The sequence below is a fragment of the Danio rerio genome, chromosome 24 (assembly GCF_049306965.1).
Source record: "Danio rerio strain Tuebingen ecotype United States chromosome 24, GRCz12tu, whole genome shotgun sequence".
In the NCBI taxonomy this organism is placed as follows: domain Eukaryota; kingdom Metazoa; phylum Chordata; class Actinopteri; order Cypriniformes; family Danionidae; genus Danio; species Danio rerio.
In genome coordinates this window covers 34,411,939-34,556,117 of record NC_133199.1, presented here as the reverse complement: position 1 = coordinate 34,556,117, position 144,179 = coordinate 34,411,939, and the positions used below count along the sequence as shown (strand labels likewise).

General features: G+C 35.2%; 2 protein-coding genes, 3 long non-coding RNA genes and 1 other non-coding gene across 15 annotated transcripts in view; 2 read left to right on the top strand and 4 right to left on the bottom strand.

Moving 5' to 3' along the window:
* The window catches only part of dpyda (dihydropyrimidine dehydrogenase a), a 384,430-nt gene extending 362,669 nt beyond the window's left edge, over positions 1-21,761 (bottom strand). For all 7 annotated transcript variants that reach the window (XR_012399471.1, XR_012399472.1, XR_012399473.1 and 4 more), the window contains exon 1: positions 21,414-21,761. Coding sequence is in view for 3 of the 7 variants with exons in the window: in XM_073940926.1 (XP_073797027.1) it covers positions 21,414-21,452 (39 nt within the window). In the remaining 4 variants the exon portion in view is untranslated. The remainder of the gene's footprint in view (positions 1-21,413) is intronic.
* Positions 21,762-38,243: 16,482 nt separating this feature from the next.
* LOC141380735 (uncharacterized) lies at positions 38,244-100,138 on the top strand. 3 transcript variants are annotated; one of them, XR_012399468.1, is made up of 4 exons: positions 38,244-38,345; positions 38,722-38,806; positions 51,456-51,564; positions 98,121-100,138. It is a non-coding gene; the product is annotated as an uncharacterized lncRNA (long non-coding RNA). The 3 variants fall into 3 exon arrangements; XR_012399469.1 differs by lacking the exon at positions 98,121-100,138 and adding an exon at positions 84,872-85,530; XR_012399467.1 differs by lacking the exon at positions 98,121-100,138 and adding an exon at positions 54,719-56,737 and having other exon boundaries at positions 51,456-51,569.
* LOC137489255 (uncharacterized) lies at positions 60,305-64,498 on the bottom strand. The gene is made up of 3 exons (XR_011008657.2): positions 64,187-64,498; positions 62,140-62,248; positions 60,305-61,936 (listed from the first exon to the last, which is right to left on the bottom strand). It is a non-coding gene; the product is annotated as an uncharacterized lncRNA (long non-coding RNA).
* dre-mir-137-2 (microRNA 137-2) lies at positions 61,719-61,846 on the bottom strand. Its single transcript, NR_045229.1, has one exon. It is a non-coding gene; the product is annotated as a microRNA 137-2 (primary transcript).
* On the bottom strand, positions 91,106-95,867 carry LOC141380736 (uncharacterized). Its single transcript, XR_012399470.1, has 3 exons — positions 95,191-95,867; positions 91,830-95,017; positions 91,106-91,612 (listed from the first exon to the last, which is right to left on the bottom strand). It is a non-coding gene; the product is annotated as an uncharacterized lncRNA (long non-coding RNA).
* Positions 100,139-140,103: 39,965 nt separating the features above from the next.
* The window catches only part of snx7 (sorting nexin 7), a 48,380-nt gene continuing 44,304 nt past the window's right edge, over positions 140,104-144,179 (top strand). For both annotated transcript variants that reach the window (XM_005162844.6, NM_001002229.2), the window contains exon 1: positions 140,104-140,330. In XM_005162844.6, the coding sequence (XP_005162901.1) occupies positions 140,208-140,330 (123 nt within the window). In that variant the 5' untranslated portion in view covers positions 140,104-140,207. The remainder of the gene's footprint in view (positions 140,331-144,179) is intronic.

Here is a 144,179-nt window from a genome sequence, read left to right as displayed (position 1 = left end):
CTACATCACATTGCAGTCAGCTTCAAAATGGGAGGGATTTGGATCCTGTTTTAAAATCAGAAAAATAAAAAAAAGAGACTTATTGTGTTTCTATCACTCTAATATGACTGTGGACACACTAAACATACAGTACACACAGTCCTGTCCAGACAGCTTCCAAAAGATGATTTTCATCATAGGTGCCCTTTAAAGTGAAAACTATTAATAAAAACGTTTAATAACCTTTAAACTTTTAATAAAACTCGATTAAATGTTCGTTAGACTTATCAATCGTTATCTTTCAAAACATGAATTTACAAGATGAGCAGTATTGCCTTGCTTTATTTGAAAACTTTTCAGTCATCAATGTTCCCTAAGAATGTCAGTTTTAACATATGTATTTCTATTAGCTAATTAATATACTGTCATAAGCTTACGCTTGTAATAGTTTATATGCTAATATTCTGACTGACTTATAATATTGATATAACCTCTGTAAAAAAAAATCTTCTAAATGTGTGTTAATACTTTGCTCAATTATGACAAAAAAATTGGGTCTATCAAGTTAAATAAAGAAGCCTGCGAGTGATTTAACTCTTCTTTTTTTTTTAATGGTCAAGTCCTTCAAATCATGCATATCCACATCCGAGACCATGGACTCATAACCTTGAACATTTCAAAACAAGACATCTCAATTCATAAAAAAAAATAGCCATATGGATTACAAGTCAGCAACTTCAGAGTAGAGAAATGATTTTGGAGTCTGACAGTGTAAAGGAAGGCCTGACTGACCGACTTTCCCTACTGAGAATAAAAGAAAAAAAAATACATACAGATCACTCAATTCTTCCCCACTGCTGAAGCCTGGAGCTTTGTTTGTTGGGAAATGTGGGTGGACAGCATGAGAAATGTGAGGCTAAACAAAATGCAGGTTTTGACCGAACAGATGACACAAACATAATTAAATATACTCTAATTGGGTGGTTACAGAGACACTAAACAAACATATTAGATCCTTTATCATTTTAAACCTGTATGGTTCATTTGGAAATAACAAATTAAAGATACACTTATCCCTGCATTATTCCCTACAATTTCTACAAGGATGTAAATCTAAAAAAAAGGACAAAAAGCACCTCATGCAACTTATGTGTTATATTATTCTGAAATCATTTGAAAGCTTTGTCATAAACAGACCAAAATTTTAGTATCATTTGTCTGACAGCATCCACCATTAGTGGTGAAATTATGACAAAATCAAAACTACAACACAGTATGTTTTTTTTTCTGCAATACTAATTAGTTTGGATATATTTTTTGTGTTGGTGTATCTTGGTTTAGCAAATTTATATATATTAAAGCACGGCCCTGTAATTAATATCATATTAATATTATAAATCTATATTTTTGATTTAAGAAAATGAAAACATAAATCACTATAGCCCCTTTCAAACAGTCATACCGGTAAATATATGGAAAATTTCCGGAACGACCTTACCGGTACATTCAAAAAAGCGCTGTTCACACAGGCGAGGACGTTACGGAATTTTTCCGGAAAAGAGCATTCACACATCCATTCCAAAATACCGGTAAATTCTGACAGCATTAACCAGAAATGACCTCTAAACGGCTGCGCTTGTGTTTGTAAACATTTGACTACATCATAAACTCTGTGGATGGATCAGTATTGTGAACAACTTCGATAAAAACATATAGAGAAACACTTTCGCATGTCGAGATGTACATGATATGTGTGTGTGCCAATGGGCTGTTTCATGGGCACACGCAAAGCTTGAAGGTAAACAAACAATGGCTTATCATAAGCATCTTATCAATATTTAATTACACGGTTGGCATTAAGATGAATATATAAACGTTATCTGACTAATTTCTAGCAGCTAAATGTGTCTGGAAAAATATTCGAAGGCTTTTATTCTCATAAACCGCACAGACGTGAATGCGTCTGACTGTTCTGATAGGCTAAAGCAGACGTCTCACGTCAGCACGTTCTAGACGTGCACGTGCTCTTTTTCGGCAATCTTCCTTTTGCGTTCACACAGCGCAGCATTCCGGCAAATTACCGGTAATGTTACAACTTCTCTTTCCGGAAAATAGCCAGAACAAATTTATCAGTATTTTCAAAAAGGGCCTGTTCACACATACACACCTTTCCGGAAAATTGCCGGTAATTTTCCGGAAAGGTGTGTATGTAAAAGGGGTTTATAAATGTGGAGTGAAATGGGTTATTATACACAGACTTGTGTCTTTTATTTACAGATTTAATAAACTACAATGGACATTATACAAGTATAAAGTACAAAACGTACACAACAAAGAAATAAAGATAATGTTAAGCAATTTGGTAAACAAAGATAAACCTCGTACAACATGGTAACATAATTAAGGACAATTATAAAAGGTAACAAAATAACACTGAAAAAATAATACACCTGAAAACAAATAATACATTTAAAAGCCCAAATCTGTCTGTTATATATACTCTAAATGTATTAAATATCATGTTTAACTACAGGGTGGGCCATTTATAAGGATACACCTTAATAAAATCGGAATGGTTGTGATATAAATGTCCTGTTTGTGGCACATTAGTATATGTAAAGGGGCTTGTAAATAACTCATAAAAGAATAAAGTTACGTTTAAAACCAAGCACACCATTGTTTTGCTTGTGCAATTCCCAATAAGTTTATTAAGATTTGAGTTCAAAACAACTACATTCTCACCTGAAAAACTCTTAAAACTTTAATTTGTAACACAACAGAGGAGTATTTTTTAAAACCGTGCGGGTTTTCTCCTCCGCTGTCAACTTTCACTGGTTAGGCTGCAATGCATTCGATGCATCCTTGGCAAAAGGGGTGGAGCAAGTACACATCCGGGAACTTTATCGGAGCTTGGCAAGATGTAAACTTTGAATTGGAACAGTACCTCGGCGACGATTGATGGCATTTCACGGGGACACAAGATCGCTAGAACAGACAAGAGCGCATATTGAGAAACAGCCAATGTTTGCATTCAGAAAACACACACATAGGCTATATGTAGGGAAACTGCCATCTGTGGAGAACACTCAATAGACAATTACAAAGACATTTGTACTTTATTCTGCTTCTTGACTAAATGAGCTTTGTAAATATCACGTTATAATTGATCGCAATCTGACAAAGCGACTGCCTTAATACAAACTAAAAATTTAATAGTCTGAATGGGGCTTAAGGGAAAGGATTAGGTTTAGGGCAGGTGTAGACATTAATCAAGCACAATAAGTTGGACTCTGTGTCATGTACAAGACATCAAATAAATCAATCAAAAGCCCCAGAACATTGGTACAGCCAACTTGGAGTTCAAGACTCCATTTGGAGTGGACCTGTCCATTTGGAGCTGGCTCTGACCTCCATTTATACCAACACAGGCTCATTAAGAATATGTACCCATGGCTACATATTTGGAAAACCACAAAATATGTGTTGTGATATAAATACTACTGTATTTTGTGTGTAAAATGAACAATGTGGGGCAGTATGATGTCGTCAAACAGCTTCTGTTTCTTTTCACCAAACCGCTGACCTCTTTTGTTTGCTCAGTAGCTTCTAGCTTGCCTAGCATAGAGACGAAACTCCAGAGTTCAATAACGTTCAAAAACGTGAAAAAGTGGCAAAAACATGCAGTCTTGATTCACTTTTTTCGAGAAAAAACAATCAAAAATCTAGCCTAGCCAGCCAAAAATAATTATGTCCATCTTAAACCAGGCTGGCCAAGCTGGTCATTTTCCAGCCTGACCAGCTAAGACCAGGCTGGAAATGGCTGAAAACCAGCCTGGAAGTGGCTGGCCAACCAGCTAAACCACCTAGCTGATATACTCACAATAAATCAGCTGGCTACATGTGGACAAGTGCGAGAACAACATGTAAATGGAACGTACGATGAGAAAACGTGGCCCAGTAACATATTTGAAATTTGCAGAAATGTACACAGCGGACTCTGGTGGTGGATTTATGAGACATGACAGAAAACATGATTCAGTAACGCTTTTCAGATAGTCAAAAATATACATGATGGCCTCTAGTAGATTTGCCACAGCCATGTCACCCTGCAGCCCAAGACCGGTTACTCACTGAAGCTAAGCAGGGCTGAGCCTGGTCAGTACCTGGATGGGAGACCACTAGGGAACACTAGGTTGCTGTTGGAAGTGGTGTTAGTGAGGCCAGCAGGGGGCGCTTAACCTGTGGTCTGTGTGAGTCCTAATGCCCCAGTAAAAGTAAAGGGTACACTACATTGTCAGTGGGCGCTGTCTTTCGGATGAGACGTTAAACCGAGGTCCTGACTCTCTGGTCATTAAAAATCCCATAGCACTTCTTGTGAAAGAGCAGGGGTGTAACCCCGGTGTCCTGGCTAAAGACCCTCTATCGGCCCTTACGATCATAGCCTCCCAATCATCCCCTTCCACCGAATTGGCTCGATCCCTGTCTCTCCACTCCACCAATAGCTGGTGTGGGGTGAGCGCACTGGCGCCGTTTTCCTGTGGCTGCCATCGCATCATCCAAGTGGATGCTGCACACTGGTGGTGTAGTGGAGAGACCCCCCTCATGATTGTAAAACGCTTTGGGTGTATGACCATACACAATAAATGCGCTATATAAATATACATTACATTACATTACATTACATTTGTGAAAACAAAAAACTGCGAACAGACATAGGCCTGGGCACATATCTTTATTGAGCTTCGGCCACCGAAGAAACAATAATCTACACGTTTTAGTTTTGTAATTATAAAACTTTTTAGATGTATTGTCTGTTTATTATATGTTTATTATTTTATGGTATTCTTTTTCTGTCATTTATTTCTCATGTGCTGTTTATTTGATTAATTTGATGATGATAGGCTCTTTTACATACAGTACATTTCTAAAATGCCTTGGTATTCATGTTTGTTTTAAACTTGAAAGAGAGAAAAGCAGATTTGACCTGTCAGTGGGTGCACACGGCTCCTAAAGAGCGTAAAATTAAGAGTCGTGGATTTCTTTTTTTATTTCAACTGTCTTTTTTTTTTACTTTGACCCACTGAAAAGAAACTGTGTATAAAAGAGTCATAATAAATCAAATTATTGTTAAAAATAAAATGATGTTTAGTTTGTCACATATAGTTAACTATTTATACGATGTGGATAAATGGTGTGTTTCAATCCGGCCACCACCACGAGTATATTTCAAACCTGTGGGAAGCACTGTGATGAAAGCATTTTCATTTTGGGTGAACTATTGCTTAATAGTTACTGTATTATTAAATACTGGACAACATTTACAATACTAATGTCAATATCTCCTAACCACCATTCATTTTAAGACAAAAACTGCACAGCAAATCATAAATAAACACAATAGTCTTCTGAAATCAGCTGATATTTCTGACTTAGACTTAAATTCAGTTGAATATCCTGCATGACAGCTGAGTTTACTTTTCACTTTAATTGCATGTAAAAGTCCAGCACTGGCATTGTACTTAAAATTTCTCCTTCTGTGCCCTACTTAAAGGAAAATGTTAGACAGGCTGCCTAAAAGATGACTTTTAGGTGAACTACAAGATTAAGGTTTCTCTCCTCTCCGTCCTGCAGAGGGCGTCTGAAGGTGCCAGTCATTGACATGTGAATCGTTTACTCTCCCTCCCTCCCTCTCCCTCTCTCTCTCTTACTCTGCACCAGCTACACCAACCTGCCGTCCTAAAATCCCTTTAACCCTCCGCTCAGCCTGTCAATCAGCCTCTCTCGGCCACTCACAGCGCAGCATCAGCCACATCTGGGCCACTCCTCCTGCGAGGCGCTTTAATACGGTAATGGCCAATACGCGCCAGAGCCTCATTATGCAGCATTTGAAATGGTCCCTGGCCATGTTGAGGCTCGAAAAACAATTAGCAGAGAAACAGAAGGGAAATGAACTGTAAAGAATCAGGGCTTGATGACCGAGGCTTTATCTGCTCTCAGTGGAGGAGAAACAGAGAGAGAGAGACAGAGAGAGAGAGGGGATTGGGAAAGGAGGAAGGGAAAAAAAGGTTCAATATGCCACATGCTTCTTGGGTGTGTAAACGAGCCGGTTGGCCTGAGGGAGACTGGGCGATGAACTCCACTGAGGGGGATTGAGTTTGCAGACAGAGATTGCAGCAGACAGAGGGGTCACATGTGATCAGGTGAATGCATACGGCCCGCCCTGGGGGACTGGAGGAAGAGGGGGAGGGTGGGATAAATTGTGCGGCCAGGTATGTGCTGGCTTTGCAGAAGGCTTCAGTGCTTGCATTCAAGGGACGGTGGCGCTTTGACAAACCCCTCGGTAGCATCTCTGCTGTACTGATTGATTACAAGAGCAGCCTGACCCAACCCTGGCAGAGGTGCAATTACTGATCCACCACTGCACCAAACAACACACCACGCACAGGCCAGCCTGCATCTGAAACAGAGACGGCAATCAAAATAAGACACACAGCAGTGTGCTTTCAAAGTCCCTTTGAGGCAAGTCGGTTCAGTCACCAGCATACAAACACAGCTGGAAAACTGTGGCAAGATTACGTTTCAGATCAATGTGTCACATCATATCTACAACTCATACAATTAGTAGAAATAATGACTTGTGTACCCGTCTTCTCTTAAAAATAAGGCTCAATTAGTGCTGATGAATCTGCAAACTATCCCCAAGATGTGTAAACTGTCCAGGGTTCATTCATTCATTAATTTTCTTGTCGGCTTAGTCCCTTTATTAATCTGGGGTCGCCACAGCGGAATGAACCGCCAACTTATCCAGCAAGTTTTTATGCAGCGGATGCCCTTCCAGCCGCAACCCATCTCTGGGAAACATCCACAGTCACATTCACACACACACTCATACACTACGGACAATTTAGCCTACCTAATTCACCTGTACCACATGTCTTTTTACGGTGGGGGAAACCGGAGCACCCGGAGGAAACCCACGCGAAGGCGGGGAGAATACTGTCCAGGGTTACATTTCCCAAATAACGACATAACTCGCAGCTGAACTATCGTAGTACAATGCATCGTTTGAGAAAAGAACGATGTAGCGACCAGTGTTTCCCAAAACCGTAGCTGCTTTGTCGCAGATCCATCATTTGAACCACGTTAGTTAAAATAAAATAAAAATAAAAAAAATTAAAAAAAGTAAAACGTCCATAATGACACTCTAAACAGGGTGGGGTAACTACTTCTTTATCATTTTTGGCAAAGTTATATTGTTTTATAGACCATTTTGAGGGATGCAAACAATAACAATGGTCCTAGCGTATTTTCTGTTTTACATATTTAATGACCATAGCTTCTGAGAATCCAAAAAGGTCTACATATTGGTAAATAAAGAAATATCATGCAAAGATAAAATTAACCATATATTTTTTTATATTTGACAAAAAAAAAAAAAAGACATTTTAACACTTTCAGTGGTTGGCTCTTAAAAAAAATCGAATAGTCACATTCAAGATGTAATCAAACTATGCTAATTGTTATATATGTGATTCTGTGACAAAGTGGGTCTCTGCTCGCTCTGGAACTAGATGATGAAGTATTTTATTAACAGTGCTGGCAGGTGAAAAACAGTCCACAGTCTAATTAACATAAGAAATAATATACAAAGTACCAAAGAAACAACTAAACTGGGAAAAATACAAGTACTAAATTAAACAAGTATCCACAATATACATAATAAGGGTTTGCTTAAGGTACCACCATAACACTTTTTGTTAACAAGCAATGTGTTTGGGTTTAACCACTAATTTTATAAGAAAAACCTTGCCTTTTTGTAACCTACCATTTTGTAGGTAAGTATAGTTAAATGTTCAACACATAAACACTTGACCAATAAATCTCAAATCTTATATAAAGCTCATGAATTTTTCGAATCACTGAATCAAGACGACCTGCATAAGATCCAATCATCAGAATGGGAAGAAAAGAAATTTAAGGCATAGTTCATCAAAAAACCTGTAATCAATAACATTTATACTACTGTAAAGGTACAAGAGCTGTCACTGGGGTGGTACCTTTTCAAAAGGTACTTTTTTTTTACCTATAGGGTCCCAATTGGGACCTGAAAGGTATATTTTAGTATCTACAAACTTCAAGATTTACAGTTTTACAGGTTTACATGTCCCTTTACTTACAAATTTTCAAAAGGTACCTCCATAATGACAGCTCTCGTATTTCTGAGTGTAGGAAACAAATTGTCACCTTAGAATTATAGCGTTCTATCTAACATTTTTGTCCAAATTGAGTTATTGACATATTTTTATTAAATGAAAACTTATTTACATTATGGGATTTTTTTATAAGTTGTTTACATTAAGACTTTTTATTTAAAAAAAAAATGTTAAACACATTTGTTTGTTATGGAATGCAAAAACTATAAGCTCAATATCTCAAAATCACTCAGAACGCAGATAGAACCTTATAATTCCAAGGTGACGAAATATGAAAATCGATGTTTACAGGTTTCTAGCTCTCTCCAAAATATCTCCTTTTGTGTTCAACACAAAAAAGAAACTCAAACCGGTTTGGAACAAGTAAATGGTGAGTTTATGCAATCCCTTTAAGTTACTCTGTATGTGGAATGGTTATTATTGCCAAACATTAACACATAGCCATTTCTAGGAGTAAAAATACAGACAATAATACAGAAAGAGTAGCATGTGTCATACCAAAAAATCCTTAAAGAGACTCGAGTCATTTTCCTCTTTCTGGCAAAATATTGCACCTTTCCAGCAAATTTTGGTGAACATAGTTTTGATTTTCAAGACTTCCTAAAGGATTTCAGTTTTGATAAATGGTACAAAATAAATGTTACACATGTACTAGCCACTAAAAGACTTAAGGTGTAACATCTGCCTGTTGGCGACCTCACCCCTCACACAGAGGTGCAGCTGAAGCGTCCGCATGGCAAAGCGGTGCAAAGCAACACAAATTGTACTCAAAACATCCAACATTCATTCATCCTGATGCAAAATCTCCATTTACAGTGTGCGGGAGGTAAACAGAGCGAGGGAGATGCGAATGTTTTGCAGCCACAGTCTTAAGGGTTAAAAAGAAGAGCACTTGCAGCCTCAGTGATTTGCAATAACATGCAAGCTTTTCGAGTGGCCAACTATTTCCATAAAATTCCATTTGCATTTTATTTTGGAGCGGTCCCCTGTCAGCGTTCCAGACGTCTGATGAGAGCGCGGGCCGGGAGAGGCGCAGAGGTCTGCCAGCAGAGTCATACCTCTTTGTTTAAATGCTGTATTGCTGTGGGTTTTTTAATGAACTCTAATAGCAGTCCAGGAGGATTTTAATTAATCTACATGTGCGCACAAAAGGGCCCCACATTTAGCGCTTTCAGAAGTGCGGATGGATATTAAAATAAGACATCTGACAGAACTGCAGAAAAATGGAGGATTTAATTGCTCCAGAGATGGCAATTATTATGAGATTTAGAAAGCCATTTTCAATGGCAGACAGGAGTCATTTAGTCCCAGTCTTAAGTGCAGCGAAGAGCCGAAGGTCACGTCAGTGTTGTCATTACGGCCTGAATAAAGATGCTAATGAAGGGCTTGACTTACTCTCCTCTGCTCTCCATAAAGGTTGCATTAGTGTCGCACGGCATTGAAAACACAGCCATCTTTACTCATATTAACATGCAACGTGTTTCACCATGAGAGCAAGTGCTAAACATTTTCCACCTTGCGTTGAGTAACCAACACTATTATGTTCAGAGTCAACCTAACCGAAAGATACCATGAGTAAAATCCCTCAAACAGAGCCATTAAGTAAAGCTGGGCATTATTATAATGAACCTTAAGGTGTGAAAAGTCTACTGTCTACTGTTAACCACTAGATCTTCATGTCAACCCTCATTAGGGCTGAGTCTTAGGACCGCTTCTCTTTTATATCATTCTATCACTAGGAACTGTCATTCAGGAACAAGGCTTTTCAGATCACTGCTATGCTGATGACACTCAACTCTACCTCTCATTCTGGCCTGATGATCTGATGACAGCTGCTCATATCTCAACATGTCGGAGAGACATTGCATACTGGATGAAGGATTTGCATACTCGCCTTCAACTCAACCTCGCCGAGACAGAATTGCTTGTGGTTTCAGGCAGCCAAAAACATCCAGGCTAACTCCTGAAACCTTGGAGTCATCAGCTGAACTTTGCTGATTTGCTTTATACAACATTATGAAGACTCTTCTTATCAGTGATTGCAGGATGAGCTCCTTTACTTGTTAGGTCCATTTGAATCAGTCATAATCAGAGAATGTCTAGTTAATTAATGTGATAAAAGCATTAAATAAATTAAGAATTACAGGGCTCGAAATTAACCTTTTTGCTTGGTAGCACCGGTGCTCCTAACTTTAAAAATTTAGGCGCATCAGCCAAAATTTAGTTGCACCCACCAATTATGAGCACCGTTATTACAAGTTTTATACAAACTAATTTTACGTATTTGAAATAAACACTAATCAAACTAACAAGCAAAAAAAAATAATACATATATTCAAGCGTGAGGAAAATATGTCTCAACGAAATCCTGTTATCACAAGAAAATAGATTTTTATAACAGAACTGAGTGAACAGCATACACGAAGCACTCACTGGCCCTGCACGCACTGCTTGAATGAATCTGTTAACGGTATAACTTTGCTGTTCTCACAAGTGCTGTCTGATATTGCACTGATGCTTTCGACACATACTGTGCCTTATTATATGCATACATGTTAATAGCAATACCGGTCTTTTTAAAAGTAGCGATATTAGTTTAGTCAGTGCAAGTCCGTTTGTGATGGTGTACGTGGAGTTAAATTTGACATATAGCTGCACCTTGCACGGCGGGCATCTGGCGATTATATGAAGGATTAAACAGAAGCTCTCATGCTAGATGTGGCTGACAGTTACCTGAAAATCCCATCCCACAAACTTTTCATAGCGGACTTGAAGCCAATGGAAGTCTTCTACTCTTGGAAAAGTGTAGATGGTTGATTAACATTCAGCACATGGTCACTAGTAAGATGTGTCATTATTTGTAACTAGATGGTTTCTTAAACTAAATCTGTTAGCGTTATCTTCATTCTCATCTTCAGGGCTTTACAATTTTTCACGGTAGTAGCTCTCTCTGTCATCCCAAGCCAGAAGGCGCTGAGTGATTGACAGCTGATATTAACCAATCATTTTAGTTCAGTGCTAGAGCAGTGGTGGGCCAATAAGAAGAGCGCGAAGGCGGGGCAAGCAGTACGGACGTGGATTTGTTTACTGCAGCAAGTTGACATGACAACTGTTTTAAACGTTTCACGTTTCAAGTGCAGACAAAGAGCTTAAAGATGCATTCTCTGTGAATGTCTCCTGAATCCGCACATGTGGTGAACATTTTACTGTAAAAACTGGTCGCACACAACAATTTTAAGCACTCGCAGAATTGCTCCCAAATATATTTTAAGGTCGCATAGATAAAATTTCGGGCGCTTATGCGACCAAAATGGTCGCAATTTTGAGCCCTGAATTACATAATTTACTCTAATAAAATTCATAATTTAAATGTAATAATATGTTTAGATATGTCAGGCGACACAGTGTCGCAGTAGGTGCTGTCACCTCACAGCAAGAAGGTCACTGGTTCGAGCTTCGGCTGGGTCAGTTGGCGCTATTGTGTGGAGTTTCCATGTTCTCCCTGCGTTCGCGTGGGTTTCCTCCGGGTGCTCTGGTTTCCTCCACAAGTCCAAAGACATGTGGTACAGGTGAATTGGGTAGGCTAAATTGTCCGTAGTGTATAAGTGTGTATGGATGTTTCCCAGAGATGGGTCGCAGCTGGAAGGGCATTCGCTGCGTAAAACATGTAAAGGATAAGTTGGCGGTTCATTCCGCTGTGGTAACCCCAGATTAATAAAGGCACTAAGCCGAAAAGAGAATGAATGAATGTCAGGATCTACAACAACCACTTTCATTAAAAAGTTCTCACTTATTCGGCTTGCTCGCTTTCAGGGGTCACACTCAACACATTAAAAGTTTTTAGTGAACGATCATTACTGAATAACACAAATTGACAAAAAGCAAACTCCCACTCAACAATTTAGATTTCTACATGTATCTTCTATATTAGATACATCCTTGCCATAGGCACTTTCAGAAAATGGCAGGGATCAAATCGACTGTGGCAAAAGTAAATGATGCCTGTGCTCGTTTAACTGTCTAAAGTATAGAATTATGTAAGTCTGCAGCAGTTTTTTTTTTTTTTTTTAATAGACACTATATCGGTAAAACATTATACAAATGGCAAGACTTATTAAGACTACACAAGGAGAGGGCTTTCAAATTTACAACAAGCTAATGAATATGAATATGAACTTTCAAATAAGTAAATGGGGATGCAATATTAATCAGAACAAAACTGATTGACTGACTCAAGATGAAATATTAACATATATTTAAGGCGGTATTTACAAATAAAAATAATTAATTAAATAAAATTATATCTCTGCGTTTTAGCGGACAAAAAAATTATTTTAAATCCTTTTGTGGTTCTTTTAAACCAAACACACACTTAAAAACAGCAAGGATATTCAAAAATCTGTTTTTACACCAAAGGGGGTTTACCTGTGGAATGAGAAAAACATTCTGCCAGATATCTGACTGGTTTGCCTAAACACATGCACATGTTGAGCAACCTAGAGCGATGAATCATAAAACAGGAATAAATAAAAATTGTTTACTCTCAGTGAAACACTTTTTAAATACAGCACATGCTGCACTGTTGAATCTTGAAAAAGCCCTTACTGACTTTTAATGTTTGATGGCAATATCATTCATTAATTTATTTTGCATTGACTTAGTCCCTTATTTATCAAGGGTTGCCACAGCGGAATGAACTGCTAATTTATCCAGCATGTGTTTTTAAGCAGCAAATGCCTTTTCAGCCCTAACCGAGGACTGGGAAACACACATACACTCAAACAATCACATACACACTCACATAGAGTGAGGTATAGAGTAAGTACGGTATGCTGTATATAGGCAAATTATGCACACAACCAAAAAATGTTGGGTTGTTTTAATCCAATGCTGAGTTAAATATGGACAATTGTGTTAATTTTTCCAGGTAAATTTAAAGAGCCCATATTATGGTTTTTTGAAAATTCCCCTCCATGTAGTGTGTAACACAGCTCTAAGTGAAGTGAAGTATCCAGCTAAGGCTTAAATCTGTAAGAATACAGTGTTTAAAACGGTTGATTCATCTATAAAAGAGTCGACTCATAGTGCTTCAAACGAGTCGCCTTGATACCGATTCATTAGGTGTTTCGCCATGACGTACGAACGAAACCAAGTTATTCACGTGCACGCGCAAACCCGGGAGATTTCAAACCTGAGGCCCCGCCCTCTGACGCAGAAACCCAGACACACACACACACACACGCACGCACACCCACCCACACACACACCCACAAACACACGCACACAAACATGCCGGTCGATTGAAGTCACACTGCAGATGGATATATTGAGTCTCTACCCAAAGATGAAACCTCAGCATTATAACCAAGCAGTTGGAAACTACTGGAAACTTCTGGAAACTGCATGCTACAAAGAATACTTCATCTGCGTTTGTTAAAGGAAGGATCAGTAAAGATTAACTTACTGATGGACGTCAGGATGGGTTTCTTCCTACCTTTCTCAAGTGTAAGTACGTGCGATTAAAGTTGTTGTCTCGTTGACTTTAGCTTGCAAATGTATTTAGTAGTGATTTGTTACTTGTAACCGCGTGTACTGTATCAGGTTAACTGGCTATATTCTCTTATCGCGTGCAAAGTCACGTTAAAAACGCGACGCGTGCTGCTTTGTTTATGGAGCTCCGTGGTAACTTAGAGTTCTGCATTCCCGCGGCTGTCCCCGCGCCAGATTTCTGCGGCGCGGGAATAAATTTCCGAATAAATCGCGGGAGCGGTCGGTAACGGGTTTAATTTGGGACGGGAGCGGGCTGTCTAGCAATATCACGGATATTACTATGCGAATGAGAAAGATGTGTCTGCTTGGTGCTTGTGTGTGTGTTAGTGCGCACGCGCGCGTATGAGAGAGAGAGAGAGAGAGAGAGAGAGAGAGAGAGAGAGAGAGAGAGAGAGAGAGAGAGAGAGAGAGAGAGAGAGAGAGAGAGAGAGAGAGAGAGAGAGAGAGAGAGAGAGAGAGAGAGAGAGAGAGAGAGAGAGAGAGAGAGCTTTGTGTGCGTGTTTATACAGACAGCTTGGCTGTCTGGACTGTACAGCTGGGTGATTTTTGGGGTTGTGTTCTCCCCCGCTGTAGCGAGATCGGGCGCGGCGGGCAGAAAACGGGGCGGGTTCTCAGGCTAAAACCTGGCGGGTGCGGGCGGAAGCGGGAGCGTTGTCGTCCGGAAGTGTGTGTGTGTGTGTGTGTGTTGCAGCTAAAATCCACGCCTACACTATCGAGCGTGTATGAACTGTGATTACTTTTTATATTGCCGATTAGCTATTGGCCATTTCACACTCTGACTGAAGGCAGTCGACCAATCGCAACAGGCTGACATTGGTCCAATCAGCGCAGATTAGCTTCGCGCTGAGGAGGGGTTTGGGAACAAATGAATCACTGGACGATTCATACAGGAGTCGCTGGGATAATTAGGTAAAAATAAATGCAGATTATAAGACCATGAAAGTGTTTTTTGACCTTGCATGCATATTAAACTGTTGTTGGAGACCCTTACAACCAAGATATGACCCTATTTCATGTATAATATGGGCTCTTTAAATAATATTTTTCTAACCAAAATGTTGGAGTTTGTTTATTTTTCACCCAAAATTGGTATAAAACAATCCAGCATTTCTAGAAAGTATGAACAGATCTCAAGAATATAAACATGCATAAAACTGTGAAGTATAAGATTTACGGCTCATTTGTTCATTTTCTTGTCGGCTTAGTCCCTATTTATCAGGGGTCCCCACAGTGAAATAAACCGCCAACTTATCCAGCATACGTTTTACACAGCGGATGCCCTTCCAGCAAAAGCCCAGTACTGGGAAACACATACCGCACTCTCTCACATTCGCATACATGCACTATGGTCAATTTAGTTCATCCACTTCACCTATACTTCATGTCTTTGGACTGTGGGGGAAACCAAAGCATACAGAGGAAATGCACACGAACACGGGAGAACATGGAATCACACAGAAAGGCAAACTGACCCAACCGGAACTCGAACCAGCGACCTACTTGCTGTCAGGTGACAGTGCTAACCAGTGCGCCACCATGTCGCCCTGGCAATTTTATAAATGTTACAATTTGGTTTAAAAACAAGTATTCAAATAAAACTGATATAAACAAAATAGTTTTAAAACACGTTTGCAATTGTTTACATCCAAAGTTGCAATGCAAACCTAACTTTTACTGAAAAATTTAATATGTCAGAAATAATCTGGGAATAGACACCCACTTCTAAAAATAACAATATTTTGAATTCCTAATTATCAATTAAAACTCCCTTTGAAATGGTGTGATTGAGATCTGTCCGCTGAATAGTCCAGTTATCCAACCACATCATGAGACAGTCAAGTTAGATGTTTTTGTTGTGAACTGAATCATTCATTCACTGAATGCATTTCCATCTTAGTTGTTTTCTTACGGTGTGAAAAATAAGATCACACTTCATTTTAAGGTAAAATTCGAACTATTAATAGAGCATTAACTAAAATATTTGCATCAACTTCCAGGTTGCTGCTTACTAAAAGGTGGTCCCCAAGTTAGGAGTTTATTATGCCACTTTTTACAATATGTAAAATAAATACCTGATGTCTCTACAGCGTATGTGAAGCTTCAGCTCAAAATACTACACAAATAATTTTTTTTTTTTATAAAAAACTCGTTGAAAAGAAACTATTTGAAACTGTCCATTTTAGGCTTTGATCCAAATTGTGCTGTTTTGTTGACTGTCACTTTAAATTCAAATGAGATTGTGCTTCCAGCCCTCTTTTCAAAAGAGGGTGTAGCTTTAAATGCCTGAGGCTGCATCCAAAATTGCCTACAACCAGGGCCGGCGCGTCCACAGAGGCAACCTAGACGGCAGTATAGAGAGGGCGGCGTCCGCGACACCTCCCTTACCACCCGCGTCCTCCCTTTTGTCCGCGACACCTCCCTCACCACCCGCGTCCTCAGATATACTGCGCATAGGCGACAGAATAGAGAGGTCGGCGTCAGCGACACCTCCATCAGCACCCGCGTGTCCTCAGTTATATCCGCGCATAGGGCGGCAGAATAGAGGTCCGCGACACCTCACTTCATTTTCATAACCGTTCACTTTCGTTTTCACATTGGGGTTGAGGGCGGCGTGATTGTCCTCTGCCTAGAGCGGCAGTTCAGCTTGCTTCGGCCATGCCTACAACTCAGTAGGTTCTGCATTTGAATTTACTATTTGACCGTTAGGAAAGTACATTTAATACATGAGAGCAGTATGAATGAAACTCAAACGTTCTACATCCGCCGTTTTGTCATGAGCACATGACCTACCCGTGTCAGTTGCACCGCTTCACTCCCATTCATGAGTTCTCTTGTGGTGTATCATGGGATAGTGTAGCGTGCATCGGACGTGCACTTCAGAATCTCGCCAGAAGTAGTTCATCTGGCAACTTATAACATACTGTTTTTTAAAATTCTATGAATTCTGACACACTACTCGGTTCACATACTGTTATTAGTGTACTATATAATATGGAAATAAGCAATTTCAGATGCAGCTATTGTGTCAGCATAATGGCAGATTTGAAACTCTAATGGTGGATAGCTGCTTCTCACTCAGGGCTGTCTATGCTAATGAGGGAGAAATTGTCACTAATGGGTGAGGCTTTCTCCCTCTGATGACACGTACAAAGAGAGAATGTCAATCAAAGTGTTTCTACAGACTGTTTTTATGAAGCGTAATAAAAAAATAGAATTAATTAATTTTTACCATTATTGGTATTATTATTGGTTATCTGTATGCACACACTGTGCCAAACAACTATGTTTAAACCCCTCATAAAAGTGTTTTTTACATAATAGGTCCCCTTAATTAATAATTAAGTAAGTAGTAAGCTTTAGGTCAGGGGTGTCAAACTCAATTCCTGGAGGGCCGAAGCCCTGCACAGTTTAGTTCCAACCCTGCTCCAACACACTTACCTGTAGGTTTCAAACAAGCCTGAAGGACTCAATTAGTTTGATCAGGTGTGTTTAGTTAGGGTTGGAACTAAACTTTGCAGAGCTGCGGCCCTTTTGGAACCGAGTTTGACACCTGTGCTTTAGGTATTAGGTCAAATTAGGAGGGTAGAATAAGAATATACAAAATATATATTGTATAAATAATATTAAACAGCCAATAATAGGGCCATTAGTTAATCGTTAGAATTGATGGTTAAAGTTTTTTAAGATCATTTTGAGATTATGCACATTTCTATGAAGCAATTTATGCAATATCCCAAAATATAAATATAAAGACATGTCAAATGTCTTTCAAATTACATCCATTTAACAAAATGTACACTAAATAATTACAAACTACAAATAAAAGCACTGAATATAGAGCTCGAGTGGTAACACTGTAACCCACAAAGCCAGAACAGGCAACACTGAAATATGTTTCTTACTTTTAATGTAGGTCCTCCTGATAAACAGTTAATGGCATAAGCTGACATGTGATTCTCACATGGCTAGTACAGCTTATTAACCACATGGTTGTGAGACGCATTACACCATTGCAGTCTGCAAATCAGGCCTAACTAACCGTATAATAACTGGGAAATTGGATTATCTGGACATGCCATTATTTCCAGTGTGTTCACTGCTTGTTTGGATTGCAAAACTCTTTACCAGAATGAGTGCTGAATGCCAAAATGAACGCAGAGCTGTCTATAGCACAACCCTTAAGGCATGCATATAATCATTAAAACACTTCAAAATGTTTTTAAAAGAATCCTGTGAACCGCTGAAATGATTGCCAACAATTCTGTTGTGCTTCAACACTTTCCTGCAACACACATCATTTGTATTCAACTAGTGGAACAGAATTTGTTATGGCAGCATTCCAAGAACACTTCCTGATCTTAACAACCAGTATCCACACACCCACATAGGCTTTGTTCAAAACAGCATACTAGCATACTGCTCTCATTATTTGTGCAGTGTGCATACTGTGCACAGTAAGTGAACTTTCTGCATGCACAGAATAGCCAAATGACTTAACTACATTTGTCAAACTGACTGACAGGCGGCTACATTTTAATATTTGTCTTCAAATCGCTGTGTACTCTTTAAAGAATAGTTGATGCCACTTGGATCAAAATAAAACCAGATTTATGCTAAATGTTAAGGATGTTTGATAGTGTAAAAGCAGCCTGTAGACACGTTATTGGCTGTAGGGTCATTACTTATTAAATTACTGTATTTTAAAAATGAATCATTCTTTGTTTCTGAGTGCTTGCTTACATACAAGCTTGCTTAATTTCAGAAATAACTGAAAGCTACAAAAAATTAGCCAATTTTTGGCCGAAAGAAAGAAAATTTAGATGTTATTGCCATTTCAGCTTCTATGGCAATGTCATGATACCACTTTTATATAATTACAAAAATATTAAAACAATTAACAATTAAAAGTCATAAACGGCAGTAAATAGGGTCATTTTAAAGGGAAAATACATAAATAATAATAATGATGATGCTGATGATGATATATAAGATAAAAAAACTAAAACAGTTTTTTAAGGTTTACTTTTGATAAAAATTGTAAAATTTTAGAAGGATTCACACTTTCCTAAAATTTCATTTAAAATCTCTTCAGATAAATATTATTGTCTAATAACATTTAAAATAGGGCATTTCACAAGTATATGTTTAACCGTTTGGTTTCTTCTGCAATATTGGCATTTTGGGGGGTTCTTCTCGATTCAATAAATGTTCATGTGTGAGTATCATGTGTTCAATGCGGCATCTTCTGTAAACAATCTCATCATGTCTTGAGTTTAAAAATAAATTGGACTTTCCTCCTATTTCTGGCTGAATTTCAAAAAGTTTATTTTCTGAGCACTGATCCTATTCTGTTTGCCATTTGTTGAGAATATAGCCTTTTTTAGTGGCTTCCATAGGTGGGATTTTGCACTCCTTTAGCTTTCCTGCTAGGGCTGTTTTGGTGGCTTTGTCAGCTTGTTTATTTCCAAATAGTCCAGCATGTCCAGCATGATCCAGCTGAAAACTATATTATAAAACTTTCTCTGTAGTTCATTCACTTTGATAAAAATGTCAATAATAATGGGATGCTCCAGTTTAAAAGAATTCAATGTTTGTAAACAAGATTTTGACCAATTTTCGACAGTCTTATCTGTTGATACATATTACATTCATAAATATGCATATTAGAGTATGTTTACGAGAGAACAATTTCCCAAAAGTTTTTCCACAGAGACAACAACATTCTCACAATGATTTCCATTCACAAGGTTCACAAAAACTATTAAATATGTTGTATTATGAAAGCCATTCAAGAAGTTCGCATTGGAAATGTATATTTTGTTGTATTTTTACATGCCATTGTTCGCCATTGTTGTAGCCAAGATACGTTTATAAAATGTTGTGTAAATGCACCACCTTAAATTTCTTTGCTTTGTTATAATGAAATTATCTGGTATCAACTAGTTAATTTCTACGGTGGCAGAGAGAGAAAAAATTTGGAAAAACATGTGCAATTACAAAAAACGTCAGCAAATTGGAAAAAAAAAGAGATCTTTCTCAGTTTGACAGCACATATCCTGCAAATCATCACAACACAAACAGATTTTTAAAAAACATGCTGCGTTTTCACACAACGCAATTAATAAAATGTGCTGCATTTTCTTGCAATGCAAACATTTTACGAAAACGTGCTGCATTTAATCACAACACAAAAACATCGGAACACAGCGGAAATGTTTCAAGGAGACCGAAAAATATGATGGACGCCACTGTGCGGTGACTATAGCTGCGTCCGAAAGCATCAACTACTCAGTAGGTACTGCATTTGAATTTAAACATACTACTTAGTCGTTAGAAAAGTATGTTCTATACAGTATAAATGTAAACAGTATGAATGGAACTTGGACATGCTACATCCACCATTTTGTCACGATCATTTTGTCAATTCACTCCTATTTACTAATTCTCTCGCGGGGCATCATGGGATAGTGTAGCGTCCATCCGAAGCACACTTCAGAATCTCGCCGGCAGTAAGTCATTCGGATGCTTCTCGCATACCGATTTTTGAGTTCTATGAATTCGCACATACTACTCGTCTTGCATACTGATTTTAGCGTACTATATAGTATGGAAGTAGGAGATTTCGGGCGCAGCTTATTGCTCAGTGAAGTTGGTGAAAGGTGGTTTTTTTGTTTGTCAATTTTAATATTCCAATTCCTGTATTGTTAGTATTTTTTAACCTTAATAACCATAATAGCCAGGTCTGTCATGTTTTAGGGTCTACTTGAAACATTTATGTTGTGTTGTGAGAAAATGCAGCACGTATCGTAAAATGTTTGCGTTGTGAGAAAATGTAGTGCGTTTTATTAATTGTTTGCGTTGTGTGAAAATGCAGCGTGTTTTTTAAAAACAGTTTGCGTTCACGATTTGCAGCACGTGTGCTATCAAACTGATGAAGATCTTTTCTAAATTTGCTGGCGTTTTTGTAATTGCACGTGTTTTCTTAAATAACAGCATGTTAAGCTCTCTCGGCCACCGTATATTTCTTTAAATTGATTATTATTAAACCTTCATCAATGGTCACTGTAAATTAACAGACCACTAAAAAGCAGCCTACAACTACAACTAGCCTATTAGAAAAATAATGAAACATGCTATTTAAAACACTTTTCTACCAGCATACTATTTTGCTATTTTTAAGTTTTCTAACTAGTGTGTGCTGCAGCATGCAGTACTCTATTTCAAAACAGCCATCGACAAAACCAACAAGAAATGTTACTTAAAGGGTTAACTAACCAAAACTGCATTCTGTGGTTTGTTTTAAAATGTGTTAACATGAAGACTGATAAAAATGCAAAATAACAGACATGATCTTACAATAAGTGTCTTGCAATGAAACTTTGACTTGAAACACCCGACTGACTGAACTTTCATACTTCCGAAAAACAACAACAATGTAACAAAGCAAAACAACAACAACGTGGGCATGTTTAAAGCAAACTTAAGGACATTACTACAGCTAGGTACACACACAAAAAGTTTATTTCCACAGGAAAGGGCGTCGTTTAAAACACATTTTCCATGTTTCAAAAAGTGCCCCTGTGCATTCATGTTTAGTATTAAAGATTAATGCATGTCTGACTGAAACCCCGTAAACATCCATTCATGTTTTGACAGAGATGGTTTATTTACCTCGATATCAGGCAGCTCCTTGCTCAGCATTCGAGCCATGTTTCCTCCGAATCAAAAGCGAGATGAAACGAAGTGACAATAATAAATATGTCTGTAATCCGAAGATAGTCCCGCTTTCCAGCCGCGTACTGTAGGTTTACTTCCAGAGTTTACGCGTCGTCGTCGTCTTTCCTAGGGGAACTACAGGATCCTTTCGCGAATATGGCTGAAATTTGTCCACTGCGACATCGAATTGACAGTTAAAGCGACCGCACAGATGTCTGGAGCTCGTTGAGGGGCTGCTTGGTACCTGTGGAGGGTCGAGCAGCAGCCGGATAAAGTTTGTTTGACGTTAACTTTCTGCAAACTGCTGCACTGCGCGTGAGGATTTACTAGCAGGGTCTTGGTTAAAACGCTGATGAATGAAAGCACAAGGGGAACTGATACAAATTTGTTAGTATTGTAAGACGCATAGCTATCTTTGATTGAGTGAAGATCGTAAACTTTTAGTATTAGTATAATTGCTAGTGCTGACATACAGCTTAAACAGCAAACATTTAAAGGGACAGTTCACCCCAATATTTTTATTTATTTATTTATTTATTTATTTATTTATTTATTTATTTATTTATTTATTATCTATCCACATAGACTAAAGACAAAAAATACACTTTACTGAAGTGAATGAAGTGAAGCAATAGGTTTGTGAAAGAATTTGTTTTTGTACAGGCTCAGCAAAACCATCCTGATCCCATTTATGACAATCGGAAGGACTATTTTCCTCTCACATGATGATGCATGTTAACTGTTGGGAAAAAAAAAACAACTGTTATGTATTATAAAATAAAATCTATTATCATAAAATCTCATGGCTAATTGGATTTTTAAGAGGGTACTGTAAAATATATCCATGAATTTTAATTGTATTTCCATATGATTGTCGAATTTAGGCTATTCAATTTATTTACATATTGAATTGCATTATGGAGCCTTGACGTGCTTTGACAAGTTTTAACATTTAAAAGTGTGCTTATGTTACATTTTTAGTAGTTTGACATGATGTATTGTCTATATATATAAAACAATAATAATAATAATTCCATACATTTATATAGCACTTTTCTGGACATCCAAAGCACTTTGCACATTTTTGAGGGAATCTCCTCATCCACCACCGGTGTGCAACATCCACCTGGATGACACGACGGCAGCCGTATTGCACCAGACCGCACACCACACACCAGCTGATTGATGGAGAGGAGGCAGAGCGATGAAGCCAATTATTATATGGTGTTGGTTAGGAGATCATGATGCAGTGGCCAAATTTAGACAGGATGCCGGGCTTAAACCCCCTACTCTTTTCATTTAAAATTTAAACATTTGCTTTACTAAATTTAATTTGTTTGTTGCAATTACAATATTTAATTTTGTATTTATTTATTTATTATATTGTATTTAAATTTATTAATTATTAATAAGCATTTATTATATTTATTAATATTTATTCATTCATTTTCTTTTCGGCTTGGTCCCTTTATTAATCCTTCGTCACCACAGCGGAATGAACCGCCAACTTATTCAGCACGTTTTTTACGCAGCAGATGCCCTTCCAGCCGCAACCCATCTCTGGGAAAATTAATATTTATTATTTGTACTTAGTATATGTTTAATAAACAATTTAGCAAAAATCTAAGAAATAACAAAAATTAAAAAAAACTCCTAAATTGAAGTCACTTTGCTAAACTCTAGAGTAAAATTTTCAACATAAAAAATGGCAGTAAAAATCACGGCTCCTATGAAAACAAAATACATAACCTGATGAAGGGATAGTTCATCCAAAATTGAATATCATTAATAACATGTCATTTACTCAGATAATTACTTTTGCTGCTTGTTCAAACCGCTCTTTTAAAATGAGTTGAGGCAACACAATTATTTGAGGGGGATAACCTAATTGTTTTATGTTCAATGCACTTAAATTTGTAAAAACTATTGAGTTAACTTAATCCATTTGTGCTGGGACAGCATGTAGGAATTGTTGTGGACCACACACAACACCCTAGTACCTGCCTAGAAACACCCTGGTAACCACACAGAATCGCAGCCACACAACACCATACTCCCTAGGAACACCCTAGTAACCACACAGAACACCTTAATACCTATATAGTAGCAACACCCTAGTAACCACAAAAAACATAGCAACCACAAAACACCCAAGTACCCCACCCCCCACTCCAGCTATGAACAATTACGTTAACTTAATCCGTTTGTGTTGGGACAACATGTAGGAATTTGTGGACCACACATAACACCTACCTAGAAACACCCTAGGAACCACACAGAATAACAGCCACACATAACACCATGGTACTCCCTAAGAACACCCTACTACCTACCTAGCAACACCCTAGTAGCCACAAAAAAATAACAAAGCAACCACACAAAACACCCAGGTACCCCCTAGCAATTACCAATTAAGTTTACTTAATCCATTTGTGTTGGGACAACATGCAGGAATTTGTGGACCACACATACAACCTTAGTACCTACCTAGCAACACCCTACTAACCACACTGTAAAAAAAATATGATCAATTAGTCCAGACAGCATGTTTTTAGGTCATTGTAAGTTATTAAACTAAGTCAATCATGTTTTAACTTAATTTTATAAGTTACACAAGCTGTTTTAAGTCAGTTTAACATAATATAAGTTTAATGGACTCACACAGGGTCAATTTGATTAAACTTAAAAACTTAAGGCAACCCATTTTTTTTACAGTGCACAAAAAATACCATAGCAACCACACAGAACAACCAAGTACCTCAGCAATTTTTTTTAACTTTGATCCAAATTTCTTTATTTATCTTCAGAACACAAAGATACTTTAGATGAAATCTGAAAGCAATCAGATCTGGATTTGTGTTTTGAAGATGAATGAAGTTTTGAGGGTGAGTAATTACAGACTAAATTATTCTTTTTTTTGTGAATTATCCCTTTAATTAACAGTTAATTAGACAATTAACTGAATTAGAGTACATTAATTAGACTTTTTTTCAGCGAAATGATGAAATAATATTCACCAAAAGATTTTATTTCACATTTAAACAAAAACATTTAATTAATCTCAGTAGTTATGTGTGTATAATGCATGTGTTTATTACTTACATGTCTCTTCATCCTTCAGACAATCCCGTAAAATGCAGATGATCCCTAACGGCTGGGTTTGTTAGATCTAGATCAACACAACACACACATCTTGTATTGATCACCTTGTGACAGAAGCGTCTGCAAGTCCGATAGTGTTTCAGTGGTGATGCAGTCCTTTGTAATGCAAGCAGCAGAGTATGTTAACCTCCATTTGTACAGTGACTCAATGTTTACAGAGAGAGGACACGTTTTATGTAATTTTATGTAATATTGTACATTATATTGTATATTGTTCTGTGGCTCATCAGCAGTTTGACCAACCCAGTACTCTAAGTAGCTGTGAACTGGAAACATCACTGTTTTGTAGTGGTGTTTGTAATTGTGCTAAAAATGAATGTCTTTGCAAAGGTTGTTTATATTGATCATTTCGGTCGTGTTTTGTTCTTTGGGCGTTTATCTTGACAATACGTGTCTTTATTGGCAAATAATTAGAATTTGTGACTGCGGCTCTGAAAAGCAGTGCAGTTATTGCAGTCGATACTGCAGCAGTGAGACGGTTAACTGCAAGTCCAGAGTGACTTGGCATTTTAAACAGAACTGCCATGTTTGTTGTTGTGTTATTTTTTTGTATTTTCTCCTGAAGGTAAAGATCAGGTCAGGAATTCATTTAGCTTCACCCTGCAGACAGCTACCCGCCTTTACAAAAGATGGTTCTTTAAAGGTTATTTATACATAGTAGGAGTTTCTATTCAGACCATATTGTCCTAAAGAACACTTAATGCTGAAATGGTTTAGTGTTAAGAGTATACAGTTCTTTATTCCCGCCATTTTGTTTTTAAAATCTGTAACTGTCAAAGCAGCTTATTAGGCTAAGCTGCTAATTTTCTGGAGCTCAATCAACCAAGTACTGCATAAAAAGATGGTTCTTTAAAGGATTATGTATAGTAATGATAAAGTATGCTGAAATGTTTCTGTTTGAGTTTAGGGTTTTTCATTTCCGCCATTTTGTTTTTCAAGTCTGTACCTGTCAAGGCAACTTATTTGGCTACTGATTTTCTGGACCTCAATCAACCAAGTACACAATAAAATAGATGGTTCTTTAAAGGATTATTTTAATTCTGAAATGTTATTTTGTGATAAAGATTAGCATTTTTTTTGCCACCTTTTTGTTTTCAAGTACCACATTACTTATTTTCTGTAAACCGATACACAATAAAAAAGATAGTTGTTTATTTTACACATAACTGTAGGACCATTTTGTCCAGAATAGCCAATTCTGACATGTTGTTTTGTTATAAAGATTAGGGGACTTTATTTCTCGCCTTTTTTGTCACTGTCACTGTACCTCATTACTGATTTTCAGGAGTTCAATCATTCTAGTACTATAAAGAAGTGTTTTAAAGGTTTATTTTTACTAACAGTAACTGTTTTATTTAAAGCCATGTGGTCCTGAACACCCCTTTAAAGCTGGAATGGTACTTAGGGTATCTGTTTCTCACCTTTTGTATTCAAATTTGTAACTGTCAAAGCAGCATATTAGGTCAGGCTGCTAAATTTCTGGAGCTCAGTCAACCAAGTACAAACTAAAAAAGATAGTCCTTTAAAAGATTATTTCATTATTAATAGCCCTATAATTTCAAAATGCTATTTTGTGATAAAGATTAGCATTCTTTATTTCCCGCCTTTTTGTTTTCAAATACCTCACTACTTATTTTCTGGAGCTCAGAAAATGTATTTATTTATTTATTTTTACACATAACTGTATTTTTTAGTACCATTTTGTCCAGAATCGCCATTTAATTCTGAATGTTGTTCTGCCTCTAGTATTTTTTATTTTTATTTTTATTTTTTGTCACTGTCAATGTATCTCATTACTTATTTTCAGGAGTTCAATCACCCAAGCACTATATAAAGATTTTTTCTTTCTTTTTTTTACATATTAACTGTTCTGTTTTGAGCCATATTGTCCTAGACAGCGCTTTAAATCTGAAATGGTATGAGAGTTCCTTATCTGTTTCCCACCTTTTTGTATTTAAATCTGTAACTGTCAAAGCAACCCATTCTTGATTTTCAGGAGTTCTTCATTCAAGTACTATATACATTTTTTTAAAGATTTATTTTTACACATAGTAACTGCACTGTTACCATGTACGGATAGCCCTTTAAAGCTGAAATTGCTTTTAAGAGTTTTTTATTTTTATATTTTTATATTAGCCTTTTTATTTTTAAATCTGTTACTGTTAATGTACCTCATTACTAGCTTAATCAAGCAGCTACACAAACTATCAGTACTCTCTAAATAGGTAAATTATATCTTTTAAAATGTCAATGAATCATATAAATTTTTTATATATTAGTTTAACAGAGGGTGTACTATACGTGTGGCCAGCTCTGTTCATTTAATTACATCTCTTGTGTATTTCTGTCATATAGCCTCTCTTTCAAGTTCATAATACCTCTAATTTACACTAAAATACACTTAATGATGCACCTAAATGCACCATAAAAGATTGTAAATAGTGAAATTAAAGTAAAATGCTATCAAATTTGGCTCACTTTCTAACATATACTGTAACAAATGCTGGGTTCCATACAATTCGTGTTGTTCCAACCCAATTTGATTAATTTAACTTAATCTGTTTTACAAATTTAGGTGGATTAAACATAAAACAATTAAGCTGTTTAAAAAAACTTAATAATTGTGCTGTTTTAACTCATTTTAAATAAGTTTAAACAAGAAGAAAAGCCTTTTGTTGGTTTTTGATTTACTAACAAATCAAGATTACTACTTGCTCTGACGAGTTCACCCAAAATACTAAACAGTTTTTTACCACTATGTCATTCCTAGGCAGTATTGATTGTTTTTTCAGCTATGTCAACTTTTTGGTCTAGCTAATTAAAACTAATGGAGTGCACCTCTAATGTATGTCATCTTTGGTGTCTGCATCAAATTAATTTCCAAGAGTTTTTATATACACAGAAAGCACAATAACTTCAAGCTTCAACTATTGTAACAATATAAAATATCAAAATAAGGGTGTTAAGTTTAACTGCATACAAAAAAAAATCATACAGAAATTTTGTGTATTTTAAATGACTAAAATTTTATTTAATTTCATTCTTTATGAGGAAAAGATTGTTACATTATTTTCATAGCAAGAAAAACCCTTCACAAATTAAAATACTGTCTTGATTCATGCTGCCTCTCAATTACATTTCCAATATACAACATATATATTTAATCCTTACAATTGCAATTAGCCCTTCAAAATTACGTAATATTTTATCTTGCTTAATTATAATCTTGCCAGTTTTATTGAACTTTTACAGCCAATAAAATCTATTTCCATGTAAAATGTAACTAACCACATCAATGGCCATTTGTCTCTGTAAAGGGGTTTCCCATCACTCAATGCAGTTTTTGACATGAAACTATTTATAATCTGTACTGAAATATCACAGTGAATAATCATACATGTTGATATTTTAGCTGGGAGATATGCTTTATATTTTGTGCTGGAAAACCCTCTCAGAGGCATCATCACTACAGATCTCAGTATTATGCTGATGATTATTCACTGCTCGGGCCATTCTGGTCATGAGGTGAAAGACTGCTTGGTAATATAATGTTATGATAATTTAGATGGTTCGTATAATGGGCCTCAGCAACATTTACTGTGAGTGTGCGCAAAGACACATCTCTGTCCACATTTACAGACAGTGAATGGCTGTGGTGCTGCATAACTGCTATCATTTATTAGGCAAATGAAAGAGCGTTCACAATCAGCTGAGTAATGCACGAGTCTTTATTGTCTCAACAACATTATTCTGAACACAGTGTGTGGGAGACTGCATTGTCAGGTTTTGGCATGGAGTGTGTTTAAAACGATTAGCTTCAAATGGGATTTGCTTCATGTATGACCATGTCAAATCCAATTCCCCAATGGATGCTTCACACGTCAAGAATAATCCTTGATTTAACGCGCTTGTTCTTGCTTTAAAAATTCTTCTCAGGCATATTGGCATCCAATGCACATTTCTGCATTTAAATTGACCTGCAAAACTCTAATTAGGCTGGATAATTTGGATTGAAAATCAGTTATAGAAATAAAATGATAGATGCATATTCATAACATATAAGATAGACAGACAGACAGACAGACAGACTGACATATATAGATAGATAGATAGATAGATAGATAGATAGATAGATAGATAGATAGATAGATAGATAGATAGATAGATAGATAGATAGATAGATAGATAGATAGATAAACTAAAACTACAAGTATAAAATAAAACAGACAAAAGACATATTAAAACCATTTCAAACTATTAAATAAAAAATAGAGTTTTTATTCAGTGATATTAAAACAGCATTGATTTGAATTATTAAACAACTGTTTTATCAATTATTTGTGAATAAACGTTGACTAAAATATTTCCCCCAGAGAGTTACGATATATTAAGAAAAACTTTTGCTTTAGATTCTCAGAAGCTCAAGAGGACACATGGGATTGCATGGCCCTTTTTAAAGAAGAAAACAGGTAAATAATAATAAATATAAATAAATAAATAAATATATATATATATATATATATATATATATATATATATATATATATATATATATATATATATATATATATATATATATATATATATATATATATATTTATTTATTTATTTATATATATATATATATATATATATATATATATATATATATATATATTTTTTTTTTTTTGTATATATATATATATATATATATATATATATATATATATATATATATATATATATATATATATATATATATTATATATATATATATATTTATATATATATTTTATACATACATATATTTGAAGTCAGAATTATTAGCCCATATTCTTCTGGAAAAAGTCTTATTTATTTTATTTCGGCTAGAATAAAAGCAGTTTTTAATAAAAAAAAAAAAAAAACATTTTAAGGTAAAACTTTTTAGCCACTTAAGCTATAATTTTTTTTCAATAGTCTACAGAACAAACATCATTATACAATAACTAATTACCCTAACCTGCCTATTAACCTAATTAACTTAGTTAAGAGTTTAAATGCCACTTTAAGCTGTATAAAAGTGCCTTAAAAATATCTAGTGAAATATTATGTAGTCATCATGGCAAAGATAAAATAAATCATTTATTAGAAATTGGTTATTAAAACTATTATGTTTAGAAAACAGAAAATAAGATAAACAGGGGCTCTACACACACATACAATGCTTAGTATAATTGAGTAAACTCCATTTTGAAAATAAATAAATTTGTCAGTTTTTCAGTAAGTATAGGCATTTTGGTGCATTTAAACAAAACAGATTTCTTAAACATATATAATTATTAAAATAATATTTTAATTACCATATATATATATAAATTTATAATTATAGATTTGTGTAGACACTGCATGAAGGAATTATGGTAACTTATTAATTTTTTACAAATTTAAATGGAATAAACATAAAACAATTAAGTTTTACCCCAAAAAACTCAAGGATTGTGTTTCAGCTCAATTTAAATGAGTTATTATTTAAAATGCAATTTTTACATAGCTTTTACAAAGCATTTAAATTATTACATAGCTTTCTCCATGACTTGTATTGTGCATTAATTTTATAACAGATTTTAGTCTGGAAGATGCTTTTTACACACGTGACATCAAACATCACACGTTTAATTTGCCCGTCGTGTTGTCAGCTTTAAAACTAACAAGAGTGAAAATTTTACCCCATCAATAATGCATGATATTTACAGGCTGGTGTTGGCCAGAAAAGAGCCCAGGGACGCGCTTTTTTTCCCTCGACTTCATTTGGCTGTGTGACAGGATCCATAACCCTCTCTGAATCTCATCAAATGATGTGGTATGAAGTGTCATCTTCTCTCCGAGCGCTTCTGAGGAGTTTCATCTCTGCAGGGAACTGTCATCAGGTTCCTCTTCCTTTCCCTCTTTCTCCCATTCCTATCAATTGGATGGCCATCAGACACGTCCAATCAGAGACCAGTCGTATTGGTCAGACTGAAGGTGATCAGCAGGTGAAGTTGCTCCCCTCTGTGTCTCTTCTTCCTGTCCCAGCGCATGCTTTATCCATCCTGAGAACCACAAAAAAACAACACTAGCAGTCCCTGAGATGCACAAAAGATTTTGCGTCAGTGTGTTCTAGTTCTGTATTATCTCAAAGGACAGGAACACAACCTTGGAAAAAAAAGTACTTTTCAATAGTAGCAAAAGACTTACATAAATTCATAAATTCAACTTCACGTGGGCGTTAAATTTTTTTTTTTTTCATGTATAATATTCATCACAATCAGTTCTCAAGCGTTGGATTCGACTTGCTTTTCTTACATATACTGTATCATGTTTATTCATTTCCAGCATTTATATTCAAGTGCGCTCAAAAAATGCAAACCATTTTTCTGTTTGTTATGAAAGATTAATCCCCAGTTGCTGCTGCATTTTGCATGAATTTGTCGTGCCCTGAGGACAAATCCATCCCATGTAAATGTACATCCTCGCGGGGTGATAAATCTCTCCGCACATTGGAACAATCTCACCAAAAAAAATCATTAATGTTTTTTGTCCTCTCTTATCAATCCCATTTTCTGGTGTAATTGAGCAGTAATCTAATTGGTCCAGTGACCCTCTGCATAATTAAACGTTATCAAAGTGATCTGTCGACAACTGGCAGGGAACAGATGTTGCTCTTTGGTGGAGTAATCAGTCATCGACCCCTGGCCTGAGCCAATCACCATTACCTTGATTTGCGCAGTCCAAAGTGTGACACCCCTTGTCCTAAGCTACCCAGAATGCTCCAAATGGATCAATAAGATTCTCAGTAGCTCCGCCTACCCTATTATGACTCATTGGTGGCTTTTAAGAGTTTAACATGCATCATCTATGCAATTTTTAGTTTTCATTTATTTTCTTTTGGGCTTAGTCCCTTTGTTAATCAGCAGAATGAACCGCCAACTTATCCAGCATATGTTTTACGCAGCGAATGCCATTCCAGGGGTGGCGCAGTAGGTAGTTCTGTTGCCTCACAGCAAGAAGGTCGCTGGTTGGAGCTTCAGAGTTTGCATGTTCTCCCAGCATTCACATGGGTTTCCTCTGGGTGCTCCGGTTTACCCCACAGCCCAAAGACGTGTGGCACAGGTGAATTGAGTAAGCTAAATTGTCTGTAGTGTCTGTGTGTGAATGATTGTGTATGGATGTTTTCCAGAAATGGGTTGCAGCTTGAAGGGCATCTGCTGCGTAAAACATATGCTGGATAAATTGGCGGGTTATTCAGCTATGGCGACCCCAGATTAATAAAGAGACTAAGCCGAAAAGAAAATGAATGAATGAAGAAAATGAATGAATGAATGAATGAATGCCATTCCAGCTGCAACCCATCACTGGGTAACATCCATACCCACTCATTCACATACATATACTACGGACTATTAAGCTTTACCTAATTAACCTATACCACATGTTTTTTGGACTTGTGGGAACAAACGCGAACACGGGGAGAACTTGCAAACTCCACACAGAAACGTCAAAAAACATCTGATCAAACTAATTGAGTCCTTCAGGCTTGTTTGGAACCTAGAGGTAAGTGTGTTGAAGAAGGGTTGGAACTAAACTGTGCAGAACTGCGACCCTCCAGGAACTGACTTTGACACCTGAGTTTTAAGGTGTGCTGTTAAACACATACCTAAAGTAGTCCAGGCTGGTTTTGACAACATTACATTTCCATATCCCTACACCCAGCGAGTTACTTCACATAATTCAACAGTAAAAGCTTAAATCAAAGCAAAACAAAACAGAAGGATTTCAATGTGATGTGGAAGAAACTAGTGCTAAACACACAGGAGCAGTTTGAGGCCAAAAATCTGGCAAATGTCTTGAAATACAACTGAACAGTTTCTTTAGGTGTCAGAACTGTAGCATAAGGTAATATTTGACTCTGGTTCACTTTACATAATGGCAGAATTGCCCCCACAAATGCACATTTTTCTAATAATACAATGGTTCAATGAGTAAATTTACATGGACACCAATAATCTGATTTTAATGCGATCAAGACAATAGTCTGATAAAGAGTCTACCATGTAAACAGTGATTTTGATTACTTTAATTCAATTAAGGTCATAATCAAACTAAATCGAAATCGAATTAAGACGTGGAGTATGCCGATTTTAGTCGCATTATTGAAGTGCAGTACAGACATGTAAACACCTTAAACTATTACCGTCGTGTAGGATTTTTGTCGCATTTTGTGACCATACATGCGGCTGTTTGATGCTATTCTCTGCACCTACTGAGTCCGAAAGGACCACAGACACCTGCATCATGAAATGTGGAGGGTTTTTTCCCATACGGCGTGCGGAATCAAATTTCATTAAAACGTTGCTCTTTCTTGGTGTCAATTGCCTAGTGGTACTGTGCGCCAACATATAGCACCGACGTGCTCACAGCGACATGAGTTTGATTCCCAGCTCAAGGTCCTTTGCCGATTCTTCCCCTCTCTCTGCTCACAATGCTTCCCATTTCTTAAATCTCTATTGTCCTATCATAATAAAAGTGAAAAACCCCAAAAAGTGCCAAACTGCAGTTAAAGTCGACAAATTAAAAAGGAAACACCCGCAATTACAGGAAACTCTGGTGGAAATGTGGATAGCACGGTGGTGCAATTGCGTTAGTTGAATTATGTGCTACAACATGTAAAGCATGATCATGAAAGGATGTGTATATATATATATATATATATATATATATATATATATATATATATATAATCATACTAGAATGTACGAATGCGACTATGTGAAATGTACCAAGAAAAGGGCATTCTGAAAACGTAGCCCTGCGGACATTTTCTGGAGACCGCAATTTACGTGGCTGGAGGTATGTATGGAAAAATGTTGTTTTTTCAAGTGAACGCTAGGGGGGCAGTGTGATGCCGCTCCGCGCTCGCCGGCTAACGGCTCGAGGACGAGGGCTTTTCTTTTTCTTTTTCTTTGTAAATCATCGCTCGGGTTTAGGGAAGAAGGAGGAGGGTGGCTGGGTCGGCAGATTGGTTGGCCGCCCAGTCAATCGTTCAGTCAGTTGGTCAATCAGTCAGTCGGACAGACGGTCGCTCAAAAGAGGCCTCCGGCGGCTTTTTACATGAGAACAGCAGGGGTGCGAATGGCACACGCTCGCTTGCAAGAGATGTTCAAGATGCGAAAAAGGATTAGCGAAAACAAAAACTGCACAAATACGTACTTCCTGGGACATATTTCACGCTCTCCAGAAACCTCCGTGGGGCTACGTTTCCAGAATGAGCCTGGGTTGTAACGTACAAATTAGCCACTAAATCAAAAACATCCACATTTCTGTAAGATTGCATTGTCATATCACACTTAAATGTGTGCACAGTTTGTTTTTAATTTTTGTGTTCAGTCTCGAATCATCCTGGAGACCAACACTGTCTCAATTTATTAAAGACGAATCCCTGTCCGACCATCTAAAATTTTGCTATCGTAATCTCCATGCTTCACAGCATCTCCTACTCTCACGTTCACCCCAGACTTCACTGCAGACTACTACATTTATTCAAGAGGTAGTTAGGTGTAATTAAACACTTGTTTTACTTTAAATTTGTAACCGTGACAGATGAGAATATAAACTGCGTTTTCTCACTTCTCTGTTTTGCCAAATTTGGTTGTCGGTTTAAGAGGAGTGCTGGCTCATCTTGCATGCAAAGAGAAAGCAGACGTAATTGGAGTGCTGTGTATACCTGTAACAAAGCCACATGAAAGTTGTGATCATGCTCCGAATGAAAGCTGAATCGTCAAATCGTTTCTGTGTGCCTATAAAATCCTGATGCGATCCCGCAAATTCAATGGCTTTCTTTTGTACACTTTCAACAGCTGCACTCGCCATTCAAAGAATCAATACAAGACCTTGAAGAAATTATGCCAGCTGATATGATGTAATCTTTTATTGTTGGATAGATAATGCCTGGGCTGTACGTGACTGAATCACTCAGTACTCTTTTATTCTCTATCTTTCTATCTCTCGCTCTTTATCTCTCTTTCTCTCTGTGCTATGGATGTCCTAGCATGTCTCAAACAACCAAGAGACACACTCTGCCTCCTCTTTCGCTTCGGTTTCATCAGCAGTGCTGGGATAAAGGGCCTCAGAAGCAGAATAATTAGATCAAACAATAGATTTAGTATTCAATACAAAATAAAAAAATCCTCTGTGTTTTTTTTTTAGGAAAGGTTTACCCTCATTCAGTGGCTACTCAGAGCTTCTCCCATCCAAAAATATCGGTTAACGCTGGCTTGGCTCACAACGGTCCATTGCTTGGTTTTAGAGAAAGTAATGACAGCTGGAAGCCTTAAAGTCTTTAGGAGGAAGGCATGGGCTCTTGCTGGGCTGTTCGAGAATCCGAGGATAGCCAAATAATGGTTCGAAATCAACAGCATGAACGGTTCTGCAAAACAAGGCAAAGTTAAGGTTAGCTCAAGGGTATAAGTCCTCAAGTCCGCCATTGCATGCGCTTCTCTGTCTTATATGAACATACAAATAACAGCAAAATATCCCTAACAAAAATTACACATGGTATATTGATTAGCATTTGTATTACCTAGAGTTGGGTTTAATGTGTTCCACTGTAACTTGTTACTGTATTATAATTACATTTTTGAGGAACGCAGTAATGTAACGAATTACATTTTAAATACTGTATGTATCATTTGATTGCAGTTAGGCTACTAAAGTCAATGTAATTGTGTTACTTACATTACAATTATAGTTTTTAGAAGAAAAAATACTTCTTTTAAATCACGTTTTCCGCTGCAATGTCTGTTAGTAAGCATGCGCTGTTAATATGCCGGAAAACGCAAGCTGAAGTGGTTACAGTGGTAATACTGACTAACAGACCCTAAGAATGTTAGATCAGGCAACATCTGCTCCACCACCGTCACACGCAACACTGGTGTACCACAGGGCTGTGTGCTGAGCCCTTTACTGTACTCTCTTTTTACCATTGACTGTAGGCCTGTGAACAGATCCAACACCATCATCAAAATTGCAGATGACACCACAGTGATTGGTCTAATCAGCAACAATGATGAGACTGCCTACAGGGAGGAGATACAGCATCTGGCCACTTGTTGCACCGACAATAATCTGCTCCTTAACACCAACAAGACCAAGGACTCATTGTTGACTTCAGGAAGGGACGAACAGGCTCACACGATCCCATCCACATCAATGGGATGTTTGTTGAGCCTGTCTCATCCTTCAAGTTGCTGGGGACCCACATCTCAAAGGACCTTTCCTGGACCACCAACACCTCCAGCCTGGTCAAGAAGGCTCACCAGCGCCTATTATTTTTAAGGCAACTTAAAAAGAACCAGCTTTCATCGGATGTCTTGGTGAACTTCTACCGCTGCACAATAGAAAGCATCTTGACCAACTGTGTCACAGTCTGGTATGGAAGCTGCTCTATTGCTGAGCACAAGGCAGTGTAGCAGGTGGTGAAAACTGCCCAAAGCATCACAGGGACCACACTGCCAGCCATTGAGGACATCCAGAAGAAACACTGTGTGCCGGGCACGCAGTATTCTTAAGGATTCCTCTCACCCTGCTCACAGACTGTTTTCTCTCCTGCCTTCCGGCAGGGGCTTCAGACTCCCCCGGACAAAAATCAGCAGACTGAGGAACAGCTTTTTTATCCAGAGCTGTCTCCCTTTTGTACTCTGCCCTTCACTGACTCTCTAGCCCCCCTAATACACCCCCCACTCTCCTCTAACTTATACTCCTGACAGTCACTGCACTATATAACATTTGCACATTTTAAAAATTGCACATATTCAGTACACTACATTGCACTGATTCATTTATTTGAAATGCACATACCCATTGCATGGACATTTGTATTTATGTACACACACACTGTGCATATACATTTGTAATTATGTTTATCTGCACACTTCTAATTATTATTAGCAACCTGTACATATATTAATTTATTGTAAATCTCTGTTTATAGTTAATACAACCTGTATATAATGTTGATAGTACATCCATCTGTAAATATCACCATAGTTTTTTTTATAACTGCACTTTATAACTTATATCTTTATCCTGCACTTGCTGCTATTGCACTGCTGGTTAGACCTAAACTGCATTTTGTTGCTTTGTACTTGTACATGTGTAATGACAATAAAGTTGAATCTAATCTAATACAGACAATACTTTGATTTAATTGAGCTTAAAGGAAAAATATTGTTGTGAAATTCAGTCTATGTTTTTATTTGTTTTTAACTTGACCAGCAACTTGTTCGAACACTTGAACAGAAAGCATTTTAGGACAATACTCATTGCCAAGGAAGACACCGGCACACAAAAACCTGGCGGCCCAACTCAGCCTAAACAGGGTAAATAGTATTTTTTGTACAGGATTGAATTTTTAATTTTTAATAAATTTTTAAATGTTCTTTTTTTTTTACAAGGGAGGCTATAAAAATCCTAAAGCTCTTCATTATATTATTATTATTATTATTATTATTATTATTATTATTATTATTATGTTTTAATCAATTATTTTCATTGAAATGGCCAAATTCTGACTAAGAACAGTTGAATGTGCTGACCAGTTTGATATGAGTGCAATAAATGACAATAGGCCAAAGTTTTTAATTTAAAACTAACAGATTCCAATTTTTTCCCCCTAATAATCTATGATATAATACTTTTGTATTTTAAATATATATATATATATATATATATATATATATATATATTTCATTTTTCTTTATTGCAGAAATTTTTGGGAATATTTTTAGGACTTCAAAAAAAAAAAAAAAAAAAAATATATATATATATATATATATATATATATATATATATATATATATATATATATATATATATATATATATATATATATATATATTAAATAACCTGCTTAAAAATTCACTAAAATGCAGTGTTTAAATCTCACGGTTATATAGAAAATGGGACATATAAGTTTTGGGTGAACTAAGTCTTTTGAATATGTCAAGCTGCTGTGATCAACCCATTGTAATGTTTTTCAGTGGATATTAAATTAGAGGAAGAGCTTTTTATATTGAAGAGTATTTTATATTGTTTATGTTTTATAAGTAATTTCAAGGTAAAGTAATTAGTAATCAGATTTTTTTTTTACTTTTTGCATGAAGTAATTAGTAATTTAATCAGATTACAATTTTCGAGTAGTAATCAGTCATTTGTAATCGATTACATTTGTTTTAATTGTTACATACGATTTGTAACTTAACACACCATCATACCAGTCTTGCTATAAATACCATGGTTAATATGTGGTTTTTGCAGTTTAACATTAAGATTACGCCTTATCTAGGGTAAAACCAAGTGGAATTCTCCTAAGATTAAGTGTGACGTAGTTTAAAATTTGGCCTGCATATTATAAGTATTTTATTATTAATATTTCCATATTTATTAATTCTTATTTATTAAACATTAAAGCATTAAATTATCGCAGATTTGATTCCTACACGTAGGCCTAGTACCTACATATGACTTTCATTTTCAAAACAACGCAACAAAACTTGTCTGAAGATTCGACTAATTTGAACAAATTCACAAAGCCGAGAGGTTCAATTGGACCAGATCAATGAATCAAACGAGTCTTTGAATCAGTTCAAATGAATGATTCGTTTACAATCTGACGTCGTCGTGAGGAACTCGAGTTTTTTTAAAAACAGGACGTTTTCATGAAATAAAAAGGTACTTTTTCGCTTTTTAAGTTATTCACCAAAAGGATAATATTTGGATAAAGCAGAATGTATCATACTTTACCATAATAATGCGGTGAAATAGTGAAGTTTAACCTGTTCAGATGGTTTCCTCTTTAGAGGGTCAACCATGCTTTTGCTGCATATGTTACGTTTTTTTTTTTTTTTTGCTGTAACCAGTAACCACAAACAGTAGTTCATATTGTTCTTTTATACACTTTCCATAATTTAACCATACACAGTACTACACTACATAATAAAATCATGGTTAATTTCCATAAGGGTTAACTTGTATTATAAAATACATGTTTATATGTATCATGGAGGTCATTTATCATGTAATTGTTGGTGTAAATGTGTTATTTCAGGAGTCATGTGTCATTTTGGAGCTTCCCGAGGGATCCTGGTGTGTGCTGTAAATGAATGTGACTTCTGATTAGTCAACATACAGTAGTGAGTACAACCTGATTTTCAATTCCTGACACATTTATACTTCACACATTACCTTCACGCTTGTTTATTCCTCAGTAACTGTAAAAGATTTCACATTAACACTGCTTATGCACCTACTTCACTCCCATGTAATACCCAAAGAAATAAATCCAAACAAGTGAACGTAAAAATAGCTTTTCCTGTTTTCAAATCACCTTGTCTGATTAGGCTCAAATGTTACAGATCCGTATGGAAATTATATTTGATTTCATATCCATCTACATCCAATTACCATACAATTAACATCTGCAAACCAGTACAACACCATTTTAACACTCTCAAACAAATATTAATTTACACACACACACACACACATTCACACAAGCTTGCTGAAGTGTTCCCTTGCCAAAGCAAACACCACTCTAGAGAGCAGCGGCAGATTACCAGAGAGTTCAGTGTCCCAGCATCATGATGAAACTTCACGGAAATAACTTGCAACATCTGCACCGTGGCCACTGCTGCGGAGCAAATACATCTTTGCCTTTTCCACTTTTGGCTGCATTTCCCTACCCCAATGCATTCTGGGGTATTGGGTGACAAAAGGTACAAGGAGGCATTTCAGTCAAGCTTGGTGCGTTTATGAAGCTGTCACTTGAGCCTAGTGCTGCAAACCCTAGCGAGCTGCTTAGTCCTATATAACAGTTTGAGATGCTTGAAACCTGATTTTGGTAGTCTATTGACTGATGCTTGGATGATAGTATATAGTATATATACTAGTATATATACAGTTAAAGTCAGAATTATTAGCCCCCCTTTGAATTATTTTTTAAAAATATTTCCCAAATTATGTTTAACAGAGCAAGGGAATTTTAACAGTATGATTGATAATATTGTTTCTTCTGGAGAAGGTCTTATTTGTTTTATTTCAGCTGGAACAAAAACTGTTTTTTTAAATTCATTTTAAGGTCAATATTATTAGCCCATTTAATCAAAAATTTTCCCGATAGTCTACAGAACAAACCATCACATAACAATGCCTAATTACCCTAACCTGCCTAGTTAACCTAATTAACCCAGTTAGGCCTTTAACTGTCACTTTAAGCTGTATAGAAGTGTCTTGAAAAATATCTAGTAAAATATTATTTACTGTCATCATGGCAAAGATAAAATAAATGACTTATTAGAAATAAGATATTAAAACTATTATGATTAGAAATGTGCTGAAAAAAATCTTCTCTCCGTTAAACAGAAAATAATTCTGACTTTAACTGTATGTATATATTAATCGTATATATTAATTTAATTTATTACTCAATTATTATTCTAAATAACAGAAATCAATCGTGAAGATTACTGGAAAACATGTAACAGCTGGACTGATATTAAGATAAAAGATTAAATTACCTCTGTTGTCTTAATTTGTTTCAAAAGCACTGATTTATTTACAATTTAAAATAGCATCTTTGTTTGTTTTTTTCTGCTGGAGATAATGTTGTCCTAAAAAAAAAATCATACTCATACCTTAGGAATGGTATTACAGAAAATTTTGGCTCTTTTAGTACCTTGACTTTACCAAACCTCGGTATACCTTGAAAACGGTTATCTTCCCACACCTACATTTTATTGTATGTGCATTATATGTGAATGCCCCTAAAATCTTTATTCTGGGATTGCCAATCTAAATTAATACACTTGCATTAAGTAAATCGTATCTCAATGCTTTCATTAGGGGACGTTATTTTTATTTTTTTTGCACTATTACCGCCTGTGCCGCCCTATATTGCCCACGCTTAAATCCACCTCTGTATGAATATATATATATATATATATATATATATATATATATATATATATATATATATATACACACACACAGTTAAAGTCAGAATTACAATTATTTGCCCCCCCCCTGAATTAATAGCCCTCTTGTTTATTTTTTCCCCAATTTCTGTTTAACGGAGTGAAGATTTTTTCAACACATTTCTAAACATAATGGTTGTAAAAACCTATTTCTAATAACTGATTTATTTTATCTTTGCCATGATGACAGTGAATAATATTTGACTAGATATTTTTCAAGACACTTCTATACAGCTTAAAGTGACATTTAAAGGCTTAACTAGGTTAATTAGGTTAACTAGACAGGTTAGGGTATTTATGCAAGTTATTGTATAATGATGGTTTGCTCTGAAGACAATCAAAAAAAAAAGAGCTTAAAGGGGCTAATAATTTTGTCCTTAAAATGGCTTTTAAAAAAATTAAAAGCTGTTGTCCAGAAGAAACAATATTTTTAGACATTGACACTGTGAAAATTTCGTTGCTCTGTAAACATCATTTGGGAAATATTTATTCTGACTTCAACTGTATATATTTGTATATACACACAGTGGCCGAAGGAAAATAAACGACAGTAAACGTGAGCTTAATAAACGATTAAAGGAGTCCTAATTCAATTGATTCATTCAAACTGCTGATTCATCCAAGACTGAAGTGAACGACTGGTTGAATAATTGTTCTGCCTCAATCTTTCTTTGGTAACTATTTTTATTTTTACGAATAGAGCAAAAAATAGGTACAAGTAAGCAACAGGCTAACATAAAATTCTCGAATCATTGAATTTGCCGTCTATGAGCGGTGTGATTTCTGCGGTTCATTTAGTTAGGAGAGCGCTCACACTCGCTTTCAGCAAAGAGCTATTAAGTGGAATAAATGTATCAGTTATGACAATGTATCTGGGAGCTTCAGGATTTACACTTTAGTCCTGCAATGCCTCAGAGACCAAAGAAACTTTAATTACAAATAAAGCAGCGCAGGCTGTTACCAATGAAACGGCCGTTCTACACGCACACTCCAAAAAGAAGTGTTATTCTTAATTGCAGGTCAGCATAAAACTGATGTGTCAGCTGCTGTGACTGCTAATTAATTCTGCTCACAAACGAAGCCAGAGACAATCTCCATCTGCTGCTGTTTAACCTGAGCGAGAACGGCATGTCAGATTGTCCTGCTCTTATTATGATAGAGCACTCATCTGTGATTAGGACTTTTAATGGAACAAGGAACAATGATGAACAATTTTTTTTTCTTGCATATGTTGTATTGATTTCTTGTTTCCAGGAGACGGGTGCTATTTGAGTCCAATTACACAAATGTGCGTTTTGTTTAACAGGGATTTTGTATGTACAGTTGAAGTCAAAATTATTAGCCCCCCTGTATATATTTTTTTCCAATTTCTGTTTAATGGAAATAATATTTTTCAACACATTTCTAAACATAATAGTTTTAAGAACTATTTTCTAATTAAAGATTTATTTTATCTTTACCATGATGACAGTACATAATATTTTACTAGATATTTTTTAGACACTAGTATTCAGCTTAAAGTGACATTTAAATACTTAACCTGGTTAATTAGGCAAGTCATTGTAAAACAGTGGTTTGTTCTGTTTTAATTTTGACCTTAAAATGGTTTTTAAAAAATTACAACTGCTTTTATTGTAACCGAAATAAAACAAATAAGACTTTCTCCAGAAGAAAAACTATTATAGGGAATACTGTGAAAACAATTGCTTCAAAACAAGTGTAAAATGAGTTCACTGGAGATAAATTTGAATAAAATCAAGGAGATGCTGATCAGCAGGAATAAACAAGTTCTTACTCAAGAGTTGGTTCTTGGGGGACATCAAATAGAGGCGTTAGATGTTTTTAATATTTAGGAAAATTTATTGATAGTAAATTGACATTTGCTCAAAATGTAGAATGCATTTTTTAAAAAGCAATGCAGACATTATATCTTATTAAGAGGTTACAACAATTTGGTGTGAGTCAAGATATTTTGGATTTGGTTGAAACTGTTGGACTGATGCTAGTTATAGAAAAGCAAAATTTGTGTCAAATTGTGTGTCATTATTGAAGATTGTTACTGTCCCTTAAATATAAAATTTCAGCTTTTGCCATTAAAAAGGCGTTTTAGACAACTTCAAGTAAAGAAAATTGTGTAGGGGGGACAAAAATATTATTATTCATAAAAAACAAAAGTTTTAAAAGATAATGTTTTTAGCTGAAATATATTTTTACTGTGGTTACTAACTCATAAGTTTGCTATTTTGTATCAATGTAGAACAACTGCAATATAACTTCACTTCAAACAAATGTTCACATTGTTACTTTTGACCCTGTCAGCAGGGAAAAAAGTAACACACGGGTGGGTCAATATTTAGTATGCATTTGAAATAAAAAAAAAAAAATTATACTTTAATCATAATATTAATGATGATGATAATGATGATTATTATTATTAAGTTGGATATTGTTTATTTATTTTTTGTTTTTTTTGAAAAGTCTACTTTTACAATTTGACACATGTAAACCACTGCAGAAAGTTCTAACCAGCAGACCCTTGTCATATACAGTACAATTACTTAATAAATAACCTACCATAAATTAAAAGAATTAACGTATGCTTTTTGTTTTCACAAGCTTTGTAGACGTAACATCAATTCCGTTTTTATAAAATTGGTCACCTATAGCTTTCGATATGAGGCTGTGTTTAAAATGACATCAATGTTTTCAAAGTGCACTGTAAAGGGAGCACAATTGTAAACATGAAGATCGCTAAAACTGAACTGCAAAAATAGTTTGAAAGCAAATTACACCTAAGAGGGATGAGCTTAATGTTTTTTTTATTTTTAATCATTCCAACTTTGAATGTTAGAATGTTCTAAATAAATAGAGCATAGGGTGGGATAAGTGGCAATAGAACACAGCCAGGAACTATGTTTCTAACTACAGCTCCAGAGGTGTAGTTGCGAGTGCTCAAGTTTGCGACGCAGTTTGCGAATGTTTGTTGGAGTGACGGATTTGGGAAATGGCAAATCAACAAACTATGTTTGTGACGACAGAACTTGCGATTTTAGTTGGCTAACGATGGTTTTAGGAATCGCACCCCTGGTTGTGTGTTGAAGCCAAAGATAAATTTCCACTTAATTTCTACTTCCACAATAATTGCCATTCAGAATAATTCTTGTTCACTCAAAAGCATTATAGTTACTTGGTCAAGAAGATCTACTAAAGTTAAAATTGAACAATTAAACAGATGAAAAAAGTGTGTTTTAAGTGACTTTGCACAATGCTGTTTGTATAGTTGATTAATTTCTAGAAACTGCTGATCTTTTTACATAGGATTTACAGAGAATGGTCTTAAAAAAATAACTGGGCAGTAATTGCAAATTATTCTCTATGCCAAAAAAAGAGAGAATCATGCACAGTCAGACATTATCACCCCGGTAAAAATAACATTTAAGAAAGATAATTGGTTTAATTTTCGAATTCGTGTTGAGCGCAAATGGGTCTGAATCATTGAATTCAGGCCCAATCAGATGGCAGGGCTGGCCGGGTGACACGTGGCCTTTCGGAAGAGGGAAATCAGCCCTCATAATGCTTCTGTCTGAAAAAACAGGCATCATCAATAATGAATTACGATACAAGGCCGTCATTAAGTGCTTCCCACTGTCTCTGTCCAGCTCAGGGATGCGGGGCCGGCAGACAGCGTGACTCATGCACGGACTTGCAGAGATTAGGCTGAGAAACAGAAGGAACGAGAGATAGATTTAGATGAAGAGAAAGGAAGGAAGAGGAGAAGGGTCAGGGTGGAGGCATTGAGAGAGAATGAAAGAGAGAAACAGAGAGGACTGCCATTAGAGTTCATTGAGAAGGTAAGAGTCAGTGTGTTTTGCTGAGTAGAGTCGACCAGATAACTCAAAACTCTGCTGTATGTCTGTGTATGCCTCTTAATGATCTATAAGAGATTTTGTAAGTGATTTTCTAGTATTAGTGGCATACAGCAAGACCAGAATGAAAAGATATTGTCTCTTTAAAAATATATATATATCGCTGTGCCTATCTATTAGGGCTGCACAATCTGACAAATCTGACTTATTTACACCGCATACAGCCTATGTAGTGAAGGGACGTAGCCAGATGCGCTGTTATAGCAGAGACTTCTGGTAACATGAAGCTGATCCGCGAATCACAGCACATTATGTTAACTGACCAGTTAGAGTCTCTTGAGGGCGGGCTTTTGGACGTACTAGGAATTACAACAGTCGTTTTCATGTTAGCTGAGTAGCTGCATGCATATAATCAAAGTAAGATATTTTTGATTAAATATGTCCTCTATAGACAGCAAGATTTTTGATTAATTCAAAGAAAATACCAAAAACATCCCCGAAAGAGATCATCTGCCTTCACTGGTTCAATCGTATTATTATCAAATTACGAGAATCCTTTTGTGGGCTCATAAAACAAAAATAAGGACTTTATTGACCTTATTTTTCAATGTGGAAGTGCGCTCGTTTTTGGGATTGTTTTAGAACTTCTGATTCAGTTCCCTTAAGAGAAATGACTAGGAATGATAAAGTGCGTTCATGACTATACATAAAAAGTTAAATATTATAATAGGAAAATATCAGTTTTCAACATCAAGCAGCGTAATGAGCTGTTTTTAACGTCTAAAAGTCAATGGAAATGAATGAGAATGGAAGTCTTGAGCCAAATGGATTCCAATGGCTATGCACACTTGTACGCGAAGAGTAAGGTCAATTGAACAGTTTCTTCTCCTCAATGTCAGTATATTGTGCTTATCCGCTTAAGTAGTGACGTGTTTATGACGTATGTAATACTGTTTCCGGGTCCAAGCCGCCATTCATTTGAGTGGAGAAATCATTCTTTTATGATCACGTTTTATTCCTAATACACAACAAAGTTAATTTTATATAAAATCATAGTGTACACAATAATCTCTGGGCTTGCTGCATAACAAATACCAAAAATTTAACAATTAATAAAAATTTAATTACTTTCTGGCCATCGGATATTAGGCATGGACATATATACTGCGATCGTGATTTTCGAAAGCATTAAATCGCTTTGTAAACTTTTATAATTACCATTTCATGAGTCTCCCCATTCAGTTGAATAGAGCGCTTGGACCCGGAAGCCGCTTCGCGTGACGTCACACTTAACAAGCGGATATATAATTTCCATTATTTGAAACAAAGCACAGGCATATCCAAGGTAATACGTCAGCAGGCGACCCGTGAACGTGTGCAATATACTGACACTGAGAAGAAGAAACTGTTGAATGAAGTCATTATTTATATTTTACATGGGCACAACAGTAGATCTCTCATAGATTGATAATATTACAATTCAACCACTGAAGGCACATGGGCTGATTATGTATTTGTTTGTACTTAAAATAATTTGTGACCATTGCTGTCTATGAAGGATGAGAGAGCTCTCAGATTTCATCTAAAATATCTAAATTTTTGCTCAAAAGACAAGCAAAGGTTTCAGGGGTTTATGAGGGTGAATAATTAATAGCATAATTCATTTTTGGCTAAACTAACTCTTTAAAACTCATGCAAATGATGGACCTTCACTCCAGTATGGCCATCTATCCACCCACACATCCTCTATCCACTCACCCACCCAACCACCTACCGATCCAACCACCTACCGATCCATCCATCCATCCATCCATCCATCCATCCATCCATCCATCCATCCATCCATCCATCCATCCATCCATCCATCCATCCATCTCTCCATCTATCTATCTATCTATCTATCTATCTATCTATCTATCTATCTATCTATCTATCTATCTATCTATCTATCTATCTATCTATCTATCTATCTATCTATCTATCTATCTATCTATCTATCTATCTATCCATGCCCCTGAATGTGCAATTTCTTATTTATTCAGATGTTCTTTAATATTTGAGAACTGCAGTAACACGAAGGCAACAGAATAGCGATTAGAGCGCCGATAAAAGGGACGAGTGCAGACGGAGCGAGATCTCGCAGGGTCAGATGGAGGACAGACGTTCAGAATAACACCTCTGAGTCCAGTGAAGATCATTCCGACAGACAGCCGGATATCACAGTCAGTTGCTTATCGCAGGACCTTGAAAATACCAGGAAAGGGAAAAAAATCCCATCCCCTCTTTCTTTTCACCTTCAAAGTGGGTATAATACGGCCTCAAAGAATACTTGATATTCTCATATTGGTATTTGCTGATGGCGGTGCTGCTCACACATTCAGTTGGCGTGGAGGAAAGGTTGTGTCTTGGGACTCAATAGATTAGTAAGTCTGGGGACAAGTGTCTGGATGCCCCTGTTTAGCATGTGAATGACACACTAGTGTGCGCTATTGGCTTTGGTGGTAGGAGCCAACAAGCTGCGAGACGGACAATGGAGAGACCATTCAAGTGCAATTGTGTTTGCATTAAATATGTATTGATGAAAAAAAAAACTTGCAACACGAGGTAGCTGCAAACTCTATTCTGTAGATGTGTTATGGTTCTATCTATCTATCTATCTATCTATCTATCTATCTATCTATCTATCTATCTATCTATCTATCTATCTATCTATCTATCTATCTATCTATCTATCTATCTATCTATCTATCTATCTATCTATCTGTCTATCTGTCTGTCTGTCTGTCTGTCTCTGTCTGTCTAATCCTTCAATCCATTCATCCACCTATCTGTCATCTATTCAGTCATTCATCTACCCAATCCATCCATGCATCCATCAATCCATCCATCCATCCATCCATCCATCCTACCATCATCCATCCACATATCTATCTATCCATTCATTTATCCAATCCATAAATTTATCCACCTATCCATCCATATATCTATCAATCTATCTATCCATCCAACTACTTATGTATCTCTCCATTTATTTATCCAATCAATCAATTCATCCATCTATCAAACCATCCACCTATCCATCTATCTATCCACCTATCTATCTTTCCATCCATCCATCCATCCATCCATCCATCCATCCATCCATCCATCCATCCATCCATCCATCCAGACAAAAGTTGTTTGGGAAAAATAAAATTCATTCTTTTCTTTTTTTTCAGGAAACATAATGATGAATAACGAATATGAAAATAAGAACTATTTAGGATCTAGCACTTTTAAGAAGTTCACTGAAGACCATTTTTCATTCATTCATTTACTTGTCGGCTTAGTCCCTTTAATAATCCGGGGACTCCACAGCAGAATGAACCGCCAACTTATCCAGCACGTTTTTACGCAGTGGACTGTTTAATTCAGTTACTTGCCATAAATTTTTAATTGTTTTTTTTTCCTGAAATTTAAAAGCAGTTTTTTGATTGAAAATCATTGTTTGACAGCAAATATAATTGCAATCCTCATTCGAAGTTTTTCTCAGTGGCTTTAGTGCATTTTTCACAACACTATTTACATTTGCACAGCAGTTAATGCATTTCTTAAAACAATTAGTACAAACTGAGAACCTGCAAAAGCATGTCACTTGCTTAAAAGTCACTTGCAAAAAAAGTCAGAATTTGGTGACACTTCCTGAACATGCTCAAGACTACTTACTGTTTGCACAGCCATTTGAAAACTACAGTAATGTTAGACATCTCTGCATTTAGTGAGGCATCTGAGTACAAGACACTAAATATGTATGTTTCACATTTTTACTGTATTTGCTCTTTGCAATTCTGATTTATTCACAGCATTGTGCAAAATAATAAATACATCCTTATTTACAACAAATATAAACTCCCTTTGGATAGAGCTGTGCACAACTGTAAACAATATTGCAGCACATATTGAAACTGAACCTACAACATACACAGGTCTGTAAATCATTCATGAAGTTGTTCAATTTAGAAGACATTTTCTGAAAAAAAAAAATAGCTTGACAGATTTTGACACCCAGTTCAACATTTTTGTATGTAATGGCTCAAGTAATCAAATGAGGACTATTAGTTTTTTATGGAATGACTATTCAGCAATCAGAATGACATGACGTAAGCAAGTGATAATGTAATAAACAGCAGAGAGTTGAATGAAAGCAGTTGATGCCCGTCCAAAAGCATTTGCAATTTGTTGGAAGGAATAAGGAACTGCTACTAGGATGCGCACAAATGACTAATTATTTTGAGAAATGCATTAACATTTGTAAATGTAAATAGTGTTGTGAGAAATGCACCAAAGCCACTGAGAAAAACTTTAATTCTAAATCATAAAACACAAGATCAATCTTTGTTTTTTATTGTTTTTGAATGAACATATTTACAGAAAATAAATATTTGATCCTGTTTGCACTCACAATTGAATGTTATATGATAGAAAAGGCTGTGTATGATGAAATAATAGCAGGAGAACATCACTGTTAATTGTTCTTGAAATAATACGGAGCTGAATCAAGGTTAAGTCTTGTTGAAACATATTATTTTCATGTATCATTAATAAAGAACAGCCACATAGGAAGGTTTAATGAAAAAATGACTCTTCCAAAGCTTGCTCTTTTTTTTCTTTTTTCTTTCTTTTTTGAATCAAAAACAACAATTAAGTAGTCAGATTCACAAATAAATTACTATTTTATATATTTATATATTTTTTATTAAGTAGTAGTAGTTTTTGAGTGATAATCAAAATCATCAAATACTGTATGTTAATATCACTGCAGTTTTTAGTACAAATTGCACGAGCGAAAATAAAAGGCAAAATATATTGTGAAATAATGTCAAGAAAAAAATTACTCTTTTGAAAGTACATTCATTATAGTGAACCAAACCCACCGATAACTAACAGTGTAGTCTGATTTGCAAATACTCTCCTGTTCTTTTTAGCAAATCAACATCACAGTCCATTTGTTAGATTTACTAGCAATTTCTAAGCAAACATATTCTCATTTTTGTAGAAAATCCTGAAACCACAAGACCGACCTTAATTTTTTTCTGAGCTGCTTTTTGAAATCTAGCCTACATCTCTGTAAAATATGCTGTTAAAATGATTTTAGATGAATCAAATAACAATTTCTAGTCATCTCAATTCACATCAGTCAGACTGACTAAAAGTATTAGGTTACATTTTGTATAACTAAATAAAAAATCAACAATTTGTTGATTAACTGATTAGTTAATTAGTCATTTGTTTTTTTAATTGCCTTTTTTAACAGCATACAGAAAAATAAATATTTCACCTGAATCTGCCATTAGTTGAATGTGATATTACAATGTAAAATGCTGGGTTTCACATAAATGTGAAAAAATGTATTAGTGTTTACAAAAATAAGTGGATTGAACTTAAAACAATTGAGTTGCCCTTTCTAAAAAAAAAAGAAAAGCAATAATTGTGTTGTTTCAGCTCATTATAAATAAATAGGTTGACCAAACAGTAAACGCCACACATTTTAAGTGTATTTTGTGAAAATGATACCAATAAAACACACATTTGAACTAAATTCTGATGTGGAATAGTATACATACACATAGACAATCATCGTAGTTAAAGATCCAAATGACTTCATATTAGTGAATTAAAAACACAGCTCACAAACAGTCAAGTCTGATTCACAAACAAACGGCTCGTGTTCTTTTTAACAGCAAATGTACAAATGACTCTTTAAATTAACCACATTTGGCTCAGATGAATGTAATGTTTTTATAAACCAATGACTTGTGTTATTAGTGGTTAGTATCAAAGTTAGTAGGCTGTCTGTCTATATTGCTTTTTGTTCAAACTACTTATTTAAAATTAGTTGAATTAACACAATTCTCGAGTTTTTTGGGAACTACTTGATTGTCTTAATTCAATCAGCTTAAAATGGTAACAGCATGTAAGTCAACATTATCTATCTATCTATCTATCTATCTATCTATCTATCTATCTATCTATCTATCTATCTATCTGTCTGTCTGTCTGTCTGTCTGTCTGTCTGTCTGTCTGTCTGTCTGTCTGTCTGTCTGTCTGTCTGTCTGTCTGTCTGTCTGTCTGTCTGTCTGTCTGTCTGTCTGTCTGTCTGTCTGTCTGTCTATGTACTTTTAGAAACAACTTAATTGTTTTATGTTCAATCAACTTAAAATGGTAATGGCTAGAAAGTCAACTCAATTTGCATTGGGACGACATGAAGGGATTGTGTGGAACCCAGCATTTTTATTCAGTCAGTCAGTCAGTCAGTCAGTCAGTCTGTCTGTCTGTCTGTCTGTCTTGGTTCAAGATATGTGTTGTTTCAACTCATGTAAATGTAAAACTCATCTTAATAGTTTTATGTTAAATCCATTTAAATTTTCAAAAATGATAAAATTTACTCAATTGATTTGGGTTTTGGTCCAACATGAAGGAATTTCTACATTGTAAAAATAACAAAAAAAATGCCAATTTTTTATTCACCTTGTTTCTTTAGTTTATGTTCACATAGTCATTTAAGACTAGACAAAATGAAAAAAGCAATCGCAAAAAAAAAAAAAAACCAATGAAATGAAACACTAGACTAAACAAAACACTTCCTTGGCTAACGCTGAGAGACAGTGAGAGCGCAGGAGTCTGGTTATTGAACACCGAGTGCTCTGTACATTTGCGCGCAGACAGTAGATTCTTTGCTGCTCTGTGCTTGAACCTAAAATGAAAGTGTGATATTTTTTTCCTCCCCTTCTCCCTTTGCTTTTGACAATGAAGCTCTCGGTGAAGATTGAGCGGCCTGCGTTTACGGGAGGTGGGGACCTAAGAGCTGGACTCTGAAGGGGCCTCTCTGGGGGGCAGGCAGCATTTAGGAGATCTGATTAATCATAGTCTCTCTCTCTCCCTCTCTCTCTTTCTCTCTTTTTGAGGCGATGGTTCAGAGCTAGCAGGAGGCCTGGCCCTTGTTACTTGTGCGTCCGGGGAGAGACAGCAGTTTACAGAGCTGTGTGTGAGGAGGGGAGATGAATGAACGGCACGGTGAAGTAATCAATTATCGTTCTCTTCAGCAGTGGACCACACACACGTACTGTACACACACACACACACACACACACACACACACACACACACACACACACACACACACACACACACACACACACACACACACACACACACGAGCACACTGCAATAATTATTCAGAACTTTCAGAATTATTCAGAACTTTGTTTTTTAATATATCTATTTGACTTATTTCAGTAAAACAGAGTTATTCTTAGTATAAGATAAATTGAAATGTAAAGAAATTAATCCTTTTATTCGTGAAGGATGGATTAAATTGTTCAAAAATGATTATAGTAAAGGCTTTTGTAATTTTTTTAAAAGACTTCTGTTTTAAATGCGTTCTTTTGAGCTTGTTTTATTCATCAAGATTTCACACTTTTCTTAGAAATTTTAAGAAGCCTAACTGTTTTCGATAGTGATGGTAATGATTAGAAATGAATAGAACTGAGAAGAATAGCTGCTGAAAGCTCAGCCTCACATCATAGGAATGAATGACATTTATATTAAAGAAAAAAAAAAAGCTGTTTTAGGTAGTAATATTATTTCACATTACTCTTGTACTATTTTTTAATTAAATAAATGTAGCACTGGTTAGCATAAAGAAATTGTATACTGAGAAAAACCTCAAGCAGCAAACAATTAATGTGTATAAAACAGCTTTAAAAAATCAGACATGGCAAGGATGTATTCCACTGTTGACTCCATCTAAACAAGATGCAAGCAGTCTCCTGCTACATTAATCCATACATTTTGGTTAGGTCCAAACGGAATCTGCGGGCACCGAAATCTGCAGATTTCTACAGATTTTCAGTCCGTCATTAAGTCTATTTATTTAGTTGTTTGTGTGTAAATTTATATTTATTCAGTTTTTAAATAAATTTTAGTAATATTACTGACTAATAATAATTTCATTTATTCACAGTATAGTTTGTAAAGTAATATACCCTGTCTTTTAGTAGATTTATTTTATGAGAGGCTTGCTTGTTTAAGTTGATCTAATTGGATCTAAAGGTATTATTTTTTTTTATTTAACATGTTAAGATTTTAATTACGATACATCTAAAATCATTCCGCATAAATCCACAGATTTTAGAAATAGCAAAACATGTTCAGAGATTCTGTCTGACCCTTGTTATGTCCTAGATTATCTGTATTTTGGTCTATATATATATATATATTTTTTTATCTTACTCCAGAATATTGTTAAAGATGTTTGTGTACATCCCTTAACTGCTGTCTTTACCATTGTATATGAAAATAACAATTTGTCAAAATTGAATTGAACTGCAATTTTTTTTTTGGCAAGACACTTGATTTTAATCAATTGGAAACATTTTGTCACCTTGGAATTATAAGGTTTTATCTGCGTTCTGAATGATTTTGAGATATTTATCTTTAAAGTTTTTGCATTCCATGGCAAACAGTATGTGTGTAACATTTTTATTTTTTTTGTTTAAATAAAAAGTCTTAAAATGTAAACAACTTATAAAAAAACATCCCATACTGTAAATTAGTTGTCATTTAATAAGAATATGTCAATAGCTAAATTTTGAAAAAAAAAAGGCAGATAGAACCTTATAATTATAATAAAATGTGACTAATTGTTTCCCCCTTCTTTTAAACAGTGGACCAAGGATGTGTTGCATTTCTTTAGTTTGGAAAAAATAAGACTTAATTTAAATAGTTCTGGGTCCAAGTTCACTGCAATGTGGTGTCCTTTCATAAATGATTTCCAAAGCCAAATGTTACTGTAAGAATAATGACTATATAATAATGACCATCACTGATGATGATTAACATGGATACCCAATTTCATTCACTGTAACAATGGATAAAATTTATTTTATAACATTAAAATTATAACTGTTGTATGAAATATTTACCAATATTCTCCAAACCACTAGGTATTTTTTGTGTGCGCTATAAAAATTGATTTATTTTCTAAGACAAAATTAACAATTATTATACATTTTGATGATGATTTAAATGGACATCAAATAATGTCATTCATTGAAATTGATAAAATTAATTTTATGACATTAAAATAATAACTATTATATATTATATTTACCAATATCCTCCAAACCACTAGGTTTTTACATTAAAAATGTAATTAAATGTATTATGAAGGCTTATGCTTTTATATATTTTAAAAAGTACAGGTCAGAGTAATTAAGTTGTTGAAGGATTACATAAATATACATGTTACAATGAATCTATTGGAAAATCTCTTGTATTTTTAAATTGTTGTTCACAAAAACATTAAAGTACACAGTTTACTTGCATTCAATTATAATTTAAACCAGACACCAACATTTATATACATCGAAATGTTTAAATTAAAGTGTATAAAACAGCTTTAAAAATTATACATTTAATTTTGTGCACTATTTAATTGGATTTTCTTTTCTGCGCAAAAATATTGATTATCATACATTTTGATGATGATTTACATGGACACCAAATAATGTCATTTATTGTAATATATCAAATCTATTTTATGATATTAAAATTGTAACTGAAATATGAAATAGATTTACCAGTATCCTCCCAACCACTAGGTTTTTACCTAATTAATGAAATTTTTAACAATTAAAAATGTAATTAAATGTATTATGGTGGCTTATGCTGTTATATATTTTAACAAGTACAGGTAAGAATAACTATATTGTTGCAACTGTACATAAATATACATTTTACCCTGAATCATAATAGAAAATCTCTTGTATTTTGAGATTTTTGTTCATAAAAATGATTTGTACATTAAAGTACACAGTTTACTTGCATTCAATTATAATTTAACCCAGACACCAACATTTATAAACATTTTTGATCAATGTTTATAATAGTCTTTTCATTATCTTTTTCTAATTTCTTTTTTCAAATTTTTCCAGGAAAAAAAGTCAACGCATCAGTACACCACTAAGTAGATCTATCTGTTATTATCTTCATAACAAAACAAAAATATACAGAATAAAAAATAAATACATTTTGCAGAGCACACACTTCGGAAACAATCCAACAAATGGCTTCTGTGTCTAATATTTAATTTCCTACTGTCAGCGAAAGCCCTTAACTGTGTTTTCTAGTATAGTCTGTGATCTTGACACCATCGGGGATTTTTCAGGCTGAAAGGGTCTTTACTGAACACTCTTGGAGGAATATAACTCACCAGAGTTTGTGAAGAGAGGAGCGATAAAGAGGAGGAAATGAAGAGAGAGAGAGAAAGAGAGAGATTGCACCAGAATGGGATGAGAGGTGTCCACCGAGAATTTGGAAGTGGAGGATCTCACTCTGGCGTTCAATCTGCGCCAGCTCCAATACTGTGGAAATAAATTGGTTTTTAAATAGATTGCTAAGCCTCTATCAGTGAGCCACTGGTGTGGGTACATTTCATAGGCGGCTATTTAAACCAACCTAAAGCTCATCCATAGTGTAACCTTATTAAAGATTTCTGCCGGTTCGACTTCACTAGCTCAGCAGGGCTTCACCTCCCGCCTCAAATTAATCTTCGGAAAACGATACACGCGATAACTGGCTGCACGCGCATGGAGGAATCCAGAGCGCGATTGTAATTAATGTAACAAGGCTTATAGTGGCTTGTATCAGGCTCTCTTTTAGAAACGGACATGCTGCGAGACTCAAAAGGCCCGTGATTGTGAGGCTTAGACGTTGTGCGGTCGTTTGTTTGAGAGGTTGTTAGTGTTCTACGTGTTGAGTTTGAAAGGTTGCAGTGTGCTGAGACCACCAGTCAAAAGTCTGGACTGCTTTGTCGTTTTTAAAAATAATTTCTTGTCTTTTATAAAAATAGCAATCAGATGTTTTACTGCAATAAAAGGTGCAATAAATGAAGCATTTTTAGTTCCAGAAAGATTTTGTTTGTGAGCACTTAAACCATAGTTTTTTAACATGAAAAACATCTACAAATGTGAATCATTTTTATCCAAGATCTCACTTTCTTTCTCAGATTTCACTCCCTGGGGCATCTGACATCATGTACCTCACATGTAGGACATGTGACATACCGTAGGGCTTCCCCTACGGTAATACACCTAAAACACGGATTGCTGTAATTTCAGGAAAAGACTTTAATTAAATCATTTATCGATTTGATGCACACCTTAATATCAGCCATAGATGTAAAGCACAAATAATGTCCTTTAATTCAGTCACGTCCAGCGACTGTCATCCCTGAACCAATTTCCATCATTACAAGCTGCCTGCTTTTATGTCTGTGATTGCTCCATTTGTTAAATGTTTGCTCACGCTTTATTTTGCAGTCTGAAACTCGTTAAATGCACAAAACACCCAATTAATGTCATAGGATGTCTAATCCAATCTTTGTGTTGACTTTACACTTGCACTTCATCCGCGTCTGCTTACTGCTCAGACTTCAAAACAATATTTATTATAAATATAATTTGATTATATGATTTGGAATTGGATGTTTTAAGAGATTATTTACATTTTTTTTTTTTTGCTATTGTTTTGCATTTAAATTAGGAATTTAACAGGATCAATTTACCGATCTCAAAATCACGATAAACTAGGGGGTCTGATATATTGATGATTCTGCGGTGGACGTGCATCTAATATGCAATCTAAAATTAAAATAAAAACAAAAAAGATACAACTGAAATAAACAAAGTTTTATCATTTTCTAAGTCTAGTATTTAGGTACAGTAATTGAATAATAAAAATAAACAATTTAATTAAATTAATTATTATTTAAGTTACAATTGGTTCAATTTCTTACACCTAAATGCTTTAAATATACATACATAACACAATACAAACTCAATATTGCATATCCTGTGATGTAACTATTGCGAATGATTGTGATATCGATGCTAAGACGATTTATTCTGCAGCCCTACACTGCAAAAAAATGTTTTTTTAGTTTAGAGTTTTTGTCCCATTTCTGGTTGAAATATCTAAAAAATATAAAAATCAAGAAGCATTTTCTAGGCAAGCAAAAAAATCTTGGTTGAGAGGTTGTGATTGTTCTACATGTTGAGTTTGTCAGTGTCGCAGTGCTTTGAGACCACCAGTCAAAAGTCTGGACTGCTTTATTGTTCTTAAAATGCATTTTCTGTATTTTATAATAAGCAGATGTTTTACTGCAATAAAAGGTGCAATAAATAAAGCATTTTGATTTCCAGAAAGAATTTTTTCTGTGAATAGTTGAACCATCGTTCTTTTAACATGAGGAACATGTGACCCTCATTATTATAATTCATTGTATGGGTCAAAAGTATTGATTTTGCATGCGTGTCAAAAATAATTTGACCTTGGGTTGCACGATATCGCAATATATATTGTAATATGAATATAATTTCACCAGATGATATAATAATAGCTACATTTGAAAAGAATTTATGATGTTAGATTGATTGGGATGAATCTGCCATGGAAGTGCATCTCCCAAAAAATAATAAGCCATCAATAAATAGATAAAACTAAAATCATTTTCCAAGTCTTATAGTATTCAGGTACAGTAGTTAAATATAAACATAAACATATAACTCAATCAAATTCATCATTATTAAAGTTACAAATGTTACAATTTATTATGGCTGAATGCTTTTAAAATCAGTATAGAATCACAGAGCTCAAAAACACATAGAAATGATGAATTCTAATATAAATAAAACTCAATACTGCACACCATGGGACTATTGTGAATGAACACATTGTGATATTGATGCTGAAACAATATATTGAGCAGCCATAATTAGAATGTTAAGTAAAGATGTCTCATGAAGATATTTTCTAAATGTCCTACTTTTAATTTAGTAAACACTTATTTTTTGATTGGTAATACACTGCAAAAAAAAAAATAAAAATGCTTTTCTTACGGAGAGATTTTGCCCTATTTCTTGTTTGAAATATCTAAAAATTCTAAAAATCAAGAAGCGTTTTCCAGACCAGCAGAGCAATCTTGTCGTTTAAGAGGTTGTGATTGTTCTACGTGTTGAATTTGAAAGGTTGCTGTGTGTCGAGACAACCAGTCAAAAGTCTGGCTGCTTTGTCAATTTAAAAATATTTTCTGTTTTGTAGATCAACAGTAATCAGGTGTTTTACTTCTTTATTTTTATATAGAGGTGTAATAGAAGAAGAATTTTTGGTTCCAGAACGTATATTTCTGCAAATCGATCGTTTCGTGTGCCGAACATCCACAGATGGCATTTTGGACCACAAAACCAACCTTATGTTGCACTACACAAAAAAAAAAAAGTAATATTCATTGAATTTACTAAATTTGTTTAAGGTAAGTGGTTGCAAACAATTTATATAAGATGAATTCAAACAAACTAATTTAGTTGAACATCACTAAATTTAATTTGTTTCAATTCAGCCCATATAAATTGTTTGCAACCACTTACCTTAAAAAAAAAAATTGGTAACGCCAACATAAATACAGTATATAAATTTTTCAGTGTAGTATTTGTTTTTACTTAATACTTTTATGAACAATAAAAAATACACCGTATGGATCAGCATTCTTGGTTTTGTATGTATGTCAAAAATCATTAGAAAGTTAAGTAAAGATGTTTTAAGATATTTTATATGCCCTGCTCTAATAATAGTAAAATCAAATTTTTTGATCAATAATACACTGCAAAATACCCATTTGTCTTGTTTTCAGAAATAATAAGTCAAAATTAAGTGAGTTTTTACATAAAATAAGCCCAATAATCTGCCAATGGGGTAAGCAAAATTCTGGTTTTTGCTTTGGAATAAGAATACTTTGCTTTCCCCACTGGCAGATTATTTTGCTTGTTTTAAGAAAAAAATAATAATTTTGGCATATTATTTCTTAAAACAAGACAACATGTTTTGCTTGTCTGGAAAATGCTTCTTTATTTAAGAATTTTTAGATATTTGGACTAGAAAAAAGATAAAAACTCTAAGTAAGAAAAGCTTTTTTTTTTTTTGCAGTGCATGCATTATTACAATTTAATCTTTACATTTAAAGTCAGTTTTCTAAGTATTTAGATTTTATTTAATCATTAGGTTCCAGATTTTTAATTAGTTGTGTCTTTGCCAAATAGTGTCCTATCATAACAAACCATACAGCAATGATTAGCATATTCATTCAGCTTCCAGTTTATATATATATCAATTTCCAAAACACTTATGGCTATATTTTTAGTCCCAAATCTGTATTATTATTTTCCACTATAAAGAACCTTTTGTGCAATTGAAAGGCTCTATGGATGTTAAAACTTCTTTATGGGAGCAATAATTTTACATAGAATAAAAAAAAAACAAATGAAGAGACCACAGTTTCTCTCAGTTTATCTGGATGTGGATTTACTAGGCATGTGTGTTGAGTAAAATACAAATGCAATGTAAAACATTGTCTTTTAAAACATTTGAGTGTTAATATTCACAGCAGAAATCCACATAAATTTGTTAAGTTTATCTTAGTCGATTTGTGTTGGGACAACATGAAGGAATTAAATTAACTTTTTAGTTTTTACAAATTTAAGTGGATTAAACATAAAACAATTAAGTTGTCCCCCCCAAAAAAACAAAAAAAACTGAAGAATTGTGTTGTTGTTCAGCTCAATTCAAATCAGTAGTTTGAACAAACAGCAAATGCCATTTTTATAGTTCTGATGCTTGCAATCAAAATTTAATATTAGATTTTTTAAGTAAAATCATGTATAATAATAATTTTCTATAAAACAAATGTCACGCATTTAAGCATAAAGCTTAGCCATAAAATCACAAATCCACTCAAGCGTGTCCAAACTTTTGACTGGTTGTGTAGAATCCATTTCCTTTCCCGAGGGAAGCATATGCTAATGCAGCAGATTTTCAATTGATTAATGCCCCTGATCTTATTTGTGGCAAAGAGCATTAAGCCCTGACGGAAGTCAAGGGATGATAGAGCATTATGACATCATGAACGAGAAAATGAGCAAAATCCCGTAAAAGAGATCGCTTAAAAATGCTGAGGCGATAAAATAATAATAATAACCCTGCAGGTCAGGCCTTTGTGCTGGGTGTAAATATCTGCTCATACATGTTCAATCATAAAGAGTGGAGTTATTAGCTGAATGACCATCCATCAGTCAATACGAAAAGAATAAGTAATAATAATAATAATGCTTATACCAAGAAAAATATGAAGAATATTGCTTTGTACTGAATAAATCTATTACTGTATATAGATTTCAGGTATTTAAATAAACAAATAATTCATACCATGATTGTTTGTACATGTTCATGATGGGATAATACTATTCTCACAAACATTCTTTAAACAAATAGAATCAAAGCTTCTTAGTGAATTGATCTCTCTAAAAATAGAAATAAAACACTGTTTCGACAGCTAAATAACTAGCATATATAGTGATAGACATTATGTCTTTGACAAAATGCTATTTTAATGAAAATGCCTGGAAGAAATCAGTTTTTTTTTTAATTGTTTAAGGTTACATTTTGTCTTTCAATCAATTAAAAGCATCTGAATGCCACCTGCTAGGACACTCTAATAATGAAATATTATTCAATAATCACTACACCAAGAAAAACCCCATAGCAAAAATAAACATCTCAATAAATCTCAACAGGCTTTTCGAAGACAGAAATGTTTGTTGTGTCCATACATGGATTTTTATTTGATTTTAAGCTTCATTGTAGCCTACATTTAAAACCGATCCTTCACCTACAAGGGACAAAATATACAAAAGCATCATAATTTGACTTAAATCAAGCTTTATTTATAATATAAGGGGGAGGAACAAAGATGATGTGCACATAAAAATAATTTCAAGATGAGCTGTGAAGGCCTGAGTAATTTCATCACGTCATAAACTGCAGACAGATGGAAGTTAATCAGTGTCAAGGGTTTACAGTGAGATATTTACTCAACAGCATCACAAAAAGAGAAAGAAAGTCGACCAACATGCTATCATACATCAGAACTATGGGAGCATGGAATCATTTAAGCATCTGAAATACAAGAAAATACTCTTAATATATCATATAATGGCTAATCAAATGGCTTGCATGTGACCTTTCTTGCAATTCTCTCTCAAGGCACGGTTTAGCATAAATTAATAAAGGAATAAATGAAACGTCATTCATTTTAAATCTGCGTGCAAAGAATAAACTCGTTTTAATCAGCCGAAAGGTGTTAGATTTTCATCAATATTCATTTTAAATCTTTAAGAAACGGCAGTCAAATGAGTTAAACCAATACAATCCCATGTGATTTTCAGTTGTGTGGGTCCCCTAGTGGTAAAACCCTACATTATTCCTCCTCCACACCTCTTTTCTCTCTATTCATTTAAACACATAGCCGAAAGAAGGATAATTACAGAGTGATCAAGGATAGAGCGGGCTGATTGTTGCCTTTAGTCTATCTGAAATGCTAATACATCACTTAAACGTGCTGCATAATAATGGCGAACGAATTAAAATGTTTGCAGATTTTACAAATCAGTACATCAACAAGCCGGTCCAAATGCAATCCATTTGTTTTGATTTCATGTATATTTATAAGACCTGATGGTAAGCTTTCATAAGTCAAGTAGATCCTATTAGGTTTCCTAAATGGATTTCATGGGCGTTAGAACGCAGCATCATAAGCTGGCCTGATACATATTCATGATACATTCAAGATATATACGCGTGCCTACATGGGAAGCCGCGCCGCAGTCAATCTAAAGCCTCGGTAACTGTTTATCTGCAGTGTGTCCCTTTACAAGCCGCATAAATTTAGCTGTCAGTGGCATCGTGGACGTTTCATTCAATTCTTTTTTCCCCTCTCCATACGGAAACCCTGCGCGATAAATGTCATTTCAAAATCAATTTGCATTAAAAAGGTAGAGTGTGTGCGGTCCTGAGAAAAGAATATATGGCACATTTGCATCTAAACCCCGCCCGATGTGTTACAACATACACCATTCCCTTCTTTTTTCGGCGAATCATAAATCCGATGGCTGAAAAGATGTTTGGTAGGAGTCGCCGGATAAATCAACAGCACAAGCTTCACACACAACCACACACACACACAAACAGGAAATGCAGTATCGCTGACTCAATAAATGGATGTGGGCGTGAACCAAACGCATGTGTGCGTGCAGGCAGGTGGGCCTTCTGGATTCAACGCTCTCTCGCCGCCGACATGACTCTCCTCGACTACGCGTATTCTTAAGCAATAACAACGAGAGCCGTATTATCCACCCAAGAATACCCGTCACCGAAGAGAGTCCTTTATAGAGGGAAACAACAGAACCGCCTGCCTGTTGTTCGGAAAACGGCCTTTTTCAAAACAATTGATTGAAGACGCTTTGTAGCGCAAGGCAAGGGCCCCTCAACGGCTCGTCTGCAAACAGAAATTAACAGTGCATTTTGGTTCAGTAAACGCCTCAGAGGAAATGTGTTGGTAAGTGTGTTTTGTGTCCCGTTTCCTCCCAGCAATCTGTGCTCTCACAGGGCCGTTCGGGGGAAAGGTGCATTTAATGAAGAAGCAGGGGGGATGGGGCGAAGGGGGTTATGGGTAAGCCCCCCCCAACAGCGTAAACTCACCTGGGATGCAAGGACCCCGTGGAGGTCCTCCGGCGAGCATGCATGTCTTGATTCCCATTGCCACGGCGATGATGATGATGGTGATGATAGTCCACTGTAAAGGGTGCACCTAGAAACACAGACCGTGGAGGTTAGGGTAGAATCTGATGTTTCCTTGATGTTGGTCTAGTTGTGATATAGAAATGAGGCAAAATTAGTCCATTAGCACCGTGAGGAGAATTCTATATGGAGACGTGGACTCAAATGAAGCATAGCGACCCCCCCTCCTCCTCATACCCCACTTGAGGATGACAGGGGGAGGGAAAGAAAAAAACGAGAAGGGGGTGGGGGCTAAACTGTGTGATTAGTATATGAGAGGGGGAAAAAAGTCTTGTAAATGCATGTTAAGAAAAGATTTGTGCATTTTATAATATGGGATTTCTCCCATATCTATCTCTAATATTAGAATGAATTTAGTGCATTTATTACTGTGTCATTTAAGAATATTGAGATTAATACAAGTAAAACATTTATTCTTTGTTTAAATTCACAGATTACAAATAATTCAGTTAATTATGTTCTAATTATATATCTATTTTAGTTCCTTCTAATCAATGGAGCTTATTTAGGGATATAGGGCTTATTTAGGGGTAATTCAATTTCATGCAAAAGTGTACTAGGTTTTATTACCTATATAAAGTGTTTGTCAATAATTACATTTTAAAGAAAATCTCACAATTATTTAAGATATTTTTACTGAATAATATTTTGAAATAAAAACACACTTTATCAGAACAACCTACCATTAAAAAAACATCACAAACACAATTTGTATCTGCCTAACTGTCCTCCATTTCATACCAAATATATTCGTGTAATATACAAACAAACATGACACCTCTGACAAAATAACCTGGAGATACTTTTAAAATCGATTACTCTATTTTAACACTGATCATTTACAAAATGTGAAACACACGCTCAGCTTTTCCTGCTGAAATCCCCACTTCTCAAAAGCCAGCAGAGGGAAGCCAGTAAATTAAACTGAAGAGAAGGCAGATGGAGAGGGACAGAATACGAGGAATAGCTGGACTCGAGCACACAACGCAACAAAAGCCACCGTACGCGACACACCGGCAGTGTAGCAGCCGGCTGCTCTCTCTCGCTCTCCAGACTCCCAGTCTGCAAAACGATGAGACGCACCTCACACACACACACACACACACAGCCACCCTGACGCAGGGCACACTCCCCTAGTGCTATAGCCCCAGGGCTCTTACTCGCTCTGTCCATTTCAGAAGCTACACACACTCACAAACACACACACACACACGCTCCAGTATCCAGGGACTCAACCCCCGTCCAAACCCCCTCAGAACTCCAGGAGTTAATCAATGGCCTCCATGCATGGATTTTGTGCTTTTTTAGATTTGTTTGTCTTTGCCAAAGTTCCTCTTCCATCTTTTTTCTCCTTTTGAATTATAAATATATTGATCCGACATTTTTATTATTCTAATATCTTCATGCAAAACTTATTCACTGCGTTTAAAAACATTTAGGAAAAATGTAAAACATTTTAGCAGCCTAAAATATGGAAATTTGTATTTTTGCCTCCTCCTAATTTCCTCTTTCTCTTTCTTTTTTTTTTATATTTGACTCTCTACATCCAAAAAATTCACTCATAATTTAATTCTAAATATTATTTGTCTCAAAATTAAAGAAATAGCAGCTATGAAATATGAAAAAAAAAATAAATCTGTATTCTCAACCTCTCTCCACTCCTCCCTTTCTCAACAAGCGATCTGCGCTATTCCACCCTACATTACAAAAAAAAAAAAACCACACACACACTTTGAGTCGGACCCTTTACTGATTGCAATTTAATTGAATGGAGCCCATGAATATGGTAATTTCACAAGACACTTGACATGAGCATCAGGAGGTGTGGAACACACTGGTGAAAATGACCAAAATGTACACGACGCGCATTTAGGCTGACAAAAAAACAAAATCAATCGATATTCTGGAAGAACAAGATAAAGCAAGTCCACATGTGGATGCGACTTACCCCGTCAAACCCTCAGCAGCATCTTGTTGTGCGGGTTGGAGATGCCCAATCGTGATAAACCCAGGCGATGCTACACAGAGCCAGGCGACCAGTCCCGTGGTGTGCAGGTGGACGCGGTACACGCTCGCAGGGGGGACGCTTGACAAAAGGATCAAAACCCACTGCCCACTCCCGAGCCAGTTGTTGCTTGACACAGCAAATGAACTTACAGCACAAGAGCGAGTGAAGCTGAGGGAGGGAGAGACAGACAGGAGAGAGAGAGAGAGAGAGTGTTTGGCGCGTGTGTATGTGAGAGAGAGAGAGATGGAGAATGAGTGAGAGAGAGGAGGAGGTGGGGGTAAGAAGGGGGTTCGGAGTGAGCGGGCGAGCGAGGAGAGAGAGAATCACAGCATAACAAAACCTATAGCTACGTGGACTCTCTCTCTTTTGCTTTCTCTAGATATCTCTCCACCCTCAAAGGAAAGGAGAGAATAATTAGATTTGAGCCACACATGCTTTCCAAAAGCACTGACTCGTGGATCCCAGGCACCTAATGTTGGATTAATTGAGGGAGATCTGATGTGCTACATGCACCGTGAGCCCTCGGCTCTGACTCTACCACCACCCCCCCCCTCCTCTTTTTCACAACGCCAAAAAACTACAATCGTGATACGACTCCCTGCTCCTCTCTCCCGGCATATGGTGACTGACACGGCAATGTAGGCACAGAGAAAAGAAATAATAGATTGTTTATTTAATTGCCGAATACATACAGACATTTATTAGGTTGGATTTGTGCTTCTGTCAGAGTGGAAAACAGCAAGTATCCATCTTAAAAAGTGATGGAAATGCCAGTAGGAAAGAAGAAATGGAGGCTTAAAAGCAATAAATGTGGCCAATTTCACTTTCTGAGCATGACATTTCCAAGTATAAAAATCTAAAATCATTTTAAAAAGCTTTTTTTGTATGTGTGTGTGTGTGTGTGTGTGTGTGTGTGACAGTAGATGGATTGGAATATTCAACCAATACGACATGATCTTTTCATTTTACAGATAGTTCTCTACATAAATAAATATATCTATTAATTATATGAAGTATTTGGAAACATACCTTCAAATCTGTGACTATTCAAACACGACGAAAGGGTTTAATTAATATGAACAAAAATAAAGTGACCAGAACATGCGCTGAAAATAAAACCACACACCTAAATGTACATACAAAACATTTTCACCTCCACCTCACCTTTTTTGATAAAGATTGCATCAATAATATCAATATGATATTCAGCATTCAAGGTAAATGGCAAAAGAAAGCATCTCTGGTAACTGGCTTTTAGGAGACCCGCAGACAAAGGATTCAGACATGTTGAATTTCACACCGTGGAAAGCGGTCTACTGCCCCCTGTTGACGGTTTCGTCATGCTTCCAAACAGGAAGGAAGGCCCAGACAGCTGGACCATGTTGCGACGGCGCAATTATTGCAGAATAACAAATAATTCTTTATCAAGCAATAGTCGTCTAAACCACATTAGGCATGAAACAAAGCACAAATCAGAGGAAATAGAAGAAATGGAGGGATGAGCGCTGGAGGAGGAGGGGGAGGAGAAGCACTCTCTCTCTCGCTCAAGGAGAGGTGAGAATCCCTTACAAAAGCTCAGCTGAATCCGTTTTCTCCCCTTCAAGGCCAGATGAGACGTACGGCAGATGAAAAAAAAAATCTCTTGTACTTTTTAGCCCTTATTCACTTCTTTTTGTGACACCAAGCATCAATTAAGGTTATCCAGGGAAGCCATGTCTGCTAGCGCTCTTTGTTTGCTCACCCAAAAGTAATTGAAATCGACTTTCAGAAGACGACAAGACGCATTAATTGACATCTACAACAAGCGTTATTTTGATCAGCTCGCCCCCACAAACTAATAGACGGACACAATGCAATCCGGTGTTCCCTGTGGATTGTTTTATGAACACATATGTAATGAGCGGCTATTAGCGTGCTATTTTTTCCTGCGCCGCCCAGCGTGGACACATTAGTTCATTAGCAGCTGTTTCACTGCTGTAAATATCCTCGCCCGGGATGTACAAGCGGAAAAATGATTTATTTAAATTTGATGCGCTGAGTTTATTTGCCTGGTGGCTCGTGCGAGCTGAAGAGAAAGATATTCACCTATCCTTGCAATAAACAACACCCCCCCACACCCTCCACCTCGCCTGGCTGTATTTCAATTCAACAAGCTTATAAACACACATACGCTAGCGCACGCTCTCGCGCACACGAGCACGCGGGCATCCGGCAAATAGAATTCCTTCAAACGTACGTGGGCTGAAACACACTCCAGGGATAGGGAGAGGAGAGGTGCAGGGAGCAAAGGCCAGGCGCGGAGCTCCCTGTATCCAAATGGCATTACTCACTCTGAGATGTATTATTAAAGAAAGAAATACCGCAGGCCATGGCTGACAGACCGTGCAACAGTAAACAAGAAAAAAAAACATCAGCGTTTGACAGCTAAAACACTGTGCTTTCATTCTCGCATTGATACCGACAACACCGAGATGTGTTCAAATGAGATGCCAACTTACAAACCTGCTGGCGTCGAGGGTAAAAAGTAGCTTTGACAAACTGTTTCAGTGTTTTAAAGGGTTGACTTTTGATTTTTTCGATTTGTGGTGTTAAAGAAATTGTTCAGCAACAAAAATGAACATTTCCTCACACGACTTTTGAGCTTCTTTCTTCTGTTGACCACCAGAAAAGTGTTCTTAATAATGTTGGAAAAAAACATCACATCCACAGTAGGAGCATAAATACTATGAAAGTCAATGATTGCTGATTTACAGCAAGAATTTCAAGCAAGTTTGGATGAGTGGAGGATAGGGCTGGGCGATCAATCGAAAAGAATTTGAAATTGACATTCAGCACCTATAATCGATTTAATTTTTAGATGACCGGTAGAGCGCATGAGCAATTGTACGCATCGGATATTTTTAGATATACACGCGCTCACTATCATGTTCTTGTTAGGATGACTGTATTGTCTGGAGAAAGACTTGATTATAGCATTCTACTATGACTTTAGTGTATCCTGCAGCTCTGTTTGTGTTTGTTTACAGCATTGTTAATGCACTGTTTTAACACAGTTTTTCCCAAAATAATAACCTTGAAATTATATACAGTTGAAGACAGAATTATTATCCTTCCTAAATTATTAACCCCCTGTATATTTATTCCCCAATTTCAATTTATAGTTCAGCAACAAAAATGAACATTTCCTCACTCGACTTTCATGAGTTTCTTTTTCTGTTGAACACCAGAGAGGATGTTCTGAATAATGTTGGGGAAAAACAGCCATTCACATCCTTAGTAGGAGCATAAATACTATGGAAGTCAATGGCTGCTGATTTACAGCAAAAATTTCAAGCAAGTTTGGACGAGTGAAAGATAGGGCTGGGTGATTCATCAAAAAGAATTCGAAATCGACATTCAGAACCTATAATCGATCTAATTTTTAGATGACCAGTGGAGCACATGAGCAATTATACACATCGGATATTTTAGATATACATGCGTTCACTATCATCTTCCTATTAGGATGTCTGTAATGTCTGGAGAAAGACTTGCTTATAGCATTCTACTATGACTTTAGTGTATCCTGCAGCTCTGTTTGTGTTTGTTTACAGCATTGTTAATTCACTGTTTTAACCCCGTTTTTCCCAAAATAATAACCTTGAAATTATATACAGTTGAAGACAGAATTATTATCCTTCCTGAATTATTAACCCCCTGTATATTTATTCCCCAATTTCAATTTGTAGTTCAGCTCTGTTTGTGTTTGTTTACAGCATTTTAAATGCACTGTTTTTCCCGAAATAATGTCCTGAAATTAAATACAGTTAAAGTCAAAATTATTCACCTCCTGAATTATCAGCTCCCCCTGTATATTTTTTTCCTGTTTAACGTTGATTTTTTTTCAACACATTTCTAAATATAATAGTTTTAATAACTTTTTCTAATAATTGATTTCTCTTATCTTTGCCATGATGACAGTTAGGGGTGCAATGAATATAGATTTTGGTTTGGTTTTAGTGTTAAAAAACACTACCAGTTTAGAAAAATCACATGAAAAATCGTCTTATGTTTTAAAGTGTCATTTATTGCTGCTTAGTAACCAATTAATACAGCACAAAATAATAATAAACACAAACAATACTCAATTTCTTTTTGGACTTAAAAATAAATGAAAAAAGTTGGCTTTTAAAAATAAGTTATAATTGTACACTGAAAATAAACGACAGAATAAATAATAAAAAAATATATAATTTAATAATAAATAAATTAATGATTAATAAAAAGTATTTTGTCTGATGTAAATCTAAGCTACACATTAGCTATGCAGTTCCCTTTTAAAAAGAATTATGTAGTCAAAGGCTGCTGAATCTCCGCCTGAAAGGCACTTTTGATTAACCACAAAATTATTTGGTATTTTCTTATTGTATTTTTTTCTCGAGTAGAAATGTGTATATTCCATACAAAGTATGAAGCTGAACACTCAGTTCATGTCATGTGACTTACGGTGTGCTGGCAGCATTCTTTCAACTAGGTACCCCAGAAAAGCGTAAAGACTAATTGCTGATTGCGAGCCCCCAGTGGAAATAACAAACTTAAGAGACGTGATATACGAACAAACATTAGTTAATAGCCTTAGCCAGTTAATCCCGTTTGTGCGCATATTAGCCTCGGTGTACAAGCTTGGAACTTTAAACTAGCGTATAGTTGGCATAACGTTGTTTAGTTGAAGCAGTTTTGTTCCTTGCAGTAACACGGTGTTGAGAAGCCTTTATGCTTAATTAACTGTGACAAATTAAAGCGTAGTTAATAGTGATATTGGTGAATTGTTGCATCCCTAATGACAGTACACAATATTTAACTAGATATTTTTCAAGATACTAGTATTTAGCTTAAAGTGACATTTATGACCCGTTTCCACTGAGTAGTGTGGTACTGTTCGGTACAGTACACTTTTATAATCGTTTTTACTGTCAAAAGGTACCTAAAAGCGAACCTTACCATACCAATTTTTGGGCACTCTTTGCACAGGGTACCTAACACGACATGAGATAGCAAAAGGCAGAGCCAGACATGCAGAGAAGCGTCAGTCGCGTACACAACATACACAAGCAAAAGATTGAAAACATAGAAACCGTTATTTTTAAATACACAGTCGAGACATTACATCATAATAGAACTCTATATGCATATAATAAAGTGCCATGGTTGACCCGAGCTCAGACAAACCTTGTCGTTGTCTTGATGCACAGCCACAAAGCCAAGAAGAACATAATCTGCCATGTCCTGTTTTTTTTTTTTGTTTGTTTTTACGAGGCCATCTAAAAGTGTGAGCGGTTTCACTTTCTGCAGGGAGCTCGCAATTGCTTATGTGCATGTCTGTATTTGAAATAACAAATTACTTTAGCTGATGATAATAACATGCACGTTATTATTGAAGCGCTTCCGACATCCCATCCTTTCATAAACAGACAAACGCGACAGTGAAGTGCGAAAAAACAAAGGAGAAGTAAAAAAAAAACAAAAAAAACAGAAGGAGCGAATGGTTCTTTCACCTGCCATGTTTAACTATTATCATCCCCTTCTGGACTATTATGAACTCAGAATGACGGAATTACTTTCTAACAGAAGTTACATGTGCTGCTGAAGATTAAAGATACAAATGAGAGGTTTGCACTGACTGGGCTATATGTTGTGTAACATTTTTAAAGACAAATAAGGACTAAATGTATGCTGTGTGTAGTTATTCTGTGTTTGGTAACATATCGGAGACTGTAATGGTCTGTATGTGTTCATATATGTTGTATTTATTTATTTATTTATTTAATATAATTGCAGACATTACAGTATATGCTATTTGGAATTCTATCATTGATCTGCAGTTATAATCAAATCATGTTCATCGAAAGGTTAGTTTACATTCATAAACAAGTATTTATGTGTATAAAGCATCTGTTTTGTGAGAAGTGCTTCTCATATGATATTTGAAAACCCGTGCAGCTTTACTTTGACATTTCCCTCGAGTGAGAATGACGTAGACTGAAACTTTGCTGTAAATCATTGGTACCCTTTAGGCAGTGGAACGCAAGCCTGATAAAGGTGACCCGAACCGACCTGAACCAAACTGTACTGTACTAGTCAATGGAAATGGGCCATTAAAGACTTAACTAGGTTAATTAGGCAAATTAAGGTAATAATCATAAAGTCATTGTAAAACTAAAGTTTGTTCTGAAGACAATCGAAAAAATATTGCTTAATAATATTGTACTTAAAATGGTTTTAAAAAGATTCAAATTGCTTTTATTCCAGCTGAAATAAGACAAATAAGAATTTATCCAAAAGAAAAAAATATTATCGGTATTACTGTGAAAAATTCCTTGCTCTGTTTATTATCATTTGGGAAACATAAAAAAAACAAATTACAAAAAAATTAAATAATAATAATTACCGTAAGGCTAATAATTTTTACTTCAACTGTATGGATCTAAAAAAATATAATTTTCATGTAGACATTGCTTTGATTAACAGGTCAATGGTACTTTGGGAGTAAAAGAAAAAAAAAAAACATATACAGCAAACATAAAATGTCTACCCATGGCATTAATATGATGCATTGAGGTATTATACATGCAATGATCGGTCTGTGCAAGAAACTGACAACATTTACAACATTATTACTGCCTTACTGAGTGCATCCTCAGCAGTCTGGAGCACACGATTCCTGTTGCAAAATGATGTATCAGTGGGTGCAAATTCAGACATAAGCTGAGTGTGTTTGTTTACTAAAGTTGTGTATTGTGTCATAGCTCTAAAACACCTCTATTGCTGTCCCTAGATAGAACGATCTCTAAAACACCAGCACGCAAAGCCAACATACACGAATATTTTAAGAGACAGCGAGGAGGAAAGAACACATGAACATTATGATGACGAAAGAGTGTGCGATACCTAAAGTCGTCTATTATTACCACAGCAAGATCATGTGACTCGATTCATACTGTATGTCAGTTACAATTATGCAGACGAGAGAACTTGAAATATGAGATATGATGGGAAAGGCAGAGTGCGTCTAACCTGCTACTTTTTTTGTAGCACTATTGTTTGTCATTCCAATAAAACCCAGTGAAAGCTGAAACTTTAGAGAGAGAAAATGAAGTCTAGAATCTAAGCTCCTCCAACTAAATCTGCTTTTAAACACACACACACACACACACACACACACACACACACACACAAAAGCAACTAGGTATGTAAATTGGATGCTCTCTCATGCAAATTATTTTCTGGTTATTAAAAACCAGCGAAGGTTGTTTGGAAAATCTGCCACTCTAGTGGGTTTCACTGTTTCCGAGCGCATTAGAGCACATTTAAAGGGATAGTTCACCTGAAAAATGAAAAGTCTCCTATTATTTACTTGCTTTCAGGCACTTTGGGTTTTCTTTTCTTCTCAGAAAACAAAAGGGGACAAAGGCAGTATTTTCAATGTTAATTTTTGGTGATCACAGGAGATAAATTCACCAAAAAATGACATTACAATCAAATTTATATGTATCTATATATTCAGTTGAAGTTAGAATTATTAGCCCCCCTTTGAATTTTTGTTTCTTTTTTTTAAATATTTCTCACATGTTTAACAGAGCAAGGAGATTTTCACAGTATGTCTGATCTGATTATATTATTTCTTCTGGAAAAAGTCTTATTTGTTTTATTTTATCTAGAATAAAAGCACTTTAAATTAAAAAAATAAATAAATAATGAAAGACAAAATTAGTAGCCCTTTTAAGCTATATTTTTTGATAATAATTCAGGGGTGCTAGTAATTCTGACTTCAGCTATATACAGTTGAAGTCAGAATTATTAGCCCCCCTGAATTATATTACATGTTATACACTCAAAAAATTACTTTTGCTGCTTGTTTAAACTACTTATTTATTATAAGTTAAAACAACACAATTCTTCAGGTTTTTTGGGGACAATTTAATTGTTTTATGTTCAATCCACTTAAAACTCAAAGTTATTATTAAGAATTACAAATATAATTGTCACCAAATGTAAACAAATTATATTAAAATCTTATTCAAATTAAAAGTAATTTAATTAAAATTATCTTAATTAAATTTTCAATAATAAATTAAAATGATATTAAAATGTTTTTAAAATTATACTAAAATAATTGAGTGACCAGAGTATTCAGCTTTGATTCACAGGAATAAATAATATTTTAAACTATATCAGACAACGTATTTTAAAATTATATTATTATTATTTTTAATTATAATAATATTCCTCAATTTTTTAGTTTATATTTAATCAGATAAATGCAGCTTTAGTGAGCAAAGTAGACTTTTTTCTTCAAAAAAACTTTTGACAGGTAGTGTATAAATATATAATAAAAAAACATAAATGTGTTTTAACCAATCCCAGCATTTATTTTAATCATATAGCTCTGGAACTCCTTGATGGCGAATAAACATCATTTTTGGGTAAACCGTCCCTTTAAAGCGGAGCATGTCAACAACTCAAAAGTCTGATTGAAACATGGGTTTTCTTGCACTCAGAATTACACAAAGCATGACATACAGCGGAGCATAAAACGCTTTGAAACCTCCCTCTCTCTCTGTTGCTGTCACATATCAATTGTGAACGGCTCGCTGTCAAGGGACTCCACCAATCTCATCATGGTCTCGGTCTGTCAGTGCTGACAAAGCAAAATTATTGCTTGTCACTGGATATTTATGTCCAGAAGGCTTTAACCAGACAGAGCGCTTCCTTTTTATTTGCGTCTTCTGTCCACAGATTGACCATTGACCTCTGTGTGCCACTATAAGAGGAAACGTTCAGACACATGACAGCGCTGGAAGGATAATGCCGATAAATCCTCTACACCTGGACAAAATGGTGAAAACCACAGCAACGGCTTAATTAACATCCTTCCATACAACCAGATCTGGAATATACTTACAGCTGAAGTCACAGTTATTAGCCCTTCTGTGATTTTTTGTTTTTTTAACATTTCCCCAACGATGATTAACAGAGCAAAGAATTTTTCACAGTATTTCCTATAATATTTTTTCTTCAGGAGAAAGTCTTATTTGTTTTATTTTGGCTAGAATGAAAAGGAGTTTTTAATTTTTTAAAACTCTTTTTAAGGTCAAAATTTAGCATTTTTTTTTTCAGATTATCTACAGAACAAACCATTGTTTACAATGACTCGCCTAATTACCCTAACTTTACCTAGTTAAGCCTTTATGCTGTTTTCACACCAAACACAGAACGGGCGAATAAATAGACACGTGAACATTTTGAGTTCTTGCTTCATTGTGCGTCAAATTCGATCATACCTGCCAACACTTCAGTTTTTCCCAGAAGTCTCCCGTATTTCAGACTCATCTCCCGTTTTGTTCGATTCATTCATTTATTCATTCATTTTCTTGTCAGCTTAGTCCCTTTATTTATCCGGGGTCGCCACAGTAGAATGAACCTCCAAATTATCCAGCACATTTTTTTTATGCAGCGGATGCCCTTCCAGCCGCAACCCAACTCTGGGAAACATCCACACATACACACACATTCACACACACACACACTCATACACTGCAGACAATTTAGCTTACCCAACTCACCTGTATCGCATGTCTTTGGACTGTGGAGGAAAGTGGAGCACCCGGAGGAAACCCACGCAAACACAGGGAGAACATGCAAACTCCACACAGAAACGTCAACTAAGCGGAGGATCGAATGACCTTCTTGCTTTGAGGCGACAGCACTACCTACTGTGCCACTGCATCACCCGTTTTGTTCTATCTCTTGAACAACTCCTGGAATTTCACCCCTCCCCCCGTTCTCTAGTTTACTACTCACCCCCAGCTAACCCCTCCACTCTTCAGTTTGTGATCTCTGAAATCTCATGGATTTTCAAAAACAAATGTTGGCAGGTATGGATTTGATTGATTCGCATGTCAAATTCGCTTCATTCACACATCAAATTCACTTCACAATAGACATGGATTCGCATCACGGGTAGGGCTTCTGTCTGCCCGGCGATATTTGCTAAATGGCTAACATGGATCTTATAGTGAGAGTAGCTATGTTTATGTGCTTTAGGAAGGCTGAAAAACGGTATATTCCTTCGGCGCCGTGTCCACTAGACTCTTACAGAGGTGCACCAAGCTCTGTGAGTTCCTCAGCTCCTCCAGAAACTACACCTGGATAATGGAGACTTTCAGCGGTGCTTCAGACTGAGCCGAGCCCAGTTTGATAAACTGTTGTCTGGTGTCGGCAAGAGGATTTCCCCCCAACGACAGGTGCTACGTCATAATCACACCCTTACAAGAGAAAGCTCCTGATTGGTTAACGTCGCACGAATGTCTGCTGAAGTTCAGATTTTTCAACTCAAGCCAAAGCGCTTAACTTGCTTTATTTGTGCGAATTTATTTATTTTATTTATTTATTCGCATAATTTGCGCCACTTCATTCGCGTGAATCGCACTACAGGATGACGATTGGCGTCTTTGCATTTACTTAACATGTAAATGACTCGCACTTGATGCTTCAATCCGCATCTAGTGTGTAAGCAGCCTTTACATGTCACTGAATATTAGTATCTTGAAAAATATCTAGTAAAATATTATGTACTGTCATCATAGCAAAGAAAAAAGAAATATGTTATTAAAAATGACTTATTAATACTATTATACTTAGAAATGTGTTGAAAAAAAAAACTTCTTTCCTTTAAACAGAAATTGAGGAAAACAATATACCGAGGGCTAATAATTCTGACTTCAGCTGTATATTACTAATATTCGTAGTAATACTACTAATACCTTAAATAATAAAAATATATGTTATGTTAAAATTCGTCAACTCCCTCTGTTGCATCTGTGTACTCATTCTTGCCTCTCATAGTAAATTTTATTGAAATAGCCACACACTGCAGCACGCAGGCATGCAACGACAAAAAATAGATCGATTGCATCAAAATGGCGCTCAAATTGCACAATGACAAGAAATAATATAGATTACGCCACCAAATACATGAAAACAAAAATAACAACCGTGGTTTAAAAATGTAAGAGGTAGAAAGTACAGATATTTGTGTAAAAATGTAAGGAGTAAAAGTAAAAAGTTGTCTTCTAAAGTTGAAGTATTTGTACTTCTTTAATCCCCATCTCTGGTGAGGAGTTTGCATGCTCTCCGCACGTTAGCATGGGTTTTCTCTGTGTGCTCCCGTTTTACCCCCAGTCCAAAGACATGCGCCATACAATAGGTGAATTAGATTAACTAAATCGGCTGTAGTGTATGAGTGCATGTGTGAATTTGACTGTATGGGTGTTTCCCAGTACTGGGTTACAGCTGGAAGGGCGTCTGCTGTGTAAAACATATGCTGGAATAGTTGTTGGTTCATTACGCTGTGGCGACCCTGATAAATCAGAGACTAAGCCGAAGAAAAATGAATGAATGAATGATTCTATGCAACAAAAAGTTGGTAAAATAATTGATGATACAATAATACTGGTTTCCTGGTTTCTATACTGCAGTTTGCATGAAATATCTGTAAATTTGCAGTGGGATGTATTTTGTCATTTTTTTCTGTTTATTTATGCTTTTGAATTGCTTTATGGGACCTTATAATCTTTCTTTCAACAACCTTGATGTTGAAAAGTTATAAAAAGTGACTTTTATTGACATTTTAAATAGTCTGTGTTGTAAATTATGGTACAAAAACCTGGTTATAAACTGCTAATACTTCTTTCTGTTATTCTACAGATGTAACTTTAGTAAAATAAAAAAAATTCTGTACATAAATTATTATTCTGTGTTTTTTTTATAATTACTTTTCCAAATGATGTTTAACAAAGCAATGATTTATTTACAGTATTTCCTATAATATTTTTTTCTTATTATTATTTGTTTTATTTCAGCTAGATTAAAAGCAGATTTAATGTTTTTATAAAAGGTTTCTGCTTTAGATTTTTTCCTTGTTTCTAGTTCAAATATCAAACAATCCTAAAACCAAGAAGCATTTTCTAGACAAGCAAAAAATACTGTCTTTTTATCATAAACAATCCATTAAAATTAAGTGAGTTTTTTCTTTTAAAAAAAGCAAAATAATCTGCCAATGGATAAGCAAAAAAATCATCTTTTCTCTTTGAAAAAAGCGAAGAAAGTTTCTGGTTCGAGTCCCGGCTAGGTCGGTTGGCATTTCTGTGTGGAGTTCACATGTGCATGTTCTCCCCGTGTTGCTGTGCATTCACACTGAAAGTGGTGAGAGAGTCCAAGGTCTCTGTTATTATGCGAATTATGACGCTGTCTGTTTTCAGCTTCGGCAGCGAGAGCGTCATAATTCGCTTCATAGATCTCATATTTAAAGGGGCCATTGCAGCATATCATATCAGTTACATTCCTGTAACTGTAAACATTCTTTCTAGCATAAAAAAGTTTTTTGTCAAATTAATTTAACAATAGAAGATCAAGTTGCATGTGGTGTGGCTTTGCTCCACTTAATTATCCAATGTGTCCATATGTCTGAAATATCCTCAAGCAGCAATACTGTTTTGTACTGTCGCATGAGATTCCCACTTTTTTAAAGAAAAATATATATAACATTATTGCACATGAGTAACTTTCCAGTAATTTTTAAAAATGTATGTTCCTGTAAGAAAACATTGTGAATAATTGGAATGATTGGCTATAAGTTAATTGAATAAGCTAAATTGGCTGTAGTGTATGTGTGTAAATGTGAGAGTTTATTGGTGTTTCCCTGTACTGGCTTGAGGCTGGAAGGGCATCCGCTGCGTAAAACATAAGCTAAAATAATTGGCGGTTCATTTTGCTGGGGTGACCCCTAAAAAATAAGCAACCCAGGCTCATTGTGGAAACGTAGTCCCGCGGATGTTTCTGGAGACCGCAGAATACGTCCCGGCAGGTACGTACGGCTGAAGTTTTTGTTTTCGCGAATCCGCGAGAGGCCGCTGTTGCGCGCTTTTTCGCACCTCAGATGCCTCTCGTGAGCGCGGTTCGCGCCCGCGCTGTTCTCGCGTGAACTCGCCGGACTGACCAGATGATTGACTGCGCGACCGGCCAACTCGCCCTCCACCTTCCCTGAACCCAACCAATTTTACCGATCGACCCGCCCGCCCGCTCGCTTCCCTAAACCCGAGCAACAGTTCACAAAAGCCGTCCAAAAAAATAAAAGCCCTGTTTTTTTTTTTTTCTACCGCGTTTTCGGATTTCGCCACGTTCTCGCCCTGTCACGAAACTCGTTCACTTAATTTTTGGGATTCTGTTTTTGTCTTACCTGATTGCTGAAGCTGCTTTTCCCCACACTCGAAACCGGTCGCCGTGGTCGACCCCTCTCCGCATCTCGAGCCTGCCGACGTACACGCTGAGCTGAGTGGACAAACGGGTTGCAGCGGGGAAGCCCTCCACAAGGAGGTAAGGCAAGCGCGAAAGGTAACGGCGTCACACCGCCCCGCAGCGTTCGCTTGAAAAAAATAAACGCGGTCGTACGTACCCCCCAGGACGTTATCTCGGGACTATGTTTTCAGAATGAGCTTGGGTTGAAATAAGGGACTAAGCCGTAGGAAAATGAATGAATGAATGAAAAATGCTTCTTGATTCAAGAACTTTTAGATATTTCAACTAGAAACAAGATAAAAAAAAAAAAATAAGTAAAAAAACATCTCATAGTTATCTCATCTATAGGGTCACAAAAAGTCTAGAAACACCCCTGGTAGCCAAAGATCAGCATTCAGTATTTTTCTCCAAAAAAAAAAAAAAAAATTCTGTTTATATGGCTGAATATATAGGCAAACTTTATCCCAAATCTCCCAAATGTCTTAAGAGCTGTAGTGCCTTTGAAACTACATTAACAGAACATCATACATTACAGCAGATGTGTCGAATTTACACATTCTACCGTTTTTTCCCCCCTCCTTCCTTCATGTGGAAAGGCTTGCAGATGAGTAGGACATTTCTATGCAGCCTTCGCTCCATTACAGGATCATATCATTGGACATGTCACCCATCTAAGTGTGCGAAACCACAGCGGCGGCGTGACATTTTTCACAAGACGAACAGAAAGCGAGGCCATGAGCTTCTCCTCAAAGGCTCCGACTGAAAAAAAACCTCCATTTTAGCATGTGTTTACCTCAGGAAGCTAAACCAAAGCCAACGCGCTACATTCACTGGCTTTGATTCATCCCACCCCCCTAAAAAAAGAAGTTAATTAACTGTCAACATCCTCGTCTCTCTTTATGTGTTTTTTTTTCTGTTTTCTTTTAATTTGCCTCATTCTTTCTGCCTGGTTTGCTAGTGTGTCATTATATCTGGCACTCGTTTCATGTTTACCCTTGAGTGATCCGATATTTACGTGGTTGTGGAGAGCGAACTGAAGTTGCCAAACCGATGACACATTTTTCAAAATGTTCTGGCGGTTTCTGTAGCGCATGACATTGTGGGCTGAGAGCGCACACACATATACACACACACAGTCCTTTTGAATGCTGCCATCTGCTTTCAGCACTACAGTGTCATCAAATTCATACACACTGATCAGTCTTGCGATGTTTGTATGATGGAAACGTGTCAACAATGCAACACTTATTCATACGCAGAAATAGGACTGAGGACGATTCGCATAAATCGCTTCGCAGTAGGACTCTGCACAGATTCCAGGAACCCCCGCGGACTATGAATGTCTATAAATGTGACCAGCCAATCAGCAAACAGCAGCCACTGGAGTCTAGACACCGAACGCTAATATGACATGATGGAGATGTTGCAATGGCAATTATGCAATGGCAGTTTTGTTAAAATAAATGATTATTTCAAATAAGGGATTATTCAAACATACATTCTTGCCAAAAGTAGCTTCAGGATGGATGTTATTATTATTATTATTATTATTATTATTATTATTAATATACATGCTATAGTTCTAATAACTGTGACTTAAAATATTCATTATTATTATTATTATTATTGTATATATGTATGCTACAGGTCGAATAACTGCCTTAACATATTTATTATTATTGCTATTAACAATAATAATAATAATAATAATAATAATATTATTGTTATTGTTGTTGTTATTATTGTCTATATTATGTATAATATAGTTCTAATGACTGACTTAAAACATTAATTATTATTATTATTAATAATAATATTATTATTATTATTATTGTATATAATATGTATGTTATATTTATAATAACTGACTAAAATATTAATTATTATTATTAATAATATTATTATTATTGTATATAATTTGTATGCTATATTTATAATAACTGACTTAAAACATTAATATTTTTTAATTATTATTATTATTATTATTATTATTATTATTATTATTGTTCTTATTGTCTATAATATGTATGCTATATTTATAAATAAATAAATGAATGAATATTTTTTTATATATATGAGCAATATCACATGAGTAGCAGTGCAATATGGCTATATATATATATGAACTGGTGGGAGGTGCACGTTGACTCGAAGCAACAGGCCAAGTGCCTTAGTGTGCCACCAGTGACGATATACAGCCACAAATCACTGCTACTCATATAATATTGCGTCTATACAACAGTTCAATGGCATAATCATGTATATAAAAAAGAAAATCAAACACGGAGAGTCTCAAAACCCTTTTATACGAGGAACTACTTCTTCCACCATTCATTCACATCTGCAGCAGAACAGCAGAAACCGTTGCTACTTCACAAACATCACTTTAGAGCAAGTATTTAAATGAAAGTGATGACAAAACCTGTGATTTTGCTTATATTTTAAGAATATAAGGCTGAAGGGCATGAACTGCCATCAGTCTACAGAGATTCCCCAATATTTCTCTGTTGCAATCTGGATATGACAATAACTAACCCCAAAAAAAGCTAAAGCAAAGCTAAAACATTCATTCATTCGTTTTCTTTTCAGCTTAGTCCCTTTATTTATCTGGGGTCGCCACAGCAGAACGAACCGCCAACTTATCCAGCACGTTTTTACGCAGCATATGCCCTTCCAGCCGCAACCCATCTCTGGGAAACATCCACACACACTCATTCACACTTATACACTACAGACAATTTTAGCTTACCCAATTCACCTGTACAGCATGTCTTCGGATTGTGGGGCAACCCCTTAGCACCCAGAGGAAACCCATGCAAACGCAGGGAGAACATGCAAACTCCACACAGAAATGCCAACTGACCCAGCTGAGGCTCGAACCAGCAACCTTCTTGTTGTAGGGCGACAGCACTACCTACTGCGTCGCCCCAAAGCTAAAACAATTTATCATAATTATCATGTTATCATGTTAACAAGCCTTTTGCACTATATACTATTTTAGATCTGCACAACTCTGGTTTGCACTCATTTACATATGCCCTTAAATGTAATTGTATTTTTTACAAATTTGATTTTTAACGTATATTTTAGATGACATTTTATGCATAATTGTATTTATTGTAATTTCTTTCTAAAATTCTACTTTTTGTATTAATATTATATGTTAGGCACCTAACGTCTGAGAGTAACAAAATTTTGATTCTCTATATGTCCTTGTATATGTGGTTGAATTGACAATAAAGATGACTTTGAAACACTACACTACTATGGTATAAATACAGCATTACAACATACAATAGACAGAGATCAACTAACAACATCACTTACCAGATTTATAATATTTGTAGCTGTAGTTTGAGTTTTGAGGGGAGTTTTTCTCCCCTAAGGACTTATTATGCGGTCTCTGTCGCCATCTTGTGGCGAAACGTCAACCTTCTTTGCTCTGCTCAGTATGACAGGGCTTATGGCCACCAACATGCAGAATCTCTGAAATTATAAATGTTTAAAATAGGCACTGTCTTTAGATTGCAACTGTGCCGTTTATTAGAAACAACTACATTTTGCTTAAAAAAAGCCTCAAAAGTACATTATGTTGTCCAACAGTTGCAATGATGGTCAAACTGTAGTGAGTTTATTGATCTGCTGTCACTCTATAAGGGCAGAGTAATACACAAGGCTGAAAAGGCTGTAAGAGTGCTGCTATTGCAAAATATCGCACAGCTATCAGCCCAATCAGATTCGAGAACCAGACAGAATTGTTATTAAATATATACGAACACTTAAATATATTACACACTTCTACAATTCATATGACTTTTGAGATTACATTATTACTATGTTAAAATAAAGAAATGTTAAAAAGTGTTAACAGATTTCATTTAAGCCATCTAGCTTGCTAAACTGAAAAATCCAGGCCTCCAAAAAAAAACGTTCTTTTATTGAGTTCACGCCACCCCAGTAAAAGCGTGTTGCCTTTTTAAAATGCACTTACTTTTGAGTCGGAGAGATTCTATCATCCTGATATTGGATTTTGAGGTGACTGGGGTTGGTTTTGGGGCCGGTATGTGAGTGTGTTCTTAATGGAGGCTGTGAGGAAGCGCAGTAACGGCTCTGTGACGGTCTTTACCAGAACCCAGTCGTGACTCACTCAGACAAGGGGTGACAGAAACATGGCACCCAGGAGACTAACACACACATCACCCGCCCTTACCGGAGCAAGGCTGACGCATCGTCATCGCTGCCTGCCCAGACCTGCTCTCTTTCAGCTTCTCTCCATCCCAGAGTCCTCTCTCCATCATCTTTGGATGTCGGCTCTCTGTTGCTTTATTCGAATGATGCTGGATCTGGCCTAGAAATGAGAAGCAATTAAGTTTACTCTTAGAGTCTGAAGTCATGTTTTCGTTATTGGATTGTATGGAACCAATCTAATACAAAGTTTTTGTTTAAAAGGACTTTTGTTATTATCTTTTATTATTAAGGACTTATATTATTAAGTTTTATTATAGTATCAACCACTTTAGATGCTTCAAAAATGTATTTGGACATTATTAGACAGTAAAAGCTATTTATTTTTGTCTTCAGATTTATTTGACAGGAACAAGGTACATTAATAATAAACAAACATTCAATGTGCCAGAATTAGCCAAATCATGTTAATAAATTATGATTAATACTAATAATATGATAAAAAATTGTATAAATATAATGAAATATATAAAAATAAAACATTGCATTTAATATTATACATTTACAAAACATCTAAATACATTTAAAATTTGCCCTATTTCTAAAAAAGAAAATTACAATAACAATATACCTATATTCTGTACTAAAAAAAAAACAATAAGATCAATACCATTTCACTCAAGCACATACGCAATGCAAAATGACCAATAGATCACTAATCCATGATGCAAAATTCCCTGTTAATAATGATTTCTGAACCATCTTGTCAAATATGAGCACAGTTCAGAATTCTATGGGAGACATTTTTGCTGTAAAAATTGTTTAGTAGAAACCATGATTATTATTTTTTTGTACATTTAAAACCTAAAAAAAAGTTGTTGCCTTTTTAAGTTTTAGGAACAACAAATAATAACTTGACTTCTAGTTGATCATTTGGGATCAAAAGTGGCTTATATGAAAAGCAAAGGCCTCTAGATTACGCTTATTTTACCATATTAAAATATGATCATGCCTTGACTGTTAATTGTTTAATTAGGACAGTCTTGTCACTTAACAGAAATAATGTACAGTATAGAATATAAAGTCATGGTGCAGTGGAGAAAGAATGAATATTGAGTAAAACTCCCATGAACTTGGAGGACTGCATCCATACATCACTGCAATGACTCAAATAACATATATTATCTAACATATATTAATATCTAATATGAATAAAATCATCTGCAATAGCAAAGAAAGCGTTCTTGCAGGACTCTCAGAATTCATGAAGATTTTTTGGATTCATCTTCAATGCCTTCTCCTTCATCTTACCCCAGACATGCTCAATAATGTTCATGTCTGGTGACTGGGCTTGCCAATCCTTGAGCACCTTGACCTTCTTTGCTTTCAGGAACTTGTATGAGGTATATGAAGTATGAGGAGTGCTCTCCTGCTGAAGAATTTACCCTCACCTGTGGTTTATAATGTAATGGGCAGCACAAATGTCTTGATACCTCAGGCTGTTGATGTTGCCATCCACTCTGCAGATCTCTTGCACGCCCCCAAAGCAAATGTAACCCCAAACCATGTTTTTACCTTCACCAAACTTGACTGATTTCTGTGAGAATCTTGGGTCCATGTTGGTTCCAATAGGTCGTCTGCAGTATTTGTGATGATTGGGATGAGTCATCATACCTTCTGCCGCTTTTCTAAATGATCAACTAGAAGTCAAGCTATTATTTGTTGCCCTTATAACTGGGATCGACGTTCTTTATACAAATATGCTTTTTTTATTGACAACATTTTTGGCGAGCTGAAAACAGCAGATGCCATTGTAATTGTCAATTGTGGACTTTAGAACTGAACAAAAATCTAGGAGAAATTTGAATTTAATAGACTATTTTTCAAAATCAGGGAAATAGAAATTCTCCAAAAGGAAACAATTAATTCAATTTATAAAAGTAATCTATTTAAGTTAAAATATTAATGCAAAATTTTAACTGATCATGAAGTTTGTCCATGTTTAAACAGCCCAGCAATTTTTAGAGTTTACTTTCTGACAACTTATATCAAAGATTCATTCATTTTCTTGCCGGCTTAGTCCCTTTATTAATCTGGGGTCGCCACAGCATAATGAACCGCCAACTTATCCAACACGTTTTACGCAGCGGATGCCCTTCCAGCCTCAACCCATCTCTGGGAAATATCCATTCACACTCATACACTACGAACAATTTAGCCTACTGAATTCACCTGTACTGCATGTCTTTAGACTGTTTGGGGAAAACAAAGCACCCGAAGGAAACCCACGCGAACGCAGGGAGAACATGCAAACTTCACACAGAAATGCCAACTGACCCAGCCGAGGCTCGAACCAGCGACCTTCTTGCTATGAGGCGACAGCACTACCTACTGCGCCACTGTGTCACCTATATGAAAGATTTCTGTCAATAGTGCAAAATTAGCATGCAGTTTATAAATGCTTAGATGTTTCAACCCTATTTTGGTGAAAATGTTCAAATACTTGGTTAAAAATTATTCTAAATGATTTAAATTTTAACTCAGTGGTTAGTTTTGCACACTTTAGTTTTAAACAACCCAGTATTTTTAGATAGTAGATTTCTCTTGACCAAAATAATAATAATAAATAAACAAATAAAACATTCAGAGAACCTTTTTCTTTCTGTCTTTCTCTCTCTCTGACAAATGTTACAAATGTATTGCCAAAGCAGTCATAAAGTTTACATAAAAAGCAACATACATATATATATATATATATATATATATATATATATATATATATATATATATATATATATATATATATATATATATATATATATACATATAAAACAGTACACACAGTAAATAGTAGTAGTAAAAAAGAGATGATATTTATATAAAATAATTAAATAAAATAACAATACATCATATTATTCAATATATCACATTATTATTCAATATATTGTATTATTCAACATATCATATTATTCATACAAATCAATAAAAAAAATAGATCAGAATAAACTGTACATTTACCAATAAACATTTTAGGATAAAACAGTAATAAAATAATAATCAGTATATTTACAATGATTCATTTATTTTCTCTCTCTCTCTCTCTAGGTTTAATTTCTTGTCTAAGAGACACAACTGAGATCCTGAAGAGTTCTCACTTTCTGAGTTCTAGGGAATAGGCTACTATTATGGCCTTTTCCCCACCCATTGTTGTTTATAAGATATAACCAAGCCAATATTTTGTACTTTTTCCATTAGAAAATTAAAGAAGATTTGATGTCTATCACCTCCAAAAGTCATGTCACGTTTACTGCGTTTTGTTTTCATTGTCTGACGCTCAATATATAAGAAAAAAGACCCACAGTGACTTTTCCTACAACAGAAAATTCCATTTCCCTCTATATTTGGCATCAGTTTTTCAGGAAGTGATGATTTTGTTTTCTTCGACTCATTGGATGGAAAACCATGCCTTATTCACAAATGTTGTACTCAAAAATCCAGTTTTGCGCATAAAACTAATTCAGATCTTTGGCCATTTTTGAGCAAACTGTCTCTTCAAGAAGATCTCATTGCAATTTCTCCAGAATATCTGTTCATCTCAACCTGTATTGTCTCGGATGTTGTATCTCCTGCTTCATTCCTATGGACTCAACACAAAGCGACTGCCTGTTGTGTACAAGAGACGGCAGATGCCTCGCAGGGCCCTCATTGCTGTCAGTGATTGATCCCCTTGTTTTTATCTGGCGTAATTAAACATTTAGAGCCATGCGCTCCCTGTTGCTCAATGTAATTTCCTCTGAATTCAGAAGTCTCGCAGCCCAAGAAATCTTTATTATTGGCAATGAACCCAGCGCGATAATGAGCCAATGGGATGAAACACCCAGTTTAGCACACTCTAGTTACCATTTCGGAGAGGAGGGGACCGCTCGATTTGTTTGCAGCACTACAGGGTCGCTCCCCCAAGAAACAGACGTGTTTACATTAACACAAACACTGCATGGGGAAAATAAGTGTTTTTTTGTGTGCGTGTGCTTTAAATGGACAGCTGGTTTTGTAGTAGCAGCCGTGCAGATAATGACCTAAGTGAAACAAAGTAGTGCCAAAAAAATAAAGGTAACAAACAACAAATCGAGGACCAGCTGTGCCTCAGATTGTGTTGTTTAGAGTAGCACACGTAATGTCTCAGTGTGCATGTAAAGTTGCAGTAAATTGCTAATACGTATGAAGCTTTTACATGTTTTTAGATTGATGTTTAAAAACTTTTGTAAATTATACAGTATTTAGCTGTAATATCAAATGTACTTTACTGTAGGACAGTCGTGCAGTATGGTACTGTATTTTAAAGTTCTGTGAAAAATACTGTAAACACCCACTGGCCACTTTATTAGGTACACGTGTCCAACTGCTCGTTTACGCAAATTTCTAATCAGGCAATCACATGGCAGCAACTCACTGCATTTAGACATGTAGACATGATCAAGACGATCTGCTGCAGTTCAAACCAAACATCAGAATGGGGAAGAAATGTGATTTAAGTGATTTTGAAAATGGCATGGTTGTTGGTGCCTGACGGGCTGGTCTGAGTATTTCAGAAACTGCTGATCTACTGGGATTTTCATGCACAACCATCTCTAGGCTTTAAAGAGAATGGTCTAGTGAAAAAAATATCCAGTGAGCGGCATTTCTGTGGGCGCAAATGCCTTGATGCCAGAGGTCAGGGGAGAATGGCCAGACTGGTTCCAGCTGATAGAAAGGCAACAGTAACTCAAATCAAGCTTCTGATGGCTACTTCCAGCAGGATAACAGGCCATGTCATAAAGCGCGAATCATCTCAGACTGGTTTCTTGAACATGACAATGAGTTCACTGTACTCAAATGGCCTCCACAGTCACCAGATCTCAATCCAATAGAGCACCTTTGGGATGTGGTGGAATGGGAGGTTTGCATCAAGGATGTGCAGCTGACAAATCTGCAGCAACTGCCTAATGCTATCATGTCAATATAGATTAAAATCCTGTTGATTCTACAGAAAATTGTTAACAGTGCATTAAGTTTCGCTTAGTCTATCAATTTTACTTTCAATTTTACTTTTAAATTTTTACTTTCCCATTTCTTGTGTGGAATTGAAAAGGAGATATCTTGAATAATGTAAGTAAACAAAAAAATTTAACACAGATTTTTCCTAAAAATACTCAACAATTTTACATTTTTAAAATGTAATGTTAATACTGTTAAAGGAACACTCATTTCAAATCACCTAGAGTTTAACATTTGAATTTTAAATGTTTTGAAGCACTTTTAGCTTAGCTTAGCATAAATAATAGAGTTGGATTAGACCATTAGCATATCACTCAAAATAAAGAGTTTGGATTAAAACTTGACTCTCCTGAATTTACATTGTGTACTAAGATTGACAGAAAATGAAACGTTGCTATTTTTTAGGTTAATATGGTAAGGAACTCCGGCACAGTGATCAAGTTTTACTATAGGGCAGTCTTAAAATTAAGTGAAGTGTTTCTTAAAAACCCATACATGGCTTATTCAAACTTGAAATAGAAACAAAATAATAACAAGGGTGGCAAGGTCTCGAAGCAATAAGGTCACTGGTTCAAGTTCCAGCTGGGCCATTTGGCAACTTGTGTGGAGTTTGCATGTTCTCCCCGTGTTGGCGTGGGTTTACCTCTGGGTGCTCCGGTTTCCCCCACAGTCCAAAGACATGCGATATAGGTGAATTAGATGAGAGTGTGAAAGAGAGTGTATGGGTGTTTCCCAGTACTGGGTTGCATTCACTGCTCAAAACATATGCTGGAATAGTTTGCGGTTCATTCTGCTGTGATAAATCAGCAACTAAGCCAAGGGGAAAGTAATGAATAAATTAACAAAATAACGTCCATATAAACATTTAATAAAATTCTTAGTGTTAATTCATTTTTCAAGAAAGTTTTGTTATTGATTCATCAATTCTTTCATTTTGTTGTTATGCAATTCCAGGAAAATAAGTGTTTTATTTTCAGTGCATTTGCTTTAAACGGACAGCTGGTTTCGTAGTACTGTAGCAGCCATTCAGATAATGACCTAAATGAAACAAAGTAGCTGCGAAAAATGTAACAAATAGCAAATGGAGGACCAGCTGTGCTTCAGATTGTGTTTTTTTAGAGTTGCCCACGAGACGTCTCTATATGCATGTAAAGTTACAATACCTTGCTAATACGCATGAAACCAGAAGCACAAAATGCAGTCAATGCACACAGATTATTTCCTAGTTTCCCCCGCTGTGCTTTTTGAGAAAGCAGGTCACGGTTTTTAGACGTTTTTCAGAAGGCAGTCAAAACAAACAGCAAGTTTATGGTTAGTGTTATCATTTAGAGCTTTGTTGAGTCTATCGATTTGTTTTTTTCATTAATTTCTGTTTCTTCTGTCTGACATAAAAGTGGATGGTAACACTTTACAAAAAGGTTTTATTAGTTAATTTACGCAAAAACTTTAAAATATATATTTTCCTCCCACCCATTTTTTTTCTTCCACCCACTTTTTTTCCTCCTACCCATTATTTTTTTCCCCTAGCCATTTTTTTTCTCCTCCACTACGTCCCTTCCGGATCTCCGTACTTCCGGGTCTCCATAGGTTAAAATTCCTGATTACCATTAGTTTCCAATTTATAAACAAAAATACATAAAATAAGCAAGGGAAACAAAATTACATTTTGGTATATTATATACTAACATTTTCCAATTTATATTCTTGTGTGTTTTTAGAATTTACACCAATGAGTAAGCAAACGAAGACAATTTTTTGGATGGACTCTGCTTTTCAGTGACCCTTCATAGAGTACACAATTTTATTTTATTGTTACCCCAGGAGCTGCTTTGACATTACCGTAAATAGACTAAAGAGTATTACATGTTTACAAGAGACTAGATAACATTGTATCCAGTCTTTGATTCATCATGATGTCATTATATCACAATGCTGTTCTTGTATTATTCTATAAAGAAGGATGATGTAACTCTATATTTTTGTCTGCGCATGTTCATAATGTCATATTTAATGAAACATCTTCAACTGATAAGAGTTCCTATGTTGATAATGATCAATTGATATGCTTTTATTTAAAGTTTAAAAGTCATGCGTATAATTTTTTTTACTATTTATTCGTTCAATAATTTTCCTTTGTCTGAGTCTCTTTATTAATCTGGGGTCACCACAGCGGAATGAACCACCAACTTATCCAGTATATGTTTTATACAGCGGATGCCCTTCCAGTTGCAACCTAGTATGGTAAAACATCCACACACCCTCATTCACACACACACCACGGCCAATTTAGTTTATTTGATTCACCTATAGCACATGTCTTTTTTTACTATAATATTACACTATTATATTCATACTACATTCAACAATTTTTTTTTTTATAGAGGAAACATTTTTAAATTGTTTAAAAGAAGTAAAACAAATATTACATTTTATTTATTTTTCAATAAGTGATTTTTAACAGAGAAAGTCAATTTCAGTGTTTTCTATTATATCTTTTCTTTTGGAGAAAGACTTGTTTTAGTTTGGCTTAGTTTAAAGCAGTTTAATTGTTATTTTTTAAATGATCAAGGACAATTTTTTTTTTTTTTTGACTGGCTACAGAAAAACCCACTGTTGTCCAAGGACCTACCAAATTAATCTTATTTGACTATTTATAACTTATAACTTAATTAGTTAGGCTTTTAAATTGCACTTTAAGCTGAATACTAGTATCTAAACAAATTTTAGAAATGTATTATGTTAAAAAAATGTATTGAAAATGAAACAGTATTTGGCAAATATTTGTTAAAGTATTTATAATATATCATTTGATCAAGTATTATTTATGTTCTCAATTATTATTTTTTCAGCTCAGTCCCTTTATTCATATGGGGTCGCCACAGCGGAATGAACCGCCAACTTATACAGCAAGCGTTTTAGGCAGCAGATGCCTTTTCAGCTACAACCCTGTTCTGGGAAACACCACACTCTCATTCCGCACATATGATATGCCCAATTTACGAGTCAACTTTGTTTTTTTGTTTTTTTTTTACCGTGTGGTTGAAACACGGAGCACCCAGGAGCACCCAGAAGAAACCCACATGAACACAGGGATACAGTGGCGTAGCGGACGGGCCCGCAGGGCACGCACCGCGGGGGGGGCCCGCGTGATTAGGGGGCCCCGCGTCGTCGTGATTTTCAATAATTAAAAATCCACCGGCGAACGCAATAATCAAACTCTTGGGAACAACTGTGGTCGGAACCAAAGTTCACAGGTCTGTGTTCTCTGAACACCTCTCAAGCGGTGGACTACTTCATTCTGATTGCTTGCCGCCAATGTTGTCAACTTAGCGACTTTGTCACTAGATTTAGCGACTTTTCAGACCCCCCTAGCGACAAATTTAGCGACTTTTTTTGTGTTATTGGAGATTTTTTTTTAAAAATCAAACTGTCATTTGTCCATACTGTACCGTCCCTACTCTTCTCAACGAGCTGCGTGTGATGCCGCCGGCCCCTCCCCCGCCTCACAGCACTGACAGGCGGCCCAGTCAGTCCTCTACAGCAGCCTCTCCCACCTGCAGCCCGAGAGCAGATCACCCCTCTGCGTACCGACGACAAATGATTTAGCACAGGCAGTGTGAAGGTATTTCCCTTGTACAGTCAAACCAATCTGCTTCTCCTTTATTTTAACAATTTAATTGGACCGTTTATTCTTTTCTTGTTCACAAATTCACAGATAATAGCGACAGTTTCTGAACTTGTCTGAGTTTATTACATGTGAGAGATTACTGCACATTCACAACACATCTATAATGACATACTGTATTCAAACAGCAATACATTTAGTTAAATAAACATGCTTATATAAAGTGTAGTGCAATTATAAATGCCCCTTTATTAACCATAGACTGTTAAACAGAAACGGTAGAACGTGATGACGCCAGTGATATGCAAATTGACGTATGACGTACCCCCCCCCCCTTCATCAGGGGGCCCCGTCAGCGATCCCTGCAGGGGGGCCTCTGCATTTTGCGCTACGCCACTGCAGGGATAACATGCAAACTCCACACAGTGCCAACTCACTCAGCCAGCGACCTTCTTGCCGTTTGTTCTGAAATATACTTATAGAATTATTTTATCACTAGTATAATCTCTAGTATATCACTAGTATAATCAAACTATCACAATGTTGTGATTTTAATGACTTCATTCGGATGACATGATGCTGGTGAATTGTTATTCGTGTGTAAGAATATATATATCTCTATGATCAGATGCTTTATTAACAATTTTTTTCTGGCTAATGTCATTCTCTTTTTTATATTTAGTCATGAGCACAGCACATTTTAACAGAACCACATACATGTCACTGCCAACATATTTGACAGCTTCTAGAGTATATTACAGTATACTGCAGGGGTGGCCAACCCTGTACCTAGAGAGTCACCTTCCTGCAGATTTCAGTTGCTACCCATATCAAACACACCTGAACCAATTAATTAGGACCTGAACACCACATGATAATTACAGGCAGGTGTGTCTGATATGGCTTGCAACTGAAATCTGCAGGAAGGTGGCTCTCCAGGAACAGGGTTGGCCACCCCTGCAGTATACTGTAGGCATTTGACGATAACCGGTTTTAAGGTTTACCGTGATTTGGAAAAGTCAAGGTTTGTAAACTGCAAACACTTTGTGTTATGCCGTTCCTATGGTATATATTTAATGTTTTTTTGTGTGTGTTTTTTTATCTGTTGTAAAGAAATCTGTGATTTTGGAACAAATGTACATAGTGTAACAGAGGCCAGCTAGTAAGTGCTGTGCAGGTAAACCTCACTCCTCTGACCTCTAAAGGTGCTCTAGTGACACATGCTAGAGGCCATGGTCTTTAGCCTCCTTGGTAGAGCAATTGACTCCCATGCTGAAGGTTGCCAGAGTGATACCAGCTCGGAGTGGGTTGGGTGGCGTAGGACTGGCGGGGTTACAATAGCAGAAGTAAATGATTTATTTTAAATATTTAGCTGTTTCAAAATATTTTAAATGTTTAAAATACCTTTAGCCTCCTTGGTAGGGCAATTGACTCCCATGCGAAAGGTTGCCAGATTGATACCAGCTCGGAGCGGGTTGGGTGGCGTATAGGACCGGCGGGGTTACAATAGCAGAAGTAAATGATTTATTTTAAATATTTAGCTGTTTCAAAATATTTTAAATGTTTCCTAAAATTAAATGTATTGTGCTCAGTGGGAGAAAAAAAAGTATATATTTTTTTTACCCAGACATCTAAAAATAACTTATTTTAGAGCAGTAATCACAATACTGTGATATCGCGATATTTTTATGCAAGGTTATCATACTGTCAGAATCTTATACTGGCCCATGCAGGCTTCAAAAATATTTTCCAAATTCATTTACAGTACTTCTAAGCAAAGAACCATAAAAGCAATATTTTTCAGAATGTAGTTCACTCAACGACCACCGGTGTCACTAAAAACAAGTCTTTCTGAATTCCAACTTTGCAAAAACCCTTCCGAGCCAGATTGGTTTCAAGACAGCGATTTGCTCCGACAAAACGTCTCTCATCAATGATTTACTCAATGAACATTTGAGTTGTTCATTGCATTGCTGGAGCTGAGTGGATCATTACATCCACTCAATACGCTCCACAAGAGTCACCGCTGGTTTATAAAAACACACATCCGCTCTAATTCCACATGTCCACGCTAGTGTGTCCCACCCAACACCAACCTCCCTCCCCCCTACTGCTTATGCATTAATAATATTAGGCCAAATTTGATGCTTCAGTTCAGGGGAAGCATTACTCATTTAAGGAGTGCATGGCACTATCTGTCTCTATCTTTCTCAGTGTGGGGCCTAATGGCTCTGATTGAACTCCAAATTCAATTTCGACAGGATATTACTGTTACATGAGCTCTCCTCAACAATGCCATTTCCCTTGCTTACACAGTACATTACCCAGTAAAGCTCAGCCTTTCCTGCTAAAACAAAAGCAGAAAAAATGAGAGCTAAGAGAGAATGACTTTTCCATCTGGCAATGGCAACGATTGTCGATTTCCAACTGTATTTAATGTTAATGTCTTGAAATCTTGACTTTATTTTTAGTACTCCGCTTTTAACTGAAACCCTTCTCTTAGTAAAACCGCAACCTGTCAGTATTTTTGTCGAGGAGAATAACTTTTGGGTGTCTTACAAAGGTGCTGACTGTCATTTTTACAGTCTGATTTGAAATGTGTTGTGGTTTGTAAACATTGAGCTAGACAATATTGGCAATTCATCAGTTGGCGCGTGTGTCTGATCTGTGAAGTGGTAAAGGTAAATAGATTAGTAAGAGTAAAAAGGATTGCTGCCTGTAGAAGAGTGGTTCATGAATGAAAAGTGAAATGATGCCCCTAGTGGCTTAACTCATTACTGGGGCTAGACAGAATCAGCGGACATTTCTTGCTATTTCTGTGCAGAATTTTGTAAAAAATAAATAAATAAATAAAAAGACGAATTCTTTATAAGGAATGATTTTAGGAGTATTTTACCTAAAAACATAATATATAAAATAAAAGAGAATACCTTTTTAACTTTTATTTTTATGTTTACTATGCAAATCCAACATGATCCACTTTTTTGGTAAACAAAGCAAGTCTTTCATATATCTACTTAAAGACAATAAAATATACTTTACAAACTGTATTGTAAATAAATTGAATGAACATTTTTATCAAACAATAACATTACTGAAATTAATAAAAAAAACTGAATAAATATAAATGTACACGTATTTAAACAAGTAATTAAATAAATCCAAAAATGGGCTAAAAAATCTGCGCGCGCATATTCTGTGTGGGCCTACTAATTAAATATAGCTTTTACAGGTGGAGTCTAACAAACATTTTGTTTGTTCAGAAACTTTTACTAACAGGTTTTAATTAAATAATAACAAACATAACCAAGACATGGTTTCAACAAAGATTTTTAATAAGTATATCCTTTTTTATTTAGCAGACAATTGTATCTAAAGCGACTTATAAGTGCATGTCTTACAGGTAAATTGGCACACAACTGTGTGCATGGAATACACTCAGAATTATTTTACAAGAAGTGTTGGGTGCTTATAAGAAGGTGTCTGGTGTAGTGTTATCACGATACTGGAATTTCCAACTTCGATACGATACCCTAAAAATTGTCCAACTTCAATACGATACCTTAAAAAATAACCAACTTTAATACTATACCTTAAAAAATAACCAACTTTAAAACTATATCTTAAAAAATATCCAACTTCAATATAATACCTTGGAAAATTTCCAACTTCGATACAATACACAAAAAAATATCTGAATTTGATATGATACCTTAAAAAATATCCAACTTTGATACGATATTTTGAAAAATTTCCAACTTCAATATACTTTGAAAAATTCCAACTTCGATACAATACCTTAAAAAATATCCAACTTCGATATGATACATTGAAACATATCGAACTTTGATACGATACACTGAAAATTTTTCAACTTCGATTCATTCATTCATTCATTATCTTTTCGGCTTAGTTCCTTTATTAATCCGGGGTCGCCACAGCGGAATGAACCGTCAACTTATCCAGCACGTTTTTACGCAGCAGATGCCCTTCCAGCCGCAACCCATCTCTGGGAAACATTCACACACACTCATCAACACTCATACACCATGGGCAATTTAGCCTACCCAATTCACCTGTACCACATGCCTTTGGACTGTGGGGCAACCTGGAGCACCCAGAGGAAACCCACGTGAATGCAGGGAGAACATGCAAACTCCACTCAGAAACGCCAATTGACCCAGCAGAGGCTCGAACCAGCGACCTTCTTGCTGTGAGGTGACAGCACTACCTACTGCTCCACTGCGTCGCAACTTCAATACAATCCCCTAAAAAAATTCCAACTTCAATACGATACCTTAAAAAATTTCCAACTTTGATACAATACTTTAAAAAGTATCCAACTTTAATATGATACCTCAAAAAAATCCAGCTTCGATATGATACCTTGAACAATTTCCAACTTCGATACGATACCTTAAAAATACCCAACTTCAATACGATACCTTAAAAATATCCAACGTCGATGCGATACCTAAAAAAATATCCAATTTCAATACAAAACCTTAAAAAAGTCCAACTTCGATACGATACATTGAAAAATTTCTCATTTTGATACAATACCTTAAAAATACCCAACTTTATTATGATACCTTAAAAATATTCAACTTTGATACAATAGCTTGAAAAACATCCAACTTCGATACGATACCTTGAAAAATATCCAACTTTGATATACCTTAAAAAATATCCAACTTCGATATGATATCTTGAAATATATCCAAGTTTGATATACCTTGAAAAATATCCAACTTCGATACAATACCTTGAAAAATATTCAACTTCGATACAATACCTTGAAAAATATCCAACTTCGATACACTACCTTGAAAAATATTCAACTTCGATACAATACCTTGAAAAATATCCAACTTTGATATACCTTGAAAAATATCCAACTTCGATACGATACCTTGAAAAATATTAAACTTTGATATGATACCTTTAAGAAATATTGGTTTTTGATACTATTTTCAATACTGTGGGGAACAAATTCCACAATTATAAAAGTCAGCAAATTAAGTAAAAAGGGGAAAAAAATAACTAATCCAAAATGCTGGTTTCCACACAATTTCTTCATGTGGTCCCAATACAAATTAAATTAACTTAATTGTTTTTACAACTTTAAGTAGATTGAACATGAGACAATAAAGTTGTCGCCAAAAAAAACTCAAGAATTGTGTTAATTCAGCTCATATTAAATAAATAATTTTAAACAAGCAGCAAAAATATTTTTGAATGTACAAAGAAAATTATTAATTTATTAATTAAATATTGCAATATCGTTTATTATCTAATTCAAAGAATGGTGTTAAAATATTATTTAAACATTATAAAATAAAGTGAGAGTGCGAGAAAACAAAGCCAGTATTTATACTAACCAAAAGCAAGATTGTTTAATTTAAATATTTCAGTATTAATATATCAATCTTTTTGATAATATTAATCTGGTGCATGTGGAGAGGAAAAGAGTGTATCTAAAGGTGGCTTGTCAAGCCCACTCACCTGCTTGAAGTTCACTCAGAATTGCACAATGTTTTTCCAGAAAAAATAAGTGTTGATTAAAAAGTGTCTGGTGCATACGGAGAGGAGAGAGTGTGTGTGTTTCAGGTTGTTTGTAAAGCCCACTCACCCGCATAAAGCACGATAAGAATAGCACATTTCTAGAAACATTGAGTGTTGATTAGACAGTGTCTGGTAAGTATGGCGAGGAAAAGACTTGTCTGCTACAGGTGGTTTGTCAAGCTCACTCACCTCCGAAGCACACTAAGAATTGTTTGATGTTTTTTCCAGAATTGCATTAGCTCTTATTCTTATTTTATTAGAATTATATATTGAAAATGTTGATTTTAAATCTTTAAAAAATATATATATTTCAGTTATTACAAAAAATTAATAACCCAAATGGATGCCTTTTGGAAATAATTAGTCTATGTTATGCTATTTTTTGCATAATTTAAAAACACAAAAATATTGTAATATAAAGCCACAGAATACTGTAATAATAATAATAATAATAATAATAATAATAATAAACATTGATAATAATAATAAACATTGATAATAATAATAATAATAATAATAATAATAATAATAATAATAATAATAATAAAAATAATAAACATTGATGATTATAATAATAATAATAAACATTGGTACTACTACTACTAATAATAGACATTGATAATAATAATTATTATTATTATAATATTAATAAATTATGATGATGATAATAATAATATTAATAAACATTGATAATAATAATAATAATAAACATTTATGATGATAATAATAATAATAATAATAATAATATTGAACATTGATACTACTACTACTAATAATAAACATTGATAACAATAATAATTATTATTATTATTATATTAACAAATGATGAAAGTAGTAATAATAATAATAATAAACATTTATAATAATAATAATAAAAATAAACTTTGATAATAATAATAATCATAAAAATAATAATAAACATTGATAATAACAATTATAATAAACATTGATGATGATAATGATAATAATAAGAATAAACATTTATAATAATAATAATAGTAATAATGATAAACATTGATGATGATGATGATGATAATAATAATAATAATTATAATAATAATAATAATACTAAACATTGATAATAATAATAATTATATTAACAAATGATGAAAATAATAATAATAATAAACATTTATAATAATAATAAACATTGATGATAATAATAATAATAATAATAGCACATTTTTGGAATCTTCTTCTAAAATGGCAAACTAAATGTATTTAATTTCATTAAATAAATAGTATTTAATACATAATTAAATACATGTGATTTAATATAATCAAAATAATAGTGCATCTATTGTAACTTCGAGTTTTACCAGTCTGTCACTGTAATAATTAAGGCTATCTTCAACCTTGCGAAGACATTCATTGTGTGCTTTGAAATAAGACTTAACTTGTTCCAAAGTCACGTTCGCAGATGACAGCGCGCCAGCTAAATCTGTTGTTAAAAGTGAATGAACTACTTACATCATCGATCGTTTTCGAGATCCTCAGGTAAACCTTCAGCAAATGCTGCCCTGTCGTCAGTCTTACTCGAAGCCTGTCCTTCTGTGTGACCAATTGAAGACCGATGTTGCTTTCTACTTGTCATTGTCGTTAGGCCTGGTTTCACAAAAAATCAAATACCAGGTATTTAGCAGTAATTTATCGTAAATCAGGTAAATAATGACTAAAAGAGCCAAGCATTTGGAAGCTACCTTCACACACAGATGTCCACGCCATGCTTAATCCGGAAGTCCTCCCAATAACAGTATTTATGTATAAAAATAAATGAGATTCATTAATTAAATCCATCTTACATTACATATTGTTTATTAATACACGCAAAAATGAAAATTCTGCTACCATTTACTTGAGTTTCATTCTTCTGTTGAACACAAAAGAGGATATTTTAAAGAATGCTATAGCAACTATTGACTATAGTCATGTATGTTTTCCTATCATGGAAGTCCTAGCAACTAGCATTCTTCAAAACATCTTCTTTTGTGTTCAACAGAAGAAAGAAAGGAACCCAAATTGGTTTAAAACCACGAGTGAGAATAAACGGTGAGGTAATTTAGACTTTTGGGCACGGTTGAAAACATACAGTATATTAATCCTCCTCCCGTTCTCCTGCTTACGTCACAGATGCAGAAAACATGATTAAGTGAGGCCAAGAATCCTGAAAACTCCACGATCATCACCTTCAGTGAGGATCAGACACCTCGGCTCACACCAGCACGCTTTCCCCGGACATCAGACATGTGAATCTATAGGTAAAAGTGTCCCGAATGGCGGCTAATGAGGCCAGGTGATATTTTTAAGCAGCGCGAGTCCCCGCGGCGCCTCCTGAATGAGGCTCTCGAAGATCGTCATGGCCCATTGTGCCGTTCGGGCCCGTACACCAAGTCCGCCACTGATTATTTTAACAAATAGCATTCCCATTCAAGTCAACAGAAAGGTTTCCAATGACAGCTCGCATGACAAAAGGTCAGGGGCAGGCGGCTCGCCGTTAATTAAGCAAAATTGGTGAATGTCAGAACTACAAAGGTCAGCGTTAATCCACGGGCATTGTCTCATCTCCTCGGGTTTCAGACGAGGGGTTTGGAGACATTAAACAAGCGCGATTCATTCAGAACTATTTAAAGATTAATGCAGGCATGCAGGTGCAAGCGAGGTACAGTCAGCACATGCTCACAGACACAGCCATACTGATGGTTTCATTAGCTGCATTGTTTGCAGTGGATTTATTGTGTGTGTGGTTTGGCCAGAGTGTGTTTAGTGTAGGAATTCACTTATATATGTGTCAATATTATATATAGTCATATAATATAAAATATTTAATCAATATTATGGAGGTAAACATGTAAAATGTCATGACCGAATGCAGGGATGTAGGTAAAAGCTGATTGTTTATATGGCCGATAGTAAATGGCCTAATCCCAATTCTATTTTTATATCCCTATCCCTTCTCCTTGGCGATCATGACTGCTGTAGTTATTCCAGTTGCATTATTTTTTGGTATTTATCTCCAGGAAATCACTGAAGGCAATGATATTATGCAACCCAGGTGTATTCTGAAGACAAAGTAACCACGGATGTTTCTGGAGACTGCGAATTTTGTAGCCGGAGATGCGTATGGTTGCATTATAATTTTTTTAAGCGAACACTACGGGGCGGTGTGATGCCGTTCCCTTTCGCCCTTGCCGGCTGACCGCTTACCTCCATGTGGAGGGCTGTCTCGCCGCAAGCAGTTTGTCCGGTTAGCTCGTCGTGTACATCGGCGAACTTGAGATGGAGAGAGGAGCTGACCACAACGATGAGGACGACCGGGTTCGAGTTTGGGGAAGAGTTGTTCCAGAAATCAGGTAAGACAAAAACAGAATCCAAAAAATAAAGTGAACAAGTGAATAACAGGCTGAGAATGTGGTCAAATCCGACAACGTGGTAAAAATCAGATGAGGGATTTTATTTTTCTAGACTTTTTTTCTTTTTTGTAAATTGTTGGTTGGGTTTAGGGAAGTAAGCGGGGGGCGGGTCAATCGGTAAAACTGCTTGAGTTTAGGGAAGGAGGGTTGACGATTGGCCGGTCGGCCAGTCAATCATTCAGCCAGTCGGACGGACGGTCGTTCGACAACGGCCATGTAGGTTTACGCAAGAATGGCGAGAGACATTCGAGATGCAAATAAGCGCGCACATCAGCCTCTCCCGGATTTGTGAAAACAAAAACTGCACAAATACGTACCTCCCGGGATGTATTTTGCAGTCTCCAGAAACGTTCGTGGGAGTACGTTTTCAGAATGAGCCTGGGTTGATATGTTATCATAACAATATAATGTGGCCATAAGATCGTAACTGTACTGTGCATTTACACCGTGGCCATATTTATCAATGTAAATTAGGGCTGCACAATATATCAGCTTCAGCATCGACATCGCATTTGCAATAGTCACATCGCAGGAAATGCGTTTAGATTATAATTTATTATTTGCACGCGTTTCTGATGCCTATGATTGTATAATGATTTTAAAAGCATTCAGGTATAAGAAATTGTAGCATTTGTGACCTTAACTATGATTAATTTGATTGAATTGTTTTTATTTTTATCATTCAGTTACTGTACTTGAATACTGTTAAACTCTGGACGAGATAAAACACTTTATTTCAGCTGTATCTTTTTGATTGATTTATAGATTGTTATGCATGAAAATACAACAGATGCAAACACAGAAATGCACTGCAAATAGCACAGACCATGAGGAAAATGTGTCGGAGGAGCCCAAAACGTTTCTAGATCGTTTATTAGATTATATGGCGATGCAAATAGTAAACATTAATTTATCAATCTCCGATTTAACACGAGCATGAAAATACCTACAACACATGCAATTACAGAAACGCACTGCAAGTAGCACAGACGACAACAAGAAAAATGTTTAGATTATTTATTAGATTTTATGGAGGTGCACTCCCATTGCAGATTCTAACATTATATAATCTTTCCAAAAAGAGAAAGAAATATATTATTTCCAAAAAGAGAAATAAAGTCATGTAGTAAATAGTATTCATATCACAATATATATTGCAAAACCTACTGTAAATTTAAACACAAGAAAACAACATGAATCAATGTTCAATCAATGAATCTACGCCTTCAAGCTAAAGAGAAATGGGATAACCCTACCCTTTCACGTGAATGGGCTAAATGAGGGGTAGGGAGAAGGGAAAGGGCTAAGGGATAGAACTGAAATTGGTCCAGTAGAATGGTATAAAATATTTTTTAATTATTTAAAAATATATATGAATTCTAAAAAGTAATTAAATCATACATTGAAATGTTGTACTTCTAATGAATTATTTTTCAAATCCAGGAATGCATTAATTTAGAGGGAATAAAATTGTTATAGCTATTAATTCATTAATTAAATAATAATAACCTTTACACGCATGTTGGAAATCATTAACGTAATGCTTATAGCCCAAACTTATTATAACAACAAACAACAAAAAATAATAATGGTAATTTAAGAAATTAAATTGAGTTCCAAGGAGTAAAATCTTAAATTTAACCATTTTTTCTATGTTACAATAATAGTTATAACAGTAAAAAAAACTATTCAATTTAAGATTTTCAGTTAAAGTCAGAATTATTACCCCCCTCAATTATTAGCCCTGTTTATTTTTTTCCCAAATTGCTGTTTAACGGAGAGATTTTTCAATAAATTTCTGAACATAATAGTTTTAATAATTCATCTCTATTAACTGATTTATTTTATCTTTGCCATGATGACAGTAAATAATATTTGACTAGATATTTTTCAAGACACTCCTATACAGCTTAAAGTGACATTTAAAGGCTTAACTAGGTTAATTAGGTTAACTAGGCAGGATGAGGTAATCAGGCAAGTAGACTATCAAAAACAAATATAGCTTAAAGGGGCTAATAAGTTTGACACTAAAATGTTTTTTTTTATTATAACTATTATTATTAAAAACTGCTTTTATTCCAGCCTAAATAAAAAAAGAAGACTTTCTCCAGAAGAAAAAATATTATCCGACATACTGTGAAAATTTCCTTGCTCTGTTAAACATAATTTGGGAAGTATTTTAAAAAGAAAAAAAAAATCAAAGGGGTGCTAATAATTCTGACTTCAATGTCACTATTTTTCTCAGAAAACATATTTCTAAAGGTGCTGTAGACTTTAAATTTTTCACCAGATGTTGATACTTACCAAAGAAATGCATATGTGAAAAGAAAACAAATCTATGTAGTCCACAAATAAAGTTATGTGAAATAAAATGACACATGGAAAAACTATTGAACACATGAAGAAAGGTGTAGAAGGGCAGTGAGGTGTAGAAGGGCAGTGTAAGCCCAGATTGCAACTGAAATCTCTCCGTAGTTAAGCAACTCTCCGCCTTTGATCATTGTAAATATATATTCACTCCTTTGGTCCAACATCTACATTACCAGGATGATGAAGATGAAACCAGGGTGGACATTTCAGCAAGACAATGATCCAAAACACAGCCAAGAAGACTCTAAAATGCTTTCAGAGAAAGAAAATCAAGCTGTAGAATGGCCCAGTCAATCACCTGACTTGAATCCAATAGATAATACAAAATTAAGATCAGATTTGATAGATGAGAGGCACAAAACCATCAAGATTTTTACACTCTGTTAAAGTCTAAGAAAACAATTCCACCTGAGCAATGCATGAGACTTGAATCTCATTATGAGACGTCATAATGAAGCTACCATCACCCTAACCCTTTAATATAAATAATTAATATGTTTCAGTAGTTCAGCAGTTTCTCCTTCTGTCATTCCATTGTTATTACATATAATTCACTTTTGAGTTTTTATTTATATTTTTTTAATGTTTGTATTGTTTGGGTTTTCATGAAAATTTGGTTCAATTCCATGTCAACAGCTCCTTTTGAAATATTATTCCCAGGAAAAAAACATGCTGTGTTCAATACTTGTATTTAATAGCTAAGGATAAAAGCAAAGGTTTTGACAATTTGACTAAGTTTAGGTTTTTTGATGATAAAACGAATACATTTTTAGAGGAGGATTAATACCTTTGAATTCAACTGTATATAACATGTAATAATAACTATCTACAGAAATTAATTTGTTTGTCACTCTAAACCAACACAAACCTCCAGCTGTGCCATTACAGAGCAGCAATGCAATCAAAACACTACCTGCGGCTCCTGCAGCTGTAGATGCCACACTATAAGGTGTGTTGTGAGCTAGCAGAGCGCGAGTAAAGTGTGGGTTTAGCACGGGTCGGGTCACTGATACAGACGCTGTTGTGCTGCTACAGCTGGAAGCAGCCGCTGCTTTCAGGAGACCCTGCATTAACTTGTCAGGAGATCTGACAATCGTACAATGGCATCGCACCAGCTGCCAGCGAGCGCAAATCTCATTTCCATTACAATTAAAACCTCGTCGATGGATTGAAGATGATGTTTGCACTGCAGGGGTCTAATACGGCCTCTCTCGTATCTTTGTGGCAAGCCGTATGGACTTATATTCATTCAGGGGAGATCGAGCATTGATAAACTATTTAAAATTGAATTAAAAAAAAGTTTATGGAATGTGAAATGTTACGTTTAAGTATGCAAATGAGGTGTTATTTAATTTAGCATGCACTTATTTGCATACAATTATTTTAGCACAGAAATCTGAACATTGGATTAAGTAGTAAAGTTCACAATTACTATTATTATTTTATTTATTTATTTAGACAATTGTTTGACAAGTATTAAAGGTTTTTAAAGGTAGAAAATACTGCAGATAGAACACACGCACACACACACACACACACACACACACACATATACATGTATATATATATATATATATATATATATATATATATATATATATATATATATATATATATATATATATATATATAATCTCTTTATTAATCTGGGGTCGCTAGGCGAAATGAACCGCCAACTTATCCAGCATATGTTTTACGTAGCGTTTTAGTGCTGTTGCTTCACAAGAAGAAGGTGGCTGGTTCGATACTTAGCTGGGTGAGTAAGAATTTTTGTGTGGAGTTTGCATGTTGTCCCCGTGTTTGCATGGGTTTCCTCCGGGTGCTCCGGTTTCCCCCACTGTCCAAAGACGTGGTAAAGATGGATTGGGTAAGCTGAATTGGCCGTAGTGTATGTGTGTAAATGAGAGTGTATGGGTGTTTCCTAGAGATGGGTTGCAACAGAAAGGGCATCCACTGCGTAATACATATGCTGGATAAGTTGGCGGTGCATTCAGGTGGGGTGACTCCTGATTAAGAAAGGGACTAAGCCAGAAAGAAAAATGAATGAATTAATAAATAATTGCATACAACTATTCTAGCACTGACCAATATCTGAACAAATATTGGATTTAGTAAAGTTCACAATTACTTTTATTATTATATTTATTTATTTTTAAAAATTTTTTTTGACAAGAATCAAACATTTTTAAAGGCAGAAAAAAAATAAATAAATAAATAAAACAGACAGAATATATATATGAGGCGATTTAGGAATCCCCATTTAAAACTTCATAACTTCGAAAATACTGCAAAGAAAAAAAAATCTCAAATTTGTGTTAATGAAAATGTATATAATCAGGCAAATTGTGTACAAATACATCCCTTTGTAAAAACGTTTAAAATATATACAGTTGAAGTCCCCCAGAATTATTAGCCCCCTGTTTATTTTTTCCCCAATTTCTGTTTAACGGAGAGAAGATTTTTTCAACACATTTCTAATCATAAGAGTTTTATTTAACTCATTTCTAATAACTGATTTATTTTATCTTTGTCATGATGACAGTAAATAATATTTGATTAGATATTTTTTAAGACACTCCTATACAGCTTAAAGTGACATTTAAAGGTTGAACTTAATTGGGTTAAATAGGCAGGTTAGGGTAATTAGGCAAGTTATTGTATAATGATGGTTTGTTCTGTAGACTATCAAAAATATATATAGCTTAAAGGAGCTAATAATATTGACCTTAAAATGTTTTTTTTTTTTTAATTAAAACTTCTTTTATTCTAGCCGAAATAAAACAAAGAAGACTTTCTCCAGAAGAAACAATATTATCAGACATACTGTGACAATTCCCTTGCTCTGTTAAACATCATTTGGGAAATATTTAAAAAAGGGTAAAAAGTTTAAAGGGGGGCTAATAATTCTGGCTTCAACAGTATATACAGTATATTAACAAAAATGTGGTGTACAGGGGTCCCTCGCCATAACGCGGTTCACTTTTCCCAGTTTCTCAGATTTTTTAGCACAATATGACATGCTTTTTTTAACAGCGCAGTGTGTTCTGTGTTCTGATTTTCACCTTATGTTCTGCATCCTGATGTCAATCAACGTCCTCCGTGTCTCCTGTAACAGTACAGAATGCAATCAGCTTGCCAAATTGACATAAATCTTTGATGGCTAGCAGTGTGACTGAGTGTATGTTTGCAAGTTTTCTCCCCAACAAACCCTACAATGTTGATGAAAATTTCTGCACCGTCAAAGACACCCATGGTAGCACCCAAAAGGCAGAGGAAGATGCTAACCATGCCATAAAAAGTTGATCTCCTGGACATGCTAATGAAAGGTAGAAGATTTGCATGTTTAAACAAGAGAGAAAAGTGTGAAATTGTTAATGCCTGTTTAAGAAAATAGAGTAGTAAGAGGTTTTACAGCCTTAAAACATCTATAATAATTGTAAAAAAAATAAAGCTGACTGCTAAGCTGACTGGATTTCTCCTATTACATGCTATTTTTAGAATGTAACTCCCGCAATTAACGAGGGACCACTGTACTGCAAGTGCTAGTTAAATAGAGATGTTTAGGGCTTTTTAAAAATATGTAACGCAGTTGAAATCTACAGACAAATAAATTAAGGTCTGATTTTTGTGATTTTTACATATACTGATATTTAAATCCAGGTATCATTTATATGATTTCTCCAAGTGACGACATCTTCACCAGTGGAAATGTAATTTCTTATCAAAATCTGCCATTGTTAAAGGTAGAAATCAAATTTGAAGAATAATCAATTTACCAAAGTGGAAATTGGATTTTTGACCCTGCCTATGAATAAAAGTATAAACGGCTTGCCATACATATCTGCTAATGTGGCCTTCCAGGTGGCTTTATGTGGCCTCCTCCTCTCCTTTCCTCCAAAGAAACACAAGCACACCACAGGATTAAGGTGCTTCTTGCCAAATGCTTTCACTTTCCCAGAAGGAGTGTCTGTGTTTGTGATCTCCCAGAGGTTGTGTGTTCATTAGAGTCATTAAAAAGCTTTTTGCATAGAAGTAACGCCATTTGTTTTCTCACCACTGTGCATCATGTAGATCTGTCTCTCCAATACTACTCCTGTCTATCATGTTGGGACGCGTTTCAATCTACTTTGGTCTTACAACCGCAACATTTCTTTAGACCAATCAGACTGTTTGCTTTAAAGGGATAGTTCATCCAAAACTGAAAATTCTTGTCATCATTTACTCACACTTAAAACACTTGTTTCTTTTTTTATGTTGAGCAAAAACGAAAATGCTTTGAAGAAAGATAAAAACCTGTAACCATTGACTAACACAGTATTTGTTTTTCCTACTATGGAATAAATGATTTTCAGCTTCCTTCATAATATTTTCTTTTGTGTTCAGCAAAGAAAGAATCTTATAAAGGTTTGGAACCACTTGAGGGTGAGTAAACTGTCAGTCAATTTTAATTTTTGAGTGAACATCATTAAAGGGCTGGAGCAATATTAAAATCAACCAATCAGATTTTAGCATTTAAATCCGATTACAAGGTTGGTGATTTTGCTGTTGCATACAGTTTTGTTGGAAATCAAACCCATCATGTTAGCATTGAAAAAAAATGTAAAAAATGTTAGAAAAAAAGACAAGGATGAGAAAATGAACAGCTGTTTGCAACTTTAATTTACAAACAAAATAAAATTAGACGATTGCAAAATTTAGAACACGGTACATTAGAACAGTTGCAAATCGGAAAAATTTAAAATATTTCTTTTTTAAATAGTTCCCAAATTATGTTTAACAGAGCAAGGAAATTTTCACAGATTGTCTGATATCATTTTTTTCTTCAGGAGAAAGTCTTATTTGCTTTATTTCGGCTAGAATAAAAGCATTTTTTTTTACATTTTTAAAATCTAGTCAAAAATTATTTACTGTCATCATGGCAAAGATTAAATAAATCAGTTATTAGAAATTAGTTATTTAAACTATTATGTTTAGAAATGTGTTGAAAAAAAAATTCTCCGGTGAACAGAAATTAAGGAAAATAACAAACAGGGCTAATAATTCAAAGGGGCTAATAATTCTGGGGGTGTGATAATTCTGATTGCAACTGTATGTGCAAAGACAACATTGGACAATGCATTGCGAGCTTATAAACACAAGATCACAAATAACTAAACAAGGTACAGGTGAACACAATAAATGTATCAGAGTGGGGGTTTGTTGGGGTTTGATGGGGTTTGTTGGGGAGAAAACTTGCAAACATACAGTCCAGCACTTCAGTCACACTAATAACAAGCAGAGATTTATGTGAATTTGGCAATTCTGTACTGTTACAGGAGACATGGCAAGGGAGGAGATTGATTAACAGTGGTCTACAGCCAATCAGGACACAGAACACGATGCAAAAGCATTTCAAATTGCACTAAAAAGAAACTGCGAGACCGTGAAAGTGAACCATGTTATGGCAAGGGACCACTGTACACTAAACTTTTTCAGTATACCACATTTTGATTAATATATTTTAAAGGTTTTATACAAAGGGATGTATTTGAGCACAATTTGCCTGATAATATACATTTGATTTGACACACATTTAAGATTTTTTTGCCACATTTTTAAAATTATGAAGTTTTAAATGGGGGTTTCAAAATCACCTTATAAACATTTGAGTCAAATGTCAAAAACAAATAAGAATTAAGACAAATAATTATTAAATAAGTAATAATAATAATAATAATAATGTTGAACTTTACAACTTATCAATCAAATGTTAAAATGTTTTGTACTAGAATAATTGTATGCAAATTTGTGCATATTTAATCAGCACCTCATTTGCATAACATTTCATAAACTTGTAATAAGAAAACTTGAATTTGAATTGTTTTGAATTTAAATAAATGTTTATTTATAAACAGTTGAAGTCAGAATTATTAGCCCTCTGTTTATGTTTTGTTTTTTCTTTTTTAAATATTTCCCAAATGAAGTTTAACAGAGCAAGGAAATTTTCACAGTATGTCTGATAATATTTTTCCTTCTGTAGAAAGTCTTATTTGTTTTATTTTGGCTAGAATATAAGTTGTTTTTAGTTTTTTAAAACCCATTTTAAGGTCAGAATTATTAGCCCCTTTAAGTTATATATTTTTTCTGAAACCATTGTTGTACAATAACTTGCCTAACTACCCTAACCTGCCTAGTTAACCTAATTAACCTAGTTAAGCCTTTAAATGTCACTTTGAGCTGTATAGAAGTGTCTCGAAAAATATCTAGTAAAATATTATTTACTGTCATCATGGCAAGATAAAAGAAATCAGTTATTAGAAATGTGTTATTAAAACTATTATGTTTAGAAATATGTTGAAAAAATATTCTTTCTGTTAAAGAGATATCGGGGGAAAAATAAACAGGGGGTCAATAATTCAGGGGGCTAAGAATTTTGACTTTAGCTGTGTGTGTACACATATATATATATTATATAACATTTTTTAACTAACAGAAGATCTATTTAATTTGCGATGTGATGGCGGCCAAAGCATGTCAAGAACAGGTTAACTTTTTGTGCAGTGGTTAGCATCTTCCTCTGCCTTTTGGGTGCTACCACAGGTGCCATTGACATAGCAGAATGTTTCGTCAACATTATGGGGTTTGTTGGGAAGAAAACTTGCCACACAGCTAGCAATTGAAGATTTATGTCAATTTGGCAAGCTAGACGCATTCTGTAGTGTAGAGGAGACATGGCACGGAGGAGATTGATTAACAAAGGTCTACAGCCAATCAAGACGCAAAACACAATGTGCTGTAAAAAAAAAAAAGGCAGTCATATTTCACAAAAAAAAAAAATCGGCAAAACTGCGAGGTCTCGAAACATGAACCGCATTATAGCAAGGGACCACTATATACAAATAAAAAAAGCATACAAAAAAAAAACTAAATATGACATTACTCATTACTATATTATATTTATTTATTCATTTTATTATTTACAAATAGTTATTTTAAAATAGTTATATAAAATTAAATAATAATAAAAATTTGTTCACAATTGGAACCAGATTTGAGAATTTCACCAGCATCCCAAGCAGCCAATTTGTTTTCCCTGTATCTATAATTGGCTGATACTATTTAGCAGCACGACCACCAAAACAACATGCCCTAAACCACATCATGTCCTCTTTCTGACCTCTCCGAACCTCTCCAAGTGGTCTTGCCAAACAGACGTCGATGGCGATTTACGCTCCTGATGTCCCACGGAGACGGACTGACACCACGGCGTTATTTACAATTCCAGCAGGGACTCTCAAGAGAGCTGCGAAATCTCCCTGCACACCACCCTTTATGACGACGCTTGTCACAGTAATACGGAGAAGCATTTCCGCGCTGGCACTGGCGCACTCGGCATTAAGCATGAATTATTTATGCAGGTGCCTCGATGTATTTTTAATCATTAGACAAATTGAACACAGAACAGGGTTGCTTTCATTAATATCTGTCTGCTATGTGAGTGTTTCCTGTGCTCCTGCGCGCATTTTTTACCCAAACTGTAATTGCTCATTTTCAGGAAATGATTAGAGTAAAAAGGGGGCCGCATTACAGCGGGAATGTGAAAAGAAAATAATTAGCGGCACGGCACAAATCTCATTTGGAGGCATACAGGAGCCTTTTAGAGGGAGGTCACCGCATGCATTACATTGTTGATTAGCCCTGATGCTCTTCCAGGGTGACGCTGGCCTTCCCCTGCCAATGATCAGAAGGGTGAGGGATGTTTTTTTTTTTACTCTTCTGATGGCCGTTCGCATCCCAAAAAAATGGCAGGAAGATTAAGTGCGAAGCTCTCTTGGATGTGAGGAATCATCACTGGGCTCTGAATGCTCCAGCGCTCGGACCAGCTCTCCGAACACACTGGCCCGGAACAGAGGACCTGGAGGAGAGCTGATAAAACTAACAGAGCAGGAGAGGAAGCGTATCGAGAGGAAAAAAAAGTCCAACTTCCTGGGTCAGCTTCAATTTGTATTCATGCATTCACTTTTTTATATATATATATATATATGATTTATTTCACTCTGAGGATGAGGAATCAGACTTGGTGGTAGTGGACCAAGTCCAGTATTCACTGATAGAGGACTGAAAAATGTGGGAGAAAAGGACAGGAGAGGATCACTGGGGCGGAATGAAATGAGTGATAGCACCTGTGAAGCTTCGCAAAATATATACAGCTAAATAAGACTGTAAATCTTTTAGCGAGGAAGTCTAGAGTCTTGGATATACTTAGCACTGACTGACTGACAGGCTCACCTGCAGGTACATGATATACTAGTATTAATTAAACAGTATCAAAACATGTAGATTTCTTATTTACAGTTTTTCTCAGTCGCTTTGGTGCGTTTCTCACAACACCAGTGCATTTCTGCACAACAGTTAATGCATTTCTCAAAGCAATTAGTACAAACTGCAAAACCTAGCTGATAACCTGCAAAAGCACGTCACATGCTCAAAATGGATAGTTCATTCCTCAAAAGAAGTATTCATGTCAATCAAAGTGTCAGTGTCATCAAAATGAAAAGTCCTGACACCATTGTTTATGAACAAGATAGTCAAATGGCTTAGTCATGCTTAATTTCATTATGACAGTTTACTCTCTACATTTTTTCAATGCAAAAAAAAAAGTCTGATTTTGGTGACACTTCCTGAAAATGCTCAAGACAGCACTATATATGCTATTTGCACAGCCATTTGAAAACTACAGCAAAATTAGACATCACTGCATTGAGTGAGTTATCTGAGTACAAGACACTGAATATGTATGTTTCACATTTTTACAGCATTTGCTCTTTGCAATTCTAATTTATTCCCAGCATTGTGCAAAATAATAAACACACACTTATTTACAACAAACATAAACTCCCTTTGGGTTGAGCTGTGCACAACTGTAAACAATATTGCAGTACACATTGGAAATGAACCTACAACATACACAGGTCTGTAAATCATTCATCAAATTGTTTAATTTCAAAGACATTTTCAGGAAAATAAAGATTTAAATTTGTTTTATAAAATTGGCTTGACAGATTTTGACAACTAGTTCAACATTTTTGTATGTAATGACTCAAGTAATGAAATGAGGACTATTAGTTATATATGGAATGACTATTCAGCATTTACAAGTTTAGTTCATTTTGACTGACATGACATAAGCAGATGATAATGTTATAAACAGCAGAGAGTTGAATGAAAGCAATTGATGCATGTCTTAAAGCATTTGCAGTTTGTTGAAAAGAATGAAAAACTGCTACTAGGATGTGCACAAATGACTAATTGTTTTGAGAAATGCATGACCTGTTGTTTAAATGTAAATAGTGTTGTGAGAAATGCACCAAAGCCACTGAGAAAAACTGTAATATAGTATTTTATTCATTCATTTATTTTTTCACCTTTTCCCTTTATTAATCTGGGGTCACCACAGCGAAATGAACTGCCAACTTATCCAGCATATGTTTTTACACAGCGGATGCCCTTCCAGCAGCAACCCATCACTGGGAAACATCCATACACACTTATTCACTACGGACAATTTTTAGCTTACCCAATTCACCTATACCACGTCTTTGGTCAAGAGCACCCGGAGGAAACCCACACGAACACAGGGAGAACATGCAAACTCCACACAGAAATGCCAACTGACCCAGCCGAGGCTCGAACCAGCGACCTTCTTACTGTGAGGTGATTGTGCAGAGTGTATGGCAACATCAACAGCCTGAGGTATCAAGACATTTGTGCTGCCTATTACAGTACACACCACAGCAGAGGGCAAATTCTTCAGCAGGATAGCGCTCCTTCTTATACCTCAGCCTCCACATCAAAGTCCCTAGAAGCAAAGAAGGTCAAGGTGCTCCAGGATTGGCCAGCCCAGTCACCAGACATGAACATTATTGAGCATGTCTGGGGCAAGATGAAGGAGGAGGCATTGAGGATGAATCCAAAGAATCTTGATAAACTCTGAGAGTGCTGCAAGAACACTTTCTTTGCCATTCCAGATAACTTTATTAAGTTATTTGAGTCATTGCAGAGATATATGGATGCAGTCCTCCAAGCTCATGGGAGTCATACACAATATTAATTCTTTTTCCACTGTACCATGACTTTATATTCTATACTGTCTAAGAAAAGTCAGACCTTACAGTCCTAATTCAATAATCAAGGCATGATCATATTTTATTTGGTAAAATAAGCGTAATCTAGCGTAGTCAAGCGTAATCTTGCCTTTCATATAAGCCGCTTCTGATACCAAACGATCAACTAGAATAAAGTTATTATTTGCTGTTGGATATGCGACAACTTTTTTTCATGTAGCGTACATGCACATGACATCTATACTTTTACAAAATCACATTTTTTAGTAGTTTTAATGCAAAGTATAGTAGTTTTGTCTCAAAACGTTAAATACAAAAACGAGTAACGCTTTAGTTTAAATACCAATTCCCAGTATTAACCACTGGCTTAAAGCTTGATTATTATTATTAAGATATTGGCTGTTTATTAGTAGGTATGAAGTATGATCTTATTCTACATCTCTAATCTTACCTAACACCTAAACCTAACTACTATCTTTCTAACTGTTAAGAAGAACATGAGTTGTTGTTGTTTTTAGCTAAAAATCTTAAAGTTAATGGTTTGTTAATTGCAGGAAATGCACCTTAAAATAAAGTGCGACCAAAATCTGTTTGCAAAAGTAGGCATTCCAGGCCACAAAATTATTTTGTTAATGAAGTGCCAAAGTTGTCAAAGTTTTCAGTTTAAAAAATAAATAAAAAAATTGTGTGACATGAATGGCCCTTGAAATGTGTTCAATGTCACAGTTGTTTTCATCAAGCATTAATGAAATTAAGTGGAAAGCAAACAAAGACTTCCAGAAAATAAAGATCCCCAGTGGCCTTGCGTTTCCTTGAGTTTCAGAAAATGTAGAATTTCTGAAACGGTGTTCAAAGCTGGCAAACTCAAAATCAGATACTCCAATATGACTATTAAACATGTTCTGTACTGTTTCCACATTCATTTCAGCCCTAGAATGTTGATTCCCCACTAAGAAATGATACACTTGTACACTAAATACTAATAAAAAAGCATTTTAACTCAAATGGTATTGTATACATTAGTCATTATTGTATTTTTTTTATTATTATTATATATATTTTTTTTTTTGTAGAGCTCCAGTAAGTCTAATGAATTGTGAAAGATACATCTCTGAACAATACAGGTGTCTTTTGGTTATTTCAAAAGCAATGGTTGTTTAGAATTCATTCATATATATATATAAAACAGATTCAATATTGATTCAGTACTTGTTCATCGGCCTGCCAAGGCCAATTTCTGAGTGTTTCTTCAGGTATGGATACTTTAAAGACCCTGTGGATCGTTAGATAAATTATTTAAATAATAACATTTTACCCTCTCGATATTTAGAATTTGTCTAGCTAAGGATAATTTTTCTGTTAGCATTTTATACAGCTGTTAAAAAGTTGGCTCTTTTAAGATTATGCTCTTTTATCCTCACCAAGGATGTATTTATTTATTTTAAATCTGAATTAACATCTGAAATTCAATTTGCAGTTTTAATATATAATGATATACTTTTTAACACTTTAAACTGGAACCCATGGTCTGGGACAAGAATAAAACTCTAAAATCATTAGGCCTTTTGAAAACCAATCCATTCCCCAATCTGCACCGCGGGCATCAAGAGGCTTAAATGTAAATATCACAGTCCCCGTTAGTGAAAAGTAAATGGCATCATGAACAGGACTCATCATGTGGAGATTTCAGATGCCTTGCCGACCTGCGGGTAATTCACTGCGAACATTGAGTATTACTTCAGACTAAACCCAGCAGACCTGTGAATGTCTCATGGGAACAGTTACTGTGGATTGAGACATAACCACATCCATGCCATGATTGCATGATCTCATGTTCCTCTGGACATGCATTTAAAGCCCATTGTCTGGGTCAATGACAAGCCAAGCTGAAATCTGTTGCCAGGCAAATGTTGTCAATGCACGCAGGAATAGCTCAAATCTGTAGGCTTGTCAACAAAAATATGGTCATTAGTAACACAATTTATGTTTATTTCTATAGCGCTTTTACAATGTAGATTGTGTCAAAGCAGTTTAACATAAAAGTTCTAGTAAATTGATACAGTGTCAGTCCAGTTTTCAGAGTTGAAGTTCAGTTTAGTTCACTTCAGTGTGGTTTTAATTTCCCTGCTGGAAGTCCAACCACTGAAGAGCAAACCCACTGATGCGCAGCTCCACAAGTCACAAACCAAGCAAGCCAGTGGCGACAGCGGCGAGGAGCAAAACTTCACTAATTGATGAAAGAGAAGGAAAAACACCTTGAGAGAAATCAGACTCAGTTGAGAATGACCATTTCTCCTCGGGCTAAACCTCCTGTGCAGAGCTGCAGTACAGGCGCCGGAGGCTGGAGGACACTGGGCGTCCGTTGTCGAAAGCTGCAGGTGTGAGTTGGTCACCAATTGGTGTTCAGGTTGGCCCACTCATGTGATTCCAAACCTTACCTCATATAAAGCATGTACGTATTAAAACAGTACAGGACAACTAAACCCCAACCCAGGTTTCAAACATGTCAACATTTCAGAAAAATGCAATTACGTTTCATTTGTAATAGAATCTATAGTAGACAGCACTAAAAGCCTGTTTTATTGAAGATGATGAACGTGAACTTGGCAGCATTTCATTGTTGGTTTTATGCACAGTTACTTTCTTGGCTGTGGTCCTTGTTGGTGCACCCACTAGGCATACTGGAGAGACAAGTTCAAATATCATTTGAATTGGTGCAAGTAAAACTGAAAGGGTTACAGGGCTGCCATGACCCTGATGGGAGTGAATTTGAAGGGGATAACTGTAATGGAGGCCAGCTAGTACTGTATGTGCCGTGCATGCAAACCATAATCTCCTGGCCTCTAGACACACATTAGTGGCTTAAGGCCCCGTTTACACTAATGCGTTTTAGTTTGAAAATGCATAAATTTTGCTACGGTTACGCCAACTGTCCACACTACGCCGGAGTTCTCGAGCGCCGAAAACGGAGCGTTTCGGAAACGCTGGAGAGGCCGTTTTCATTCTGAAACGCTGCTGCTCCATCTCAGTGTGAATGATGGAAAACGGAGACATCTGAAAACGGAGGCGGGGCTGCAGACATTCGCCTTTCTGATTGGGGCTTTTCCTCAATATTAAGTAGCCTAACGTTACACACAGTTCAGTCCTGCATCCTCTCCATGTATGTTCAGACTTCGCAAGTTTGATCAAGGCTGCAGTCTCCCCCTACTCAGTTTGATATTGAAAACAGAATACGGAGGACACGGGTAAATCTTCAAAGGGAACAGTGTACTTTATAACTTCATTCACATCACCCTGGCTACGTTGTTTCACTTTCTCAACAATAAAATGTAAACATGATTTAAGGGAACTGCCTATTTTCATTTTAATAATAGCAACTTAACAGACAGCAGAAATGCTGAGGCGTCGTGCTGTATATATGCACCCTAGCCCGCCCTCCTTCTGTGACAGTCGATTCTCACCTAGACTTGGAGGTGTTATTTTGACCCTGTGACTCTGATTAGAATGAGGTTAAGGGGGGTCATTGTAAAGGAGATCAGCTGGAAGTTTCTGTGCAGGTAAACCACACTTTCCCAGACTCAAAAAGCACACTTAAATCAGCATTCTTATTACTGTGTCCACCAGATGCTGGTGCTCTTGGAGCATGTGACTTTTCTTTCATGGCATTACATGGAACAATATGAACTTACACTAGATGCTGTGGTCTTTGTTAATGAGCTCACCACTCAAGTAAGAAAAGTCATTTGAAGTGGTGTGAGAAAAAGTGGAGAGGATATGTTGGTGCCATGACCCTGATAAGAGTGAAGCCTCCTCCACACTGCGAGCAACTCGCAATGGCAACACATCAAGCGACTGTTCATTTTAACAGAGAGCAAGCTACTTACGACGACCTCCATCTACAGGAACAACAGCAACCATTGGCGACAAGGTGGGCATGTGAAGCGACGCAGCGAAGTTGAGAATCCTTCAACTTTATGCAAAAGAGAGCAACTTTCTTGAACAACAGCCAATAGGAGCACCAGTAGAGCTCACATGATCCTCTCTCTGCTCGCTCAGAGGCCAGTTGTATTCTTCGTGCTTAAGATCTACACAGATCTGCATTTGCAGCAGGTTGCCACTCAGAGCTCCAAAGTCCCTAATGTGAATGAGACATAAGATTTAACGTCCCAATCAAACGGGGCTTTAGTGTCTACGCTTAACAGAGGGCGTGTCTGAAGTTGGGGCTGATGCGATAGTCATTGCAGCATTAGGCAATGAAATTAGTCTGCAATTGGCTACTATCTAAGCAGGGGTACTTGCAAACAGCGATCAGATTGGCTTATGCTTCCATTGGCGCATGGAACGTTGAGACAGTACCAACCTCTGCAGCAAGCAACACCACTGAAGCGGTGCCGATGGATCCACAATGCAGTTCGGCAATGCCTGACCTCACCCATTTAAAGTGAATGAGAAGCGTTGACGCTGATGCTCCATGTCAATGGGCTGTAAGTGGGTGAGTGTAATGGAGGCCAACAAGTATGAGTTGTGTATGTAAACCTCACTTCTTCAGCCTCATGATCCAGTGTTTGGAGATGAAAGTTTGAATAGCAATGGAATTCTTGCGAATAGCACTGAAAATGCTAGATTGTTACCATGACCCTGATAGGAGTAAAGTTTAAAGTCAGTGTGAAATCAAAACTTACAATGTTTATTTTGCTAATGAACATTGTTATTTTTTTGGTGAACAATTAATCTGTGCAATGTAATCCACTGAAAAAAAACATGTTTTGGTAATTTCCAATCGAAGTCTTACTATTTGCTTCAGCGTTTGGACAAAGATTATAAAACACACACAACATGTCACTCCTATATTTTTGAATAGGCAAAAAGTGTAAGGGTCAATATGATGAATAAAGCCCCGCCTACAAGCCAATCATCAGTTGCTTTAGACTGACGATACTCCGGGGGAGGGGCTCGGACCAGATGCGAGTTTAATTTTATTGGTGATTCCTAATATGAAATCATAAGTTTGGCAAGCAGTTCTGGAGTATTTGATGTTTCCCTTTACAAACAGAATGCTCTAGTATACTGCCTGAAAGGTGTTTCAAAGATGGTCGCCGACTTAAATAACTTTCCTTAAAGGGACTTAGTTTGGATTGGCAGTCCTCCTTTGTTGACGTCAGTTTGATTAATTCATCCCCATTATTCTTAACCACACTCCTTTTACTCTTAATTTTCTACAAGGGATTGAATAAGCACAAAGAAAGCCGTGCCTCCCACTCAATATTCAGTTTTAGTTAAAAGTATATCAACAAACTGAAATAAAATTCTTAGCAACTTCCGGTTCACACTGACTTTAAGGGAGTGAGCGCAATGGAGTCTAGCTCATATGAGTAGGCTACATAAACCTCACTTCACCGGCTTTAAGATCCAGTGTTTGGAAATACTAGAGGCAAGAACTCAAGGAAGATTTCCAAGTGGTAGGCCTCGAATGAAATTGAGGAATGTAGTAGACCCAAACTGCTCCAACAGTGGCTGCAGACAAGAGAAAGTGGCGGAAACTTTGTCAAACCAAGGTAGAAGAGGCCAGGAGTACGTAAATTTGGAGACGCAAGTTTGAATACCAATTGAAGTAGTGCGAGAAGAACTGAAGAGGACACATTGGTGCCGTGACCCTGATTGAAGTCAAGATCAAGGGAGTGAATGTAACAGAGCCCTTCTAGTATGAGCTGTGTGTATAAACCTCACTCCCCTGGACTCAAGACACACACAAGTAGCTGATATCTTTAACAGTCTTGTTAGCCCATCCAACTCCTAAGGTGGAAAGACCAGTTCAAATCCCACCTGGAAGGTTGCAAGTAAAACCAAGTGTCATATAGGTGCACATTATTGGAAGTAATCAAGAAAGAGTTGTCTAGGTAAACCTCATGATACAGCCTGTGGTCCTTGTTAACATTATCATGCCCTGCCACCCATGTCAGACATGCCACTTTGAATTTGCACTGCATGGCGCAGTGCAAATTAAACTGAAAGGGTTACACTGGTTCTTTGACCTGAATGGGAGCAAGGTTTAGGAGAGTGAGTGCAATGGAGATTAGTTAGTAAGAGCAGTGCAGATTAACAGTAGTCCTCATAAGGCACTCTAGATCAGGGGTGTCCAAACTCTGTCCTGGATGACCGATGTCCTGCATAGTTTAGATCCAACTTCCTTCAACACACTCCCCTGGAAGTTTCTAGTAGACCTAGAAAGAGCTTGATTAGCTGGTTCTGGTGTGCTTAATTGGGATTGGAACTAAAATATGTAGGACACTGGTCCTCCAGGAAAGAGTTTGGACACCCCTGCTCTAGAGGCTGCAGATTTCAGAACTCTTATTGGTGCACCCACCTCCCATGCCGGAGATGAGAAGTAACACATGCAAAAAAGTGCCTTCATTTTAATGATCATCTGCCCCTGTAGTCATAATGTACGCATAAAGGAATACAAGTAGTTGTTCCAGTGGACATTCTAGCCTGAAATGGCAGTTGAAAATAGTTAAAACCATTAATGAAATAGTTCAGACCAGGTTTTCATTTTTTGCAGCAACTTTCATGCTGAACTTTGAATGCAACTGATGTTCTTAAAGGGACTCTACTGTTCTGATTTCCATCCAAGACAGAGCAGCGTTATCAAGTGTGGTGTTATCAACTTAATGACTTAACTAATTGCAATAAAAAGCAGTGGTGTTTAGAGAGCATGAGGAGAACGGGTCTAATTAGAGAGCGTGTGCCAGCAAAGTTCTCGGATAGTCAGTCTGAGGGAAAGAAAGGGGGGTGGGGGGGGGTCACGCCAGACCTCTGATCATCGGTAGACTCTCAAAGCAAACGGTTCCTCCATTGATCTAGTGCACTCTCTGCTACCAGCTGATATATAGAGCCTGTTCCTGTTCGCTGCAAACAGCTAGTCACCACAACACACACATCAATACGAGAGCATAAGCACACACACATATACACACTCTCCCTCTCCTGTGCCTTGATCCACTCATACTCTCGCTCACGTCAACACGGACACACTCGCTCAGACAGGACACCCTCATGCACAAACAAATGCTCAATAATGATGTTGAATCCACTCTCATTGCTTTTTGATGAGAGTGCGTTGAAAGCGCAGCCTGCTATGATGTGGTCTAACAATCCCGTTCCCTTATTTGCATTAAGAGCAAGCAGGTAGCCCCAGTAATGGCTTTGTGGCTCTCCAGAAGATGTCTTTGAAGCCGGAGAATCGATGTGCCTCTTCAAAACTTCATATCCTTCCAGATACGACTCCTCGACCCACTCAGGCACTACCGCGAGACCAAAGCAAAACACTCTTTTTGAAAAAAAAAAAAAAAACGAGCCAGTGGCACTTTTTTTGGTACGAGAAAACATGGACATTTGCACTTCCCATTCCCTCAATGTGATCGCAACACACATTACAGCACAAGGCTATTTGTGTGTATCTTGCTAAATGGAATCGTGATGCCAATTTGCATCCTTCAGGCACAAAGCCTGACCGGCATAACAGAGATAATACAAAGTAGCACAACTCAATTTTAAACATCCAAAATGAGCGTCATTTCCACAAAAGCCCCAGATTTCCAAGCCGATGACAATAACGTGCCATTTCCAGCAGGTTTTCCACAGTCCACTGAGGCTGAAAGGGCATTTTGATGGGACAGGCTGAACCTTCTGCTATTGAATGTGACTGCAATGATAATTTGAAGAATGGGAGGTGATGGTTAGTCATTACGGCCGTCACTGAAGGTTCTTGAAAATGACTCCTGGCAGACCCGGCTCCTTCCCAGATGCAGCCTGTCAAGGCGCACCAAAGCAGAGGCTAAGCTGATTAAATAGGACCTTTTCCAGGGTGTTTGTTTATTTAGCGCTCGTACAAAAAAAAAAAAAACAGCTCTCGCCGTGATGAATCCGAGCACTTAATTGGGATGCGGATGGCATCTTTTAGCGGGTGGTGACCTGCAGGGAACGTCCCGATAGACGTGTTGGGGTCACCCGATCATGCTGGATTTACATAACAGAAACTACATGCCAACTTTCTGTCCTTCCAACGGATGCTAATTATGGACCAAAAGTTTAAATCAATACCTTGGAGGGAAAATGGCGATGGACATATAAAACACACACACAGGAAAAAGCAGCCAAATTACAGTTGGCCTTTTTTTTTTTCTTCTTCTTCTTCTCCCCCTCCACAAAGGCCTCATTAGGGAGCAGGCAGCATTATCGCCGGCTTGCCTCCGTTTCTGCGGTTAATGCCACCCAATTCCTTCTGTTTACTGAAAAGCCTCTGCTGCGGCCTCATACCTAATGTGCTGCTTTAAATTTTAATGCTCCGAGTTCGCACTGGAGCCTTCTTGGGGGCCCATCAAGGCTCGAGCGAGGAGCCAGATGCCCATCTCACCCCCAGAAGGATGTGGAAGTATTACATTAGACAGTAAATCCACACCGGCCTTGTTAATTATTTAGGAAAACAAAGTGCTGCAGTCATAGACACTCCACTGTACAGCTGAGCAATGTTTAATCTACATAATGTATCTGGAGGTGGATAGAGCGGCGGGTAGAGAAGTGGAGAGAAGCGCTAGGCTGCAGTAATGGCGAGGAAGGGAGAAATGAAGATGAGAAGCACTAATGAGACGGCGAAGACAGCGGCTGTGAAACCGCATACAGGAAAGTCATGGCAGATAAACACAGCCGGAGAAGAGAACAAGCAAATGATCTGATGCTTTGATATGTGAGAGATCGGGGCTAGTTGTCGTGTGGGGAGAAGCTACAGTAGGCCGTGTCTTACAGTAAAAGTCCAATTACACTAAAGTCAAACAGCTACACTGTAAAAAATCCAGTAAATAAAGTGGTTTGTATGTTTTGTGATTCAAGTTCATTTATTCTTTTAATTTATTTCTGCTTTTGAATCACATTACGACACCTTGGTCTGCAACACATCTTGCGGCAATTCGCATCTTTTTGATTTAGTGGCTAATTCGTATGAATTCATACGATCTAATTCGTACAGTTTAGCAAGATTTGCTCATCACCCAATGATGGTTGGGTTTAGGGGCGGGGTTGGGTGCCAGGCCTCCTTTTTAAATCGTACTGTTTCATACAACTCAACGAACAAATTACGTATTAATTCGTACGAATTATCCACTAAACTGAGAAAAACGTAAAATACTTGCGTTTCCTCGTGAGATTAGGCTGGTCCTTCAACAACTTGTGATGTTTGAAAAGTGACTTGTGTGGACATTTTCATTAGTTTAAAGGTTATTTGCATTTTTAAATTAGATTTTACTTTGATAACATTTAAAAAATTGCTATAAGTTTATAAATATAAATAGTTTTTATGGTCACACTTTATTTTGACGTACAACTCATGATATTAATAAACCCTTGACCAAGAGTTTTAGCTTAATAAACTAGCTGCCTATTACTAGGGATGTACTGATTAGGTTTTTTTGCCCATGAGTTCGAGTCATTTGATTTTGAGTATCTACCGATACCGAAACCCAATACTTCAATAAAATACATTTTAAAAGTTAACATCGAGGTTCTACGTGCTCCATATGCATAAGAAATCCAGGGTTTTCTACAAGGGCGAATGGCAGATCACTCATTGCGATCATTTGTGCTATCTTGGCTGTGATGTCCTGTTTATTCATTTTCCTTCAACTTAGTCCCTTTATTCATCAGGGGTCGCCACAGCAGAATGAACCGCCAACTTTTCCAGCATATTTTTTACACAGCGGATGCCCTTCCAGCTGCAACTCTGTATTGGGAAACATCCATACTCACTCATTCACACACATACAGCCAATTTAGTTTAATCAATTCATCTATAGCGCATGTCTTTGGACTGTAGGGGAAACCTGAGCAGCCAGAGGAAACCCACACAAACACGGGGAGAACATGCAAATTCCACACAGAAATGCCAACCGACACAGTCCAGGCTCGAACCAGCGACCTTCTTGCTGTAAGGCGATTGTGCTACTCACTGCGTCATCGTGACGCCCATGCTGTAAAGTCAACTGTACAATTTTAAAGTGGCATTTATTGACATTTAATCAGTTTGAAACCTTTTATAAATAATACGTAGAGAAGTAGATCTGTAACATATCAGGAAAAAGTACCGGGGGTTAAACTAGCCCGGCTAACCAGCCAGTACTCGAATCAGCAACCTTTTTGCTATAAGGTGAGTTGGGTAGGATGAGAGATGTTAAATAAGATTATAAGTGTTAATATCTTAATAATAGGCAAGTAATAAGCCAGTGATAAATGGTGTGAATTGTTACCTAAAGTGTTACCGTTTTTATGCATTTAATATTGCTTTAAGTTTAGTAATTATAGTTTACCAGAGTAAACCAGCAATATAGGCTCATTCTGAAAACGTACCCCTATATACATTTCTGGAGATCACGAATTATGTAGCCAGACGAAAATATGGCAGCATTTAGTCTTTAAAACGAATGCTACGGGGTGGTGCGACGTTGTCCTCTTTTGGGCTTACCAGCTGACTGCTTACCTCCATGTTGACAGATTTTTACTGTTACCAGTTTTATCAGTGGCTCGCCGAGCACACTGGAGGATTTGAGACGCAGAGAGGAGTTGACCGTGACGATGACGTTCGAGTGTGGTAAAGAACGGTTCCAGTAAGCAGGTAAAACAAAAGCAAAAAAATAAAACAAACAAGTAAATAACAGGGTGAGAATGTGGTAAAATCTGAATACGTGATATAAAAAAAGAAAATCAGGCTGATGCGAGGGCTTTTCTTTTTCTGGATTGCTTTTAAAACACTATTGGTTGGGTTTAGGGAAGTAGGTGCGTCAGGGGACCGGTTTGCCAGCAAGTCAGTCGATAGCACCCTCTGGTGGATTTACGCAAGAATAGCAGAGGTGAATGGCACTCGCGAAAGAAATTTGAGGAAGTGAAAAAACTGCAAAAAAAAAAAAAAAACGTAGCTCCTTGGACATATTCATTGCTCTCCAGAGACGTATATAGGGGTACGTAATCAGAATGAGCCTGGGTTAAACAAAAGACATCGACCAATAAAAAGTTGAATGTTTTCAGACATTACATTAACTCTTGTGCAAACCTCTTCTTAATTTATTGTTTGAACAGACACTAAACATAAAAATCACACAAATACAGCTTAAACTAATAAACATGTCAAATGTTAAGGATTTTGAAGAAATGATTAAACTTCTTCTTGAACATATATTATGTAACTAAACGCTAAGTTTGATTTTATTGGTAGGAAATATAAAGCACATCTTTTATGTTCAAATCTACTGTTATTTCTCTAAACAGCTGCACCTTATTCATTCTGAAATTGATCAATAGTTTTGGTAATTATTATATTCATTAGTTCATCAGTGACTCTTTTTAGTTTTATTCAAATTTTAGTTTGTGAAAATTGTATTTTATTCAAGTAACAAAAATGTTTTTTGATCAATAGCTTTAGCTTTGTTTGAAGTGATATATTTTCTAGATTGGTGTTGTAAATGATAATATAAACCCTGAGTACTTTTTCCTGTTATTTTACAGACCTAATTCTGTACATATTATTTATATACGGTGTAAAACTATTCAAATGTCAATAAAAGCCACTTTTAAATAGAACAGTTGTATTTTCAACATGAGCGGCATGGTGGCTCAGAGCATATTGGCTCAAAGCAAGAGGGTCGTTGGTTCCCGGCTGGACCAGTTGGCATTTTTTGGTGTGTATTCCCTCTTGGTGCTCCAGTTTCCCCCACAGTCCTAAGACGTGCTGTAGATATATTGAATGAACTAAATTGGCTGTAGTGTGTGTGTGTGTGAATGAGTGTGTATGGATGTTTCCCAGTAGTGGGTTGCTGCTGGAAGGGCCTCCATTGGGTAATATAACATATGCCGGAATAGTTGGCGATTCATTCCACCGTGGCGACCTCTGAAATAGAAACTAAACCAAAGGAACATAAATAAATGAATGAATTTTCTAAATTAAAGGTCAACAGGGTGGAGATCAAGGTCCCATAAATCAATTCATAACTATAAATAAATATAAAAAAACATGATTCACAAAAATGCGGAAACAAAACAGCATATTTTTTAACAGTGAAATCTTTGTTAATGACAGTTTTCTGCTCCTCATTGCAATAATCATCATTTTGAGGTTCAAAAACAACTTTTTACACCAATGCTGAAGACCACAATACATTTACCCCAAGATATAATAATAAAAAAGGCAACAACTGCTCTCCCGGATATGATTTAGCAACAGAAACTGGGAAAACAAAGTTGACAAAACTCAATTTTGCCACTCAGTCCTTAAATCCTCTGTTTTAATCCCATTATTGTTCAAAAGCCCTGACTCCTCGCTACACTGAACAAAGACACTTCATTTCCCAAAGTATTTAGCTTTAACTTCTGCGACAAAGGGACATAATAACAAAGCCGTAATTCTCATTCTCCTTACACAATTTTAAAACGTAAGAAACACTCTTGAATGCGTGCTTGTGCGATAGAAAATGCATCCAGAGGAACAGAGCGGGTGGCTTATTGTTATAACTCTATTGGAACCATAACGCTAAATCTGGCAACTCATTTGAAGACATGATGAAGCATCTCAGAGCTGGTGATGGTCATTATGGAGTAATGTGCTGGTTATTGATGAAACATATTGAGCCGAGCTGAAGAATTGTATGTGGAGGTGTTGGCAGTGGGAGGATGATGTTGCAGTTAGAAGCCTAATCATTGAAATCAGATGAACACTGCGTCTGGTTATATTTATATGCAGACCATCCTCCATCTGGATCTGCATCTCATGACCTCTGATTTCTGTTAGATGCTAAAACGAGAGTTGATAGAAATCTGGGAGGAAAAAATGTAGCACTCTGGAAGATAACGCTAAAGATTTGATGCATTTAAAAATAAATGTTGCTTAAAGACTTCATTAAATATTAAGGTTTTTGACTTTCAGTCCACGTTTTTGAGCACTGAGGTCAGCTATTTGCTTGTGCTTATTAATGTTTGATAGTAGTCTTTATGAAACTACAAAATCTCTCTAAAAATCAATGATGAATTAACGCTTGTAGCAATTGCATGCATTGTAAACAATGCAAAATATACACATATCATCCATAAATTAAACAAAAATTTGTTGATTTATTCTATTTATTTATTATCTAACAAATAAATTGTGCAATAAAAATAATTCCATACTAATGAATACTATAGATCTCAACAACTGTTTAAAAACGACAAAAACAATAAATAATAATAATATCGATAATAACTAAATATAAAAAACAAAACTCATGTCTATTATTAAAAGTGGCTAAAACTATTATTATTGTAACTACTACTAGTAGTAGTAGTAGTATACCGTTAACGACCATTTAACTTCCGAAAATTATTTATAAATGTAAATCATTTATAATAATTAATGTGTAAAACAACATAAACACATTAATAAATACAAACAATTCTTTAATTAATATTAGATAATTTTGACTGTCAGAAATTATTATTATAATTATATTATTATTATTATTTATACTTTTAAGGACCATTTAACTTCTTAAAATTATTCATAATTTATAAACAACATAAATAAACAAATGAATAAATATTTAAAATTCTTTAATACTAAGAACTTTTGAATGTCAGACATTATTATTGTTGTTATTATTATTATACTATAAACTCCTAAAGCAATTTATTTGTTAAAATGTATTTACAATTTATCATTGTGAATCATTTATAATTATATTATAAACACAAATAAATACATAAAAATATTTAATCAATATATTTATTAAATAATAATTATATTATCATTATTATTATTATTATTATTATTATTATTATTATTATTAACAATAATAATACACTATAAAGCTCTAAAGCAACGTATTTGTTGAAAATATTTACAATTTCTAATTGTGAATAATTTGTAATTATATTATAAACACAAATAAATGCATAAAATGTTTAATTAATATATTAATTAAATATTAATTATATTATTATTATTATTATTAATATATTATAAAGCTCTAAAGCAACATATTTGTTAAAAAATATACACAATTTATAATTGTTAATAATTAATACTTAATTTATGAACAACAAAAATAAATCATCTTTATTTATTATCATTGTTATTATTTTAATTTTAATATTAAATAAACAAACAAATACATAAAACTACTTCATATTAGAGACTTGACTGTCTGAAATTCTAATTATAACATTATAATATAACATTATGAAAGAATATTAAGGCGGCTGTATTATTATGATGATTGTGAAATCTGAACCTGCACCTCCCACATGAGCAGTAAATACAAACAACAAGCCGACTGTATTAACATTAACAAATAAAACTCCAAACTTTCACGCAACAAACAGACAACTCTCAAACGTGACATTCTTGCCATTTCCATGATCATTAAATTAAACCTCATGAAAACGGTTGGAATATACCCTCATTTGGGAAGTTTTAAAACATCAGACATTACAGAAGTTAAAAAACAGACCTGAACAATGACTGCATTGAGAAGCGTTTTGTTTTCACCTCTGCTTATCGTCCTCTCTCAGCCCTGCATCTCTCCTGCCCCTCCTCTAATTTATCTTCTTTCTGGTTGATTGATTAGTAATGCCTTTTTTTGTTTGTTTGTGACTGAGACTTAATTAGATTTCACAGGTTAGAGGTCTACATACTGAAAGTTCAAGATTATTATTATTATTTTAATTAGATTGTGCCATTAAAGCGGGTTATTGAGGGACATTTGGGAGAAGGGAAGGCCAGCACTGGCAGTCATTAAAGTGTGATGGAGTTCTGCATGTGTGTGCGTGTGTGTGCTTTAAAACCCAACGTCACAAATGAGATGCTCTTTAGGAGAGAGCAAAAGTGCTGTGTACATGGACATTTATAGAGTGCTGTGGATCCACCTGTTGACTCGATGAGAATTATAGTCAATAAAATAATACTGAGAATCTCAAAAGGCCTCAAACGCATCCAGACCGAATGCTCTTAAGCCTGATGTTGAGTGCAATTAGAAAATGCCTTTTAGTCTAAAAGCACGTCCTAACAATCTAGTCAATCAAAGTTTGGATGTTGGTGCGGAATATTTGTGATGTTGCAGCCATTGTCACCATATATTACTTATGCTGCTTCCCAATGCGCATACTATCCGTCCTAAATAGTATTTGAAAATAGAACTAGATGATAAAGTTTGAGAACAAACTTTACGGTGGCTTTAGGAAGCCTTTTGGAAGTAGTTTATTTGGTTTGAAAAAGTATCAAGTTGGCTAAAAGAATGTTTAAGATCCCTCCAGTCAACAATGCAACCACTGTTAAGACTGAATCAAGCCAGTAAAAAGATTTAAAGTTGATCCCTGTGTCTGGGGTTGGTAGCATGAATTAGCAAGATTCTAAGAAATTAACATGTTATTAGCATGAATCTAGCATGATTTAGCATGTTAGTATATTTCTAGCATAAATTAGCATGTTGCTAGCATGTTTCTAGCATGAATTAGCATGTTGCTAGAATGGTTCCAACATGATCATGTTTTTAACACACATAAGCATGTTGTTAGCATGATTTAAGTTTGAATTAGCACGTTGTTGGCATGATTCTTGCATGAACTAGCATGTTGTTAGCATGATTCCAACATTAATTAGTATGTTGTTAGCATGAATTAGCATGTTGTTAGCATGATTCTAGCATGAATAAGCATGTTGTTAGCATGTTTCTAGCATGAATTAGTATGTCGTTAGCATCTAGCATTTATTAGCATATTGTTAGCATGTTTCTAGAATGAATTAGCATATTGTTAGCATGTTTCTAGCATGAAATAGCATGTTGCTAGCATGGTTCCAACATGAATTTTGATGTTTTTAACACAAATTAGCATGTTGTTAGCATAATCTAGTATGAATTGGCATGCTGTTGGCATGATTCTAGCATGAACTAGCATGTTGTTAGCATGATTCCAACATTAATTAGCACGTTGTTAGCATGTTTAGCATGAATTAACAGATTGTTAGCATGATTCTAGCATGAATTAGCATGTTGTTGGCATGTTTCTAGCATGAAATAATATTGTTAACATGTTTCTAGCATGAATTAACATGTTGTTAATATGATCCCAACATGGATTAGCATGTTGTTAGCATGATACTAGCATAAATCAGCAGCTTGTTTTCTATTATGTTGTTAGCCTGAATTAGCATGTGCTAACATGACTAGCATGTCAATAGCATGTTGCTAAGCAAGATTAGCATGTCAATAGGATGTTAAAACTATTAGCATGTGTTAGAACAGCTAGTTACAGTCTATGTTGCTAGTGTGCTAAAATTGATTGCTAGGTAGTAGCTAGTAAGTTTAAAGGTCATCAGTGATTGGCTTGCTGGCTAGGCTGAGTTGAATGAGGCCAGACTCTAATCTGTAGGACAGTCTGATGCAGAGTTAAGAGCTCACAAAGGTTGATCCAATGTTAAGTCAATGACAGTCTTTTACAATGGAAGTCTATGGGACAGTTACTATGGTGCTGAGATCAGTTGCTAGGGACTAGTTAGTAAGTTTAAAGGTCATTAGTAATTGGCTGCTGGATAGACTGAACACAGCCATAAGTCTGTATGACACTCTGATGCAGAGTTATGAGCTCACCAAGTTTGACCCAATGTTAAGTCAATGTGACTTTTGGGAGTTTTCTGGGTCGTTTATCTGAAAACTGAAAGTAAGATTAATTAGAAAAGATATAGCAACATGAGTCAGACCAGATTGAAAGTCTGACAAAAGTTTGAAGTATGTAGCTTGAAAAGCTTATAAGTGGAGATACACTTAAAAATTAGTCTCAGAAAAAAAAGAAGAAGAAGAAGGAAGAATAATAATACATTTAAGTAGAATATCAGATATTCTCCAGCCACCATAATTAGCCCCAAATTATAACATGTTGACAAGCGTATGCCAAAAGGTTCCCAGATGGTTTGCGATTTCCGGTAAACATTCGAAGTGTAGAACCGGCCATACTCTACGCGCTGATAATGTCCACAATACATTTCGCGTTGGACGTGAGACGTGAGAACCTGAGGAGATTTCTCTGCATGAAATACTTGGGAATGGCAGATTATCCTGCTGCTGCTTCTTAAATAAGGTAGGAAATTAAAAATTAAAGTAATGTGGATGATGTGTGAATGATTGACAGGCTCGTAACTAAGCAACATAACGATCTGTTAACGAGTGAGTAGTATGTCCTAAAGCTTGCATCTGTTTCACAATCAAAAGTATATACTTTTCCTTCACACAAATAAGTGCATACTTTTAGGGTGTAGTATAAGTACGTGAATTGGGATGCAGCATCAGTTTTGGTCAAAATATTACATTTTGTGGGCACTTTTCCAGACCCTTCACTAGTGCAAATGCAAAGTGGTGACACCGGTGACGGCATATTAGAAGCTCTGTATTATTTTTATTTTTATGAAAGTAATAAAGTTTCATCTCTCTCTTTTTCTCTCTCTGTATGTGTGCGTTTCAGATTGATAGTTCTTAGTTCTTTTTAAGAGAGATTTTTTTAGTATTTCTAAACAATAGTTTTATTAACTAACTTTTAATAACTAAATTATTCAATCTTTGCCATGATGATTGTACATAATATTTTACTAGGTATTTTCAAGATATTAATATAGTATAACTAGGTTAATTAGGCAAGTCATTGTATAGTTTGTTCTGTAGACAATCCCAAAAAAAAATAAAAAATAGGGGGCTAATAATATTGAATTCACATTTTTTCATTCTAGCTAAAATAAAACAAATAAGATTTTCTCCAGAAGAAAAAAGTATTATATGAAAAAATGTACAATTTCTGGCTCTTTTAAACATCGCTTGGGAAATATTTGAAGAAGAAAAGAATTCACAGGAGGGCGAATCATTTCGACTTAACCCTTAAGTACTTTTGGGGATGTTTTCATCCACTTAGGGTCATAACTTTTTCTGTTTCAGCTAGCAGAATAATTTTTGGTGACAAATCTTATTTTGACACTTATCTTGAGAAAATGCTTTGAATTTAAAAAACTCAACGATTCACTAGACATATTTACCACCTTATTGTTATGTTAGGAATAAAAAACATCCACTGAATAAACTTGTAAAAAAACATTTTATATATATATATATATATATATATATATATATATATATATATATATATATATATATATATATATATATATATATATATTTTTTTTTTTTCATAAATCTATAAAATCAACCTCAGTCCTGATATCAAAACTACTAAATTGCTAAAGAAAATGACAGGATTTTAACTCTTTAATTGTCAAATTCACAAATGATGTCACTGATTTGGTGAAAAAACACAAAAATGAAGTATTGTCAATATAAAAAGAAATTGTGGACTGAATTTTTTTAACCTTTCATCAAAGTCTTGGACATGTGAAACAACATTTCCTTTGATGCATTGTTTTTAATTAATTCTCTTTTTTTCTTTCTAATTTACTGTTGGTGGCTCTTTTTGCTTCATTGACTTCCATTTCAACCAAATTTATTGACACCATATAATCATGCATCTTTGTTTGTTAATGATTTCCCCGTCGGGGAAATAAAAGCTTAGTTACTGGACTTTATATAGAGTATAAGAGCAAATTAAAGTATGTGTATGTGTGTCTGTGATTGTGCGAGTTCTCTTTGTGTATTACCTTGCTGTGTCTGAGAAAATCAAAATATGCATCTCAGCACTCAGAACTACATGGAGTAAACAAAAACAAAGACTGTGTATTTATTCACCATCAAATGTGGTTATAATGGAAGTCAATGGGGCAAAAACAGCCACCAACAGCAAATTCGAAAGAAAAAAGAAAAATCTAACAATGCACCAAAGCCAATGTTGTTACTAATCATTCACATGTCCAAGACTGTGATAAAAGGGGAAAAAATCCAGTCCATAATTACTTTTAATATTAAAAATATGTCATTTTGTGTTTTTTTTTTTTCTCACCAAATCACTGACATCATTTGTGAATTTGCCAATTAAATAATTAAAATCCTGTGTGCTTCTAAACAATTTAGTAGTTTAGATCAGGACTGAGGTTGATTAACAGATTTATGCAAAAAAAATGTGAAAAAAAAATTAATTAATCGGAGGCATTTTTACAGCAGTTTATTTCAGGGGATGTTTTCATCCCAAACTTAACAAAAGAGTAGTAAATTAGAACAGTGCACAAGGGTTAAACTGTAAATTCAACACAATAGATCATTTTAGTTTGCATCTTCAACATGAGCAAACACTTCACCGGTACACAAATCTGGAGCAGCACGTTGATAAAACTATAAGTCCATTTAACACAAATCCATTAAACTGCATTCCTCAAAGACCCATTACAACTTCAAGCCTTCTTCAAATCCTCCATATCTTTCTAATGGAGATCTGGAGAGGAAGCTGAACCTTCTAAAGGCCTTAATAGATGAATTAAAAGACAAAGTAGTGTCCAGCTGCTCAGCCACACACACAAAAAAAAGTGTCTTATAATGAATGGCCATTATTACGACATGTACTAGTTGCTAATGAAAGCGATCATGACGGCACAGTTGTTAGATTGGACACCTGGTAAGTACTGAACAGCAGTCACATTTAAAATGCATTTAGAAGCCTGATTACAACCCTATAAAAATAAGGTATAATGATCCTCGTCAGAATTCACAGCATCTCAAACAGAGTCGAAGATGAAGACAAAAAAACGAGCGAATATCGTAAAAGCGATAATAACTATTGCACCCGTCTGGGGGGTAATAAATAAATAAATGTGTGCTTTGCAACTGTGCATCAGCCAGCAACGAGAGAGACTCGGCTGTGTGCGGATTTAATTAGAAAGCAAAGCTTTTTTGACAGTAAATTGATTTTTAATTGTCTTCTTCTGCATTCGCTCCAGGTGGCTCAAGTCTTCTCTATTTGATGTTTTGTGTGCATTATGTGAAGGTTTTTTCTTCCTGCCAAAACACAGTTTATTATGGCACACTGCAGATTAGCAAGCGGTTTTCCCAAATCAAGCCTATTCTACATCTGAGGGGGTTTTAACAGGACTGTCGAAATTCTCTGCGGCATCGTCCAGCAAATGCACTCAGAAACAACAGCAATAGGTTTTTTTCCTTCTTTAAAAAAAAAAAAAAAAAACATGGTCTGGTCGACATCGCTAATGGGCCCAACAGGAAGGAAATGTAATTTGAAAGGAGCTGATCTATGTACGCCATTGTTGTGGGGTAATGCTGATGTAATTATTATCTGCCGTTGATGGAGGTTGGTGGAGGAAGGATTTGGGACTGTGCCACAAAATCAGTGTGGGATGCCAGAATGTCGTTCATTCACACACAGTCACACAAAACACTACATTCACTGATACATCAGCTACTGCTAGGTAAACAGCTATGTTTTTAAGCAAAGTAGTGCTGTTTGTATAAAATCACGCAGAGAGAGTTTTATTTCAGTAGTAGTGAAATACTATTATGGTTTTTATTAGCCATTTTAATTTATCAGTATTTATTTTGTATTTATTGACAAAATTATTTATTAGTATTTATTTTTTATTGTAATTTGAATTCAGTTTTCTTGCATACATTTTATTTATTTATTTATTTATTTATTTATTTATTTTTGTGCATCAAGTTAAATGGAAATTAGTTGCCATGGCAACTATCAAAAATAAAATGCTGAACTAGTCATTTATATTTTAGTACACAATTTTTATTTTATTTAATAATGCAATCAATGCAATGACTTAATGAATAACATTAAATGAATAACATTTATAATGAATAACATTATAAAACTAACAACACTTTTTTTGCTATAAAAGAAAAGTCTTGTAAAAGAAAAGTTTGATTCTAAAGTTACATTATATGTAGAAACAATTATTTTTAAAAATTCTACTATTTTCACAAATAAATGTAACTGATATATTATTTATATTCTTTAAATATATCGTCACCTTAGAATTATAAGGTTCTATCTGAAAATTTTGTCAAAATTGAGTTATTAAAATATTTGTATTAAATGACGACTTATTTACATTATGGGGATGTTTATTAATAAGTTGTTTACTTTAAGACTTATTTAAAAACAAATGTTACACACATACTGTTTGCTATATGTAATGCAAAAACTTTGAAGCTCAATATCTCAAAATCACTCAGAACGCAGATAGAACCTTATTATTCCAAAGGTGAGGATATATACAGTTGAAGTTAGAATTTTTAGCCCCCTTTGATCTTTTTTTTTTCGTTTTTAAGTATTTCCCAAATGATGTTTAACAGAGCAAAGAAATTTTCACAGTATGTCTGATAATTTTTTTTTTTCTTCTGGAGAAGGTTTATTTTTTTGATTTTGGCTAGAGTAAAAGCAGTTTTTAATTTTTTAAAAGCCATTTTAAGGACAAAATTATTTGCCCCTTTAAGCAAATTTTTTTCAATAGTCTACAGAACAAACCATCATTATACAATAACTTGCCTAAATACCATAACCTGCCTAGTTAACATAATTAACCTAGTTAAGCATTTAAATATCACTTTAAGCTGTATAGAAGTGTCTTGAAAAATATCTAGTCAAATATTATTTATTGTCACCATTCATTCATTCATTCATTCATTTTCTTTTCAGCTTAGTCCCTTTTTTGATCTGAGGTCACAACAGCGGAATGAACCACCAACTTATACAGCACATATTTTACACAGCGGATGCCCTTCCAGTCGCAACCCATCATTGGGAAACACTCATACACTCTCTTTCACACTCATAGAACACAGACAATTTAGCCTACCAGATTCACCTGTACCGCATGTCTTTGGACTTGTGGGGGAAACCGGAGCACCCGGAGGAAACCCAAGCAAACGCAGGGAGAACATTCAACTTCCACACAGAAATACCAACTGACGCAGCCAAGGCTGGAACCAGTGACTTTCTTGCAGTGAGGCGACAGCACTACCTACTGCGCCACCACATCGCCCGGTACTGTCATCATGACAAAGATAAAATAAATCAGTTATTTATATGTTTGTATAGTTAAAGTCAGATTTTTCAGCCGCCCTAAATTATTATCCTCCTGGTTACTTTTTCCCCAATTTCTGTTTAACGGAGAGAAGATTTTTCAACACATTTCTAAACATAAAAGTTTTAATAACTTATTTCTAATAACCGATTTCCAAAATAAAACAAATAAGACTTTCTCCAAAAGAAAAAAATATTATCAGACATACTGTGAAAATTTCCTTGCTCTGATAAACATCATTTGGAAAATATTTAAAAAAGAAAAAAAGGGAGGGGGGGGGGGTCTAATAATTCTGACTTCAACTGTGTACATATATATATATATATACATATATATATATATATATATACATATATATATATATATATATATATATATATATATATATATATATATATATATATACATACACATATATATATATATATATATACATATATATATATATATATATATATATATATACATATATACATATATATATATATATATATACATATATATATATATATATATATATACATATATACATATATATATATATATATATATATATATATATATATATATACATACACATATATACATATATATACATATATATATATACACATATATATATATATATATATATATATATATATATATATATATATATATATACATATATATATATATATATATATATATATATATATATATATATATATATATATATATATATACATATATATATACATATATATATATATATATATATATATATACACATATATACATATATATATATATATATATACACATATATATATACACATATATATATATACATATATATATATATATATATATATATATATATATATATATATATATATATATATATACATATATATACATATATACATATATATACATATATATACATATATATATATATATATATATATATACATATATATATATATACATATATATATATATATATATATACATATATATATATATACACATATACATATATATATATATATATATACATATATATATATATATACACATATACATATATATATATATATATATATATATATATATATATATATATACATATATATATACATATATATATACATATATATATATATATACATATATATATATATATATATATATATACATATATATATATATATATATATATATATATATATATATATATATAACATCTGTGTATTTGTGTCTATATGAGTACTTCTGTGCATGTAGAAGTATTTTTTCCCCTGTAATTTTCTCTTTTTTCTATATTCTATATATATTTTATTCTATATTCAACATATTTTCCCAGTATAAGGGATACAAAGCAAAAAACAACAACTATTTTTTAAGTTTTTATTTTTTACATTTTAATTTGTATAATTTGCTTAAAAAACATTTAGTTTGTGTTCATTTTTTATTGCATCAATCTAAACTAATAACATTAGAAATGTTGTCAAGATCAAACTAAAATAAAATGTATTTGAAAACGTTTTATATAAAGTTAACATCTCTTTATAATGCAATCCGCGCTACATTTCAACTGTTCTTCTATTCTATTCTATTTTCATTTTCAATAAACGTATTAATTCAGGCAGTTTTCAGAATTTCTGTTTTCAGTAGAACATGCTATTTTCAGCCATTTTGTTGCATGTTTTTGTTTCTGCAGTAGTTACTTTAGTATATCAATTTAAACAAAATCAAATAATAGAGATACGTTTCCACAGCTAGCTAAAATATATAGTTCTTGGATTTTTGTTTTCAGCCCAGTTAATGTATATTTAAAAACAACAACATTTCTGTTATGATTTCAGTTCATATATTGCATTATCCACTAATCTCCAAGCAGGACCAGTGAGTATGGGTGTGGTCTGCGCTGAATCTGATCTAATGAGCATATATCAAACATCCGAATCCCATTACGTAACACATCCCCAATCCCCCTGCCTTACAAATGACTTTCCAGCAGGCTATTTATCATTTACATTAAAACCAGTTTTAATTAATAGCTGGCATTGAATATGCTCACTGCAGTGCCTAAATAAAGATTGTTTCACAGGAGCTCATACATCACACAGCCTGATACGGTGACACAGTTATGAAAGGCTTTGATCGTCACACATCAAAACGAGAAAAAAAAAGGCTCCCAGCTTGAGCTTTAAATCAGTTACGAAAGCAAATGATATAAAACGACAGAACGCTAATGTGATCGGGGTGGAGCTGACCTTTTCTGTGCTTAGCATTACAGCTGCCTGCTTCATGCTGCCCTTTATAATGCAATATAAGCACCATTTCTTCTATATAACAGTGTCTGTTTTTGAAAAAGCTGCATTATTTTATCTTGATGGAGGAAGTGATCTTGATTTAGTTTCATATTAAGGTAATCTAATAAATAAAGATATGTAAAATATTATAAAAAAAGCAATATCTAGAACCGTTTTCACTAATAAACTCAATTTGGCAGCGTAAAGCATTATTATTTGTGATGATATTATGGATGAAGTCCAAATGTGATCAAGTCCTGCATTCATTATATCCAAGGGGACAGTTTTTATTTGATTAAATAAATGAAATAACTGCCAGCTAATGAGGAATTCGGTGACAGAATATTTTATATTAATGACGAGAGCGGTCGCATGATAAGTAGTTAAATTCAATATAGGCTGACTGGCATGTCCCTAATTAGATATTTCCTAATAAGTCTCTTATTAGATATGCCCGATTTTGTCCTATAATACAGTCTCACACTGCCAGAAAAAAAAAAAAAAAACATGCCAGAGTGTTTGCATAGCTATATAGGTTTGTAATTGCCACTGTCAGATGAAGTCTTAATTATGAAGGCTTTTAAATTGAGCAACAGTGGCATCTGCTGGTGGTAAAAGGACTAAGGAGGAAGTCAGTGCCAATTCTACAAGTGCCAGTATTCTTATAAATAAGGCTAAAGAAATATAATTTAAATGACTTCAGAGTTTATCCCATAAAATTATATCTTCAAAAATTTTAAACTGATAGAGTTAAAATGCTGTTTTTGTGAACGCTTTAATGAAACTTTTTCACATTTATTTTGGTCTTGCCAATATACTCAACTTTTTTGGATTAAGCTTTTATTTCTCGTAATATTTTAAAATAATTTTCCTTATCTTATAAACAGAGGATTTTGGGTTATTATATTAAGGATCGTTTTTTAAAAGATGCTGGTTTTATTATAAACTTTATTTTATTATTATGTAAATTTCACATACATAAATCCAAGTTTGCCAAAAGCAAACCTCTCTTCATGGTCCTGGAAAAAGAGATTCAAATGTATATAAAAGTGATTTCCAAGTCTAAAAATAGAAAAGCAATTAAAAAAATCCATATATGCTCCTCCTTTAACATTTTTACATAAACATGTTTGTAGATATGCATTTTTTTGTAGTAAAAGTGCATAATATCTCTAGTTAATATCTAAAATTGGAAAATGTGCGTAATATATTTGTATGTAATTTGATAATTATGTACCGTCTCTGTTATTTTTCTCTTCTCTTCTTCCTTATTCTTGTTAAGAAATGTTAAGGGATTTTATTGTATAAGAAAACTGTACTGGTTCTTGTTACCAAAATAAAAAAGTGCCAGAATTCTTATTTTAATGTTAAAACGTTTCATATTTAAAAGTAAACTATTTAAAAAAAAAGTGTTAAAATATTTTTTTCTATTATATATATTATGGTTAATTATTGTATATTTTATCGTAAAAATAAAGTTTATTTTTATATTGTGTTAAATGTTTAATAGGCTACTGTTCATCCAATATAAATTCAATATATAAATTGTTCAAAAACAAAATAATAATTGTTCATAACAAAACCAACATAGGCATAAGTAGGCTATGCATGAAATTACAATTATAAAAAAAATTAAAATAAAAACAAAGAAAGATACATGAACACATCTAAAATCAACTAAATGTTAGTTTACTCATATTTTAGTAACCTTGGGTTATTAAGTGACCCTCTAAAACCATGATAAAATAGTAGCACTTTCATACAGGGTTTGAGCAGATTTCATCAAGACAAATTTAAAACTTTTTTAGACCCATTTAAAACTATTAAGAATTCATTTTAGACTTATACAGGGTTAAAAACTAAGGATTTTTTTTTCTAATGGCCCTGTATTATCATCAGGAATCGTGTAATTGTTTTTAGTGTTCCTTCCCTGATTAGGAAATTTAATGGAGAATTTGCTGTAAAAATGTCTAATAGCTGTTATGAATTATATCTCTTTGCAATAAAAAACTTAAATTTAAAAAGTAAGGTTTTAATGAGATGTATTGTTGGTCATTGGATGGGCGTACTTATATTTTACTAACCTTGGGTTATCAAGTGACCCTCTAAAACTATGAAAATATAGTAGCACTTTCATTCAGGGTTTCTGCAGATTTCATCAAGTCAATTTAAGACCTTTTTAGACTTTAAGACCATTAAGAATTCAATTTTAGACTTATACAAGGTTAAACACTAAGGATTTTTTTTTTCTAATGGCCTTGTATTATGATCAGGAATCGTGTAATTGTTTTTAGTTTTCCTTCCCTGGTTAGAGAATTTAATGGAGAATTTGCTGTAAAAATGTCTAATAGCTGTTGTAAATTGTGTCTCTTTGCAATAAAAAACTTAAATATAAAAAAACAAGGTTTTATTAGGATGTATTGTAGGTCATTGGATGGATGTCACCCTAACTGAGTAACTTTACTCAGACATAGTAAAGATTAAGACCTGTTTAACATTATTTAAGTCCTACAAAATTCATAAAAATGTTGTGCTGTAGGTCCTACAGCACAACATTTTTATGAATTTTGTTTTGGAAATTTAAGACATTAAGATCCAGCGGACACCCTGTTCATAGTCATTTTAATTAAATCATTACTTCACACATAAAAACCATGAACAAATACCATTTACTGTAAAAACAGATATATGCCTACATGACCACAACTAAAATCAGTAAATGTTTGTTTGCACACAGATTATAACACAAACTGGAATCCTAAAACTGATCATGATACAGTTTCATACTCAAAGTGCACTTTAAATTATGTAAATAAACTTAATAAACCTTCAAAATAAATAGTTTCCCTATTTCATGGTTCAAATAGCATTTAAAAACAGGAACAGTTTTCAGCTATCATAACATTAACACTGTACCAACCGTCCAGGGGTGGATTTAACCAATTAGCAAGGTAAGCGGATGCTTAGGGCCCCAGGAAATCTGAGGGCCCCTAAATAAATACCTAGAAGTGTAAATTGTATCTATAAATTATTTTTAACATCGTTTACAATCATATTTTTTATAGCGACGGTCTAAAAAAATAAAAGCTTAATTTTTATTACTTCTGCGCAAATGTTTCCCCCCACCCTCAATCATGGAGCAGTCCAGCAGTCAAATTAGGTAAGGGTTTAGTTTAAAAACGTAATAATTTTTTTTATATATATTTAAAATTTATTTGTAATTGAAACTATAAAAAATTATATTTATTTTAGTTGTGAATAAACTTAAAAAAGACAAATCATTTAGATTCTATACACGCATTTTTTATTTTTATTTTTGCATTAAGACAAAATATAGAAAAGGAGATTGAGTGACATAAGAAAAAAGCAAAATAAATCAATTAAGAATAAATTAAAGTACAAACTTTTGGGCCCCATAGCTGGAATTGCTTAGGGCCCCCAAATCACTGACTCCGCCCCTGCAACCATCATAATATAGTTTCCTACCCAAAGTCCATTTTTAATTATGTAAATATAAACCTTTACACGTATAAACATTTTCTTATTTGCATTGCTGTTATTTCACGGTTCTTATTCGTTTAATAGTCAAAGGCACGAGCTGTTGGCCAAAAACCAACCATCATAACATTAATACTATAATAATAACTATCCAAAGTGCACTTTAAATTATGTAAACAGATGACATATAAACTTAAAAACATTTTTTCTATTTTCATCGCTATTATTTCACGGCTCAAATTCGTATAACATTTAAAGGCACAAGCTGCTGGACAAAAACCAACCATCAAAATATTGAGGCAAATACCGTAAACACACACTCCTTCACGTGGGCGTCCACACACGCCTCAACTCTCGGCTCTTTCCCTGTTCCGCGGTTTCCGATTCTGCGCAGTGGAGCCCGCTCCGCCTCAGCTGAGCTTTTTGAGAGTTGTGCGGAAAAAAAAACTGATGAAGTCCAGAAAACTTGTAGCAAAGTAGCGATAAGAGCAGCGATGAGTGTACCAGCCGTCGACAACACCGTGTCATCGGGCAATGCTTCGGTCGCGATCCCTGCTGACATGAGCGGGCAAATGTTAGATCTAGATGAAGACGATGACTTGGAAGTTTTCAGTAAGGTAATCAAACATCAACTGGTTAAAACAGAGATTGATCGCAGACACATAACTAGAGTTTATATCTTTTGATTCTACTTTATACGTGACTAATCAAACCTCTCTGTCGTTTTCTCACTGAATCAGTGTGTTTTGCTGAGATATGAAGTTTCAAAGGTCAGCGATCAGGCGCTGTCAAGCCATGTTTTTTTCCCTTAAAAAACTCCAGCGTAGTTTTTACTGTTGGTTTCTGGTTGACCTCACTGCTTTAAACGCCATTTGATGCCATTTTAAATAAATAAACCTCATCTAATTAAGTACAGATACAGCTGTGTTTGTTTCACTGACACTGATCTTATCTGTCTAGTAACGTAGTGAGTCATTCAATGTCTAGTAACTAGTACAGTTCAGTGGTTCCCAAAGTGGGGTCACAGAGGTAAAATCGGATTTATATTCGCACATTCGGATTTTCCCCTTAATAATATAATTTAATAAAAATATTATTTGCAGGCTCTAAATAGCGAAATCATATTAGCAACAATGACTATCAAAGTACAGCATTGTTCACAGTCAAATAAACAGTGTTTATGTTGTTTTCAAGTCGTACTATACGGTGATTTTAGACCGAATATTCAAAGTACCATTGTAAACAATATAGGGAGTGTGTCAGAAGTTGTCACTGAATAAATGTGTGAATAATGTTTTGAAGCCATACTTAAATTTCAGAGCCAATATTCAAATTAGCATGGTAAACAATATAGGGACCGTTAAAATTAAGAATGTGATTTTATTTTTAAACTTTACCTGAATTCTGCAAACTTGGAAGTACACCCTATTAACAAATTGGCTGAAGACCTTATAAATGCCTACTTTGACAGTCACCCAGAGATGCTAGCAAGCATGCAGGACACATAGCAAGTGGTCAGAATGTTATATCAATGCTTAGCAACACTTAAAACACCCTGGCAACACCCAACAAGAAGTTAGAACATCAACTGCTTGGCAATAGTTAGTTTACCCCACAAAAGAAAGAAAGAAAAACTAAGTAAAAATTAAGTTGAATACAAAAAAATGTGTTAGAGTTTTGGTAACCTACTACAGATGCCATTTGCTAAAAGTTTCCAACATTGTTCAAAGTAAAAACCTCATTTGCGCTCAACAGAATAAATAAACTCAAACGTGTTTGGAACCACTTGAGGTAGGTAAATGATGACAGTGTGTTAATTTTTTTGGTGAGCTAATAGCTAGCAATTCCAAGAAAGTAGTCAAATCCTATTTACACCTAACAACAGTTAACACCTTAGAAACTAGACAGAACACTCTAGCAACACTTAGAACACCCTATCAATAATATAAACACCCTAACACCTAGAAAGAGCACCCTAGCTACGCTTGATAAATAGAGCAAGTAGTTAGGGCAGCTAGCAAAGCTAAGTAGATAGTGCACCCTAAGAAAAGCGTAGCAAACACCCTAGAAAAACAACTGATTAATGCTTAGTAATCATTAAATCACCATAACAGCTAGGCAGAATACTGTAATAACACAGAGCAAGCATCAAAAATGCTATACCAATGCATAATGTTAAAACACCCTAACAACAATTCAGATCGCTTAACCAAAAGCGGTAAACGATTTCAAACTTTCAGGCATGTTAGACTTGATGAGCATTCAAGTTTTTTACAGCTACCACAACAACATTTTTTATTTATTTATTTATTTATTTATTTATTTATTTATTTATTTATTTATTACATTTAAGCACAATACAATGTATCCAAAGTGCTGTGCACAGCTAGTGTAGTAGTTCACATTAGCAATGGTTGTTATGAATGAAAGTGGGATGTTTGTAGGGTAAAGCAGCAGTGGCGTTTCTGCTGACTATGGACCGGTTTGTTATGACAGGAAACAGACGCACAGGCTTCTTTCCCAGCAGCTGTGGCTGAACGAGAGGGATTTGCATGCGTGTGTGTTTGGCCAAGGAAAAGATAGCCAAACACTATGAAAATCTGTTTTTTTACTGTGATCAAAATACGACAGCTTGCAAAGCAAGTTTAAGGAAATGATATGTATGGTATAATGATGTACTCTTGAAATGACATCACGTAGGTGTTTGGTGGTTTAGCAACAATTAGAGAACCATTTATTATGGTGAGTTTAAGATAATTACAATGTGTGGAAAGTTGGAACATTATAAAAAATGTCTATGCATCTGTGGTGTAAAGTAACAAATTACAAAAACCCAAACTACTGTAATTGAGTAGTTTTTCTCAGAAATTGTAATTTACCAAGTAGTTTTAAAAATGTGGACTTTTACTTTCTCTTGAGTGTATTTTTAATGTAATGTTGGTACTTTTACTCCACTACTTCCACCTGCAGTCACTACTTATTTTTTTCCTGTCTATATACACTATAAAAAAAATATAAAGCTAAGTTAACTTAAAATTGTAAAGCAACCGGCTGCAAAGAAATTTTGAGTTTAAGCTTCAGTGGTTAAAGTTGTGCCAATTCAATTTTTTTTTTAAGTTGACTGAAACGATTGTTTTAAGTCAAGCATACTTTTTAAAATAATTTGGCACAACTTCAACCACTTAAGCTTAAAAAAAATTCTTTGTAGCCAGTTGCTGTAAAATTTTAAGTTAACTCAGCTCTTTATTTTTTACAGTGGTAAAAGCTCAAATGAAGAATATAAAATTCAATGTCTTCTCAAATGATTTTTTTTTTACTTTCATTGAACAAACAGTTCCAAACATATGGAAGCATATGAGTAGCATAATTCAATTCAAAATGTAATATGCAAAATGGCAATGCAATATGTTAAATGGCAATGTATTTCTGTATTTGAATTAGCATTTTCTAAGACATATGAGCAATGTTTGGTGCAGAATGAAAATGTAAATTAAATTACATTGTTTGCATTTCTCATTTCAAACACTGTTTTAACATGTAAATTGTATCCACATTTTAAAGCTTTATAAGTAGCAAAATTAAATTGAAAATGCTATACACAAACTTAATTTGATGTGAATAAAGTACAAGCAGAAACTGTAGCAAAATGATAATTTAAATGTTATTTGTCCTAAATGCATTTACACTCGCGTCTAGGAAACGCAGGATTACATTTTCAGCATAACAGCATGGGATGTGTGTAGCAAAATTAATTTTGAAATGTAATATGCAAAACGATAATGCAATATGTAAAAGGCAGTGTATTTCTGTATTTCAGTTAGCATTTTCCAAGACATATGTGCAATGTTTGCTGCAGAATGAAAATGAAAAAAACATAATGCATTTTCATTTAACACATCGCGACGAATGAAAGCCGATTTGAAATTGAAAATGCATTCTGGCCTGGCCACGCCCACAGACGGCCACCGTTGCTGCCAGGCGGGTTTTAGGTTATGTCGTCACAGCTGCCGCGAGGACTATTTGGGACATTTGGCAGCATAAACATGGCGAAGTCTGTTCCTCAGCGGCTTCGTGAAGCTGCACGAGCCCTCGAGCTTGAACTGGGAAATACTTTAGAAAACCAATCACCTCCTAGCTCAGTAAACTTGGCTTAAGGTTTGATATTCGCGCACGCAGTTTTAGGGATCATCTGCAAATTACATCAACAGAACCAAAACGCACAGTAACTCAAAGCAGACAAAAATTGAGGAGATTCCAATAAATGGTTGGAGGCCAGACTGATTTAATACAGGTAGCAAAGCTACTATACCTCTAACTATATGGTACATACAATGCAGAAATAGGCAATAGCTCTTGTCACAAGCATACAGTACACATCAGCTAAAGCCCCTTTAGGTTCTGTCGATGTAATTTGCAGATGATCCCTAAAACTGCGTGCGCGAATATCAAACCTTAAGCCAAGTTTA